Source organism: Pleurodeles waltl, chromosome 7 (assembly GCF_031143425.1).
Source record: "Pleurodeles waltl isolate 20211129_DDA chromosome 7, aPleWal1.hap1.20221129, whole genome shotgun sequence".
NCBI lineage: Eukaryota > Metazoa > Chordata > Amphibia > Caudata > Salamandridae > Pleurodeles > Pleurodeles waltl.
This window is the reverse complement of record NC_090446.1, coordinates 1382071368-1382215546: the sequence shown is the minus strand read 5'-3', so window position 1 is coordinate 1382215546 and position 144179 is coordinate 1382071368. Positions and strand designations below refer to the sequence as shown.

At 44.9% G+C, this 144179-nt stretch overlaps 1 protein-coding gene across 1 annotated transcript; it reads right to left on the bottom strand.

Annotated features, from left to right (window-relative positions):
* Positions 1 to 41109: 41109 nt before the first annotated feature.
* SPIB (Spi-B transcription factor) lies at positions 41110 to 84697 on the bottom strand. The gene is made up of 6 exons (XM_069200921.1): positions 84153 to 84697; positions 65769 to 65796; positions 62450 to 62537; positions 61682 to 61875; positions 46631 to 46793; positions 41110 to 42717 (listed from the first exon to the last, which is right to left on the bottom strand). The coding sequence occupies exons 1-6, from the start codon at positions 84173 to 84175 to the stop codon at positions 42404 to 42406; spliced, it is 810 nt and encodes a 269-aa protein (XP_069057022.1). The 5' UTR covers positions 84176 to 84697; the 3' UTR covers positions 41110 to 42403.
* Between the last annotated feature and the right edge of the window lie 59482 nt (positions 84698 to 144179).

Genomic DNA, 144179 nt, shown 5'->3' with positions numbered 1-144179 from the left:
TTTTTCACTAGCATAGCCACCCCTCTGGACCCCGATATATACCCCGCATGTTCCAATGTGGTGTAGGCTTCTCTTCCCAGAAATCTACACTGTGTCCCCCAGAGATGGGTTTCTTGTAGGAGTACATCAGGCTGAAGACTTCTGATGTAATGTGTCACCAGGCCTCTCTTGACTTTGTCATCCAATCCATTAACCTTCCAGGATAGGACCATAAAGATTCTAGTATCCAAGGGGTGATTGCATGCCATGTCTCTACTGGTGGATGTGAGTTGTGTGTGTGGCTTCTGGTGGCCCGCATCACAGCTCTCCTCCCTGATCTAAGAAACTCCCCTCTGAACCTCAAACTTTGTTTTCCCTCCACCCCCCACCCCACATGAACCTCTTCAAGTTCATGCCCCCATAACTGAACTAGAACTACTCGTCAGCGGAAACAGAGAGGTCTAAAGCCCACTACCCCTACCCAGTTAACTTAGCCCCTCAAAGTTAGTTGCAACACAACCCAGGACCACCCACCGTTTGTGCTGTGAAAAGCAAACACAAAGGTGCTTTGCTCCTAAACCCTGACCTGTTTGTGTTGGGGAGAGGAGGTCTGGAACAGCTCAAGCCACCGCACCTCAGACCCCAAGAGAGATCACCAACTCCATTGTTTGAGCATCTGTCTCTAGATTGTCATTCTCCACAAGAGGATGTGTAGAATCCGACCCCGACTCCTGCCCCTCCTCAGTGCCACTCCAGTTGGCCTCTCCCTCCAGATCTTCTTGTCTGGACCTTTTAGATGTCCCTATTGTGTTCAGAGGATATCTGCAGGTGGTCCATTGTTCATTCCCCATGCCATGGAATCTCTTCCCCCTCTGGGAGGCCTGCCTGTCTCTCCTCTGTTGTCTTTGTCTGTCTTTCGATTGGGCTCCCTCTCTACTATGGGAGTGCCGACCAGTCACCTGATCTCTCCGATTTTTTTAGCCTGTGACACTCTTCAATCCATTCCCAGGCCTCTCCTTGTATATCACCTTCAGTTTGGCTAGAAACAATAGCTTGAATTGCAGGTGAACGTTCCTCTATTTAGCTTTCCCCGAGTCAAAGGTGCGTTGTTGCTGCTGAACTTTGCGGGAATAGTCAGGGAAAATAAGGATTTTAGAGTTCTCGTCGTGGACTTCCCCTAGTCTGCACACTTCTGCGAGGATTATATCCCTGTCCTGAAAGTTCACGAATCACGCTGATACCAGTTGTGGGTGGATGCCTTGTGGTGGCCTACCCCCAGTGCACGATGCGCCTGTTGAATGACGAAACAGGAGGAAAACTTGTCTTGGGGATTGTTTGTCGCAGCTAGTTATCAATAAAACACACCATGTTAAGGCCTTCAGTTCTTTCAGGGAACCTCATAAACCTCAGATTGTTCGTCTGGTGCGATTTTCTGCATCTTCCTGCCATCATAGCACATCTTTAGTAGTATTCCAGGCACCATCACATCCTTACACCGTGGTCCTTGCACCGTGTCTTCCACCTCTGAGATTCTGGTCTCAGTTACCCTTTCAGCAACATTGTGGAGATCCTGGTGTAGGAGGGACACCTCAGATCGTACTTACCCACCCTCCCCTCTCCTCTGAAGCTTCCCAGGAATGCTGGATTGCTGTGAGGAGGGCTGCATTGTCTGGCATGAGTTGCAGTGGTTCATCTACCGGGGGTTGACTACCCTAGCATAGCGGTCCATTTTCCCCTGTCGAGGGGGTTTCGGTTCTTTGTCTTTGGCCATATTCTGGATGGTTGGCAGTGCGGGAGGACGTTAGTGCAAGCAGCGGTTCCGGAGTGTTGTGTTGGTGTTCGTGGATGTCGTACTGCTGCACCCCTGAGTCAAGAGTTTGTAGATGGGGCACAGGAAGGGCAGGTCGGGGAGTGGACAGTCCTGAGATCGTCCTTTTGACTGCTCAGGCTGCTGGGCCAGATTTTGAACTGGGTGCCAGTCTCAATGGGGCATCCACCTCACCAGTTCTGATGGAGGAGACCCTACTTTTGCTGCGTTGTTACAGATTCAATCGCCGGTCAGTCTTGTGGGTGCTTCCTGGCAGCTATACCCCTCCACTATGCAGTATTCATGCCAGCCAAATTCCCAGCTTGCTGCAGGAGGATGCTGCTGTATATGGAGGTGCTGAGGTTAGTACGTCCTCCTATGATTCAGACTACATGCAGCCGCCATGGGTTCCCCTTGTTTTAAATGCCAGGTTTGGGGAGGACCTTATTCCCATCTCCCTACTCCTTTAGAAGACCTTATGCCCAATCTCTGCTCACGTTGATCCTATCAGTAGAGGCCAGTCTCTCATGTGTCTCTCCTGTTCGTTCTCCCAAGATGTCCAGTCTGATGTCTCTCTGAGTTGGGGAGAAACAGGGTTTTGAGGGGTATCTTCCTTCTTCCTCCTCTCTCCTGGTGTGAAATCGCTAGCAACTTTAATGTCCAGTTCTCGCTCAATCTGTAGGAAGTATCTGAGTGCCCCACCATCTGGATCTCGTACTTTGCCGCACCTCATTCTGCAATTGCCTTGGTTTTCCAGCCCCTGTGTACTGTACGGCAGGATTGATGTTGGGGTGTTTGCTGCCTCTTGCTGGGTGTAGTTTGTGGCTCCGGCAGGGAGGCGCAACAAATACGGGAGCTCTTGACGGACGTCTGGCATCTGTCTGCTGCTACCAGGTCCTGGAGCGCTCCTCTCAAGGGAGTTTGGCCGGGGAGAGGGGTGAGTGGCGGTCTCCGCCCAGCTTGGGCTGCTCACTGGGACCCACAGCAATCCTCTTCCCCACGGGGCAAACGGCTCTTTGAAACCCGTCCAGGGCCTGGCCGTCTATGGGGCTCACATGCCGCTGCTTCTCTGGTGCTCCAGGAGCGGACAAGATTTAGGCCGCCATGTGCTGCAGCAGTCCAGTCCTCACCGCAGCGACTCCACAGCCTTCTGCAGACTTCATAGCAGGTCCCCCGCCTGGAGGGACGAGGGCAGGTGCTTGTGGGCTTTTACAACGTTGTTGGTTAAGATATGGAAGGATTTTTACCATGGCTGGGTGCGGAGCTCGTTCAGTGAGCATCCAACACCCCTGCCATCTTGGCTACAACTCCGATTGGTCTTTCTTGGATGCGGTTTTGGAGAGGGCCAGTTTGGGACCTCATTTCTATAGACTTACCAACCTTCTCTATTCCCATCCGTTAGCGCAAGTTCTGGTGAACCATGTGCTTTCTATGCCCTTTCTGATTCAGGGCTGGGCTGCCTGCTTTACCCCTCTCCTGTTAACCTTTGCTATTGAGCCCTTACCCTGTGTTATCCGCTGTGATGCACGTATGCGGGGCTGGGTGTGGAACTCCGGACCAGAGTGGCGTATAGCGCTCAATGCCGATGATGTCCTCTTTCTTGGGGACCTGCAGTCCTCCAGCCGGTCCTCTGTGTCAGTAAAGCTAAATCTCTTTTGGTGCCCATTACCGGTGATTCCGCTGCCCACTCATGGATCACTAATATTCAGATCCACTGACTTTCTGTTCAGTATCTGCGGATCCATGCTGGCGCTGGTGTCGACTCTTAACCTGTCACCTGTCCTTGCTTCTATGAAGCGCGACTTGCAGAGGTGGCGACGTCTCCAGCTCCACGTGATGGGCCTTGTGGCCCTCTTCAAAATGATGGTGCTGCCTCCATTCCTTTACGTGTTTCAGAACTTCCCGCTCCCCCTCCCTAGGACTTGGTTTTGAACTTGAGAGTCCCCGATCCACTCTTTCGGGTGGGTTGGTGGATGCCCCCGGATAGCCCATGCATATTGCCACCTGTCACCCTATGCTGGCGGCCTGAGAGCTGCTGATCTATACTGTTATTACCTCGCTTTGCAGGCGATAGTTCTGAAAGACTAGCTCACTAGAGGGTGGGACAATCCACATATTGAGTGGGGCTGTCTCCACTGGGTCTCGATAGAATTCTGGCATACTTTTTGGGGCCCCACTTTCCCGCTTCCTCCCAGAGATTACCAGAGCAGTGTTTTTGGCTTGGAGGGCATTGTTGCATCTCACAGTTTGGGATCGGAGGCTGACCGAACTGTCCCCACTTTAGCAGGGTACCTAGCTACTCCACATGGCGAACCTGGAAAGATTCTCTCAGTGGTATGGGGTTTGGATCACCCACCTGGGAGATGTTTGGGTGGGTGCTCACCTGTTGTCCTTTCATGAACTATGGGATCGTTTCCAGCTCTCCCACACCCAATTTCACAGGTTTCTTCAGTTGAGACATGCCCTGGCTGAAAACATTCCACCTAACACGGAGATTCCCGAGTTCAGACCTTTTGAGGCATGGCTGCTGACTGGGGCACTTGGGAGGAGCTGAATGAGGCTGATTGGAGGGGGTCTAGCTATATCTACATGCCTGCACCTGATTCAGCTCAACTATTTACACATTATATATTTGACCCCTGTCTGGTTGCATTGGGTTGGAAGGCTGCCTCACTCGACATGCCTTTGTTGGCCAACCCCAGAGGTAAATTTTCCTCATGGTGTGTGGGCTTGTGTGGCCTGTTATTGGTGGGGTATTTGGCTGGAACTCTCTTTGGTTTTGGGGAAATCGTTTCAGCTTACACCTTGGATTGCCTTGCTGGTGTTGATGGACGATCTTGGTGGCCACCGGTTGGAACGCATGTGTTTGTGGGGGTGGCTTTGTTGGTTGCCAAGAGGAACATGGCATGGAAATGGGCATCCCCACACCCACTTCCCTTGCGGAGTGTCGAATCGGGGTGGACTGGTACATTTACTGCAAACATATACTTTTAGCCGAAGTTCAGTGTTCCTCTTTGGAACCTAGGGGCTTATTTATGAGCCACTTGCACTGTTGTTGAGTCACTTTTTTGTGATACAACGGCAGTGCAAACCTTCCACTCATATCTGTGAGGCTACGCAAAGCCACCTTATGTTGCTTTGAGTGGCCTCATAGATGTGGAGTAAGGCAAGGCAGCGCAAATCGCGGCGTTGCCTTACTCTGCGCAAGGGAGATGGTCCATGGGCTTTGCGGTGGGTGTTCCCACGCAACACCCATGGATTTTGACGCATCACCAGATTTACAAGAACTTGTAAACCTGGGAATGTGCTAAAATATTATGCCTCCCTAGGGGAGGCGCAATGAGGAGAAATATCTTTATTTCTCCTTGTTTTTACCTCTTTCTCTGTACAGAAAAAGGAAAAAGCCTGCCAGGATTGTTTTTGTGCAGGAAGGTGTCTTTTTTACTATACCCGGTCTGGCGTCTCTGGGTGTAGAGATGCTGGACGGGGTGGCAGCCTCGAGCGCTACACCGTAAAAAGCAATGGGCACCTGAAAACAAAGGCTGCAAGGGGGATTTGGGGACACGTCCAGAAGAACCCAAAGGGGGGCTCAGCTCGTAAGGGTCTTTAGAGCAGGGGGTCACAGTCCGTTGTCATGAACCCAGGTTGTGGGTCTTGGGTGCAGAGGTATTTGGCCAGCTGGCCACTGGCTCTCATGGTTCTCAACTGGGCCTATAGAGGGGAAGAAAGCACAACAGCAGGGCCGCTCTTGGTGTAAGCCTTGTCTGTTCTGATGCCCCTCCTCAGGCAGGTCGGTTTTGGTGGAGGTGGTGTCCGGACTGGATACTAACAAGCCTTGGTTGCTGCAAGTGATCTGGTATGCCGAGTATTGGTGCCTCCTGGTGGGTCTAGCATCTCAAAACTCAGTGGAGCAACAGCGCTGACCTCCTAGAACCAAGAAAATGTTTTCCTGGCGTGATGTTCCCTCAGTGGGCCTGATGGCCAGCAAAACGATGTACCGGACAGGTGGGTTTAATGCCTGGAGATGCAGACCTCCATGGAAGATGCTAGATCATTGGTGAAATGCTGAGCAGTCCTCCCAGTGTTGAGGAGGATGTGCAGCTTTTGGACGAGTCAGGTCTTTGCAACTATTGAGGTACCAACAGCCAGGCAGGGTTTTGAGCCAAGTTCAGTGTAGGTCCTCAGCACTTGCTAAGTCGTCTCTTCTTTGTCCTTTTTCTGTTCCAAGGTAGCTAAATCTGTCGGTCTTTTTTCGGGGGGACCCCCTAAATACTCAATGTAGGGGTTTTTAGGGGAGTATATTGCAGTAGCCATGTGCTACCTACCCCTGGGATGACTACACTCCCTATATGACCACTTCCTGTGAGGAGTGGGCATACCCCTGACCCACAAGTCTCTATTTTCACCAGAAACAAGATGCTGAGACCCTTCTCTGGCTGTTCTCTTCAGGTAGCCCACCATAGGGGTGTGACTAGCCTGTGAGTGAAACACAGCTCCTGAATATCTAATTTCCCACCTGCTCTGGTGCCAGAACCTCCGGGGGTGGCATTCCCAAGGTCTGGGGCGAAGCCGGGGTTGCATTTCAAAGGCTGCTGAGGCTTTGAAGTCTCCGTGTTCGATATTCTAAATTGCTAGCCATCCTGCTGGAGGAGGTGAGAACACCTTCTGCCAAGCAGGCATTGTTCCTGGTCGCTGAGAGCGCGGGTGCACCCTTTCAAAAGGTCAGAAACCTGTCTGTGCTGGCACGCTGTAAGATACCAGTTTAATGGAACGGAGGAAGAGATCGGCGCAGTAACAGTCACATTGCACATCTGTTGGTGCTGCAGGTATGTCCCCTGCATTGCTCTGGAGGGTATGTTCTTGACTTTCCCATGTAGCTAGTCTCTGCTTATTTCACACTGTGTACCAAAACCTTATACTGAGCATGACTACCTTAAGGTCACTAAGCTATGGACTGACAATGAACATATTATTATAGCAGAATAGGCCTTTGCACATGTGCCTGCACGGGTATGGTTGTGTATTGTCGTCTACTAACCTCTGCTGACTAAAATAGTCTGCCAGTCCCCAGCAACCAGGTCCTACATCACATCCATGTGTAAATGGATGTTGCATGTATATATACGCAGTGGCCATGTAATAGGGTAAGCATGATGAGTGTGTGAGGTGAGTGACTGTGGGCACACTGGTATCTATTTTGGTTCTCCTTTGTGCAGATAATGTAGAAGATGGGTGAGAGAGCCAAATCAAACAGGAATATGAATTGCAAAACTCCCCCAAAGCATTTCTGAGGCAATTTGTGTAAGACCAGACTCAAGGGTGTGGAGGTTATGAGAAAGCTTTTCCCCACTTCTTGCTACATTGTTGCCCAGAGGTGTTACCTGCAACAGGCTGAGAAACAGTTGAGTGAGGAAGCCTTTCACTCTTTTCTTCTTTTGCATTGAATTTCTCTGTCCAGGAGCTCCCTGTCCCAAACCTCCTTCCTCCTGACACTAGCAGACGAAAACTGTAGCCTAACTAGTCAGCGAGCACTGTGTTAACACAGGATCTACCTGAAGTTAGCCCCAGATTTGGTGCTAACAAATCCATAATCTCTGGCTGCAGACTGAGCAAATGTAGAAATCGATGTGTCAGGATTTCTCTTCGACCATTGCCTGTGTTCCTACATCACTGGAGACCAAGAGAGAGATATTAACTCCAGGGTTGTGGTCATTTGACTCAAATCTCCCATTTGGAAGCAGGAACCTGGCAGTTCTGATAGTTGGTAGTGGGAGCTGCCTTGAACCAACTTGAAGGAGGGAGCCCACTGACTGTGAAGGAATGGGTACTGGAAGCACCTTGCACAAAGGAAAGGCTGACTAAAAATGGATGGCAGGAAAAACTGTAGTCCTGCTATATCAAACACACACCCATCACCTTTTGTGTACCAACTTACGTGGTAAGGGTGTGCCCAGATTGGGCCCCGTGCTCACTGTGCGACTTGAACCAACCTATACCTGGGTGATGATCCCTTATCAGGGCAAAATTGTGTTCTGTTTTGGTGAAGACCTGGCCTGGCCTGGCAGTTCGGGCTAGGCTGTTCCCAGAGGAACAGGATCAAGGCTGATTTACATATGACTGGGTCCAAACTGAGGTGGCATGGTGGAGAAAAGAATGATGGGTTGGAATGCTACTCTAAGCGATTGCCAGTGGTTAGATGAATTGCAAGAATTCTTTTCATCACCTTTTGTGTGTTTTTGTTGTCCTTTTGTAGCCATGGGAAGGATCCAGACCACCAGGATGTGTGGCAAGACTCAATGTCTCTGTTCTCTCTGCAGTGAGCTGTAGAGTGAGATAACTGTCTCCCTGAAAATGCTCCTGTGTTTCAGCACTTTAACCTCTCTCCCTAGTTGGAAGGCAGTGGACAGGGAGTGAATGACCATGAGGGATAGACAAGAAAAGAAAGCGCTTCTGACACCTTGGTGCTGAAGAAGGAATAGTTACTTACCTGTAACTCCAGTTCTCTTGTAGGGGAATCTCCATCGTAGTTGTAAGCACTTGAATAGTTCAGCTCATGTGCAAGCACTTCTTTATATAATATCTTCTTTAGTGTAGATGTTCGCCTTTTTTCAGGAGGGCCTGTAGAAACAGTTAAGAAAAAAACATAATATACAGCCTAGGAAACAGGCTACAGTGGTCAATTTCAGATTGTACTTTGTACTAAGAAAAGGGTCAAAGCACCCATATAAATTTATAATTTGAGGTAAATGTTTTACAAAACAGCTCAAATCTCCTTCACATACCCTTTTCTCTAAAAGTAAGAGATGAAGAATAAAAGGACAGTGTAGCCCCATAGGCTGCTATTATGTGAATCTAAAACAGTGACTGTGCCTTTAAGGCTGCAGCAACCACCAGTATCCCATCGTGTGCTTGATCCCACTGGTCCTCAAGACATTTCTTAAGGGGACGCACGTGAAGGTGTGTACTTGGAGTGAGGAAGATGCCTGAGGCCATGGAGCCAAGAAGGGAGGACACTGACCTCACTGAGGGATAAGAGTCTTTCATTAGGGAGTGACATTTTCGATGGATCGATGAAAGTCTCTCCTCGGAAGGACACACTCTTTCCTGCATGGTGCTCCTAAATACTGCAGAGCCTGAACCGAAGTGGAGATTGACTTGTTGTGGCTGATGTGAAGACCCAGCCATTTAAGGACTTTGCAAGTCCAGTTGTAATGTCGCTGGGCTTCTTGTGAAGGTGACGCTTTGTTTGACCAATCATTCAGATATGGATAGACGAAGATTCGATGCCTCCTGAGATGAGCAGCAACTACTGCCATGCACTTGGAGAGAGTTCTGGGAGCTGACTTGAGTCCAAATAGAAGGACCTGGTATTGATAGTGGTCCTGCCCCACTACAAACTTCAAGAACTTGCAGTGTTTCTTGGCGATGGGTACATGAAAGTGTGCATCCTGGAGGTCTGTGAAATAGAGCCCGTCTCCTTGGTGTAGTTGGGGATAGATCTGATGCAATGCCAGCATCCGAAACTTCTCTCCCTGAATCCATTTGTTGGCTACTTTTAAAAAGTATCTGAAGTAGATGCCTGTACCCTGTTGTTTGTTGGGACAACCTCTACCGCATGCTTCTGCAGCAAGATGTTTAATTCTTTCCAAAGCATGTGCAAATTATGGTTTTGGTGGCATGGTCAGGGGGGAGATGGTGAAACTGAAACAATACCCGTTTTGAACAATATTTAGCACCCAGGAGTCTTTTGTGATTTTTGGCCACTCTGCCAGAGTGAGATGCTTCCCCTTACCTGAGTGGGTAACGGAAGAAGGGGAAGGGAAGATTCATTGTTTGGCACATGTTGTGGGTATACCTCCTTGGGCAGGTTGTTTGGATGATCATCTTCTAGATTGTCATGCTGGTGCTGATGGTAAGGTCGCTGTTTTTGTGGCTGCTTGCGACTCTGATACCAATGAGGGGTTTGAACATCTGAGTATAAAACTGGCGTTTGTAAGGCCTGAAGGAACGCCTGTGCTCTTTTGGTCTTTCAAGGCTGACAGCATTAAGGGTCTCAATTTCAGACTTCATGTGAGCCATTTTGTGGTTGCCGTGAGGGCATATCCAGAAAAAGGAAGATTTAAAATCCCTTGCTGTGACTCTGATTTTATCGATGTGAAGCGTAGCCAAGAATCTCGTCTTAAGGCAATACAAAACAAGGAGGAATCCGCTGCGGCACTGATGGCTTGGTTGGACACCATGAGGCCTTTGTTTATTATTTCTAGAAAGTCCTCTCTTTTGTCCCTGGGAAGATCATCAGCAAATTGTTGGAGAGCGCTCTATTGTATCTACCCAGGAGGGCAGTGGTACTGGCTGCGTTCATGGTGGTTGAGGCCGTGTTGCAAATCTTGCGACCCACCGAGTCTAGCTCCTGGGAGGTGGGGTATAATCATGGTACTCTAAAGGTAACTCTTCGGCTACAGCCAAAAGAGAGAGTGATAGATCAGATCCCTCTATGCACTAGGTTTTCATGCCTAAGCGTCGATAGGGACACTGAACTGTCCTGGGGAGGAGAAGTAGATTAGGTAGCTGCTGCACCTACCAGCTGTGGGGTTGTTTCCTATAATGTTCATGGCTTAGGGAATTTAACAAGATCAACTCATCTCACAATTTTGGGAGGGAAATGGGATAATTTGTTTTCAGGAGACCTGGCTGGCGGGTGATTCATTCCATCAGAGTGGTTGTATGCAGTTTGTAAAAGGAGAAACTAAGAAGGGGTCTGGGCAGGTGGACTAATGACACTGGCCTCAACAAAATGCAGTAAAGGGGCAAGAATTGTTGAGATGCATAGTGATTGGCTTCTAGCCTGTTCATTGGATCTCTATGAGGGTCTTTATGAGGGTCGCTTATGGCAAAACAATGTAATAGTGGTGAATGTCTACACAAATCAAGAGGGGACCTGGAAGGAGGCGTGGGTGGTGTTCCAGAGGGACCTGGTGTGGTTTACGGAGCTTCTGTTGGGTTGTCCCCTGATTCTCCTTCTAGGAGATTTTAATCCTAGCCTTGCCCCGGGGTAGGTTGACGCTGATGCCTTAGATTTGTTAAAGAGCTATGGTATCCCCAAGGCAATTTTCCCAAAATGTGCTCAATCTAAGTTTGAGGGGAAAATTACTCTTCGAGTTAGGGTTTGTATGCTTAAGTTGCCGTTTTAAGGGAGCTGGTCACTTATTGGGGTGGCATCACAGAGACACTGTCTACCAGCATAGAACGCGAGGTCCCTTGTGAAGCCCAACATTGTCTCCTGAGGTGTTTCCCATACATAAAGAATAAAGTCACCAGCTGCTTCCAGGACCTGTGTTCATCCTTGCTAAGAGGGAGATCGCTGGGAACTGGAAGAACCCGAGAGGTCGCAACCTATATACATGGAGGAGAGAATTTTAGAGATTACGGTGCAGAAGTGAGACTCCAAGGTGGGAGAAGAGGAAAGGGCTCCATGGAGGTAGCCGGGCATGGGAGACCTTGGTAGACTCCCTGAGTGATCCAGAGGACCTACCACCAGATGAAGGCTGAGCTCCTCCATCAGACAAGCTACTAACTCTGATACAGGAGGTTGACCTGAGAAGTTACTGACATCTGCAAGCCAAGCCTAAAGTTTTTAAGTAATACCTCACACCTAGTAGTGCAATGGCAGGATTGCCCCGCCACGCAATACTTCTCGATGCATCACGGGGGTAGCAGTGCTCAAGAAGTATGTTCAATACAGGTTTGAGACGGTTTGGCATACAGTGATTGTGATTTGTGGTCTTTGTACTATCATATACGCATAGTGAATCTGTCGACTCTGTTAAATAGAGGCTCTGGTGAAACAATCTTACATAATGTGTTTGCCGAAATTAATGTTGTGCTCTAATGGTACCTCTACACTGTTTTTTAGTACTGTGTTCAGACCTTTTCAAAACGCAATAAAGTTTGTTTAAAAAAAAAAAGACATTCTTGGTATAGTCAACTGTGTCGTTTTAACTGCAGCCTTGGATGGGTATTTGCGGAGGTGCCTAGAAGCCTTCTGGCAGATTAGTGTAGTATCATGTTGTACTTGTACCACTACTGTACACAGCAGAGGGCAGCTTGAAGTTAGCCCTATACATATATACTTACTGCCTGATACATGTCCACGTGTAGTATTTAGCTCTGCCTCGTGATTAAAGTACTCTTGTGTTCAGTAAAAGCAGTTTATTCGTTGGTCTTAACTACTTTATCTGAGCCTACCCCACATCACCGCCAAGAATAAGACTTGGACCTCTCTCACAAACTATTCTGGGTTGTCAAGGTCTAAAAGGTGCACATGATGCCCAGGTTTGAGTGCACTAATGAGGTGATCCCAAGGCTCTGGTTCTCCTAATGTGAGCCAGGCTACTCCTGACTTCCCAGGAACATCTGAAATGTTTCCTACAACTATCCACTGTTCAGGCATTTATAAAACCCACATTGGCTTATTTTCTGGCTTTTTTGGGCTGCAGAACAATGCAAAATCGGTGTTTTTTGTTTTCATTCCATTTATATGAATGTTCTGTTTAAACTTCCTTTAAGTAAACACATATGAAAAAGAAATTACCCCAAACATATTATTGACCTCTCAAATATCACGTTGTTTTTTTTCAATTGTACTTATTGTTTTCACCAAGTCTACAAGATCCTAATGGACGAGATGTGGTCTGGTGGCTAAGCTGCTCATTTTGTAACCCGGGGACGTGGGTTCTAATTCTTTCCTCTGCACTGAAAAACATGAATATATGAAAAATGCATTTCTAAAATGTGTAATGTCATTGTGTAAATCAAAGATGGAAAATCCCAACTTCATGCACACGATATGTATTGTCTTTGAGTACTACCAGTTAGACCTGTCAGCTTTTGGCGTGCTGCCCTGTTTTTTTGGCTTCTGACCTCCTGTTTTTGATCCTCTGCTTAATTTCGTTTTTGCTGGCTCTAGGCACTTTACCACTGCTGACCAATGCTAAAGTGCAAGTGCTCCCTGTCTAACTGGTATTGATTATTGGTTTAACCATGATTGACATATTTGATTTACTACACAAGAGGGGAGGGACCACACTGCCTCCCATCCCAGCACAGTCCACCCCACTGTATCCTAGTAAATGCAGTATGCTTACTTCAAAGTTGCTGTAGTTTTTCACCAAAGTTGGTGCAGGTAGTGCTGTTATCGCTAGACATGTGTTTCTTGATTTAGCCCTTCATCAGTAGAGGGCAGAAGTAGCAGAGAACAGAGAAAAATTATTTAGGGTTGCTGATAGGCTGCCCAAGTCTTCACAGTACCACTCCGTAGGCACACAGGTGCATCCCAATTGAGCTTGTCAGCTCATTGGCTCAAGGGAGCCTTTTCAACACAAGAGGAGAGGGAGCACATTGCCTCTCATTCCAGCACAGTCCACTGCAATGCATCCTGGTAAATACACTGCCCTCCCAACTGTTTCCTGTTTAAAAAGGCTCCCTTGAGGCAGCAAGCTGTCGAGCTTTGGTTGATGCACCTGTGTGCCTGTGAGTGGTACAGAGACCTGAGAGGACTTCGGCAGCATTTTCAGCAACCCCAGAAAAAGCCTGCTGCCCTCTACTCATGAAGGGATAAACCCAGAAACACATGCAGAGATATACAGCACTAGCTGCACCCACTAAGATGAAAACCTACAGACTAAAGATGAAGTAAGTACACATTTGTACTGCATTTACCATAATGCAATGGGGCAAACTGAATCCTGGAGTGTGAGGCAGTGTGCTCCCAACTGTTTTATATTCAATTTACCAGTAAGTCCTTAGTGAGTACACAGTGTGTGACCAGGGCCTGTAAATCAAATGCTACTAGCGGGTCTGGAGTACTGATTGTGACATCCACATGACTAGCCGTGTAAACATGTCTCAGACCTGCCACTGCAGTGTCTGTGTGTGCAGTTTTAACTGCCAGTTCGACCTGGTAAGTGCACCCACTTGCCAGGCCCAAAGCTTCCCTTTTACTACATATAAGTCACCCCTAAGGTAGACCTAGGGAATCCCCATGCACAGGGTGCAGTGTATTTGAAAGGCAGGACATATACTGGTGTGTTTCACATGTCCTGATAGTGAAATACTGCTAGATTTGTTTTTCACTAATGCAAGGCCTACCTCTCCTATAGAGTAACATGGAGATTGCCGTGAAATATCTTTCAAGTGTAATTTCCTATTGGGAACAGATAGAGGTGTGGAGTTTGGGGTCTCTGAACTCGCAATTTAAAAATAAATCTTTTGGTGAATTTGGTTTTTAAATTGTAAGTTTGAAAATGCCACTGAAAGTGAGCATTTTCTTTCTTAACCATTCTGTGCCTCTGTCTGGTTGTGGAATACACATCTGGGTCAGGATGACAGTTGGTTTGTGTAGGAAAGTACCCTCTTTCTTGGCATGGTTACCCCTATTTTCTGCCTGTTGTCAGTGTGTTTGTGTCAGGAATAGAACCATGCGCGGTCCAGGTCCCGCCCGAAACTACGCTGCGCGGCTCTGCAGCGCTTTCTGCGCACCACTTGTCATCCCCTCTTGCTCCAAAGGTGGCCATCAACGTCGTCTGCCCTGTGGCAAAGCTCATAGAGCTGCAGGTTCAGGTCATTGGTGGACAAGATGCACTTATCAGTGCTATTCCATGAAGGGACTACAATTCCCATGTTTTTAGAGGCAGCAGCCATCTTGGGGTGTGGCAGGCCTATAAAGCCCAGCCACACAGATTCTTTAAAGAAGAGCAGAGTTCCTGCATGGCAGAGTGGCATCTGATCGAAGTATCCTTGTTTCCATGGTGAATTAAAAAACGAGTAGGTCATACTCGTAGCGGTAAGGCCTTGATGACTTCAATTTTGGAGGAAGTCATTACTTCCATAAGTAAAGTGTTCTTGGCACGGCAGTTCAGGCGCTTCAGTCTGCAGGTATGAAGCGCTTTTGGCACGACAATTCAGGCACTTCCGTTCACAGGTGTAAAGTGCTCTTGGCACGGCAATTCAGGCGCTTCAATCCACAGATGTAAAGCGCTCTTGGCACAGCAGTTCAGGCGCTTCAGTCCACAGGTATAAAGCGCTCTTGGCACAACAATTCAGGCACTTCCGTTCACAGATGTAAAGCGCTCCTGGCACGGCAATTCAGGCATTTCAATCCACAGATGTAAAGCGCTCTTGGCACGGCAGTTCAGGCGCTTCAGTCCACAGGTATAAAGCGCTCTTGACATGACAATTCAGGCGCTTCAGTTCACAGGTGTAAAGCGCTCTTGGCACGACAATTCAGGCGCTCCAGTCCACAGATGTAAAGCGCTCTTGGCACAGCAGTTCTGGCGCTTCAGTCCACAGGTATAAAGCGCTCTTGGCATACCAATTCAGGCGCTTCAGTTCACAGGTGTAAAGCGCTCTTGGCACGACAATTCAGGTGCTCCAGTCCACAGATGTAAAGCGCTCCTGGCACGGCAGTTCAGGCGCTTCAATCCACAGGAGTAAAAGGTTCTTGGTACAACAATCAAAAGTGATTCAGGCCACATAAGTAAAGCGCTTCAAGTTCAATGAGTAAAAACTTTTCGTCCTTTATACTTGTTAATGTGAAAGTATTTATGAAGATAAGCAAATCATAGTTTTCATTGTTTTTTGGAAAGCATAATATGTGAAAAGTATATTTAATTCTTTGAGATTTTCTAGGTCATGATCTAAGGTTTATGTTATGAATGCATAGATGTTACAGGATTGATATTCTGAGTATAATCACAGTCCAAAGCTCTTGCCTTCTCCTGGTTCTGAGGTCGTAGTTTATTCTTGTTCCATGATGATCATAGTCCAAAGCTCTTGCCATCTCTTGGTTCTGAGGCCGTAGTTTATTATTGTTCCATGATTCAAAGAAGGGGCTTTGCCCATATTTCAAAAGGGGTCTCCATCAGATATTGGAGATGCATTTGAGTCAAGAGCCTTTTGATGAGTTATATTTCTATGAATGAGTAAATGCATATTTGTTCTAACCTTTTCTTTTCAGATCTCTCTCCCTGCTGTTCCCTACCCTAATTCCCTTCCCCCCGACTGGCTTCATCATAACTCTGTGCTATAATAGCTTTCCGAGTTGGTGACGCCGGAAGGTAGGCCTTTTGTTCAGCAACGTGCAGATCCAGAGGAAAGGACACTGTGACAGTTTGACTGTGTTCACAGGGATCCTGCTCACCAGGACCCCAGTGATTATGCTTTCTCCCTTTTAACTTGGTAACTTGTACCATTTTCACACCACATTTGGCATACTGGTGCTCCCAGGTAAGTCCCTAGTATATGGTACCCAGGTACCCAGGGGATTGGGGTACCAGGGGATCCCCATGGGCTGCAGCATGTACTATGCCACCCAGGGGGAGCCCATGCAAAGTGCTCTGCAGGCCTGCCATCGCAGCCTGCGTGAAAGGGTACATGCACCCTTTCTCACCATAGTTTACTGCACCAGGCCACTATGGCAGGCCCTCTTAGCCCAGAAGGCAGGGTGCAAGTACCTGTGTGTGAGGGCACCCCTGCACTAGCAGAGGTGCCCTCACAAACTCCAGTGCCATTTTTATGAACTTCGTGAGTGTGGGGGACCATTTTATGTGTACTGGACATAGGTCACTACCTATGTCCAGCTACATAATGCTAACTCCGAACCTAGGCATGTTTGGTATAAAACATGTCGGAATCATACCTCAATACTGTTGCCAGTATTGGAAGTATGATTCCATGCACTCTTGGGGCTCATTAAAGGGCCCCCAGCATTCTAGGGTTTTCCAGGCAGCCTAAGCTGCTGCCACCCATCAGACAGGTTTCTGTCCTGATGCTGCTTGAGCAGGTCAAGCCCAGGAAGGCAAAACAAAGGATTTCCTTTGGGAGAGAGGGTAATACCCTCTCCCTTTGGAAATAGGTGCTACATGGCTTGGGAGGGGTAGCCTCCCCAAGCCACTGGTATGCTTTGAAGGGCACATTTGGTGCATACGCCAGTCTACACAGGTCCAGGGACCTCCAGTCACTGCTCTGGCACGAAACTGGACAATGGAAAGGGGAGTGACCACTCCCTGTCCATCACCACCCCAGGGGTGGTGCCCAGAGCTCCTCCAGAGGGTCCCTGGGTTCTGCCATCTTGAATCCAAGGTTGAAAGGGACCTCTGGGAGCATCTGAGTGGCCAGGCCAGGCAGGTGATGTCAGAGCACCCTCCTGATAGGTGGTCACATGGCTAGGTGACCAATCCCCCTTTAAGGGCTATTTGGGGACTCTCTCTTAGGTGGGTCCTCAGAATCAGCTTGCAAGATTCCAGCAGGACTCCTCTCCAACCTCTACTTTGATTTCTAGCCACTGGAACCACGACTGGACCCTCCAGGAACCGACAATCTGCATCCACGATGAAGACTCTGCTTGCAACATTGTTTCCACGGCTCCTTCCAGCTTCAACATTTCCCTGGCTGTGCATCCTCTGAGGGCTGCAAGTCTTCAGTCTGCACAAGAAGGAAGAAGGAATCTCCCTTTGAGTGAAGGAGTCATTTCCCTGCAGCCACAGTCACCAACTGCAATGAAGACTGGCTGCGTGGATCTCCTCTCATCTTGAGCTGCATCGATCCTGCATAATAGGTGGTGGTTCGGAGTAGTCTTCTTGGTTCTCTCTGCCAGCTCTCCAACTTTGGTGGAGGTAAGCCCTTGCCTCCCTACGCAGGACAGTCCCACCTTGCACTGCGTCTCTTGCAGCTGACAAGGCTTGTTTGCATCCCATCCAAGGGATCTTCAGGCTCCGTGTAGCCCCAGTACTCCTTCCTGCGATGCACATCCCTCTACGTGCTTCTCCTGCGGCATGGGACCCTTCTCCAGTAGTGCTGCGTCGGCTCCGCTCTGACTCCTGCTTCCTCGTCCAGTGGGTCTCCTGTGGGGGCTGCCTCTTCTTCTTTGGACTCTCTACCTTCCTGAGGGTCACCCTAGGGTGTCCCCCATGGATTGAGTCCTCCTGCACCGATCTGGTCCCCGGCAGCTCCACTTTTGCTTCACTGCGACTTCTGCCTTTGCCAAGGCTTGTTAGTGGCTTTTCCACACCACTGACCAACTGCAATCTTCCCTGCTCCAGGGCTGCATTCCTGACTGTCTTTATCTTATCGTTGGCCAACTCCTGCATCCACAGCTGGGTGGGTAGTAGCTCCTACTCCTCCTGGACTCTTCTGTGACTTCTTGACTTGGTCCCCTTCTTTCACAGGTCTTCCTCTTCAGGAATCCACTGCTGGTTTCTTGCAATCTTGTCTGGGTGTTGCATTTTCTTCATTTCCTTCCTTTTGGGTGGTTTGGAGAAAATCTAGTAATTTACTCCTTTCCTTCTGGTCGCTATGGGGCACTGTGGTACTTATCTTTGGGGTTTTCTAGTACCCACAGGTCCCCTCTACACATTCAACTTACCTAGGTAGGGGTCCTATGTTCGCATTCCATTTTTTAGTATATGGTTTGGGCTCCCCCTAGGGTCACTATTGTCTAACTGCATTTGCACTGTTTTCTTTCACTTTTGATGCCTTTTGTTCATGACTAGTAAATATATTTAGTGTGTTACCTCTTATTGGAGGGTTTCCTTTCTAGTAAGAAATGGTATTGTGTCACTAAAATAAAGCACCCTTATTTTTGTAACACTGAGGGGCATATTTATACTCTGTTTGCGCCGGATTTGCGTCGTTTTTTTTTACGCAAATCCGACGCAAAACTAACTCCATATTTATACTTTGGCGTTAGACCCGTCTAGCGCCAAAGATCTTAGAGTTTGCGTCATTTTTTAGCGTGGACACCTTCCTTGCGTTAATGATATGCAAGGTGGGCGTTCCCTTCTAAAAAATTACTCTGAGGCATGTGCGCCGTATTTATACTCCCGGGCAAAAATGATGCCCGGGAGTGGGCGGGTAAAAAAAAATGACGTCCAGCTGCTTTTGCGTCATTTTTTAACGCCTGGTCAGGGCAGGCGTTAAGGGACCTGTGGGCTCGGAAGGAGCCCAGAGGTGCCCTCCTATGCCCTCAGGGACACCCCCTGCCACCCTTGCCCACCCCAGGAGGACGCCCAAGGATGGAGGGACCCATCCCAGGGAACTTAAGGTAAGTTCAGGTAAGTATTTTTTTTTTTTTGTGGCATAGGGGGGCCTGATTTGTGCCCCCCTACATGCCACTATGCCCAATGACCATGCCCAGGGGACAGAAGTCCTCTGGGCATGGCCATTGGGCAAGGGGGCATGACTCCTGTCTTTGCTAAGACAGGAGTCATGTCAATGGAGGGTGGGAGTAAAAAACAATGGCGCTAATCGGGTTGAGGCAGATTTTTTGCCTCAGACCGACTTGCCCCATTCTTTGACGCCCAAGCTCCATCTTCCCCTACGCCGGCGCTGCCTGGTGTGGGTCATTTTTTTTTACGCAAACCAGTCAGCTCCGCCGGCTAACGTCATTCCATAAATAAGGCGCCCGCATGGCGCTTCGGAATGGCGTTAGCCGGCGTTAAATTTTTTGACGCACAACTGCGTTGGTGCAGTTGTGCGCCAAAAAGTATAAATACGGCCCTGAGTGTTGTCTTTCATGTGTGTAAGTGCTGTGTGACAACAGTGGTATTGCATGAGCTTTGCGTGTCTCCTAGATAAGCCTTGGCTGCTCATCCACAGCTACCTCTAGAGAGCCTGGCTTCTAGACACTGCCTATACTACACTAATAGGGGAGACCTTGACCTGGTATACGGTGTAAGTACCTTAGGTACCCACCATACACAAGGCCAGCTTAGTACAGTTTGTTTTTGAATTCACTCTAGACAATCACACAAAGGGAGCTGAGGTGTTCCCTGCATATCATGATGGGTCTATCTGGGCTAGAGTGGTGGGAGGAGCTGACACTTGCACCTGAATAGGGCTGTGCCTGTCCTTACACAAAGCAGTCTCCAACCTCCTGGAGTGTGTCTGGGGCCAGGTCAGGAAAGGCAGGGTCTTGTGCACTACAAAGACTTTCCTTTGAAGTCTTGCTTCTTCAAAGGCAGAAATGAGTGTAAGTATTGGACCTCTGAGACCACAACTTCAGAATCCTTCTGGACTGAGGACATTCTGCCAGGATGAAGAACCAGATGCTGTAGGAGGGACAGGCTTTGTTTTGCTGGGCTAGGCTTGCCTGCTGCATGCTGCTTCTGACCTTGGAGTGAAAGGGCTGGACTTTGCTTTCTACATCCTGCTTCCAAAGGTTCTCCAAGGGCTTCGACTGAGCTTGCCTCTTGTTAGAAATCTCAGGGACATCAAAGACTTCATCTGCCAGCACCTGGGTTCTCTTGCTGAGAGTCCTGACTTGCCACCTGGTGCCAAATCCAGTTCTTGGGCCCTTGGCGCAACCAAGATGAAACCAAGTACATCAACTCCAGAGCGACTCCGCGCTGTTGCCTGCACTGGAGCCGTGGTCTCCGCTGAGTGCTATGACCACATACTGACGCCGCAAGCCTGATGCCGCTGCAGCGCCTTTGAAGTCCCGCCACACCGTGAGTCCTGAGTGCCGGGTCCCTGAAGTCAGGGACATCTGACTCCGCCGCAGCACCTGTGGCCCCGTGGTGTGATTGTGACATTGCGAAGTTGACCCCTCACCTCCCGTGACTTGGAGTAAGGAACCAATGCCTCACCTCCCCACTAGCAGTAAGGAACTGAAGCCGCACCGGCTCCAGCGACTCCGCACCTCCCTGACTCTGTACAACGTCTTTGTTTCCTCATTGTTTTCAAAGTTACTGTGCCTGGGGTACGTGCGACTCCGTGACCAGCCCACACTCCCTCACGAGTGGCATCAGACTGCTGGGAAAGACTCCCTCATAGACGTTGTGATAGCCCTAGTTGGAGCTATTGTGTTTCTAAGTGCTTTACTGAGATTTCATCTTTAAAAATTCGTATCTTTGCTTGTGTGTGTTGGATTTTCGTTGTTTTTGTCTTGTTTTACTCAATTAAATATTGGCTATTTTTCTAAACTGATGTGGAGTACTTTTGTGGTGTTTTCACTGTGTTAGTGTGTGTGTGTAGAAATACTTTACACATTGCCTCTGAGATAAAACTGACTGCTCATGCAAAGCTATCAAGGGGGTGAGCAGGGGTTATCTTAGCTGTGTGACTCCATTACCCTGACTAGAGTGAGGGTCCCTACTTGCACAGGGTGCAAACCACTGCCAACTAGAGACCCCATTTCTAACACCACCCATAATCCTTGGTGCTGCACTGTTCCCCCTCTTGGTTTGTACTACGTAAATACTCCTGCATGTATACACAGTCCTTCAAGGGAATGGGGGATCAAGAAATGGACATGACAGCCCAGAGCAAGATGATAGTTGTGACAGGTAGGGCCAAGGGTGTCAGGCGTGCTGCAGTTCAAAAGCCGATCTGAACTGCCAGGACAGGTGATAGTGCTCTCTACAAATCTGCATAACATAATCAGGGCATCTTCAGGGTTTCCCTGAATCTTAGAAAATTGTCTTGGTGCAAAGACACTCAAACAAGCACGCCACTTCCCCATCACTCAGTCGGCCACACTACTCTCCCAGTAATCACAGAGGCCCACTGCTCGCCCTGCACTGACCTGGGCACAGCTCGAACTCTGAACTCATACAGCCCTTCACCTACACGCACGTGGTCCCACTTCTTACACTGCAATCACAGAGCACACCTTTTGCCCTGCTGTTATACAGGCCTACCACTCACCCCACCCTGGTGCAAGACTGCCTGCACTGTAGGCAGAATTGTTTTTGTACAGGAAGGCACACCTTCATGCACAAAAGCAATCCTCTGAGGTTTTTTCCTGTTTCTACTCATAAAAAAAGGGAAAAAAGGTGAAATTACCATATTTCTCCTCTTTGCGTCTCACCTGGGGTGGTTTAGCATTTTGACGCATTCCCAAGTCTACCACTAATGATAAGTCTGGGAATGCTCCAAAATCCATGGATGGAAGCGTGGGAACACCCACACTCCCCTGGGTCAGAGTAACACAAGAGAGCGACTTGCACTGCCTTGCGTTACTCTACATGTACCAAGCCACTCAGGGCCACGCAAGGTGGCCTTGTGTGGCTTGACAAATGTCATTCTAGGATTTCTGTGGCCCATGTGCCCCCTCACGTGGTTATAGGGTGAGGCAAAACCATGATAAATATACCCCTCAGTTTTTTTTTACTTTCTATGGAGCACCTATTATCTGTCTAATGAGCTTAGCCCTAAGGGCATGCATTTGGTGCTTACCGTCTTTCTGGGCCTTTAACTCTTCTTCAGCGTTTTCATAGTCTTTTCAGCTAGACATGTTTAAATATTTCATTCTGTGGCCACGGCAGAAAGGCCACCATCTGTTCGATCTGTGGGTTCCTCCTAAAAGTCCTAATACAATGTGTCAGTGATAGTATTAATTTGCTAATGGTGTCCCACATTAAAATGGTTTATAAAAAGAAAAGACCGGGCATTGAAGTTGTTGTAATGTGGAATGATTTGGGAACCCTCCCAAAATTTGCTTCTCTAAAGTGGCTATTTTCACACCTCCGACATGCTTTGCTAGAAGCCACCTTGTCATATGAGCAGAGCATCACTTTATTCCAATTTCTCTACTCCCTCGGTGCTTTGAAGCATCCTTAGAATTGTATAAGCACTATTTCAAGCACCCGACGGAACATAAGCAAAGCTGCACATTTCCACCCATTATAACGGCTCACTACTTCCCTGAAGCACATCAAACACTTCAGACGTGGCCTATCCTTCAATAAAACGGTTCTCTCATCTGGGTTGGCCGAGATGCTCTGTGACGTCGCATTGTAAACAACGTGTGTTACTATTACCAAGTCTTCTTGATAACGGTGAAAAGCCGACTCAAAGCCTTAAAAGTTATAAGAACACATCTGCACTAACTGCAGGAGACCAGGAGCCAGATGTACAAAACGTTTTGCATGGCGCAAACAGCGAATTTCGCTGTTTGCGCCATGCAAAACGCGCATCGTGATGCTCATTCCCATTTTGCGAGTTGGTAACTTGGTTACTGACTCGCAAAATGGGAATGCGACTCGCAAATAGGAAGGGGTGTTCCCCTTCCTATTTGCGATTCGCATCACGCTGCAGAATTGCTTTGTGACCGTGAACGCGGTCGCAAAGCGATTCACAGTTAGCACCAATGTGAAGTGGGTGCTAACCCATTCGCAAAAGGGAAGGGGTTCCCATGGGACCCCTTCCCCTTTGTGAATGGCTCTGAAAAAATGAAACAAAAAAGTTTCATTTTCTCGAGTGTATTGCAACTCGTTTTCCTTTAAGGAAAACAGGCTGCAATACAAAAAAAAAAAACTGCTTTATTAAAAAGCAGTCACAGACATGGTGGTCTGCTGTCTCCAGCAGGCCACCATCCCTGTGAGTGCAGCGAATTGCAAGGGGGTTGCAAATTGCGACCCACCACATTAATATTAATGAGGTGGGTCTTTGCGACCCCCTTGCGATTCGCAGATGGTGTCAGGGACACCATCCTGCATATGGGTTTGCGACTCGCAAATTGCGACTCGCAAACCCATTTCTTCCTACATCTAGCCCCAGATAACTTCACCTCACAGGGTACCTGCATTTCTTTTGTTTTCACAAGCCATGGTGATCTACCACAATTCCCCGAATTAAATGTGTTTACATTGAGAAGTTTCTAGTCCTAGGGTAACGCTTTTCAAATCATTGGCCGTTACTGGCTCGCCCTTCCCTCTATGGCACACACACAGAGTAGCGTGCAACCCGGCCCCGAGAACCTTAGGACCTCATGAGGGGTGGGAAGCGCTGTCACAAATGCAATTACAACCCAATATAATTGTAATCAGATGTGTTAATTCAATTGGAGTGAAGTAAGACTTCAACTCTAGATTCTGGCAACGGTGACAAAGATTGCCTGGATCTCTCTCTCTGGCAAGGGCCCAATGAGCCATTTCCTGAATTGTGCCTCACTGCTCTTGTAGTCACTTCCTGTCAGTGGCGTAACAAAGACCCCCCACTGAGAGGGAGGCCCGCGAGCTTCAGGGCGCCCCCTGTGCGCACCACCCCGGCCTGAGAGCTCCAGAGGGAGTCCTGGGGGGGGTTCCATGTTCTTTGCAGAGGTTGCCCTTACTTACCCTACTGCTTCCTGTCTGGTTTTAATACTAGTAATCCGGGATCTCAACAAATAAATCATACTTGAGGGTAGTGGGTTGTCTGTCTACCTCAATCTCCTCCAGCTGAGCGGAGTGAAAATTATATCCACTTGGTAGGACAGGACAGTATACTGGTGCTTTCTTTGAAAAACAAGCATTTGCAATGCAATAGGTCTTGAATTTGCAAGAGTTTGAGCTATTGGCGTTGTAAATGCATAATTGGACTTTCTTGACACATAAATTGGTCAACCCTGCCTCATAATTTGGTCCTTTCCTGCCACATAATTCCAGTGGCCCTGCATATAATGAAAGCACTTCCATGTACCTGCTTCCTGTATCTGCATCAAAAAATTAAAATGTTGCCATTTAGGAATCTAATTTAAATCTACCATTGTAATTACAATAAAATGCCACTTGAGGTGACCACCTTAAAAAACACATAATGCATGCAGTCCAAAACCCACTACCGAAAACCCTCACATTGTGGAGTGTGTGAAGCCTGTTTGATCTTGCAGAACTGAAGTTTCCCAGACCTATTCCTGTGCATTGTGGGACTTCTTGGTATTGAAACCTGTGTGGATAATATATTTGGCTGTGTCTTGTCCATCGTGCATTGTTTGGGTCAAAGCAGCCCCCAGATCTTCTAGGACTGCCGGCAAGATCTCTTTGGCCATGTCCCAAAGGGAATGGGTGTACCGACCCAACAGACAGACTTCACTGACAGAAAACATGCATCTGCCAAAGGCATCAATTCTCTTAGATCTGTTATCTATATGGAGTAGTGGCGGGGAATGAATTTGATTTCACTTTACTAGTTGAGTCCTGCACAATAAGACTTTCTGGAGTGGGATACTTGGTGAGAAAATCCAAGTCACCAGGCACAAGTCTTTAACGTCTGGTCACTTGCCTATTCACAGGCGGGCAAGAACATGGTTTCAACCAGGTAGCCATCAGGGTATCTGTAAGTGCGTCATTAAAAGGAAGCAAGGGCTCAGATGATTTCCATCAATTTATCTGTTTTAGTCACAATGGAGGGCAGCTGTCGCTCTATCACCTTCGCTGCCCTCCAAACCACCACTGCAAATGACACTCTCCTCCGTTGGTGAGCCGTGTGGTGGAGTTAAGCTGTCTCGGATGAGGTGTCAAGCCCACTAGCATTTTGTAATTCAAGGTAAATGCATCATCAGTGTAATGTGGGGAAGACATGCCACCCCCCTCACCATCATCATTAACAGTCTGAAATACACTCTGCTCTGGCAGAGGATCAGAGACAGAAACATAAAGATGATGAAGCCTCTGTTGATAGCTTCAATGCATTAGAGGCACAGGATGAGAGTCAGGCTGTAGGATGACCAGTTGTGCTTTAGTATTTTGTTGCATGACATTGGTGTGACATTGGTTGAGCTCCAGCTGATGCTAGTTTTGGATGTGACACACGCATCGGCACTAGGTGTTGGCATCTGGCGTTGGGGTGGTAGGAACCATCATGAATCATTGGGCTGGTGTGGAAGTCTGTACCAGAGTATTAATGGCCCTACAGTGGGTCCCAAGAGGGAAGACAGCACCAGGGGGAGGATCCGCCAATGGTAACGTAAATGGAGGCTTCTGTGGTTTGTTGGAATCCAAAGGCACACTAGAAGGATCTGGAAGCGCACAGAATATTTTAAGCATAACCTCTTTAATGGCCTCAATCTGGGGTCCATGATGGCCCAAGCACTCGAGGTGCATCAGGACCAACTGAGGAATTGTCTCTGGACCAGGGACTTGAATGGAGTGTGAATTGTATTGTGACTACCTTGCACCCTCTCCTTGGAGCCAGAGTGGGGGGGTAGGGTTGAGTCCCACTTTGCTTCTTTATGCTTGTGTTTGGACTTGCAAGAAGACTTTGAGAAGGTAGTGAAATGGTTGCATGAATAGCCAGGCCAATGACTTAGAGCAAGACATCTACGGAGGCCACAATTTCTTCCTGTGCTTGGCGATGTACATCTTCACATCATGGTTTTGAAACCCCTTTTTAATAAATGAAGTGCACTTATCACACAACTTAGTAATAGTCTGATTTCAGGCACCAAAGACACGCCTTGTTCTTGATCTCTGACTGACACCTGCTTCCCATAGTCATGACAGGTTGAATACTGTCATTTTTGGTGGGGTAATCAATCACTAGCACACAGTTCGAAATTGGAAGTCATCAGAAAACTGATACATTTGGGAGCAGACCTCTGGATCCACATCAGATCGTGCAGAAAGAGAGGAACTGACATCAGCGTGCAGGGGTGGTGCTTACATGCAGCTCCACTCCATAATTTCCGTGGCATTGCAGAACCACACAACGCCACATGGTGGCTTGCAGGAACACTGCGGTGAAACAATCTTTGGATCCAGTCTGGTGCTTGGGGATATTCTAAGGTGAGAATTCTACGATTAGAAGTATCCATCAGAAACACTTCTTCTCTGGTGCAACATCCTATGTTTGGAGCTCTCTGGCCTAAAGTCTAAATTAAACCCACATTTCTCACATTCAGGAAACCCCTAACATGTTTCCTATTCCAACTCTTCATGAACTAAGACCAATACCATCTCCTTTTTATTCGCTACACTACAGACCGTTGTTTATCGGTTAATATGTTTTGATTTCTTCCTGGTCTAGATTGTTTTCTTTGGTCTACAGCTCTAAAGTAACTCAAATATGCTCTTTGTAGAACCCTTATTTCTGCCCGTCTAAGTTCTGAACTGGCATCCGATCATGAAGACTGTCTCCTCCATTTGTTTATCTTATTTATTTAATAGTTTTATGTAGCTTGGTATATACATAGCATGATTTGAGAACGAGGTCTTCGGATGTAACACATATCTAAAACAGGAGTAAGACACAACTAAACCCAAAAAAGGTAGGTGAATTGGCCACAGTTTTCACCCTTAGCAAGAGGAATCCTTATTGACCTCTCTGTTTTGCCATGTGGGGTTGCATTTCCATTCCAGTCGATAATCTTGCTTCCACGGTGGTTTACCTCACTCACTCTAGCCTTAACAAGCAATCACGGGTGCACAGACTCGATATATGGAGTCGTTGGATCTTGTTGAAAAGAAATTAAGGGCCACGCGCTTTTATTGCAGACTTATGAAGGTTGCAAAAAAGAGACGCCGCCGCCAGGTGCTATTTGCTGCAGAGTATCTGCCCTTAATGTCTCAAGCTCACTCAGCTGGAGATAAAGGCGCCTCTACTGCTGATGCAGAACTGTTCTCCTTTGAGAACCGTATGTGGCCACTTCAGTACTGCACAGGCTTCGATGCGTATCTGTACTAAAGCACTTCTAAGTGGACCATGACACAAGGACTAGTGCCTTCTGCTATTCTGTGGAATGGTTCAGGAGCTCCCAGGCTGCTTGGTGGCTGCCACAGCTAGTCATGAATATCCACTCATTGACTTGCTTACTCAGTGATGCAGGCTTCATATGTGGACACTTCAGTGCTGCACAGGCTTTGATATGTATCTGTACTAAAGCACTTCTAAGTGGACCATGACACAAGGACTAGTGCCTTCTGCTATTCTGTGGAATGGTTCAGGAGCTCCCAGGCTGCTTGGTGGCTGCCACAGCTAGTAATGAATATCCACTCATTGACTTGCTTACTCAGTGATGCAGGCTTCATATGTGGACACTTCAGTGCTGCACAGGCTTTGATGCGTATCTGTACTAAAGCACTTCTAAGTGGACCATGACACAAGGACTAGTGCCTTCTGCTATTCTGTGGAATGGTTCAGGAGCTCCCAGGCTGCTTGGTGGCTGCCACAGCTAGTCCTGAATATCCACTCATTGACTTGCTTACTCAGTAATGCGGGCTTCAAAATAGAAAATAGAAATTTGCATTTGGTACCTGGAATACTGTTACATTCTGGTTCCTCCAATCACATTGTGTGGGAACAGTGCCACTTTGTATCTGGGATGGAAAGTGTGTACCACAGCTAAAGGTGGTGAGGCCAAAGATGCATGTGCGACTCTCAGCTATGCTCCTTTTATCCTAGGTACGGCCAACATATATGGATGGAACTTGACCACTTATTTTTTAGACCTTTTAAGCTAGTAAACTCATTGCTGGCCACCAGTTGTTATTGTCTCTTTCTTGAACAGAGTTAAGCCAAGTGCTGGCCATCAGAAGTTAGTGTCTCTTCTTAGAAGGAACTCCGAAAAGCCCACTGCTGGCCACCAGCCTAAACAGGCTCTTCCCTTAAACCAGAAAAGGTATTAATGACCACCAGTTGGGACTGTTTCTTTCTGGAGGGAAACTAGATAAAAACCAGTGTTGGCCACTAGTTGGAATTGCCTCTCCAGGTTGTTGACTGAATTTGTCAGTCCATTAGAAGTGCATCTTGTGTCATAAGTGTTCCTCTTTGGTCCTGGCTGGTACCACAACTAAGGAGCCTGCTTGCTACCACCGACAGTGCAATTCCTCTTTAAAGCCAGGTTTCTAAGACTGGCTTTAACCACATATTCATGCTCCTTAGGAGGAGCTACTTTCCTAAATGCCTGTGGCAAACAGCGAGTAGCAAGATTTATCACCTCCAGTTAAATTTGTGATCACCTCACTGCACAGCAAGTAGTACCGGCAATGAAAAAAAGCCTCCATCTGGCATCCCATCCTTTCACCCCTTCAGAAAGCAAAGCAAGATAGGATATTGTTAAATCAACACTCTGAGAAACAGTAGCATCCCATCGAGATAAGTAAATGGAGAATGTTCTCCAGATAGAACCAAATTGTGCCTTCCCAGACACATTTGCGAAAACTTGCAATCTAAGGTGAATCTCCTCTCCTACCATTTTTAGGTCGCAGCTGTTCGGTTTTTAGTGCAGCTGTCTGGTTTGCTAAAGACATCTTGTGGATTTTTAGAAATTGACATAGGAATGCATTCCGCTCATTGATTACCATTATCTTTGATGGTTTGTAACTTACACTTTCTGGCTTTCCATTTGCTGGCTTCATTTGCTTTGGGCTCTACAGGTTTAGTTCGTCCCTCTTGTTGCCTAAATCCTGTTTTCTGTATCCTTCCACAAACTTGTTTTCTGTTAGCAGGACTTTAAGTCTTATTCCTATCTTGTCACATGTTCTGTGTATTCAAAGACTGGGGTCAAATGTTCGGCACTGTCTTCTAAGTGTACTTGTTTACTTTTCTTTCTCTTACTTCAAAGTGAGAGGATTTAAAAGACAATCTTGTTGGATACTGGGAGCAGGAAAGAGTTTTTTGTAGAACACAACAACATGTAAATGAACTGCCTCAGTATTTCACAATATATCAGAATTATGAACACACAAAGGAATCACATTTGTTGTTATTGCTGAAGTGTGTTGGAAACAAATACTTTAATATGATTAAAACACATAATTAAACAAGGTGATGCAATTTCCTCACATTTTCATCTGTGCACTGTATACTTTTATAAGTAAAACTGTATGCCTGTACAAATGTAATGGTCGTTTCAATTGAAAATGTGTTGTCTTTACCGGCAGTGTGCCCACACCATGAATAATCCACTCTATGCCACTGCACTCTACTCTGCACCATTCCACACCACGCATTCTGCTGTGTACCACTCCATGCCACTTCACTCAGCACCACTCCCCTCTCCACCACTGCATTGTATGCCTCTCTACTGTTCCCTGTAATACTCTACTCAATGCCAATGCATTCTGCCCCACTCCGGTCTAAACCACACAAATCTAAACTGCACAACTCCACTCTACACCACTGCACTCTATGCCACTCAGCAATACTGCACACCATGCCAATACACTCTGCGCCAATGCACATTACTCTGTAACTCTGAGCTCTATGCCCCTGCACTCTACACCAGTCCACTGTATGCTACTCTAATCTACTCTGCACCACTGCACTCTACACCACTTTACTCTATGCCACTCTACAATACTGCACTCTACTCTGCACCACTCCACTCTATGCCAATTCACTCTACTCTCAAACAATCTACTCTATGCTACTTTACTCCACTCCACTCTATGCCACTGCACTCTACTTCATTCTACTCTTAAACACTGCACTCTTCGCCAATGCACTCAACACAACTGCACTCTACTCTACTCTACATCACTGTACTCTACACCACTCTACTCCACTCTGGACCCTAACACACCACTCTGCAGCACTGTACTCTGCCACTGAACTCTCCGCCACTCTACTCTGCACTACTCCACTCTATGGCACTATATTCTACTCTGCACCACTGCACTCTATGCCACTTGACTCTACTTTGCACTCTGTGCCACTGCACTCTATGCCATTTGACTCTACTCTGCGCCACTGCTCTCTACATCATTCAGCTTTATGCTATTACACTCTGATCCACTCTACGCCACTCTATTCTGTGCCACTCTACCTTACGCCACTCCACTCTGCACCACTGCCGCCTACTTTGCACCACTCTACTCCAATGCATTATACGACGCTGCATGGTACGCCACCGAATTCAATGCCACTGCTCTCTACGCCATTATACTCTGCAACACTGTATGCCAGTGAACTCTACACTAGTCCACTCTACTCTGTCCCACTCCAGTGTATGCCATTCTATGCAACTTCACATTATGCCACTCCAATACATGACATTTTCTGCCACTCTACTCTACAAAACTCTACTCCACGCTACAACACTCCATGTCGCTCTCCCCCCATGCAACTAACTTTGAGCTGTTCTGAACCGCAGCCACACTGGTGAACAACATGGCTAAAACACATTGGCAAAGCCAATAGTTCTTGCATAGGTGCGACCTATTGGCTTTGCCAATGCTTGTTTTATTTTGGGCTCTGCGCATTTCATGTCTTAGTATTTGTTTCTAGAGGATCATGTGATGTTGACCTGTGACCCCCAAACTCTTTGGATTTTGAAAGTTTACTTACAAACTGAATTCAAGCTCTGCCAGTCAGTAGAAGTAGAATCTAGTTCGGAGGAGAGAGTGCGTATGGGGGTTCTGTGTGTTCCTTCAGCAAGGTTTCCATATTTACAAGAGCTTTGCATTATGCTTGCTCCACGCAATGTGGTTCATGCGTGACACAAAACTCTAAGTCACATTTTTGAAGCCAAGCAAAGCCACTTTTATTGGCTTTGAACAGGTTGAAAAATCTGGAGTAGTGCAATACCCTGCCGTTGCCTTGCTCTGCGCAAGGACGTTCCATGGGCGTTGTGTGGGTGTTACCATGCAACTCCCATGGTTTTGGACGCATGTCCAGATTTATCAAACCTAGTAAATCAGGGACTGCATCAAAAAGACATATCTCCCCAGGAGAGGCATTATGAGGAGAAATATCTTTATTTCTCCTTGCTACTTCCTCTTTTAATGTGTTTCATTCTGCAGCATACATAGATGGAAGAATACCCCTTTAAGTATTGTTTTGTGCAGTTCAGTGTCCCTTCCTGAACAAAAACAATCCTGCATGCAACGCAGGTACCCTTGCACTATGGTGCAAGGATGCCTGCATTGGTGCTAGGCAGCCCATTGTGCGCCAGACTTAAATATGGCGCATTCCTGCCCTTTCCCAGTGTCATGGTGCAGCTGGTAACAGCAAGGTTACTTCCCGAGGCCAGACCTCTCTTGCGCCCCTGTGATGCATTTTAAGGTAGGCTTCCTATTAGGGTGATCAATGGATCCCGGGTCACCAGGACACAACTTTTCTAGTCCTAGGCTTTACTTATACAAATAATTGTGATTAAGTATGTTAGCGCAACTGGTACAGTAGAACTAAAATAAAACTGCACCACTCAAGATGCACTGATATGTTAAACAAAAGTCCAGAAATGAAACCATTGCGTCCTGGTGACTTGGAACCATCTGGTACCAACATTATCTGTAGTCAGTGCCGGATTACCAAATAGGCGAAGTAGGCACCGGCCTATGGGCCCCACTCCTTTTAGGGGCCCCGTGACAACGGATCAAAATAATGCTGTTTTGATCTTGAAAGAAAGTTACAATCAAACTTTATCCAATTGTTACCAAAAGATGGAAAAAATGAATCAACTCAAAGAAATGAAAACTTTACATTAAAGACTCTATAGAGAAAATACTGTATTAATGCAATGTACCCATTAACAACTTAAAGTACACAAGCCATAGACATCAGATTCATATAACAGTTTGTCTCTTAAAAGCTTCACCTTCTGCCAGCTGTCAGTTTGCAAAAAAAATTGATGCAAACTACATACTGTTTAGTTTTATGTGATAAAATTAGTTTATTAAAATTGTTGGTTGGCAGAATTAAAAACATATCTGGAGATAATTTGCAAGAGAGGGGCCCCAAAGTTTCGACTGCTAGGGCCATCCACAGGGTTTAATCTGCCACTGCCTGTAGTTTTTAGTACAATTCACTTCGCTCCTTCCTTCAGTCACCACTTCTGTCTACAAGGCCCTTGACATCGATGAAAAGGAACTGCACCTGAACATGTTCCAACCTTATTTTGTACATTTTGCCAGGTTTGTGGCGACGGTTGCGTACCCAGTCTAAATGCTGTTTTGAGGTGTCCTGCGCTGTCCTGGGGCACGAAGCATCACACCTTGAAACCTAAGTGTGAGCTTTGATGTCTGGTGACCAAATGGCACAATGTCACCGGAGGCGTCACGGTTTCAGCGTTGTTTCCAGTAACAACCCAGTGCATTCTGGGAATTGTAGTCTTGGTTTGTTTGGGCAACAGTCTATGACAAAAATGGAAAGGTGGCTCTCCAGTGCCAAACTTGGGGGTTGCCGATACAACCAACAGGAATGAGTAAATGCCTTCCCTTGCTCTACCTCACGCCCCACCTCCCGCCACACCCTCATCACGTCTTGATTAAAGAGCATCAAGGGGCAATCAGGGGTGTAGCTCCAAAGGGGTATTTGCGGTGTTACACCCCCCCAATGAATGTATTATCTAGTAAGTAGTTGGGTACAGGTGCATTTAGTCGGGTATGGTGTCACATTTCACCTGGGGTTTCATATGCACACAGACAAAAACTCACACGTGCGCTCCATCTCTTCTCTGTTTTGAAGGACATAAAATATTGCTTATTTTCTAAACTATTGTGTTTTAAATACCCCTAACAATCCGCACTACTCTTCCTCTCCCCTGCCTCCCTCATTTCCTGCTTCTCATATAATAAATATATTTTAATATGATATGCCAGCATGAAAGCTGGAAAATCTGACAATCAATATTTTAATATGATACGCCAGCATGATAGTTGGAAAATATGACAATATCTCCCCCCTAATCTTACTGACTAAGCTACGCCCATGGGGGCTATCATTTACCTCCTCCGTACAGATTATAAAACAAAGAGACATATTTAAAAGCCCCCTTGGTGCTGCCTTACCATTGTTTTTTTTTTACGCTAAGGCGGTGCTAAGGTGGCCTTTTCTCTTTGTAACCCCTTGTGCCACATTATGCCTGTGCCAGCCATAATGATGGCGCTAGGAGACCTGCAAAAATGGTGCAGCGAAATTTAACAGATTTCCCTGTGCCATTTTTGGTGTCATTTTTAACGCCTGCTCATAGCAGGAGTTAAAATGACGCTCCCATAGAAACCTATGGACCTCCTTGCACTTTCCTACACTAGCATCAAAATATTTGATGTTAGTGTGGCAAAGTGACACAATAGCATCAAAAAACGTGATGCTGTTGTGCTAACTACCGCAATGGTGTGCCGTATTATAAATATGGGCAAGCGTGGTGTCGTTAGTTGCAAGTAAGAGGGCGCAGAAAATGAGGCTCTGATGCGACATTTTTTCATAAATATGGGCCAAAATACAACATAAAGCATAGTTTTTACAGAAGGTATACGTAAATGACGGAAAACCGGGCGTTCTGCCCATGGGCGTAGGAAGTGTGGGGGACGCAGGGGATATACCCCCCCCCCAGATTTTGGAGGGTGGAGGACACTGGGGACGAAGGTGGGGGGTATAAGGGGACAAAACAATTTCCCCTTTTACATCTATTATTCAGAGGGCCATTAGCGCACAAAAGCGCTTATAATAGCCCTGTACCGACCATCCTCCAATCTGATGGGAACAGAATGAAGGTGAGTCAGGAGGCCCCCTGTGCCCCCTGCCCTTTTGTTTGTCCTGTTTAAAGCTGTGGGCATTAAAGGTGCTCATAAGAACAAAGGGCACGAGGAGGAGAAACGAGTTTTGGATGATTACTGTCTGCATCACCTGCCGCCTTGAAGAGGAGCACTGCAGGACGCCTTTAAGAGGAGCTGCAGGACAATGAGGAAGATCTAAAGTGGAAACAGAGTCACACTCAGCCTGGTGCCTGCAGGCTAGAAAGGAGACTCTGTGAAACACAATATTTGTATTTGACTAAGATCACACCAGTTGGTGAAACAGTGAAGTCGAGATTGGGCCCAGATTTTACCTTTTCACACAATTTAGCTATTAGAAGGGTACATTTTTCTAAGATTTTATCTAGGTAATGAAGGGCTTGATTATAGCATGGCTAACAGGGAGAAGTGATATTTCATTTTGGGCCGTTATGCCTAGCATTATTATTTATGTTGTTGTTATCATTACATACTTCAGCATATTGAAGTATATTATCTTTTCTCTATCTTTTCTTCACTGTACTCTGAAACAATCTACCCTATGCCACTGCACCCTACACCACTTTTCTCCACTCTGTGCTACTGTACGCCACTGCAATCTATGCTGTACCACTCCACTCTACATCACTCTACTCTGCAGCACTCTACACTACGCCACTGCAATCTATGCTATTCTTCTTTAACCATTGTACACTACACCCCTGCACTCTGCCAGTGCACTCTTCACCACTTTACTCCAAACCAATGCACTCTATGCCAATCTACTCTGCACCACAGCACTCTCTTCCACTGCTTTCAATGCCACTGTACTCTGCGCCACAGCACTCTAGGCGACTGCACTCTATGCCACTCTACAATACACCACTGTACTCTGCGACCCTCTAATCTGCAAAATTGCACTCTGCCACTGAACTCCACGCCACTCTACTCTGCACCACTGCATTCAATGCCACTGTACTCTGTCCCACTGCACTCTTCTGCACCACGACACTCTAATCTACTCTACACCACTCCACTGTAGGCACTTCACTCTACTTTGAAATCATCTCCTCTATGACACTGCAATCTACACAACTCCACTCTATTCTATGCCAGTCTAAGCTACCCTGCACCACTCCAATGTACCCTGCGCCACTCCAATCTTCTCTGCACCGCTCTATGCTACTGCACTCTACATCACTATGCTCCACTCTGCAACAATCTACTCGTCACCACTATACTGTAGTCTGCAGCAATCTACTCTATGCCACGGCACTCTATGCAGCTCTATTCTACTCTGCACCACTGTACTCTAAGCCACTCTTCTCTACTCTGCATCACTCTACATCACTGCACTCCACACCAATGCATTCTATGCCACTCTACACCACTGCCCTTTATGACACTCTACTCTGCACTCTGCCACTGAACTATACTCCTCTCTACTCTGCACCACGGCACTCTACTCTGCACCGCTCAACTGTATGCCACTCTACTGCACTCTACACCAATGTACTATATGCCACTACACTCTATGCCACTCTACTCTGCATAACTGCACTCCACCACTGCACTCTACACCAGTCTACTCTACCTTGCACCACTCCACTCTACCATGCACCGCATCACTCTATGACACATCACTCTGAACCACTGCAATCTATGCTGTGCCACTCCACTCTGCGCCCCTCGACTCTTCACCACTCTACGGTACTACAAAGTATGCTAAACCAGTGCAGTCTTCGTCAATGCACTCTACACCACTTTACTCAAAACCAACGCACTCAATACCAATCTACTTTGCACCACTGTACTCTATGCCACCTCACTCTAGACCACCCAACTCCACTCTATGACACTTCACTCTGACATTATATTCCATGATACTAGACTCTGACACTCTATTCCATTAAACTCTAACACTTTCTCCACTCTGTAACTCCCTATACGCCACTCCATTCCACTTTACTCCACTCTATGCCACTCCACACCACTCTATGCCACTTTAATCCACGATAATCTACTGAACGCCACTGCACAACCCTCTATGCCACTCCACTATACAACAATGTACTACGCTCAACAACACTCTACCCAACTTTCTCTACGCTAGTTCACGTTACTTTACTTCACTCTACTCCAGTTCACTCTTATTTATGCCTTTGCACTCTACGACACTCTACCACTCCACTTTCTGACACTCTATTACACTGTGACACTACTCCACTCTACTACTACTTTATGGCATTGGCGCTTGATTAGAGATTCAGATCTCCATTGATTGCCTTGTCACTCATATGAGACGTGAGTCAGATTTATCTTCGCCGTTTTGGTTACAAGCACTCTGTAACCCTTTTAACTCAAGCTTAACGAAGGCTTACGATGATCCTGATACTTTTCTAGGGGATCGAAATATCATCGGCCAAAGTACCTTGACTTGAATTTGTGATGTTGTACATAAGTTGGCATAAGCATAGGTACTATGAGCTAATGACTTCTTGATTCACTATTTGAGTCTTTCATGTAAAAGTGGGTGTATAAAAGCTTGTAACTCATTATTGTGGATGCTAACCCTTGTAGGAAAGTAGCCTCTTTCTAGCTTGGTTACCCCCACATTTGGCCTGTTTACCAGTGTGTTTGAGTGTGTCTACTGGGATCCTGCTAATCAGGACCCCAGTAGTTATGCTCTCTCCCTTAAATTATGGTTGTTGCATACTGGTAACCCAGTATTTCACCCAAGATTGGCATACTGGTGCCCCCTTATAAGTCCCTATTATATTGTACTTGGGTACCCAGAGCATTGGGGTTCCAGGAGATCCCCATGGGCTGTAGCATTTCTTTTGCCACCCATAGGGAGTCCATGCAAAGGCTTCTGCAGGACTGCCATTGCAGCCTTCGTGAAATGGTGCATGCACCCTTTCACTGCCAATTACACTGCACCGGGTCACTTATAGGTCACCTCTAGAGCAGGCTCTCCAGCCCTGAGGGCAGGGTGCAGAGTACCTGTGTGTGAGGGCACCCCTGCACTAGCAGAGGTGCCCCCACGACCTCCAGGACCATTTTCCCAGACTTCAGGAGTGCGGGGATGACATTTTACACGTGTACTGGAAATAGGTCACTCCCTATTCCCAGCTACATAATGGTAACTCCGAACATAGGTATGTTTGATTTCAAACATGTTGGAATCATACCCCAAGGCTTTTGCAAGCATTGGTTGTATGATTTCATGCACTCTGGGGGCTCCTTAGAGGACCCCCAGTATTGCCATTCCAGCCTTCAGAGGTTTTCCAGGCAGCCCCAGCTGCTGCCCCCTCTCAGACAGGTTTCTGCCCTCCGGTTGCTTGAGAAGCTCAAGCCCAGGAAGGCAGAACAAAGGATTTCCTTTGGGGGAGGGGAGTTACACCCTCTCCCTTTGGAAATAGGTTTGAAAGGGGTAGCTTCCTTCCCCAGGCCACTGGAAATGCTTTGAAGGGCACATTTGGTGCCCTCCTTACATAATCCAGTCTACACCGGTTCAGGTACCCCCAGTCCCTGCTCTGGCACGAAACTGGACAAAGGAAAGGGGAGTGACCACTCCCCTGTCCATCACCACCCCAGGTGTGGTGCTCAGAGCTCCTCCAGAGGGTCCCTGAGTTTTGCCATCTTGGATTCCAAGTTGGCAGGGACCTACGGGAGCATCTGAGTGGCCAGTGCCAGCAGGTGGTGTCAGAGCCGTCCTCTGATAGGTGCTTACCTGTTTAGCTGACCAATCCTCCTTTCAGGGCTATTTAGGGTCTCTCCTTTGGGAGGTTCTTCAGATTCAGATTGCAAGACTCCAGCAGGAATCCTCTGCATCCTTTACTTCACCTTCTCACTGAAGAAACTGCATCTGGACCCTCCAGGAACTCCACAAACTGCAACAACGAAGCAAAGATGACTTCTGCAACATTGTAACTTCAGCTCCTGCCAGCAACTGCAGCTGTTTCCGGATTGTGCATCCTCAGAGAACAGCCTGTCTTCAGTCTGCACCAGAAGAATGAATGAATCTCCCTTGGAGTGAAGGAGTCACTCCCCTGCTTCAGCAGGCACCTCTCTGCAACGATGACCATCTGCATGGGTCCCCTCTCCTGACGAGTTGCATGGATCCTGCATCACGGGTGGTAGACTGAAGTGGTCCCAATGGTCCTGATGTCCTACTGTCCAACTTTGGTGGAGGTAAGAGCTTGCCTTCTCACACAAGACAGTACCCCGTGCACCACGTGTTTTTCAGTTGCCAAGGCGTGTGGCATCCTTCTATGAAATTCTTTGTGCACAATGTAGCTCCGGCCCCCAGCACTCCTTCCTGAGATGCACAGCTTCCTGAGTGGTTCTCTGGCGGTGTGGGATCCTTTGTTTTTGTGCTGCGCAGGCCTCCTTTTGCAACTCCTTTGTCTCCGTGCTGGGGGACTCCTGTGTGCGCTGGCTGGTATTCTGTGGGCTCTCTGAGTTGCTGAGAGCCCCCTCTGACTCCTCCTCCTGGGTAGAGTCCACCAGGTCCCTCGTGGTCCCAGGCAGTGCCATTTTCCGCTAACCATGAGCTTTTCCTGTGCCAAGGCTTGTTGGTGGAATCCAGCGATGCAAACCAGGCTGCAATCATCCATCCGGTGTGGGATATCATCTGCACCAACCACGAACCCGCATCCATCTTCTTGGGTGCAGTACTGACTTCACCAGTGGTTCTTCTTTTGCACCTTGATTCGGGTTAGCAGGGGCCCCTGTCCTCCCTGGACTCTTCTGTGCTTCTTGGACTTAGTCCCATTCTTCCACAGGTCTTTAGGTCCAGGAATCCACCCTTTGTGTCTTGAAGTATCTTCTGGTTCTTGCATTATCTTCTGTCTCGTGTTCTAGGAAAGTTACTGTGATTTACTCCTGCTTTCCTGGGCTCTGAGGTGGGTTTTATTACTTACCTTTGGTGTTTTCTAATACTCCCAGTGCCCCTCTACACACCACACTTGCCTAGGTGGGAAACCGACATTCGCATTCCACTTTCTTAGTACATAGTTCGTGTTTCCCCTAGGCCCATTTCTAACCATTGTGATTTTCACTAATTGCACTGTTTTCTAACTGTTTTTATTGCTATTGCTGCATACTAGTGTGTATAATTGGTGTATTACTTACCTCCTAAGGGAGTATAGTCTCTATGGTACTTTTGGCATTTGTGTCACTAAAATAAAGTACCTTTATTTTTGTAACACTGAGTATTTTCTTTCATGTGTGTGAGTACTGTGTGACTACGGTGGTATTGCATGAGTTTTGCATGTCTCCTAGATAAGACTTGACTACAGCCACCCCTAGAGAGCCTGGCATCTAGACACTGCCTACGTTTCACTAGTTAGGGATAACTGGACGTTGTATAAGGTGTAAGTACCATAGGTGCCCACTACAAACCAGGCCAGCCTCCTCCAAGCCACTGTACTATACAGGTTACTTTTTAAATTTTTCTTGTAATTGGCGACATTGGGTCATCCAGATAACTTATGTAATGCCCGAATACCAGTCTTTCTCGATTTCCCCTGTTGATGTTTTCCCACTACATTTGATCTTTTATATTTTGATTGAATAAATGCATAAAACATTCCATTTGCATACTACTTTAATATCATTGTTTATGGGAGTGGTGTTGCATTTTTTTCAAGCGACCCCTGTTCCTTTAAAGTTAAGTTTACTGCTCCATTCTAGGGCACTCTACTTACTCCATGATACTACGCCACACCAGTCGATGACACATCATTCTCCTTTATGCCATTAACTTTGAGCCATGCTGAATAGTAGTCTCACTAGTGTACAGGGTGGCTAAAACACATTGGCAAAGGCAATAGAACTTGCATAGGCGAGACCTATTGACTTTGCCAATGCTTGTTTATAAGGTATGAACTTTAAAGTGACTTGCAATATCCTTATGTACACAGGGGGTATTTTACACCACCAACTTTCCCACAAACCACTTAAAACCTTAGTGCATAGCTTCTGTCATTCCAAGCTATTAAAGTAGAGCATAAGAAAGAAAAGCAACAGTCCATTTTCTGGTTTAACCAGCTGCATTAATTATGCTCTGTGACCTGATCTGCCTTTCACCTTGGCTGCTAGCTCTGGCAGAAGGCATTGTAATGCCAGAACTCGACTGTAATAACCCTATCATAGTCATTTTCTGATGTCTTTTCTTTACAATCAGTGAATGTCTTTTCTTTACACGCTGTGAATTGCTGCATCACAAACAGCTGTTTCTAAAGAAATTAGTGACTGCAGTTTATACAGAGATTAGAGAATCCATGTTATATAGCCTGTAACTCCAAGAGCTTCTTCAATTGAAATGCTCCTAGTTATGACTGATGTGGAGCTGAGCTGCCCAAGATCACACACAGGAGTAGAAGTGTTATTAGGACTCTGGTTTCCGAGCACAGTTTACAACTGTTGTACCTAATCGCCTTTGATCTCTCCAGTGCGGTTCCAATTGGCATGAGGCGAAGGTCATGATGGGTGTGGGGCGCAAAGGGTATGTTCTTCCTTTTTACCCTCCTACCTTGATTTGCTTGGTGCATGAAGATGCAAGGTTAATCAACATGTTATTTTCATATTTGAGCTAATTACTTTGTGAATGTAAATAACAATTAAAGATACTTTCAGACTGTGAATACATGCCTTCCTTTCTCCCTATTTCACTTCCAATATATATGATTGTGTATATTTATCGGAGCCTGCAGCTCGTAAACAACGAGCGATTTGTAGAAGGTTGATTGAAAGTCCCCAAGGCTGTCCCTGTCCCCCCAGAAATGTATTGTCTCCTACGCCCCTGGTTCTGCCAGTGCCCCCTTCTTTCGGCGTGTGGCGCATACAGTGCGGCCAGGGTGGGTGCGGCAGGGCCGGCGGTGGGTTCCGGGGAGGCCTGGCACCCACCTGAGCGCCGCAGTGAAGGCCTGAGAGCCTGAGAGTACGGTGTGTGTGACGCTGGGCTCGCCTCGCCTCTGTCCCGTGACAGGGGTGCAACAGGGACAGCTCTTTGTGTCCGGTGGCAGGATTTGCATGCACTCAAATGAGCCCGGAGTGTGAACAGAGGCGCCTGTGTACCCGCACATTACATGCAAAGGAGGGAACAAATCACCGGGCACACGCGCACAGTACAGCCGGTATCGTTTTATTTCGAAAATAAGGCACATTTCCTGTAACAGAACAAATGATCAATTTACAGCTGTCTATATATTAACAAGAGATTTCCATGTGTGTGATCAGAGATGTCGGCGCTCTGCACGCTCCATTTGCATTTGTTTTAATACGAGGTCCCCGAGCACCCCCTTCTCTGGGCCCACATTCATGCCTGACACTCTTATCGCATAAAGACCCCCGGGTCACTTCACTTATTCTCATACCCACCTGCAACCCCCAAGTCCTGGATCGTATAACGTGATGCCGCTGATCACAGCCCCCCATCACCCCACCCCCCCTGTCTAGGGCCACTGTGCCACCCCTGGTTCTATACTGCAGCACAACAGGCCCCCATACACCGCCAGGGTGTTCCCTCCCGGTCCTATGTGTTGTGAGACTACAGGGCGCGCTGCCCAGATAGGCTTCAGAAGGTGACCCCTAGTTCTAGACTGCGAGGCTGGATGCCACTGTCCTCAAACAGGCCCACTGTCCTATACCGCGACCCATCAGAGCATGTATGCATCTCGACCAGTGGTACCCGGCCCAATACTCAGCAGAGAGCAGAAGCTATACAGTATATAACGCCTACCTCTGTACTGTGACAAAGCAGGACTCACTCCTTATACATTGCAAGCGCGTAAGACACTGAACGCTGAGCCCTAAATCTTAGCCCTCACACAGGCCTGAGTTTGACCCTTTGTCATATACTGTGAGGCGCAGGCCACAGTCCAAGAGCGTATGGATATTGGTCCTAGAGGGTGAGACTTCAAGGCACTCACACAAGCTGAGCATGAATACTCGAGGGAGGAGGAGCACAGCGCTGTTCATCCGAGCCCCGCCCTGCTGCCTCAATCTCCTCCGACCTCATATGCAATATTTTGGTAGCTCCATCTTCTCCTTGTAGTTCTTCACTCTTGACTTGATCGTCCTCCTCTTCATCACTTATCTTACCTCCATTTGAGGAAAGTTTAATAAGGCACCTTGTGTTTATTTACATGTATGCACTACTTAGGCTTCTGTTGGCAGTGGCATGCCTTTGGCACAGTTGTTGGATGAAATGGTTCTTCTTGATGCCTCAAGCCACCCTAACTTCCCCGACCTCGTGCTCCAAGTCTGTGGCAGGGTCTTCGCCAGACCACTTGCTTCCCCAGATATGGCTATGTCCATAGGCCAAGAATTTGGAAGTATTGACATAGGCGATACAAGTCACTGGTCCAGTTCTTATTGAGGGGTCACCAGCCAGCCCCCAGCTTCAGTGCCCCCTGACGGACTAAGAAAGGGCCCTGGGGGTGCTCTTCCTGCCCTCAAGCAGCCTGCAGTCGAACTGGTAGGTGAGCTTCTTCTTCACCTTGAGGATCTCACCAGTCTTTCCATAGTTGCGTAGCGCGCGGGCCATCTTCTGGTAGGTCATCTTCTTGCGGTTGCCCTTCTGCTGTCCCCACCGGTGGGCCAGGAGCTCCTTGTGCTTAGAGGAGAACTGGAAGGTGCCTCGCTCCTGGTCCAGCCACCACACGCACTCCTTCATCTGCCCACTCTGCAGCAGCTCCAGCAGGAACCTGTAGAGGCGCACCTTTTTACGGATACCTGTGGACAGAGAGACAGAGACGCTGGGTCAGCACACTGAGAGCTAGAGTCAGCAGAGGGATATGGTGAGTCAGGTTGAAGTACAGCAATGTTCAGCAGGAGGTAAGTCGTGAAACACAGGGGAGCCAGAGTCATCAGGAGGTGAGGGGTCAAGGTGGGATCAGCAGGTGGTCTAGAGGGATAATCAAAGTCAGAGTTGCAGGAAGCATAGCAAGGATGTAAGGATAAAAGTTCAGGCCAACTACCAAAGTTGTATCATCCCTAGCTTGCTTTCTTTGTCCCTAGATATTCCCCTGCATTTAGCGTTTTTTCACACAATCTATGGGATCCCCCCAGTCCCTATGGACTATTCAAACTGCAGCTATGGTGTTTTTCAGGGACACCTTTGGTGTTCCCTGAGAATAGGGAACTCTTCATTGGTTTTCTCACTCTGTAATCTTAAGGGGGTAACACCCATTGATCTCTTCTGCAGAGGGAATGGAGGTGAGCTGTCTAAAGAATGCCCTTGACGGCTGCAGTGATCAGAGTCAGGCTGCTGAGATATCGACCACTACAAGTGTTAAACTAAGTAATGACTGTCACATTCGTCTCTGCACCCCCTTTGTTACTTTCTGTTTGACCCTGCAGTTGCAATGGTCCAGCACACAGATAACTAGCCACCCACTGAAGCCAGAGAGACCCTTGCGGTGTGCTGTATGCAGTGTGAACTTACATACGTCGTGTTTAGTGTAGCTCTACACTAGAAGGCCAGCATGCCGTGCTTGTTTCAAGAAATATGCATTTGAACTCCAAGACACTAAGGCCCAGATTTATACGTGCTTTGCGCCAAATTTGCGTCATTTTTTTTCTTATGCAAATTCGGTACAAACCTAACTCCAAATTTATACTTTGGTGCTAGACCCGTATAGTGCCAAAGTTTTGGAGTTAGTCATTTTTTGCTTGCGGGAAACTACCTTGCGTCAATGAGATGCAAGGTAGGTGTTCCCGGGCAAAACAATGACAATATGGCCTTAGCGCCATATTTATCCCCGTGCTAAAATCAAGCACGGGGGAAGGGGGACTTAAATAATGGCCCTAAGCTTGCTTAGCGCCATTATTTAACGCCTGGGTCAGGGCAGGCGTTAGGGGACCTGTGAGCCTATTTCCAATGGTCAGAGACCATGGAATGGGCCCACAGGTGCCCTAACCTGGCCCCAGGGACACCCACACCAGAGGGACGCCAGAGGATGGGGGGGACCCCATCCCAGGTAAATCAGGTAAATACAGGTGAGTATTATACATATTTTTTTAAAGTGCCATAGGGGGGCCTAACTTGGGCCCCCTACATAGCACTGGGCCCAATGGCCATGCCCAGGGGCCATAAGTCTCCTGGGCATGGCCACTGGGACAGTGGGCATGACTCCCGTCTTTACTAAGGCAGGAGTCATGTCCATGGGGGTTGTGCATCAAAGGTTGACGCTAGTCTGGTTAGAGGCATGCACAATCTCCTGTTCCTCCTACGCCTCCCCCACCCAGCTACTGTCCTTTTTTTATGATGCTAGCCGGGCCTCACTGCCGGCTACCGTCATTCCATAAATATGATGCCCGACCAGCGTCTTGGAACGGCGCTAGCTGGCGGTATACATTTTCACGCAAAACTGCGTTAGCGCAGTTTTGCGTGAAAAAGTAGAAATCAGGGCCTAAAAGTTTCCAACTTGGTACGAAATAACCGTTTTGTCAGAAAGATTATGTTCTCTCTTTGTTACATTATTCTGTCTTCTTCTGGCGTTGTTTGCGAACCTTAGCCATTTGCAAACACTATGTGACTGTATTACTATACTGTTTTAGTTCTGTGCCTTTTCTATTCAAGTTCCATGAATAGGAGAAGTTGATTGATTCTCAAATATTTAGGCCCCTGAACACTGAGGCTACCAGAGATTTGAGTCTGGAAGGCTGTAACTGTAGTTATTAATGTTACTTCATTTAAGCAAGGTCATCCAAAACGGGTTATTAACTGCATTGTGTGACTATCCGGTGAGGGAGGAACCAGTTAAGTTCAAAACTCTATACTTGCTAGAGTAAATGCCTATGTTCTTGATTGCCATTTATCAAACAAGACTCGCCTAATCCTAGTGAGCTACTACTTTCCACCTGGCCAGTAAGTGGCTAACAGCAATCTAGAAAAATGTTTTGGGGCCGTTGGGACTTAGGGCCATATGTACGAACACTTTTTCCCATAGACACAGAATGGGTAAAAACCTTTGCTACATCTGGCCCTTAGTTTTACTCTGTGTTGACTTCAATGCAAAAATCAGAAGTGAACATTGCAGGTAATACTACAGCTCATAATCGAACAAGGTATTGTTTGGGCTGTGCCTAGGCAACCGACTGCAGTGAAGTGATGTGTTTCTGGAGGTTTGGCATGCTCAATTCATATGCCTGCATGGAGACCAGAACAAGCAATGTGACTCGGGTGCCTGATGCAAACCAAAGTAGAGAACACATTCACAACTGGTTCTTATTTTTAAAACCTGTACATCTCATTGCATTAAAACTATGGGAAGATGGAGTTGTACCATGCACAGTTGTTGCTGACAGTAACTACAAACTGAAAAGTTTGTTGGAAGACAGTTAACGTGAAGATATACCTAAACGTGATATAACAAACGCATAACAAGAGACATAGGGAGGGCAATCCCCCTGTCTAAGTGCTGTCTTGTTCAGTAATGGAAAATTACAATCATCTTATCTAAAGTATCATTACGCATATAAGTGGGACAGACAGAACTCTGATAGTAAGTTGTGTGTAAACCAACTTGGTACCAGGAAGTGATGGTGTATTGGCTAGATAACTGTGTAAAGCTGCCTCCACGTGAGATGGATGACTGTTCTAAAAGTAATAGGAGGAAAAAACAAAGCTATAAAAAGCAAGTACAACGAAAGAAGAACACAATGGTGCTGGGAACTGAGAGAACATGCTTGTAACCATGACCCATAAGAGAAGTAGTGTATTTTGGAAAAGAGACTGGGAAGTGGTGGATAGCTGGATTTCAGCTGAGAGCTGCAGAGCTCATGGACTGTCCTTTTTTGGAGGTAAACAAGAACAACCAGCAAAACTGAGAAGAGTTAAATAAGTATACCTACACTCAGTGCAATATCAGTAGGTACTGAGGTTGCTTCCTACAGCGAAGACCTCAGGTTAGACCTGATGGTTACTGTGGGCTGCATCAAGAAGGCAGGTGATTTTTTTTTTTTCGTTCTGATTTTTGCTGCTGTAGCAACAACACGTGCTTAGTCACAAATTATAAACCCTGTAATATAGCTGAGTTATGAACTGGCATCAATAAGCTACATGCACAATGTAAGCTGGCATGTAGAACCTTACTATTTTTTCAATCTTTCGTTATTCTAAGGTTACTAAAAAGGCTCTTTTAGAAAGGGTTGCTTTGGTTAACGACTTGCTTCTGGCTTAACAAGTTGATTTCCTGTAAGTGATTCTCTACAAACCAGTCTGCCTCTTGAGCCTGTCTATATTTTTCCGGTTTTTATATAGTGTAGACCAGGCCCAAGGGCTTTAGAGTGTCTCACAGTACAGCAAGACGTACATGTTGGCTAACAAATATCCTGACTTAACAATAAACACCAAAAAAATAAAAGGAACCATGTGTCTCATCGTAGACAGTCTAGGTCAAGTGGTACTTGCATATCAATGATAAGAGAGCACCAGGAAACAGTTCTCCCTTTAATCACAGTTTCTACCAACTATGTTCCTCTGGCGAAGTCACCCACTATGCTCCCTCCTTGTAGTTAGCTTTTCCCTGAACCACTCCCATGTTGTCAAATGGAAAGCGCGTGCGCCGGTTGGCTTCGTCTCACGCGCGTCTGGCGTTCGGTCTTCTGCGCATGCGCACAGCGCTTCGAGCCGAGCGCTCACCTGAGTCGCAGCCGCCAGCCTCTCCCGCGTTGAGAGTCTCGTCCGATTCGCAGTCAGACACCTCAAGTTGCGGGCTGTCCCGGTTGGGGTACTCCTCCTCCTCTGAAGAGCTCTGGAGGCTCAAGGTGCAGCCGGCCTGGTACTGGGGGTACTGAGGATATGCCTGTTGAGAAAGAGCAGGAACGGTTACTTCGAGAAACTTCACTGCATAAATGGCGCGAGTTTAATATCCGGGTGTAGTGCAAGCCACGAGCATGAATCGGAATTCTGCGAATTTGGATTTTGAATGATAATGGAAAAGGGACTTGGCAGTGGGGAGCTGATTTGGCCAGGATGAGACAATCTAGTGAAGGAGGGAAATGTGGACATTAGCCGCTGCTTCCTCCGGTGTTTGCAGCGTAGGGTCTGTGCCCTGTCTGTTATGCCACTGCCGCAGGAGCCTCCCTCCTATCTAATACCCCGTTCAGACCAGAATGATATACCTTTATTTCCGCCCCACTGTAATGGGGAAGATCTTAATCTCGGGTACAGTACTATAAAAGCTGTTTTTGTGCGCTGTTTTAACAGTAAATATTTAGGGAGTGGGCACCATTCGAAGAAAAAGAAGATGGGCGGCAATTGAAGATCTCTGTCAGAATATATTTTTACATGGTTTTCTATTTACAAATATTCCCAGCCGTATGTCTGGAAAACTAGAAGTGTCACGTGGAATGTGCAACAGGGTCCCACTCGTTCCGAATGTAACTCCCACATATCGCATAACCAGACCTGCCAACCTACAAATAAATATCTATGTGCGAAAAGGGGGCGTGGCCCTGAAGAACTATGCCTTGTTCTGAGAGGTTCCTAAGAGGTTCCTAAGAGCAGGGACACTGGGATTATGGGATTGTGCAGCTGCAGCGATTTTTGAATAATTATAAATTTGCCTCAACTCCCACAGAATCCATAATTGTGCTGCATAATCTGCAGATTTTAACAAACAAAAAAATTGTTTCTAGCAGTAACGATTCAAAAGTTACTAGAAATGCAGTGACACGTGTTGCTGTACAATGGAAGGCCCTTAACAAAGCTGGACTGGTCGACTTTCTGATGCTAATTGCTTTATTTGGTTGTTAAATGGCTACTAATCAGGTGCAGCCAACATCCTGACAGTGTTATGAACTTAAAATATGGAAAATGAAGTAATACTTTTACAAAATGTGCTGCATAATTTGCCTTTTCTTGATGCATAATTTACTCAATCCTGCCCCATAATTTGACCCTCTCCTGTCGCATATTTGCAGTGGCCCTGCCTAAAAGGCTCTCTGCCCTCCACAAACTTCTCACACTCCCTGCAAAAAAAACCAAAAGGATGGCTGAGATTGCCACCAACGTCCTGGGGTGTTTTCACACCCCTTAATGGACATCTGCTGCTTAGGGCCTAGATGAGCTGAAAAGCCACTTTGTGAACAGGTTTCCAGCTCTCCTTGCCTGACTCCAAGTTATTTCGACTCCCCACCGGGTGATCGTGTAAAGGGAGCCGATATCATATGACAAACTGTGGAACCATGTGAGTTGGCAGGACTGCATAACTAATGCCTTAAATGGACATTTAGAAGTGCAGGGACTCATAATCCCAGAGTACCTGACTGCTAATGAGAAGTGTTGGTTTACACTAATAACATCTTAAGTAAAAGGTTTAAAAAAATTGCACATTTTAAAAAAAAACACTGCCTTGTCACGTCCTTGACGTCCGAAAGATGACCGACTGTCAAGGTGAGACCAACACTTTATTTTGAAAAGCATCTAAAAAGCAACTGTGGAGTAGCAAATCAACTCTGAGCTGACTCTTGGAATGAAACCCATGCGTTCCCTTCATGTACTCAGAACACACATACCTCAAGTATTCAATCAGCCACTCATCCACCATCAACATACAAAGGTATGTACCACACACCTCTAAATTTTCACATCTAACATAGACACCAATCCTAAGTAACCTAAATCCTAAACAAAACACTAATGTACCCAAACAACCTAAACATGAACATACTCGGAAGACCTTAAATTATACACCTCACTTCCTAAAACGTCTACCCTTATCCAGGGCATTTTCGAGGTAATCTGCTTTCAGAGCTAGATGGGCTGCCGTGACCCAACCATAGCCCCAGACTTGTCATGGCCTTTTGCAATGTGGGACAGATTTTAACATTTTTGCTAGATCAGTAATGTTTCAGAGCCTCCCTGAAGCATAGACTGGCTACCTGTGAAGCAGCACATACATTTCAGATGTCATTGTATGCCTCATAAGTATTTTTGTGGTTCTGAGATATCTGAACTCACCCTCCTGTAGAAAAAGCATGACCGTTCTCCCTACTTGCAACCTGCAAGTCTCTAATTTTTTTCAGATCCCCGGGGTCAAGAAAGTACACACTTGGGACATTTGTTCCATTATTTTCTCCAACTTTCTGGGGCAGCTTAACTGAACGTTTGGGGAGGGTGGAAAACCATCTGGCCTTTTGCTACACTCAGAAAGTGTTCTCTTCCAGTAACTTCCTTTCCCTCGTATTCATCTTGCAGACACAATACCCATCTTATGAACTTGTATTAACTCTCAACACATGGAAGCCTTGTTTAGGTAACAATGCACTCAATAATGTTTGTGTCAGGGTCGATTTTAGCTTCCAATCCAGCACTCATCTAGTTTACCTTCCACTCATCTCCTCTCCACATCATCTTCCACATTATCACTCACTTTATTAAACTCTTGTTCACAAAACTCCATAAACTCTTTACTCTTCTTATTCACCTTCTCACAAGCATTTCACCTGACTTCATCCTTTCTGTCATAATTAGAAAAGTTACATATCAACACTTCCCAAACTCCACACTTTACCATTCTCTACCCATACCACATTATTTAAGCCTTCTGTTGTTTTCATAGGATCCCACTACGTGCCACTTTGCCATTCCCACTAGGAAACTTAATATGAACCTTCTCGATATCAGTTAGCGTAATTTCCCCTTCCTCTTGTCCGCAACCACTCCAATTTTTCGTTTATACTTCTTAAATCACTACTCAACACCTTCGCATCCACAATGTCCGTGCTCCATATGTCTTTGAACCACCGTGATAACAATCTGCTGTGACATATGGCCTCCCTCGGTAACCCTGAAGGTGACAAGCCAGTGACAGAATGTGGAGTTGATCTTAGGGGTGGGCGCTGCTAAACTCCGCTGCATGGTGGTTGGTGGAGTTTTTGAAAAACTTTCTGCTCCAAGCTGAGTGGCACAACTCTGCAAACTTCGCTGGCAGAGAGGAGTTTCCAGCCCACCCTTATCTATAGGTTAACGTGGCTTACTATGCTTTCCTCCATCGCAAAACAGCTTGCACAGCCTACTGAATAGATGCCAATTAAATGCACACAGTGGTACCACCCATTCCTTAGAACAATTATCGCAAACACTCCAAACCAATCTGTCAATCATGTAATCCATGCCTGACCACCAAAAACATTCACGGACTCTCTTCCTCGTCCCCGACATGTCTCAAACTCCTTCACATGTAAATTACTGTTTTTTCCTGAACCAAATTGAAATGCTTCCTTGTCTTCTCCCACTACACCACCATTTTCTGTTGCAAGTTCTTCCTGAACTTTGCAAAATTTGGACCATCTCCACACAGTTTCTTATCTAGTCATGCTTCCAAATAATTCCTGGCATCCTTTCACAATCATATATCGTCATTCATTTCAAACTGTTCTTGGACTTGTAGTTCTACGTTAAACATTCCCGGCACTGGCCCCAAAAGCCCTATAACCAACGTGCGAAAGGCTGCCTTAGCTGAAGATGTCATCATAAGACATGGGGGTCACTTGGTACTTATGGGGTCTGTAAAGAGGTCATTTGCAAATCAACTTATGAAAAAATGGATCCAAGAGAAACACGTGGGCTGGAAACGTGCTCTTAAAAACATGTGTGCGATGTGGATCGGGTATACACAATGTCTTTCTGGAGTGACACATTAAAAACTCTCTATACTAAACAATCGTTGGAGAGATTTGAGGCTTAACGCTGAATGGGCGGGATTCACAATCAAACTTGAAGTACAAGTGCGGCGTTGACTCAGATGTTATTCCCAGAATGGCCACAGGAGGGTAGTAGCACCACGAGTTGGGCCCAACACTGCCAATGCCTACGCTATTCTGCTGGTCAATTATACACCCAGTGGTGCAGATTTAACAACCATGGCAGTTTTCACTGTTCATTCAATGTAAAAACTGTTTATAGCATCAAAGCTGGCAAACAGGGGCAAACCAAGACTCGGTGATGGTTCTTAAATATCGTGCTTTGGCAGGTTAATACAGCCTAGTGGGCCAGTGCTTTTCTCAATAAAGCCCCGTCAAGCAGATTTTCTGGCTGCCCAGTGTGCCATGCATCCGAGGTTTATAAAGTGACAAACTTGAGGCTGGTTATTTGTAATAGTCGGAGTTGTACTTGACGTTGCAAGATGATTACCCAAGCGTAGCACATTCATGCGCGAAACTGATCTTAAATGGAGTCGGAAAAAAGGCTTTGGAAAAATGAAATAATATTGCAACGCGCAGAGTATCGCCTCTCGTTCGCTGTCTCCTCTCCTGCGTGGTTGGGAAAAGTTAGGGGCCATATTTATACTTTTTGACGCAAAACTGCGCTAACACAGTTTTGCGCCCAAAAAATTAGCGCCGGCTAACGCCATTCTGAAGCGCCATGCGGGCGCCGTATTTATTCAATGACGTTAGCCGGCGTTAGCCGCCGGCGCTGTCTGGTGTGCGTTAAAAAAAACGACGTACACCAGGCAGCGCCGGCGTTGGGGGAAAATGGCGTATGGGCGTCCACAAATGGTGCAAGTCAGGCTGAGGCAAAAAAATCGCCTCAACACGATTTGCGCCATTTTTTTACGACGCCCAACCCCCATTGAAATGACTCCTGTCTTAGCAAAGACAGGAGTCATGCCCCCTTGCCCAATGGCCATGCCCAGGGGACTTCTGTCCCCTGGGCATGGTCATTGGGCATAGTGGCATGTAGGGGGGCACAAATCAGGCCCCGCTATGCCACAATTTTTTTTTTTTTAAATACTTACCTGGACTTACCTTAATGTCCCTGGGGTGGGTCCCTCCATCCTTGGGTGTCCTCCTGGGGTGGGCAAGGGTGGCAGGGGGTGTCCCTGGGGGCAGGGGAGGGCACCTCTGGGCTCATTTTGAGCCCACAGGTCCCTTAACGCCTGCCCTGACCCAGGCGCTAAAATCCGGCGCTAATGCGTGTTTTTTAGACCCGCCCACTCCCGGGCGTCATTTTTGCCCGGGAGTATAAATACGACGCATATGCATCGGAGTAATTTTTTTAAGACGGGAACGCCTACCTTGCATATCATTAACGCAAGGAAGGTGTTCACGCAAAAAAATGACGCTAACTCCATGAACTTTGGCGCTAGACGCGTCTAACGCCAAAGTATAAATATGGAGTTAGATTTGCGTCGAAAAAAACGATGCAAATTCGGCGCAAACGGAGTATAAATATGCCCCTCGGTTTCATAGTTATCGCAAGAGTGCAACCACGATTTTCTGAATAGTTCATGAGTTTGAACAAGAAGTTGACCGCGATCAACCCGTTCGGTCAGTCTCGATCAATAGACAGCATGGGGGCTGGTGGAGAACCCCCAGAACGCCTGTTTGCGTTCCAGTAGAGTTCCAAGCTAAGCCCTTTCCATAACTCAATATGCATTTTAACAATCCGATGATCCCAATCACTATCAGCGATTTGTTGCAAAAATGTGAATATAATCGGACGCTGCAAAGCAGATGAATGAGCAAGTGCCTTGATCACGCCCCCAAGGCTGATCTCTCGCCACGACTGATCCGGATTGGTCCAGTACGTTCTGCTGATTTTCCTGACAGGGCGTCTCTGGTTGGATCCATGTACTGCGTCATAGGACCTGACGGATATCACCTCCGCCGAAATATAAAATCTCATTATTTCCTATGGGGTTGATATTTCGGCGGAATGGAAATCGCCACCCTTGTGACGTAGTAACGCGCCCGTCGACATTTAAATCTGCCCATAATGTTTCTTGACTGGTCAAGCTCGAGTGTTCGTATTTCATGAAGTGCTGGCCCTTCTAGGGGAGTTGCATGCCAGATGGTAGGCAGGCGTTTGCCATACACACATCACATGCTGATTGGCGACCGGGAAGTATTTAAGGAGTCCTGCTAGTTTTTGCGAGTGTGTTCATGGTGGTTTTGAACTTCTCGTAAGGGCATCCGGGTCACACGATAACCACTTATTGTTTTGCGTCAGATCTGAGATGTAGGGCATGCCACCAGTCAACCAATCACACCAAAGGAACAGTTTGTTATTAACTGGACGTCCTGAATGGTGCCACTGTAAACCCTGCACAAATTAAGGATAAGCTCTTAGCAGAGGGGGCTCTTACTTTCTCAAAGTTCGTCAGGGCTCATCAGAAAATGTGATGCATCCGACTTGGTCGTGTCCAGGGACTGCGGCTTCGGGCAGGATGTTGGCGAAGCTTTCACCCTCCCATTCTTGCCATCTTGGCGGAATAACCATTTGGATATATACCTGGAGAGAATGTTTATCTCTCCAGCGGTGCTGGTTTTTAAAAGTAATTTCTGTAGCACAATGTCGACTTGCTTAAAACTTAAGACATCTACAGTTAATAGAATCCCTGTTATCACATCGCTTGCACACGTTAACCCCAGTAAGGCATACTTTATGCAGATACATTTACACTGAAATCAACTGATCCCCTTTTCTCCTAAAAGATAGTTAAGATAAAGCTCATGTCATGGGCAGCAACTGTAAATCTGTTTTAAATACAGTCTCGTCTGATAAACTGAGAGAAGAGCTGGACCGGCCATGTGGGAGAAAAGGGACATAGCCAGACAAACCCTGCCTAGGACAAACTGGTAAGACTGGGTGTACCGCAGGCCCCTTCAGTCCTTGTGGGGCAGGGTTGCCCCAACCTTTCAGGGACTTCCTACCCCGCCCCCACCACCAGCCCTTTTGGGGGCCTCCATTCAGCTGAAGGCCTATGGAAATCAGTGAGATATGGAAGACTCGGGCCCCTTCACTTTGCATTACACCACTGGACTGGGGTAGATTCAATCATACACCAAGCCCTACATCCCCTTCTGAGGCGTCTAACGGAGACTGTGGCATGGATCCACTTTAAAGTCAAATCAAATCAAATCATTAACATTTATAAAGCGCGCTACTCACCCGTGCGGGTCTCAAGGCGCTAGGGGGGAAAGGGGGGGTTATCGCTGCTCGAACAGCCAAGTCTTTAGGAGTCTCCGGAAAGCGGAGTGGTCCTGGGTGGTCCTGAGGCTGGTGGGGAGGGAGTTCCAGGTCTTGGCCGCCAGGAAGGAGAAAGATCTCCCACCCGCCGTGGAGCGGCGGGTGCGAGGGACGGCAGCAAGTGCGAGGCCAGCGGAGCGGAGGGGGCGGGTGGGGACGTAGAAGCTGAGGCGTCTGTTGAGGTATTCCGGTCCCTTGTTGTGGAGGGCTTTGTGTGCGTGGGTGAGAAGACGGAAGGTGATCCTTTTGCTGACTGGGAGCCAATGCAGGTGTCTCAGTGGTCCAGTCTAAGTACTGTAGACTGCATGGTGGAGAGATCCATTTTAATTGGCTCTTGTTTGGTTCCCTTGGCTCTTGTGGCTGCTGCCTTCGGTGTTTTATTGTTTCCTGATTGTGGCACTTTGAATTTATTTGCTTGATGTTGCTAGGCCTGCATCAGACAGTAATGGCATTCAGGTGGCTATTTTTAAGCTTTGTCTACTAAACAGCGGATGAGCTGTCTGTTGTGAGAATCATTGTCTGCTTACAGAGGGCTTACTCATCATTGGTCGGGTTTATTGTCACCCTTATTTGCTTGCTTCTTTTTACTTAGCTTGTGGGGATTTTACCTCCTCTTGTGTTTTTATTCCTTCTCTGGAACATTGTATCGTTTCACCGCCCATTTTCAGGTGCTACTTTTTTAGGTCGAGTGTAAGCGTTTCAACCTCTTGTACACTTTTAAGTATACTTTTTCTCTGGGTTTCCAGCTATTTAATTTGTTAGTTTCAGTGTAATTTAAAAATCCTTGCTTGCTAGTGGTCAGTCATGTCTCTTTGTCCCTCCTTCTCCTGTGTAGGAGCAGGGAGCAACTACTGTATAATCAAGCTTTTTTCTGTTTATCTGGTCTGCAGGGGACTTTTTAAAATGTATTTCATGCCCCTGTCCAGGGAAGCGTCCCTTTTCATTTGCAGAGCATTTTTGCTCTGAGCTTAGCTGTAATCAAGGCTATAAATCAACCTATCTTGGTCCCATTCGTTGTTTGTGGGCTCTCTGCAGCCTCTCTCAGCTGCCTGGCTCCCGCCCTTCATTGGCTTAGATTTTCTTTATCAAGTGTGCCTGCCTGTGGTCCCCAGGGTGGAGGATCGCTTGTAATTGCTTATAGCCTAGGCACCCAGCTCTACCAGGGCTCCGCAGTCCTTAGAGATGGTGCCCACTTCTTCTCCATACTGGAATCCCACTCTCAGCTCCATCAGTGCACCTCAGTTCACACATTCCAAGCCCTCAGCCGTGCCAGAACCGCACACAGACTGTCTGCCAGAACACCTCAGTTTATATAGTCAGTACACACTGCTGTTCCAATACTGGGTCATCGGGCACAGCTCCATCAGTGCATCTCAATTCACACACTCCAAGCCCCTTAGCGTGCCAGAACCCCACACACGCTGTCTGCAAGAGCACCTCAGTTCTTAAAATCAGTACACACTGCTGTTCCAATACTGGGACCTCAGGCACAGCTCCATCAGTGCACCTCAGTTCACACACTCCAAGCCCCTTAGCTGTGCCAGAGCCCCACAAACGCTGTCTGCCAGAGCACATCAGTTCTTACAGTCAGTACACTCTGCTGTTCCAATACTGGGACCTCGGGCGCAGCTCCATCAGTGCACCTCAGTTCTATCCCGGCGAGGTCACTTCCTTGTTATACTGGGACCCCACTCACATAAAGTTCCGTTACAGCAGCTCAATTCTAGTATTTAGTCCCACTGCCAAGCCAATACTGGACCCAAAAGAACAAACACAGCTCAGCCAGTGCACCTCAAGTCTAACATCCAACAGCACTGTTGATGGGAACCACCACAGCTCCACCAGAATCAATCAATTCCAACATTCAGTGCACGTTTCTTCTCAGTACTAAGGCTCACACACGCCCCTCGCTTCTGTGGTTCAGAGGCAAAGCCACTCCCATGCTGGGCCACACTCGCAGCTTCACCAGGGCACTTCCAGGCTAACACTTGGCAACGCTGGCACGCCAATACTAGGTTTCACACTTAGCTCTATTGACATACCTCACTTCTGACCTTGTGTGCCCGTTACTATTCCAGTACTGCAGCCCACATACAACTCTGTCAGCGCAGCTCAACCCTATCCTGCAGCCCCCCGTTGTACCAGGAATGACACTGCGCTCTGTTTCTCATTCCTCACCCGCTGCCTTTCTGTTATTCCAGCACTGCGTCATGACACAGGTCTGTCTATACCCCCAATCCTGATCTGAAGTGCCCCAATATTGCTGTATTGGGGTTCACATACAACTTTGCTAATGCACCTCCTGCTGTTCTGCAGTGCCTCCTGCTGTTCTACTCTCTGACTTCTCTTTTAGGATGTGGGGGAGCCAATTAAATCTATTCTTAGTTGGGAGGGTCTTTTTCACCTATCTCACTCCGTTCTTTCCTTCACTCTGTTTACTCTCAATGTTTTCTTTCTCCCCCAATTTTCTCTTTCCAGCTCTTAAGATCCACACGTTAACAGTCTCGCTCTTTCTTTCAACTGTTTATTTGTACTCCTCTACTTTTTTTTTTAATTTCCCTCTTCGTTTTCCTACCTCCTCTTTCAAACTCGCAAAAACATAGTTATTTCTTTCTTTGTTTCGTTCCTCTCTTTTTTCTCAATCAGGTGTTCATACTTTCACAATTTTTCCTCGTCCCTTCATTCTTAGTCTTTTTTATTTCCTCTTTCCTTCAATTCAGTATAAGTCCTTTCACTTTTTTTTTTTTAACTTTCTTCGTTCATTTCTCTTCCCACTGTAATGCCAAAAATGTGTTTCTGATAAAGGTTTTTATGATAATTGTATATGCTTTAAGATGGAGGAAGAAGGTAAATGCAAGTGCTTTAGTTAAATGCTGGACCACTTGAATTATATGGCAGGAAACAACAAACGTGTGAGGCAGTGTTCACCAATTTATGTATCAAGAAAAGTCCAGTTATGAATTTACAGTGCCAATAGCTCTAACTCAAGAAAATGTGAGACCTATTGCAGTGCAAATGCTTGTTCTTTTTGTTCATGCACTCTACAACAGTGCATGTGTTTTCCAGCTGTCTCCCTCGTGTACTTCTCCCCATTGTGTGTTTTCTCCCGTCCTCTGCACAATGAGTTTGCACTCTCCACCTGCATTGCTTTGCTGCACTTATGCTTGTGCCTTCCAGTTCCACATTGCTCTATTGTTCTTTGTTTCTCACTCCCCTGCTTAACCCTGCTCTCTTGTTCATTTGTTTCCCACTTTCATGTTGTTCCCCTCTTTGCTTCCCTAATACACACCCTCTGCTTTGCCTCCCCTTTGTTGCTTCCACCCATCCTTGCATTACTTCTGCTTACTCCCTACATTGCCCCCCTCACCGCTGTTGCTTTTTCCCACTCTTCAACCCTGCTATTTTTCTTTTTGTGAAGCGCTAAAACTCATATCGATAAACAAAAAAAGAAAAAGGAGCTCATGTGCATGCTTGTTACACATGCCTACAAATGATACAGCCAACCCACGTTATAGGCTTTTTCCTTTTTTTTTTTAGCCATGAAGCACAGCATTGGGATGCTGTGCTGCATGGCTGACACCCCTGGCAAAGCCAATATGCCCCAAAAGGAGAGACATGTTGACTTTGCCAATAGTTGCTTATAGTTCAATCAACTTTAGTGTTCAATTCCCACTTTACTCTGCAAGTAGAACTTCTTTTTGTTACACTTGTGCCAAGAAGTATTTCCTATTGGAATTTAAATGCCACGCCTTTAGTTCTTGTAATGTTTTATTCCGGGGAAAACTTCAGAACCTGTCTCCTCTTGTGGTCCTACTGTGTTGTTAAAATACTCATCAGATGAACACTCACAAAGATGTTTCCCTACAAGTACCTTCTATGACCATTTCCCCATGGAGGTTGTCTCTTCCAGTGACAGTGGTGAAGAAGATTGTTTTTTTCCTTACATTTAGTGTAGCTGCTTGTATCAGAAGGGTCCAAAATTCAGAACTTGCGGAAGGTTAAATCTCTAGTGTCATTGAGTGCAGCAACACCAGTGCTTAATCTATTCTTGTTGTTTGCAGTGCTGAGCACCGGCACTTATTTTTGAGGGCTGGCTCTTATACTTCTGCCCCAAGCATTTGCTGCGAGCAAAAGACACATATGGGAAAGACGGAGGATGAGAAAAACGAAAAAGCGTCACAATGGGAGAAAGCAGAATGTTGCAAAAAGTGAGCTGAAGGGGCAGGGAGTGGCTTTAAATGCATTGAAGAGGCCCGAGATGGCTTCAGGATTACGCTTCCTCAGTATTCAGTGTTCCCACATTTAATTACAGCAGTCGTGTGTTTAAAAGGAGGGCTTTGAGCACCGGCACGTTTTTCTTTACAAATTGAGTACTGAGCACCACAGTCAGGCATTCTGTCTCAAGATGGCCTTCTTCACTGGTAGATGGTGTCGTAGTGCAGGTACCCCTGCCTCGTAATCTAAAAACGGTAATTAAGCCTTTTGACAAAGGGATCTGATTTATATTCTTAACTTCTCCACCGTAATTATTTGTTAATTGACTAAATAATGAATCTCCAAACTCTGTTTCTAACTTATCCACCTAATTAATATTCTAACCAATTTTCAAAACGTAAGATTTTTACTCGTGCACCCATCTTCTAACAAGGCAACACAAAATATAATTTAATTTCAGTTTCAAAGAGCCTCAGATGTAATACATGATATGGTTCATCATGACAGCATAAGATTAAAATGTATTATCTTCAATCTCAAGAATCATAGGCTAATGAATGAAACGGTTTTTCATCTAAGACTACAATTGGAAAATCTCAACCAATGTATTTTATGGACTTATCACTAATCCTCAGTTTCCAGAGCAGCATGCTACTTGCCGAAAAAAAAGTGCTTCAATACCTCGCATGGGGTTTTAACCACTATATATGCAATTACAACACAATACAGTATGCAGAGCTTCAGTAGACAGTCTGCTCAGTGACTCCCATGGTAGCTCGACACAAAGATGGCAGCTGTAGAGCCAAGACTAGTCCACTTTAGGCCGTCTTCTAATCAATGAGCTATGAGTTCAGCATGGGCCAAACAAAGGAGTATAAAGAGAGCAGGCTTTGATTTAGAAATGTACCTCTGAGAGATACCCCTTTCCACACGGATGAAATACAGTGGCGGCCCGTCCTTTAGGGTGGAGGGGCCACGCCTCCCCACCTTTTGCCCCCCATGAAGAGTGTCTGTCAGGCTGAACAAAGGTCAGCCTGACAGACACTCTTCATGTTCAGGTCAGGCAGCCAGGAGCAGACATGCGCGATTTGCGCAGACTCCTGGTTGTCTGAGCTGAACTTTGCTGGGCTGAGGAGATCACAGCCCCTATGGGCGTGACCTCCTTAGCCCAGCAAAGGTGCCTCGAGGCCCTCCCCTGGGTGATGAGAAAAGCGTCACCAATTGACACTGTATGTGATGTTTCAAATTGAATGTTTGGTGCATGCGTGCATGTTTGAATGGTATGAATGTTGTTAATGGATGTGCGTGCGTGTGTGTGTGAAAGAATGAGTGTGATGTTTTTAAATGAATGTTTGGTGCATGCGTGCATGTTTGAATGGTATGAGTGTTGTTAATGAATGTCTGTGTGTGCGTGTCTGTGTGTGAAAGAATGAGTGTGTGTGTGTGTGTGTGTGTGCCCCGCCCGCCCCCCTCCCTCCTAAAGCTGCCGGCCGCCACTGGTGAAATAAAAAGGGAATAAGCTAGAAGTGGGAGTTTTAGGAGGACCCACAATTGTTTATCCCAGCTGAACTTTAGAATACCCCATTTAAAGACTGCATTGGCCTGGTTTCCAAGTCATATTCTTTACTCTGTTTGGTCCTGTCATGCCTCCTTACAAAGAAAATGCCAGAATAGAAGATTTGGCCAATACAATTTCCACCACGTGGCCCTACGTTACTCTTCCTTGCTGCCAGCACAAATAAATCTCTGTACCAAGACATCAGGGTAATTTTAACTACTCATGGTTTAAAGATGAGCTAGGGCAACAACGTGAGCAGTTTTATTAGAAAACTAAGGCCCATATTTCTACTTCAATTGTGCCGAATTTGAGTCTTTTTTTATGTAAATTCGGCGCAAACCTAACTCCATATTTATATTTTGACGTTAGACACATCCAACCTCAAAATATAGGAGTTTGCACCATTTTTTGGATGCGTGCACCTACCTGGAGTCAATGAGATGCAAGGTAGACATTCTCATCTAAAAAATGGTGCTATCCCCATAACCCCGTATTTATCCCCCTGTGCTAAAATTGTGCACAGGTGAGAGGAGGGGCTAAATAATGGTGCAAAGCTTGCTTTGCACTATTATTTAATGCCTGAGTCAGACCAGGCCTTAGGGGACCTGTGGGCCCATTTCCATGGTTAAACACCATGGAATGGGTCCACAGGTGCCCTCCCCAAGTCCCAGGAACAGCCCCACCCACACCAGAAGATGGGGAATCCCCATCCCAGGTGAGTAGGGTATGTATAGGTAAGTATTTTAAAAATTATTTTTTAAAGTGCCATTGAGGGCCCTAACTTCGGGCCCCCTGCATGGCACAGGGTGCAAAGGCCATGCCTCCTGTCTTTCCTAAGAAAAGAGTCATGTTTTGGTGGTTGTGTGCCAGGAAAGGGCGCTAGTCTGGTTAGAGGCATTTTTTTCGGCTCCAACCAGGCTAGTGTAATTTTTGAGCGCACAACCCCCTCCTTCCCTACTGTCACCCCCACCCGGCTAGTGTCTTCTAAGACACTAGCCCACGTTTAGTGCCATTCAATAAATTCGGCTCCCGGCTGGTGTTGTTAAATGACACAAGCCGACACTAAACTTTTTGCTACAAAACTGCGTTAGCAAAGTTTTGCAGCGAAAAGCATAAATATGGGCTTAAGTTCGAGAAGTAAATGCTGAACTGAGCAGTAAGAGTCTACTGAGAGAATGTCTGTCTTATAGGTGTTAAGTATGAGCAATGTATCCCTCATACAAGAAAGATGGTGATATGGTAATCCTCAAAGCAGAGTGTAGTGGTGGGAGAGTTCTGATGACTTGGGCTTTATCAGTATAACAATAAGACCAACATCTGAACGAGAAGATGAGGTGAGGAGAGGAATGTACATCGATTAGGGAAAGAGGGGATTCCTGTGGAGGGCTGCATGTGATCTTGCAGGTTGGAGATCTAAAAGGATGTATGCAGAAGTCCTGGGAGTACCGCCAAAACGGGTGCGTGTGAAAGGGTTAATGAGGGTAGTATGATCAACAGTGTTCAATGCTTTGACTAGATTGAGAATGGCCAGAGTTGCAGCTCCTTTGGGATTCTGGATAAAGGTTCCAAACATCCAAGGCTTTCATACGTACCAACTCTGTACCAATGAATGGCTTGTTGGATGTTGAAAAATCTAATATTGTCAAGGAAATTGGTCTACTACTTGGGTGTTGTCTTTTCAACCCCCTTGACCAAAACTCCTGAAGAAGCGCTATGGGTCAGTAGCAGGTTGCCTACAACCATGTAGGCTTTTAAATTTTATTTTAAAGAGAAATCACTGCAGCCTTTGTTTCGGGCAGTAGGACTCGCCCAGTTCTAAATCATTAATAAAAAATTAGAATGATTGCTCAACAGAGTAGATGCTATAGTTATGGCAGTATAACGTATGTCGTAGAGCTGGAGGCCTGTTCGTACATGTGTCCAGGGATTTCTCCTGCTCTTACCTGGGGTTCGTAGTTCTCTTCTGGCATTGGACACAGGCCCTGTGCCACCTCATCCACAACATCGGTTTCGAGGGGGTATGGTTGGTAGCCATTCGGCATGTATGACACTTGCACGTTCTGCAAAGCGGTCAGCTGTCCATTTCCGTATGCATCATAGTTGGACTCCTGCTGTTCCATCCAATTCCACAGGAAATCTGAAAGAGAAGAAGCAGAGGCTTGAGGCCATGTCTGTACCAGTGCAAAGATGTGAGGTCATTTCTGCACAAGGCACGCGAGTGAGATCATGTCAGTGCTGGAGAGGAGATGTGAGCCCCTGTCACAGCCTTAGAGGCGTGAGGGCATACCTGTGACAGAGCTGAGGTGTTACATTAGATCTGTACTGGGTCAGATGGGGCAGAGAGAGGACCTGTACTGGAGAAGGAGTGGGTTTACCTGTCACTTGGGGTAACTGATATCCCTGTATTTCCTTGTACCCTTCTCTCATACTGGATGCCTGTGTGTGTCACTTTGACGGAAGACACTAACAGTGTGTGGGATCTGCGGCATATTGACTAATTAAGGGTACACAGACACAAGATAAATAGAGACTTGCCCTCCTCTGTTTCCTACTGCCCCCCGCCCCTCTCTTTCCCGTTCTGGAGAACATTCTACTCTTTTGAAACGTAACACAACCTTCCAGAACGGTAATTGACTATATTTCTTTTATTGTTGTTACTTTTATAAAAACTCAATGAAGACCATTTAAAAAACAGAGAGACCTGCCCTTACCTGCTTGACTGTCAGGGTGGGAGAGGTAAGATGGTGTGCTCGATTGTTTGCAGACAGAGTCCATGTCATAGATCAATCCATCCGAGTACTGGGTAGAAAAAGAGTCAGATCAGTACATTAGGATAGCCTCGCTGGTGATAGTGTGCTTTACAAATACATAACATAACATACTCATGAGCATTGTGCAAGGCTGCCCAGCATGCTGCTGTTTCAGAGAGACCTCGTGACTGGAAACCTGACTGCATAGAGCCTTTCGATCCATCACTGGATCAAAACCCACATACACAGTCTGAAAAAATATTACCACATCAGCCGAACCATGATCGACGAACACTGGGTTCCGAGTGTCCACTAACACCATCTACAAGATTAGCTGCATCATCTACAAAGTCATAGCAACAGCACCCGTGTCTATCTGGTTGACATGTTCTCTGGGTGCTCTTGACACACCTTAAGTCAGGACGTCAAAAGACTGGAGACATAGAATGGCAGAAAAAGAAAAACAAGACAACAGGCCTCCACCGTTTATGTACCCGGTTATCGGATCAACATTCCTGTATCCATCAGGACTGCCCCAACTGTGTTCTAATTTAGGAAAGGCTCAACTCTCTCCCCATCCGCTCTCAGAACCCAGCCACCTCTCTAAAACATTGTTGAAAGTACCGTATCTTTTGACCTTGTTTAGCGTCCTACTGCCTTTCAGCTAGATTTGTTCTATAAAAACATTAAATGTATAACTACAAGATGCTCATACAGACTAACTGGGGGTGAACTACCCATGTCTAAAAAAGCTGTCTACAGCCAGGGGATAGCAAGCAATAGACTAGTGGTTCCCATCCTGTGGTCCGGGGATCCCTGTGGGTCCGCGAAGACTCCTCAAGAGGTCCGCGACTGCTTAGAAAACAGTAACATCAAAAGATTAAGGGGGTTATTACAACTTTGGAGGAGGTGTTAATCCGTCCCAAAAGTGAAGGATATACCACCAGCCGTATTACGAGTCCATTATATCCTATGGAACTCGTAATACGGCTGGTGGTATATCCGTCACATTTGGGACGGATTAACACCTCCTCCAAAGTTGTAATAACCCCCTAAGTATCCAGCTTTCAGTAATGACTCAGGTGGGGGTCCCTGGATTCCAATAATGATTCAGAGGGGGTCCCCGGGTACCAGTATTGATAAAGGGGGGGTCCACAAAAGTCAAAAGGTTGGGGACCACTGCAATAGACCATGAACGTAGTTGTAAAGTAATAACAAGTAGCCTATCATCCAGTATATTCAAAAGTCGACTATACAACTGGTGATATCAAGCCAACTAATCGAAACTCCCTTGAACAGTTAGGAGGCACAACATTTTCTATCTTAAACTCAACAATATAGCAAATAATACCAAACAAGATTATTCCATACCGCAACCTTACAGATTGGTGTTACCATTTGTTCATTGAATAACGAAACCATGCAACTAGGTGATACCATGCAAGCTAATGCAAATGCAAACTCAAACTACATTGCCAAATATTACAAAATCTAAATACATTCATAGACCCAAGTGATAACAGTCAATCTAAAAAACTAAACTATGCAACAAGGTGACAGTAAGGAAAGTAATGCAGAACCACCTGAACAGCAGGAGATGCAAAGCAGTCTATTTCAAACTCCACTACGCAGTAACGTTATACAATCTACCACAAACAAGACCCAAGAGCCAGGTGATAACCAGCAGTCTCTCTACAACTCAACCTTACAAACAGGTGACACTAAGCAAACTAATCCAAAATGACTTGAAAAAGTAGATTATCATGCAATCTCAAGTAGTCTACACAAAGCCCAACCGCCTAGTCAAATAATACCAAACTACCACAAACTCAACACGCTACAAGAAGGTGACAGTAATCAATCACATTCAGCCGCACAGCAAGGGTATATCCAGCAGTCGATCCAAGCTCAGCCTCATAATACCAACTCAAACAAATAGCTAGGTGATACAAAGCATCAGTCATAAATTTGGCTGTAGAACTCAATGACACCAAACAAACTAAACTGAGCTCCACCAAACACACAGGCAATACCAAGCAAAATATCCAAAACCGAAGGATACAACGTGTTTATAACTAGCAATATATCCCAAACACATCTGCAAGACAAGGCGATACTAACTAAATTAATCAAAATTCAAGCATAGATCTATAGGATCCAAAATAATCTTTTTTACACTCAGTTGGGTTTACCAGTTAATACAATGCTGCCTACCTTAAACTCAATGCTACAACTAGGTAGTATCACACAATTTACTCCAAACTCGTTCATACACTTGTGTGATACTATACAATAAGCATGCAACCACATTCTATCTGCACTGAACAATGTTGCCAGGTGATACCAGGCAGACTACTTCCGACTCAGTTTCACTGCATGCGACTATCTAAAAGCAACCCTATCCCCGATATGCCTGCCAGGCACTAACATACTATGTGCTTGAAACTTGTTGTTGAGTGATTCATTTCCCATCATCGGTGGATTCTGGGCCAGCTGCTTGTCTCTTTTCATTCAATGCCAACCCCAGTGCTCTATGTCTGCTGCAGTCTCACTGGAGGCAGAAAATGCCTAGACCCTCTTGCATACTGGGGCACACATTATTTCATGCAACGTGGCGCTTCAAGGGAATGTGTTACATTGGGTGAAAGAGAACATAAATTCTCCTTATTTACAGAGGTTTGGAGCATTTCTGCTCTCTTCGTGCGCTGGTGTACTGTGTTCTGGCTAGCGCAATGCAGTCACTGGGCACCATACTGTAAGTGTGCCTGCATTATGGGCAAAACAATGCTTCTGCACCACCAATGGAACGAGTAAGTACCAAGGAGAAATAAAGATACTTATTCTCCTTGCGCCTCTGTCAAGTAGGCGCACCAATTTTGGCGCAAACTCATGCTTGCAAGTCTTTGTAAATCTGGGTATGCGTCAAAATACCTGGGCGGATGCATGGGAGTGCCAAAGATCCACCAGTATAGCGCCTACCCAATGCAAAGTAACGTAAGTCAGTGCTGTGCGCTGCATTGCAATACTTTGTATTCACTAAACTGTGCAAAGCCACGCAAATTAGCTTTGACTGCCTTAGTAAATGGCAAAAATGTTTTTGCGCTGGGGCTGGTCAACAAAAGTAGCACAACCCCGGTGCAAAATCATAGTAAATTTGGGCCATAGTGTTTTTACAGACATGTTATGCACAGCCCTACTCTGAGATAAACAAACCTCCTACAGCTTTTCTTGGGGCACATGTGCCTTATCACCATTGGACCCAACAGAGAAAGTGACTTACCGAGCTGGTAAAATGGGGACTGTCGAACCTGATGGATGAGAACAAAAACAGCAACATGTTAGAAAGAGGCAAGATCAGAGAAAGGATATCTAATTAGCCAAGGTGAGTGGCACAGTAGAACAACTTTTATTCAAAATAAGGTGTGACTTCAGTCATGGTACAGTGAACGAAACATCGACCACTAGGCAACATCTTCTAGACATACAGCATCTATAGAAATGCTTCTGCTGTTGTAATGTAGCAGTATGGGTACTCACATCTTTTATTAGAGGTATTTATGTAGGTCAGAAACAATAAGCAAGAGTGGCTGATCACTGTACCTTTACAACAAAACTAGATTCAGTAATCTAGTTGGTGACGTGAGCGAAGCCTATTCAACTTCTGAAAGACAAAGATTTCACCTGTTGTCTTACCAGCTAAACATCAGATATATTTACCTACTTTTTCTACCATGTAGTGTTTTATTAAGTTTATGAAACGGAGTTTAGTACTATCCTGACATATTCCTTTTCAGTGAGTTCAGACCGGTCTGAAGCAGGCGGAACATCTCCACAAATTAAATAAAGGCTTTACTATGTAGAGGTCGGTTTCAAAGTTCATTGGGGATCTTATGCCATCCCTCTGGGTTACATCCAGTGGCGACGTGGAGTATGTAATCAGGAGTGAGAAAGTGAGTTTAACTGTTTTTGTTAGTCACAGACTCAGAGCCTAATCTGCAGTGGTTCTCAGATTGGCCAAAGTTGTGTTATGCTTCCCACTAAATGGATTATTACTATCTTAATATTGACACTCTGTCCGCGGGTGTAGGTTGTTTCCTTGCATTTCCTAGATTTCAGTACCTCGGTCCAGCATTGAGGGGAAGGGCGTGGACAAGGAGGCTGTGCAGGGAAGTGTCTTCGCTTGATTCTGCCCTTGGTGACTTGCTAATCGCTATTTGGGTCTTATTGAAAACCTTCCTCAATAGTTCTGCTCTATGAGTTTCTTGAAGTGTTGGCAGTTAGCTTCAGTACTTGGTTTCAGACTGAGAGAATTCCAGAGTTTTGGCCTTGAACTCCTAATACTCCGCCCCCTTAGTTCTCCAGTTTAATGTTTTGCTGCGGTTCTAGAGCTGTATAACTGAAGGTGTTTTAGCCCTATGCCCAGTAGACATGTGAGTGTTGCACGGTATTTATTTACCTTTTATCCCAGGCCCTACTGGAAGCTAATAGAGGACTTAAAAAGTTGATGTGTTTTGTTCCATGTTCTAGAGTTAATAAGGTAAGAAAGTCAAGACATCGACAAGGCCAGCATAGATTATCAAGTTCAGTTTAATGCACTCCTGAAGCACATGTTCAGTAGACGTCACTTTTTTTAACCACTCTCTAAACCAACACCAATCTGGAGATAAATGATGCAATCTGCCTATCAGTACAGGTAATGACAGCTGATTCAAACCAAATATACCATGCATTCTTCTCTGCTTTGTTTCCAGCAGTGGAGTACAGTAACTCAGGATGGCAGTGGGACGGTGCAAATATATAAAAAATAACAATGTGATGTCTTCTGATATAAGCAGGCCGGGTCTTTGGATTGTCTTACTTAGCACGTATTTAAACTGATCTTTGTTCATTAAGATGTTAACCACCAATCCCATACTGTTAGCTGGCTTAGAAATTCAGCTGAGGTAGAAAGCACAGACATCTTTAACAGGTCTTACCCAAAAATGTGATGCAGTCTGCTAGAGGCACCCACTTTAATGTTTTAGAGGAGCAGTATCTATCCCTCTGCTGTTGTTGTCATGCCTGACAACACCAGGCTAGATTTGAATAAATTCCAACACATAGCACCACTTTCAGAAGTGTGCCTCCAGTTGTATCTAGCTATGTTTCTTTGATCTGGGCCCAGATACAATAGGCTGCAGTAATCCAGCCAATCACCGTGGCTCTTGTGAGTTCAATTTTATAGCTGGATTCCAAGAAAGGCAGAATTTTCCTCTGTGGCCGGAGCTGAATGTTTGGTAGTTCTGAGCATTTCTTAAAAATGAGAAGGATATCTTTAAGCACCATCAAGTATCTCCTAGGAGTTTAATCTTCTGTACTGGATCACGAGCTATCCTCAGTGTGGTGGGCTGGTCGAACGGAGGTTCTCTCTTCTTGTTGCTACCCGCTAGCAGGATCCTTGGTTTGTGCCATTTAGGCAATTCCCCTTCATCTGGAATGTATGTGACTCAAGCAATCAGAGGCACTGTTCTTAATCCCTGACCTAATGCATTCTACCTAAATTTCTGCAAAGCTCTATATATTTTCCAGCTTTTGAGAAAAGCGACACTGTCCAGTACAAGAGCGAGAGAGAGAGAGAAAGAAACCCCCCTGATGTGCCCAAGTACCATCATGGCCTATTTATCTTAGGGGGTTGTGCCTTACAGGTGCCTGGGGGTTATGCCCTGTAGGTGCAAGAGAAGGGAGAGGATTCTGGAAAAACACGAGTTAGGCAAAATCTCTGTGTATTCGCACACAGACACACACATCTACCCCTAAAAGGACATCAATTTGCCGAGTCAGATGAAAATAAGAATCACCTTTTCTTCACTGTTTGTCTCTCCACTTGGGAGTAAAATCCATTGACAAGTGAAATAAGCTGGAAAAATATCTAGTAAGGTGGCGAAGGAACCATTAGAAATTATGACCAGAAGGTTTTTAGACACATAGATGCCCATTGACCTCGTCTTTTGGGGGACGAAGGAACCATTAGAAATTATGACCAGAAGGTTTTTAGACACATAGATGCCCATTGACCTCGTCTTTTGGGGGGTCTTTCAGACAGGTCTGTCATTTTACCAACAGCACTACTCATAAAGGAATTTGTAGTTCATTATTGCTCTATACGGCCACAAGTCCCATCATGCTTGTCGAAGGGGCATGGAAGCTGAACTCGCCTGCATCAGAGAAGGCCTTGCCTGGAGTCACTTGCCAGCACCACGAGGCAGAGAAAGGTATACCACGTGCCTGTGACACAGGAAATAGCATCACTCATCTTTCGACACTTGGAGCAAAACGTCGTGCACTTGTTTTAAACATGTCATTACGAGAGCAAAGCCGCAGCATTTTAATAAACAAAACTGATTACTTGGAAATGCAGGTACTTGAACTAGCGAAAGAGAAATAGATTATTAGGTTTAGACGATAAGGTTTGGGTTAATCGCTTTCGGAAAGCGGTCGATAATGCGGGCACGTACCAATATATGACTGACAAATGCTACCACTTTTATACTAAAGCTACTGGACTTCCTGGGGTACTCGATTTAACGAAACCTCCCATATCCCTTAAGAAAACTAGCCTGCCTCCAACAAATGGCAATGCCTAAAAATACATGTAAAGCGAGCATTATGCTCGCCTTTAGATGCCGCCAAAGAGAGGCCTAGAGTTGCATGGGCAGGTCGCCGGAGCATTCAATTCGCCCACGCGGCAAGGCTGTCTCCGTCAAGGGTAGCCCCTGAGCGCCACAAGGCCAGAACCTAGGGGTCCCAGAGTAAACTCGGCGCGCGCTCGGCCCGGTCTTGGTGCAGACCCTGGCCGGTGGGCGCCTGCGGATGGAAAGCTGTGAGCCGTGACTCCTAGCTGAAGCTTCAGCCGGAGACACGGTGCCTGGCCTCGCTCGCCCCCGGCGCAGTCAGGTGGTGAGACATTTCCTCACACCCACATCAGAGCCCCCCACTCTTTGACCCTCGGGGCCCACTTTGCATATGAGGAAGGCAGGCAGAGGTTTCATCGCAACACTGGGGCCTGGGCCTGCGAGACCAGCCCGACTCGGGGAAACAAGTAGAAAAGCGATTGTTTGGAGTTTAAGTTCGATGCACTTACTGCAGTAGTGCTAAGCACACGTAAGCATAGAAACAGGACTTACGACTTTCTGCCAATACCAATAAAACATGTACCACGAACCAAGGTCCTCTAAAAACGTGCCCAGAAGCTGGGAACGTGCCATGAAGGCATATTATTAATTTGCGTTTCCTAAATGATGCTTATTTGCGACCCTAGGGACCCCTTCGGAGCTTCAGTTGTATGCATGTCCCCAGGCCCCACAACAACAGCAGTCGCCGCAGACACGGGTCCACTGAAGACGCTGCCGCGCACAGAACGTTTGGGCTCAGAACCGTGTCAGTCCCAGGCACTCCTGTGAATAAACCCGACTTAGAAATATTCAGCAATCAGACCTAAGGCTACGAGATCAGCGCTCCCCAGACTTTTAAGAACCCCAGCCCACTTAATGTAACGAAAACATAGTGTGATAGCACGCTGTCATTTACAGGCAGCGCGCGCCCCATTGAAATGGCCACTACATACAGTTTCACTGACAACAAATGTGTAGAAATCGCGTTTCAGAGAATATTTATCATTTCTTCATCATCAAGTGTCTTAATTTGTTTTCATCCTATTGAAATCTTTGTTTCCATCACACTTCAGAATTACAAAAAAGATCTGCATCACTTTTGCTTTCCTAACTGCTGAATGTGTAAGTTCATTTACAGGTATTTACAGTTAGTTGTGTGTTACAGAAAATCACACCCTACAGCCTTTCCTGTCACACCCTCTACACACCAGCAAGATTGTCACAAAATTACTTTTCTTTCTTTGACTGCAAAGTGAGAGGACACTGTAAACACTTACGCACATGTTAAAAAAACATAAGCAGCAATTTGTCAGACGACATAGCCTGACATTTGACCTCTGTCTTTGAAGCAGCAAATGTGACAAGATAAATACAGAATTGTGAGGCATCTTTATTTATTACTTGAACTTTCACAACCCATCAAAAATCAGCTTGCGACTAACTGTTTGGGAAACAATGTACTAGATAAATATGTAAGAGGTCGCCCCTAGACCCCCCCCAGACACTAGTATTAACACACTATGAAGAACAACGAGGCCTAAGCGCACGTACAGAGCACTGTCGCTTGGGGACTTCATGGGGACAGTGTTAGCTTGGCTGGTCAAGCACGGTGCACTGTCTTCTGTGGTACTGAGTTGTGTTCTTTGGCAGTTTCAGACGCAATCTCCGCCCCCCCTTGCTTAACTCCGCGCCATCTGGTAAGAGCTCAGAATATCAGAGGGCCCACTCACAGCAGCAGGGCGAGTAACCGCTTGAGAGTGAGTGTGAGAACAGTTGGCTCCTTACCACAAGGCCTCCACTTGCAGAGATAAGTGGCCCAATCCAACCCACTCATACTTGGCTCGCTCTTATGGCTCAGTCACGCCTGGTGGGGGCCGTCTCATTTTGGTACAAGATGGGGATCGATGGGAGTTGTCTAGAATTCAAGCAAAGTAGTAATTTGCTTTGCTTTGCATTACTTTATGTCAAGGCGCGTCCTGTGGGTGATATATTACACTATCGCTCACAGTTTTTGCTGCAAAGCCCTATTTACTAACAATGTAGTCAGGGCTTTACACCCAAAAAATTACTCCTCGAGGCAGGTGCAGATTAGGATAAATGTGTTTATTTCTCCATACTTTGCATATGTGCTGCACTCTCAGGGTACAGATCCTTTGCTAGACTCTCACAGCCACATTTGCACTATGATGCATTTTAGTGTGCGTGGTGTTAGGCCGCCTGCCTGCTCCAGCTCTTGGGACATGAGCTGCAGCTCCATATCTTTAAAGCTATGGCGCTGTCTTGCTCTCTCCCTTTCACGCAACGCAGCACAGCTGCGTCTGAAATAAAAGCACATTTTCCCCTTTCTTTATTTCTGGTGTTACAGCGCTGGGCCTAGTTACAAAAGAATTTACATTGTATGCTTTTAATACATTATAAATGTGCGAGCAACAGGTTTGGTCTACATATCTGAATTCTTGCACCAGGGTTTACTTACTGACTCTGAAAGTGTCAACACTCGCACCATATGGATTAGCTTACATTATTTGATGGCCTTGGTATTTGTTCAGTCCACAGTTTCTATTCATAGGTTTCCTGTGCACTGATGTGTCTAGCTTGCACACATGTACAAAACATATTAGCACACTTCTTTCCGTACTAATCTAATTTTGCACACATGCACAATTCAAATGTGTGGCACGTGAAAAAGTATGTGTCACCAAAACAGACTTGCATGTGCATATGAGTCAGCTAAGGCACGCAGAAAAGTCATATACATCTGTAACATTTCCATGGAGCACAGTCACCAGCACTGGGGTACTGCATGCTCCCCAAAACACCAATACTTCTCGGACAGCCAAAGTGACTCTGCCGCAGTGATTGCTGTCAAGTACAAAAGGTGCAGCAGTCTCTATGGCTAAAGTACAGAGAGCCATGTTTATGGCCTGGTTTGTGTTGCTCTTACCTTAAGTGAAATTTATGAAGCAACGCAAGGCCACCTTACGTGGTCCTGTCTGGCTTCATGAACCTTGAATAAGGTAACACAGCGCAAATCTCTGTAAAATATTACTCTGCGCCAGGGAGGCGTTTCCATGGGTGTTGCATCTGTGTTGCCACACAACATCCATGGATTTTGACGCATTCCTTGATTTACAAGAACTTGTAAACCTGGGAATGTGCCAAAAAGATACGCCTCCCAGGAGAGGCATAACGAGGAGAAATATGTATGTTTCTCCTAATTTGCTTCCTCTTTCTATGTAGGAATATGCCTCTCAGGATTCTTTTTGTGCAAGAAGGTGTCCCTTCCTGCACAAAAAGAATCCTACATGCAACACAGGCACCCTTGCACCATGGTTCCAAAAGGGCACCAGTGCAGGGGGAAAGGACAGGGATGCGACGTGTTGGATAAATAACGGCGCATGACTGCCCTTTCCCTGTGATGCAGGGCAGCGCAGCAAGGTGACTTGCTGCACTGTGCCACAAAACTCCTAAATATGGGCCTAACTGTGTTAGCCTATAGTATACTACATGCCAAATCCATGGAAGTGGGAACACCAAAGGCATCATTTACGAGGTCCGTGGTGCAGGGCGATGCAGCAAGTGCCTTGCTGCGCTGCCCGGCACCACTGGAAAAAGGGCGGAAATGTGCAGTATCTGCAAGATATGGCACATTTCTGTCCTCTCCCTCTGCACTGGTGCGCAAGTTGCTGCAGAATGCAGCACACATAGAAAGAGGGAAAAACAGGGAGAAATAAATATATTTCTCCCCGTTGGGTCACTGTTATGCCGCCTCTGAGGTGGCGTAGGAATCTGACGCATTCCCAGACTTGTAAACCTGGAAATGCGTCAGATTCCTTCGGGTTCCATGGGTGTTGCGTGGGAACACCCCAAGCAACACCCATGGAACGTCCCTTTCACACAGTGTTATGCGTGAAAGAGGTGCATATTTAGGAGGCCATGAAAAGCAACACAAGGTTGCTTTGCGTGGCCGTGTAAATATAGGTCGGCACACTGCGCCACCAGTGCGTAAAAATAAATGAAGCTCCGGTGGCGCAGTGTGCCGGCAGGACCTTGTAAATGATGCCCCAACTGCTCAAACCTATCGTTCTTAAAAACTCACTGTCAGATGCTGTGAGGGCACGGTAACGCTGTGCTCTAGCCTCTAATTGTATTTTTTTTATTACTCCTGGGGTCATCCTTTTGTCCTATTCCTTTACATAATGCGATGAACCACATCCTACCATTAACTTTTTGTTTTTGTAAGCCAACAACATCCTCTCAACTTGAAACTCCTCTTGCACCCGGTTACGGGAACTGAATGGTGGACCTCTTGTCGCCGGGCCATCCAGGGAGCCCAGGCTGTTACCCTTCCTCCTGTGGAAAAAACTGTTGAGGTGCAGATAACAGCAACACTTGGTCTTTTTGGACAATGGTGGCAGCCCATGCAAAGCAGGGACGTAAGACAACTGCACTACTGATATCACCATGAGTGGTTGGGCTACCCTTGGGTGAGGATGGGCATTGTCCGTCTCCTTGATCAGCCAAGTACCGCAGCATTCTTACTTTGATGGACTGGACAATCTACTGCTCTGAGGCAGGGGAGCGCAGAAGTACAACTGCTCCTTTGGGAGCCTTTGTCCCAATTGTGGTCTTTTGATAGGTTGGCTTTTCCAAGTAAAGCCACGTCTGAGAAGGTACCAACTTCGTACCCAACGTAAAACAAGCGTAGTTCAAGTTCTCTACAATGTACCGTCCTCTAGCTGTGGCCTGACACAAGAATGAAAAGGAAAGTGAGCAACCCGACTGAACCTGCAGGCAACTGAGAAGATGGTTCAGCAGAGGAAACACCTCTCTTCTACTCACCTCCCCCGACTTTGACATTAGAGCAGCGACAGGAATGTAGGCCTCCTAGGGCAGTTCTCTGGGCTGTATTCTCTGACACCCTGGAAGACGCTGTAGTCCGCCTACAACAACAACAACTTTGGTTCCAAAGTGCTAGTCAGGTGCCGGGCCTGCTGGATATCTGGCCAGGTTCAGGAATACATCAGCTTGGATGTCACTGAGAAGCTGTCTCTTTTGGTTACTGCATCCTCTCTGAGCTCCTCAGCTTGTCCACTGGTTCTGCTGTCAAAGGAGGGGTGAATGAACTACAGAGGGCTCACTGGTGCCACCAAACTGGCATCAACTCATTGTCGGAGCTCACCAGCTCATTGATAAATTTGGTGTTCATGTTTTTTGAAAAGCTGCAGCTTAATAATCCACTACTTTTACATTGCCATTACACTTGATGTAAAAAAGAAGATCGTGACCCCAGAGAGCCTGTTCGTGTTTAGGGTAATCTGCAGCACATATAGAAAGAGGAAAATGCCTCTCTGTATTGTTTTTCTGCAGGAATGTGTCCCTTGCTGCACAAAAGCAATCCTGCTGACAGCGCAGACACCCTTGCACCATGGTGCACAGAGGGAAAGGGCAGAAATGCACTGTAGCTTGAAAATATGGTGCATTCCTGCCCTTTCTAATTGGTGTAGGACAATGCAGCAAGAATACTTACGGCTCTGCCCTACTCCAATTCATTGGTAATATGCTCCTCAGTTCTTACTTTTAAAGAGGCATCAGACAATCCCTATGAAGCCCCAGAAAACCCCAGAAAACTGAGAACTTCGGCCAGGTGACGGAAGAGTATTACAACTGGTCCTTGAACCGCAGAACAAGGATCCTACCTAAAACTTATATGGAGAATAGCCTTTGAATTGTTAAGGCTCGAAACACCGAAATACCCCATTATTTATCACTTTAACTATTCTGCAACTTTAACTTTCTTTTTAATAAGGGTTTTTTACTTTTTAGTGTACTAAGGCTCCCTGGAAAGTCACCTTTATTCTGATGGCAGCACCTGTTATGGTGTGCTGCTATCACAATAAAGGTGACTTTCACACCACCATCCCTGACCTAGGCCTTGACTGATTGGCCGAAATACCAAGGAGAGTCTAGGTGGCCTTGGGGACCCAGCTTTCAGTTTTAGACCCAATGCCCAGCAGGCTGATCAGTGGGAAAAACATGCAGTCTCTCATTTTGATACTAATGGCAGGTCCTTACAGCTTATTGAGTGAAGGAAAAGGCCTCAAAAGAGGTGCAGTTTGGTCCTGTGGCCCAGTTAGTAGTATTTTAGAAAACACTGGAGGGCTGCGTGGGTGAAGAAGTGTAGCCTACATATTATGCTAGAAGGTATTTAAAGATCAATTAATGTAATGTGGCCCTGTGCATTAGCATGTGTTGATTTAGAAAGTACAAGAATGCTCTTTGGGGGCTGCAGTGTCCCGTGTTTCAGGCTATAGTTCACTGAAGCTGTCTTTGGCTTTATTGCGGCCCTAGGCCCAGCCAGCAGTACTTCACAAAGTTACACTGGATTGCTGCATTACATTCCCTTGTTACATTGTACAATACTACAGAAAGCGCTGTAAGGCAACATGGGTGCAGTGCAACCCTAGTCTGTCCCAGCCAATGCTTAATATGTAAATAAAAATGTGTGGTGCCCAAAGCCCTCCTCTTAAAAACGAGGCTGCTACAATTAAATGTGCAAACACGGAATACTGAGGCAGCATAGGCCTAAAGCCATCTCTGGCTTCTTTAATCCATTTACTGCCAGTTCCTGCCCCTTCAGCTTACTCTTTCAGCTTTCTACTTTCTCCCTTTCTGACACTTTTTCCCGTTTCTCTTCCTCCCTCTTTCTCATATGTTTATTTTGCTCGCAGTAAATGCTTGAGGCACAAAAATAAGTGCCGGCCCTCAAAAATAAGTGCTGGTGCTCCTCACCGGAAACAACAAGCACAAATTAAGCACTGGCCCCAGCCCGTGGAACTTTGGAAAGCCCAACAAGGTACTCTGGCTACAGTACACCCCTGTGTCTCAGTGGATAGTGTATTAAAGCTGTAGGTGGGCCCTGTGGGGGCAGTGCAGTCCTTTGTCCCACTTCACGGTGTTACAGAAGGCATTGTACTGCTCTTAGGCTGCTCTTTGGTTCTGTGGCTCGACCTGCAGTACTTTAGAAGCCACACAAGAGGCACGGGCCTGTGTCTCAGGAGATAGTACATTAGAGGCTCAGGGGCCTCTGCGGAGCAGTGTACTCCTTTCTCACATTCTATGGTACCTCCAAAACCATTACACTGCTCCCAGGATGCATTATGGTCCTGTGTCTCGGCCTGCAGTACTTTAGAAGTCTTACACGCCGCTGTGGGCACAGCACAGGCCAGTGGACAATACACTAAGGGGTGTATTTATGAAGAGCAGCGCCACTTTTATTCACCAATTAACGCCTCCCTAATGCCACCATGTGTGCCATATGTAATATATGGAGCACTATGGTGGTAGTTACGGAACTAGTGTCAGAATTTTTTATGCTAGTTCGGCGATTTGCGGAATTAGGCTAAAAAATGTTGACGCTAATCTTGCAAAGCACCCAGAGGCCCATTGTAACCAATGGGAGCCTCCTTTTTAACGCCTGCTCAGAGCAGGTGTTAAAAGTGCAGAAAAAAATTATGCAAAGAAATCTCTTAGATTTCTTTGTGCCATTTTTTTTGCCCCCCTCCCTAACAGGGTAACACCCCCTTTGCATTCATTATGCCTGGCGCAGGCATCATGTAGCGCAAAGCGATACGAAGTGGCGCAATGGGTGCATTGAGCCACTTTGTAAATATGGCGTGGCATTTTTGGCCATCTAATGCCACATTTGCATAAAAAATGACGCTAATGTGTTGTTAGAATGGTGCTAGGCCCTCTTAAATCTGGGCTTGAAGCGTTAGTGGGCCCAGTGGGGCAGTGCAGCCCTGTGGCCACCTTTACGACACCACAGAAAGCATTGCGCTGCCCCCAGGATGCACTATGGCCCTGTGTCTCGGTCTACAGTACTTTAGAAGGCTCACAACACGCTGTGGGTACTGCACGGGCCTCTGTCTCAGTGGATAGTACCTTACAGCTGTAGGGGGCTCTGTGGGGCAGTACAGTCACTCCACGGTGCCTCAGAAGGCCTTACAATGCTCCCAGGATGCACTATGGCCCTGTGTCTCGGTCTACAGTACTTTAGAAGGCTCAGAAGACGCTGTGGGTACTGCACTGGCCTCTGTCTCGGTGGATAGTACCTTACAGCTTTAGGGGGCTCTGTGGGGCAGTACAGTCCTTTGTTCCACCCCACTGCTCCCGGGATGCATCTCAGCCGTGTCCCAGCCTACAGGGCATTAGAAGCCAACAAGCCTCCGTGACTGCAGCACAGGCCTGTGTCTCATTCGGCTGCTCTATGGATGTAGGGGGGCCCGTGTCACACCTCACCGTGCTTTAGGCGTCTCGACCGTGCCCTATTGGTACTTTAGGTGCTTTGTGCGACACTGAAATAAATACGGCTGGCCTCGCTGGTAAGGCCACGCTTGCTGCGTGACACTCGGAGCGCACGTGATTTCTCCTCCAGACGGTGGAACAAGTTGCTCCACAGGAAGTGTTTACTAATCTCTCGGGGACAGATGGGTGTTTGAGACACAAACACACTGCAAGTGGATGACAACTATTCATGACCCCCTCCCCCCTAGCGCCCATTTCCCGTCTGGGATGTGACCAAATTGCCCCAGCCTTTTTGGTGCGCCCGCCTGTTGGGAAATATTGCTTATTCAGAAAAGGCCTCCCCTGTCAACATTCAGCATCGAAGCGGCCCAGGAAACCGCCCAGAGATGCTGCAAGGTGTCTGTCGTTGATGGGCTGAGCAGGGCTTTGTTGTGTTCATACCTTGTCCAGGCTCATTGGTAGGTTATCCGGGGCTGGGCTGAGGCTACACCCTGTCCACGGTCATTAACAGGTTGTCCAGAGTGGCAGCAGCATGAACCTCTCTCTTTGAAGGAGAACAGGGTTGGGACGGATTGAGACTAGACCCACTCTACAGTCATTAACAGGTTGTCCCGCACTGGCCTCAGGATGAAACTCTAGCTTTGAGGGGGAACAGGGTTGTGCTGGGTTGAGACCAGCCCCCATCTATTGGTAATAATAGGTCCTTCAGGTCTGGAAGGAGGTTGTACCTCCATCTTAGGCCTTTCATGAGGCTCTTCTGGTCTTGGGCGAGGCCGCATCTCTATCTTAGGTCTTTGAGGTTGAAAAAGGCTGAGGTACGCTTTTTCATGACCGTGGGCAGGGATGAGGCGGTGCCTCTGTCTTGGTATTTTGAGGTTAACAAGACTGGGCTCAGGTTGGACGTCTGCTTGAAGTCTTTGAGGGAGAACTCAGCTACTCTGAGGGTGAATAGGTTGGACAAAGGCATTACCTCTCCCTCTGTTCTTTGAGGTTGCACAGGGCTGGGCTCAGATTAAGCCTCTGTTTCAGGTTTTTGAGGTTGGACAGATCTGGGCCACTGTGGCGCCTTTGTCTCAGGCATTTGAGATGCAATAGGGTTGAGTTGAGGTTGCCTCTCTCGCTCGCTCTCAGGTATTCGAGGTCCAATATAACTAGGCTGAGATTAGCTCAGTCTCGGATCTCGTCAGATTGAACAGAGCTAGCCTGATGTCGCTCCTCTGCATCACATTTTTGAGCTGAAACAGGACTTGGCTGCGGTTGCCTCAGGACTTTGAGGCAAAAAAGAGCTAGTCTGAGGTTGCATCTCTGGAACAGTCTGTGAGGCTGAACTGGGCTGGACCGAGGTTGCACCTCTGCCTCAAGTCTTTGATGCTGAATGAGGCTCGGCTGAGATTGCACTTCTGTGTCAGGTGTTTAAGGTAGAACAGGGTTGGGTCAAGTTTTTATCTGTGTCTCAGGTCTTTATGGTTGAACAGAGGTGGGCTTAGATTTTGCCTCTGTCTCGAGTATTTGAGGTGTTGGGGGTGTATCACAGATTCAGGTTTCATGAGGTTGAACAGTGCTGGCCTGAAATTTCCCTTCTCCTCAGTTATTTGGGGCAGTCCGGAGATAGACTGCCGTTGCATCCTCTGCCTCATTTCTTGGAGGTTGAGCAGGCCTGGGATGAGATATTGCCTCTGCCTCGGGTAGTTGCAGGCTGGCTTGTCGTTGCACCTCTGGGTCCGGACCGTCCGGTCTTTGAGGCTGAACATGGTTGCCCGGATGGAGCGTGGCTGTTTCAGACCTCATAAGGCAGGCAGGACTGGTCTGAGGTTGCCCCTTTGGGCTCTGGCTCAGTTATCTGAGGTTGTCCCGGGCTGACCAGGGGCTACACCTCTGCATCGAGTGTGGAGATGGAACAGGGCTGGTCTGAGGTTGCACCTCTGCCTCAGGACTTTGATGAGTCTGACAGAGGAGAGTGTGTCACTAGTGTCAGAGGTGGCTAGGCCGTGTGTGATGACGTTGTAAACTCTGGGGTGTCCGTCCCGCTCTGGAGCGCGTGCGCTGGGTGTTTACCTTCACGGAAGAGCACAGATAGCTACCTCTGCACACACCGGCCCGCAAAAATGCGTTGGGTGTGCTCTTCAGTCATGTACGTGTGTGTTTTGGTGCACCGAGCAGCATGAACGTCAATCCACCAAAACGCCAGGGGTAGCGGTAGTGACATCACATGCCATTCAACCTTCACAACATACATTAAAAAGCATGTTTACTTACCACAGCTGCCAGGGAGGGGCCTATCCCAGCTAATTGTAATCGATTCTTTATTAAACTAATAGTGAATAGTAAAATATTATTCACCATTAGTGTTATAAAACATTGACAGAAAACAAAGGAAGTAGTGCCCCACCTGAAGCTTGTAAGATGAGGATGCCCTTGCATTCCTGGCACTGATTTTACCACCTCTGAGTCCAGGGGTCGCAAAGAGCAAGCCAGGGGTTGCTTCTGTGACCCCTAGTGACCCCTAAATGACGTCCATACTGTTCAGGCTGAGTCAGACCTCTCTGGTACACTTTAGGGACACCCACAGAGACAAACACCATTCAGACACCTCTGGTGTACCATGGGGACACACAAACATACAGACACTCTGGAGACCCGAACACCTCTGGTGTCCCATGGGGATACCGCTATGCTCAGCTAATGTTGCTTGGAGTCCCGTGCTTTAAATAGGTCGGTACTGTCCGGTACTGAGTACCAGCACTTTTTTTAATTTTGAGAAATCCGACGCAACATGCAGGCTGAGACATCTCGGACACAGCCTGGAGAAGACTGCAGGTGCCCGTGGACACCTTGGGTTGCAAGGGTATAGGAAAGGTGTCTGCGTTTGTGGGTCTGTGTAAAGGTGTGTGCGATAGCACATTTATGAAGCGCACACATTCACCTCAGGGTAGGGTGACCAGACTTCCCGGTTTTGCCCGGACAGTCCCGTTTTTTTAAAGGAATGTCCCAATGTCCTGACACTTTTTGTCAAAACAAAAACATGACCGTTTTTTTTTAGAGAGGGTTGGATGAATGTGGACATTAATAACAGAGTTGTGCAGGCTCACGTTTCATCCGTCCTCTTATCACACCAGAGACACAACTTAACATTTGCAGAGTCACCTGCTGTGCTGCCTCTCATCGTTCAAGCAGCACCGCAGGATTGAATGAGGGGTGAATAAAGTTTCCCATAAGCTAGGGCCCAGCTCATCAAAGGTCAGACCCTGGAGCTTCTGACAGCAATTTGGGGGGGAGGGTTATATATATATATATATCACTAAACGGCACGTTATTCAGCGACATATATATATATATATATACATATATATAGAGAGAGAGAGATATGTATGTATAGCTGAATGACTGGTCAACATGTAGTCCTATTTCTATGTTTGTGGCCGTCCCGGTTTTTATTTGTGAAAATCATCCCACTGTGAACTGTCCACGGGTATAGCTGCACTTGAAAAGCGTCTGCAAGGTCGCCTCGCGACCCCTGAGGGAAATGAGCACGCGCCCATCCTGAGGGTTTGACATGTGCTCTTTCACCCGGCGCTGATCAGATAAGGGCGGGTAAAGGGCCACCACACCTGGGTACCCCTACTGCAGCTCACGCGCTCCTTCCCTAGTTCTGCTCTCAGACTCCACCCTGCTTGGACCCCTCCGACTCCCTCCCTGCACTGCTCACCCATGCACAGCTCTAACCCTGTAAACCTCGAACCCTGCATTCTGCGTGCCTCGATGAAACACTGTAGACAGCGGCATCCTTCACGTACATCTCGAACCCTGCACCCTTACCTCGTAACAAACACCGATCCCTGCAGCATATAGCTGCCCTCTTATACCTCTCCAAGACTCCGCCATCCGTGCACATCTCGACATTTGCACCCCCTCTGTACACTTCTCTGTTTATACCCCATGCACGTCCACCCGTTTCCTTTCGTCATATTTGCACTCAGTATTCGCTATGCAGAGCGACATATGCACGGATCCGTGCAGACTTTCTTCCTTGCACACCACTCCTGTTGTGCTTGCGAATCTGCACTTCACACACGACCAGGACGCTCTCTGCGTATCCCGTGCACACGTCCCCATACCACCTTCCCACACCCCTGCATACCTTGCGCATGCTGGCTCTTTATATCCCTCCCTGAACCCGTGCGCCTTCCGCGAGAACCCCTGCTCCCTGTACACCAGCTGCATTGCATATGCACCGCCTTACATCGTTTGCACCCTCCCTCTTGCACCACCACTGATGTACATCTTCCAGGTACTCCTGTCTTACCTCTTCAAAGTCACATATGGCTTCCTGGCATACAAACCTACACACACACCTTCCCGGTTCTCGCCCCTTACCCCCTGCCCACACCTCTCACCTATTCCTCCTGATCTCCTACAACATATATGCCTTCCATGCACTCCTTCTGTACCCCAAAATACACCTTGCATATATCTCTCCTGTCCTGGCACACACACCTTCCCAGTACACCTCCCATACCCCCTGCACACACCTTTCCTCTCTTTCCTCCTGTACCAAGGAGCGTAACTTCAAAGGGGTTGGGGAGGGGGGTGCTACAACCCCCAATAAATGAATTTCCTGATAAATAGTTGGGTACAGATGCTTTTAGTCGGGTACAGCGAGATGTCTGCCGGATTTCACAAGGGATTCAAAAACGCGTGCGCACACACTCTCCTCTCAGTTTTTAAAATCGTCTAAAATATTGGTAACTTTACAAAATACTGTGTTTTTCCTCACTCAGACCCTCCCATTCACCCTGCTAGTCCTATGGTGTATTTAAACATTATCTGTCATCCTGATTATCTGAAAATCTGAACCTCACCCCCCCTCCCAAACTTACTGAGCAGGCTAGGCCCTTTCCTGTACCCCTACAAACACGCCTTTCCTGCTGGGGTACCCGCCACGTACACCTTCCCTGTACTCCTTCTGTACCCCTACAAACACACAGACACCTCCCCGGTTCTCCCACGTACATCTTTCGTGTACTCCTCATGTACTCTTACAAATACACAAACACCTTCCCAGTACTCCTCCAGTACCCCTACAAGCACACAGACACCTTCCCAGTACTCCTCCAGTACCCCTACAAGCACACAGACACCTTCCCAGTACTCCTGTTTTACCCATATATACAGGCACCTTCCCTGAAATACCCCTGTAACCCCACTTTTAGCTTCCCTATATTCCTCCTGTACCCTGCTTTCATCTTCCTGATATATATATATATATATATATCATGAAGTGTGTGTTTACTACTGTAACTCCATGCGCACTTTGGTAGTAGGGAAGGTTATAAAGCTTTTTGCTTTTTTTGATACACTCGCTCAAAACTACCTAAAGACACTACAGGGACGAGTACTCATAAAGCACCGGTCCTCACAAGGATAATGTTTGTCTGGGCCCTCCAGTGTACTCCTCCTGTGCCCCACACACCTTTCATATACTCCTTCTGGACTCCTACAAGCACACCTACACTTTATACACCTTTCCGGCACAACTCCTGCATCCATATTACACACCTCCCAGGTACCCTTTCTGTATCCACATAGACAAAAACAGGCCCATATTTATACTTTTTTAGAGCCGCATTTGCGCCACTTTTTGACACAAAAGCGGCGCAAACTAATTGTATTTTGTACGTTAGCGCCGCTTTTGCGTCAAAAAGTGGCGCAAATGCGGCGCTAAAAAAGTATAAATATGGACCACAGTGTTTAATTTGTAAATAGTAACGTGCCGGTGCCCAAAGCCCTCCTCTTAAATACGCAGCTGCTGAATTAAATGTGTGAGCGCAGCGTAATCCTGAAGCCATCTGGGGCCTCTTTAGTCCATTTATAGCCACTCCCTGCCCCTTCAGCTCACTCTCTCAGCTTTCTGCTTTCTAACTTTGTGACGCTTTTTGGTTTTTCTCTTCCTCCAACTTTCCAAACTAAGCGCCAGCCCTCAAAAATAAGTGCCGGTGCTCCGCACTGGAAACAACAAGTACAAATTAAGCACTGGACACACACCTTCCGGTACTCCTCCTGTACCCTCACAAACGCATCTGTTACTTTCCCATACTCCTCCTGTACCCCTACCTTCCCTGTATGCCTCCTATACTCATACAGTCCTTTTTTGTACTCCTGCTGCAACCCTACAAACACATGTACCGCCTATGTACTCCTTCAAGACCAGCACACACACCTTCCCTGTGCACTATCTATCTAACCACACACACACACACCACCCACCTTGTTTCTGTGCACTGCCTGTGCCCTACAACCACCCATAGCGTCGCTGTACTCCTATTGCGTTCTCTCCCGCACACATTCCATCTCGGTACCCCTGCACCCATTAATTCATTCATTCTCTCTCTTTCTTCCTCCCCCCTCTCTCCCCTGCTGTGCAGTCCTCCTGTACCTCTGCACATCTACACTTCTTTCCCCGACTGGACACATTCACTTTTGCTCTGCCTGCTAGATGCTGTACACATCCCCTGCACCCTACATCCCCCGTCAGATCTCGGCCCCCATACTCATGTGCACTTTTCATCACAGGAATATTTACAGCGCTTAGAAACGGCAGGCGTGAATTATGGAGCGCTACATAGAATCACAATATTATCGGCACATGATTGCTGCTAATAGCAGTGTCATTACGACCACTGTTGTTACTGTAACACGTAGGCTCTTACTGTATATGGTCCAGGGTGAGCATGGCTCGGCCGGGGTCACACTGATTCTTGCACGACGTGGTCCTGGTGATCCGATGATGGGCACTGCGCCCTGTCTGCGACGACCCTCTCCAAAGCTGTTCTCTGGGGTCACCCACGATGTCCGACTCCAGTTGTGTCGCGGTGGCCCCTCTGCTTGTGATCACAGTGCCTTACCGGGTGTGGGAGCACGCTTCTCCGTGCCCCTCCAGTGATGTCTGTGACCTAGCGCCACTGTCTGTGCCAGGCACTCACTCTAGTGTCACGACCCCTCTCTAGAATTGTGCAGTGATCCAGTGCCCCTCTACCCGCAGTTAAGAAAAACCCTTTTCAGATTCGCAGTGCCACTCTGGTGAGACACTGCTGCTCTCTGAACTCACAAGCACCCTCTCAGTGCCACAACTCCTGTGTGTGCGCCCCTATGCCTCTTCTAGTGCGATATTATGCTCTCGATCTGTTGTTACAGAGCCCCTCTCTGTGCCCTCCCCAGAGCCACGGTGGCCCTCTGGTGCCACAGGTGTCTGAATGAAGCAGTCCCCGCCTTCGGCCCTTTATAAAACCGGAGGGAGGGGCCCCGCTGAGATCACAGAATTCCCCTCACTACTGAAAAGGTGGAGCCAGAGTCTTGCACAATACACAATGCACAAAAGACATGCAAGGAGAAAAAAGGAAGTGTGTAAAGAAAGGGGTGTACGGCGGGGGGTGCAGGGGACTGCGCCTCGGTGTCGTGTACACAAAGAGATGGGTAACATACGGGGTGCGGGGGCATAAGCAGTGATCGGGGAATATACACCAAGGTGGGTACACACACACCCAGGGGTGTGCGAACACGGGCCTTAAATGTGTGATCACAATTAGTTGTCTGCGAGTAGAACGTGGCGCTTAAGGAATAAGAATACACAATTTCAACAGTACGTGAGTGCACGAAGACACAATATAGGCAAAGACACACAATCTACAAAGGCACGCAGAGCTGGCAGCAGTGTCCACTGACGGACAGTGCACAGAGAGAGAGATACACATAGAACGGATAGAGGCAGTACACGTAGTACATGTATCCATCGGGACATACATACAGTGACACTCGTTGTTGGTGTAAAATGTCATTTATTTAGGACAGGGTTTAAACACAAACATCAATTACATTTTTAACTAGACCTTAACTTTTATTCCTTTGCCTTCATTCTCTCCTCAAATAGCTCTCTTCAATTCTCATACCGTAGACGCTCCCCTATTCCGCCCATGCCTTCCTAGCTTGTAACCTACCCCCCGCTCTGATCCTTCACGTTCTTGTTTTTCCCCCTGAAAGGGTGGACAAGCCCGCATCTGTCTCTCCACCCTCCCCCATCTCCTGCTACCCTTCCTCACATCACCTGCCCTAAATGACTGCTAACCCCCTTAACCAACCTACCCTGCCTACCTAAGCTACAAATATAGCCAACCTCCCTTCCTTTTTAAGCCGGGTGGGTGGGTGGTCAAACGCTGACCCTGCACTCCTGCTGTCGGCGCGAAAGAGGCCGACCCCACCCCTCCACCCCCCTTTTAAACCTGTCCCCCAAGTACCACCCCTACTTACCAAATAGCCAATGAGGCGCCTCCGCGCCACTTCCTGTGCCCTGAAAGAGCCCGCGGAGAGACTAGACCGGGTCTCTCTCTCCGCGGGCCCCTCCATGCACACCGGAAAGTACAATATAGTCACTCATGGGGACAGCCTACGGAGTGGGAATATACACCGAGCAAGAACATGAACACAGAGACACTACTCAATAATCATTATCATATACACACACCAGACATACACAGACAGAGATGAACCACACAGACAACATGCATAGCCATATAGAGGAAATGCCTGGGCAGGATATGTACAGTGACAATACACACAATAAGTGCAATACACACAAAGGTAGGTGACATAAACAAATCATATCCACAAATACAGGGAGGCAATATTCACCCAATATACACACCATATGGAAAATACAGTTACATATAGACAATGTACACTTACTGAGACAATATACACCGACAGAGATTAAATACACAAGTAGGGAAATGTATACATAACAACACAGATAAATATGCACAAACATTGATACAATCGAGACAGACAAAATAGACAGACATAGCGATGAATTACATAGAGAATATGCATAGAGCCAGTGTAGATAGACAAAGTGGTTGATGCAATCAATAGATACAGTACAGACAAGCCAAAACAATCTACACATGCAATAATATAACACACAGCCAGTGGGAGAGGATGTGGCCTAACGGCCTGCACTGCCGACTTCAGAGCGGGTGGGGGTGGGGAGGGGGAGAATCCAGTTCAAGTCTGGGTGTCGGCTCAATATCCCGTGGGTCATGCACTTTACAAATCCTGGATTTATTTTATTACTATACATAAAATACGTATATACAGAGGGGCAAATTTAAGAGCCGCTAACACCTCCTTGTGCCGCATTAGAGTAATTTTTTTAATGCTAATGTGGCCCGAGTCCAAATCGCCACGCCAAATTTACAAAGTGGTGCAATGCATGCATTGCGCCACTTTGAAACCTTCAACGCTACATTATGCCTGCACCAGGCATAATGTATGCAAAGGGGGCATTACCCCGTTAGGTGGGGCTGAAAAAATGGTGCAAAGAAATCTAAGAGATTTTTTCGAGTCATTTCTTTTCGGCCTTTTATCGCCTGCTCAGAGCAGACGTTAAGAGGAGGTACAATGGGCCTCAATGGACTTTGCAGGATAAGTGCCAATATTTTTGATGCTAATCCTGCAAAGCTCCGAACTAGCTTAAAAAATGTGGACGCTAGTTTCCCTAAATACCGCCACGGTGCATGGTATCTTAGATACGGTGCACACATGGTGGCGTTAGTGGGGCGCGAAGGGGCTCAAGAAAAGTACTTTTCTTAAATAAGGCCCAGAGTCTCCATGCACATATTTTTCTACAACCATGCATGCACTCAAAATTCAAGACATTATTTTTGAGAAAAATGTTGCTGTTTCATTCACCACGGTGACCTGTCTAAAGTACTGGTCATGAATATACATTAGTTGAAGCCTCTCTGGCATGTTACATAATTTTTTGCACAAATTGCAAAAGTAACAAAGCTAGGGGATGAGGGTGTTAAGTGGGGAAGCAGGATTTGAGGGAGAGAGCAAGAAAACGTACTCACATGAAGTGCTGAAAGAAAAAAGAAAAACATAGTTCCCGGAATGTGATCAGTGAAAGGATACAAGATATACATTCTACAGTGTGGTAAAGAAGTTATGTGTAACGACCCTTGTACAGTGAACATGAGGATGTCAATGTCAGCCCCTACTCCTCCCTATAAGGGTCTACTCGCCCTCTTGGAAACATGTCAAGCTTAGTAAAGAAGTCCCACACTTAGGAAGGAAAGCCAGTGAATAAGAAGCAAGCGAAGCAGAGTGACAAGAAATCAAGCTAATGGCAGGCACTGGGCTGACCCAAAGCCCACCATAAATAATAGTAGTATTGTCCATAATAGGTCTCCAACAAGACCTGAAAACAGGAGAGGGAGGTGGAGAGCCCATATTTGCAAAAACACACCTCACAACCTCTGTTCTGTTTTTTTTCTCCTTACACTATTTGGAAATTCTAGATATAAGGAATTCTCTAATTGTACACTCAGCCGTCTTTTTGATGTTAGTAGATCATTCCCCACTTTATGCTTCCTCATTTACTCTATACTTTTTTGAGGCTATCACTTTCTTCAGTACCACTTACTCAGTGCTTATATGACATAATATAAACTTCAAAAATATTGTTGAGGCAAAATTTTCATGGTACTGAATATCGAGTTAACATACTGACAATGTAAACTACAAAACTATTGTCTACAAAATACTGTGAAGTTAGAGATTACATAGGTAAGTATATGTAATTAAAAGTATGAAATATAATACTTAAAAAATATGTATATATTCATAAAAATGTAAACATACGGTAATATATTAAAATATATATACAATATATAAAATAATTCAAGTAAGAAATAAATATATATGAGAAAGTATATAAGCAAATAAAAGTATTTTTTACAATAATTGAAAAATTGAAACAAATACTAATAAGTAAAAATGTAAAAACGTAAAATATATATAATATGCATTTACAGTAAAAATGGAAAACTCATTAAAACTATACAACATTATTACCAAATAATCAACATTACATTTTAAAAACACATCATGACAATTAATATTACCAAAAACAGTTACTAAATCAAATAGATATTAAATTACAATAAAATATATTGTAAAATAAAATCACAAAAATATTAACAGTTCAAAAATACCAAAACAACATTAATTGAAATAAAGACTTGAGTAACATTCAAAAATACTAGTTATTTAAAACAATTAACAACAGTAGATATTTTTGCTACGAAATAGTAAAATATTTTAAATGCTACATCCAACGTAATAAACATATACAAATTAAAATAAATATCAAACACTTAAACTCCATTAAAATAAAAACAAAACCAAAAGCATACATTAAACAAATGAACATTCCAAAATTGCTACAAAAAAGTAAAAAACAATGTACATTTAAAAAATAAAAATGACTTCTCCATATTCAATAAAAATAGTAGGAAAAGTTTTGTACTTTAGAAGGATAAAACATAGGCCCGTATTTATACTTTTTTTGCGCCGGATTTGCGTCGTTTTTTGACGCAAAAACGGCGCAAACTTGCAAAATACCATTGTATTTTGTAGGTTTGCGCCGTTTTGCGTCAAAAAGCGGCGCAAATGCGGCGCTAAAAAAAGTATAAATACGGCCCATAGTATTCCCTCTCTAAACTAAGCTATAAAAAGGGAAAGTGTTAGTGTTTGGAGGAGTCAGATTTACTAGTACAACTCCAATCTAAGCAACAGTAAGGAAACATTGGAAATTGGAAGGTTCAGAGTTATTGTTCTCACTCCAACCTAATAACAGTAGGGAAAGTGTTGAACTTTGGACGTGGGGGAGGTTACATTTGCTATTAGTACTCAAATCTAAGCAACATCTGGGAAACATTGGACTTTTTTGGGAGGTGGTCGATTTACTACTCCCACTCCAACCTAAGCAACATTAGTGAAATTATTGAACTTTGGAGGGGTAAGATTTACTATTCCCACTCCAACTTAAGCAACTGTGGGAAATCACTGGACTTTGGGAGTGCGGGTGGGGGGGTCAAATTTACTATTCCCACTACAACCTAGGCAATAGTAGGGGATGTGTTTGACTGGAGGAGTGAGCTTTACTATTCCTACTCTAACCTAAGCAACAGTAAGGAAAGCATTGGAGTTTGGAGGGGCCAGATATACTATTCCCAATCCGATGTAAGCAGCAATAGGGAAATCGTTGGAGGGGGAGGCAAGTTTTACTATTCACACTCCAACCTGAGCAAGAGTAGGGAAAGCACTTGACCTTAGGGTTAGATTTACTATTCCCACCCCAAAACAAGAGTAGGGAAAGCAGTGGACTTTAGAGTGGTCACATTTAGTTTTCCCACACCAGCCTAAACAACAGTAGGAAAAGCATTAGACATTGAAGGAGTCAGATGTACTATCCCCACTCCAACCTAAGCAACAGTAGCAAAAATGTTGGACTTTGGAGGGTTAAAATTTACTATTCCCACTCCAACTTAAGCAACAGTTGGGAGGCCATAGGACTTTGGAGGGGTCAGATTTACTATTCCCACTCCAATCTAAGCACCAGTAGGGAAAGCATTGGAGTTTGTTGGGGTCAGATTTGCTGTTCCCCTCCAATCTAAGCACCAGTAAGGAAAGTGTTGGACTTTGTAGAGGTCACATTTACTATTCTCACTCCAAACTAAATAACTGGAAGCATTGAATTTTCGGGGTGGGAGGGTGGAGTCAGATTTATAGTTCCCTGTCCAACCTAACAGTTGGAAACATGTTGAAAATATATATGATTAAATATATTTAAAAAACACACATCATAAAAAGTATTCTATCTACTCAATCACTTAAAAAACAATAAAAGTATTTATAAAATGTACTAATTTAAACATTATTTTCCAATTAAAAACACAAAAAAATGTGTACAATAGAAACACTTACCACCCTACTCCCCTTCAAACATAAACCACCAAAAATGTGAAATGTAACTAAAAAATAAAGAAAATCACAATTAAAAACTCAACAAATAGTGAATTAAAACAATGAAGACATAACACTTAAAAAAATTATTAATTTGATCACCTAAATAGGTTACCTAATTAATAACATAATAACATAATTATTCAATAAAACAAAACATAATTAACACATAAAAAATAATATATTTAAAAAACAGTTAATATTAACAACTAATTGAAAAATAATAAACAATTGTAAAACCATGTAAATTAAATGTTATAACAATGAATTAACTGACCTAATTAATAATCTAATTAACTCATTACATTTTATAAACTATAAAAATGTATACAAAATTAAAATAAAATTGACCTAATTAATAATCTAATTAACTAATTAAGTTTTTAAAACTATAAAAATGTATAAACAAAATAAAATATATATATTTATGGCTTCCCACGCTGCTCCCCTAGAACGTCAACATCCTTACAATAATTTATGACAATTAAAATAAGCTCAGAAACAGCTTTTAACCTTAAAACTATTGCCAAACCAATACAACTACTCAAAACATTACAACAAAATACAATTATTATCTTATTAACTTACAAAAAACAAAATCATAAAACATTAACAAATACAAAATCTATATTAAATACAACTATATTTAAGATGACAATACTAAACATTTTTAAATGATTTTCTAAACCTGCAACATTCTGTACCATGATATTTTTTGATGATATTTGTGTCTGACAATATGTTTGAGGCAACATTAATGTTGTGCACCCCGTCATCTCTGATCATCCATGGTTATTTTAATATGCAATTTTATGCTCATTCATATCCCTTGGTTCAAACATTTCTTATCTTCTTCAGTAATGTTCTGTATCCCAAAAGTTTAAATCTGCACTCAAGGAGCCAGTCATAAGCTAGACTTCCTCATTACCTTAGACTGTAGCTTCCCATTCCTGCTTGTCCAACCATTACTTAATTGAATTCCTTATACTCCTCACACTGGTGATGCTTTTCCCAGAAAGTTTATAAACTTTCTAGAGACTGGCGGAAAATGTCACCAGATGTCATCAAACACCTTTTGCAGTCTTTGTCTAATGTTGATCTTTCTCAGTGAGACTCATAGTTTTTCTTTGACATTAGATTAGTTTTCTTACTCATCTCACAGATTGATCAGAACACATGTAAAGTCTCCTTGGTTCAATGACCTGCTACACATGCTCAAACTTGACACCAAACAGGCGCAGCGCTCAGGGAGACTGTGGAGATTTACCATTTATTGTAGTATCTCCTTTATGGAATCTAGAATGTGATGAGGTAGAGGATGAGGTGTGGAATAGAATGAAGGGGGTGAAGGATCTGGGAGGAGAAGAAAGAGGAGTTGTTTCTGTATCTGCTGAAGGTGTTGAGACTTCATGTCATAATAAAGATAATTTGAAAGAAGAAAGAAGAAGTCTGTGGAGTTGAACTTAACATTGGCGACGAGGACCTGTGCAGGAGACAGGCTGAAGGACACCTTCACTCCTGGAGTATTGAATATATTGATAATAATCTTCGAGGGAGCTTCGACAAAAGGTACTCAAAGCAAAAATAATCTCTTTTACCGGCGTTACTCTTCAACTTGGAAATGTATTTTTTTTTTTTTTTTTAACAACCAAATTGTACTTTTTGAACCGTTATAACTGTGCCCGTGTTCCCACGCGCCAATTAATCTGTTGGCATTCATCTTCCTCGCGCTGAGGGAAAAATAGCCGTGCGCGCGTTGACACGCGCTGAAAGCAACTGGCTGTGTCTGCCGCGCGTTGCTTGAAAAGTAAATAAACGCGAGGACTATGCGCGCGTTAACACGTGGTGATTTTTTTTGAAAAACAAATTAAACAAATACCGGCGCACATCGCTTGAAGGACTTTTAACACATTTTAGTGCAAAGTCGGATTGTTCCAAGTATAAACAAGCTTACCTGCATCAGAACGGAGTTGAAAAGGGACTAAGAAAAAAAAAAAAAAAAATGATGAAACTGAAGAAAGACTATTTCAGTAATGCAGTGAATGAAAAGAACTGAGGAAGTGAAGATATATTATTATATTTCTTCATTATCAACTATACTTATGTGAATAAATGTATAAATGCTATAAATACATTTATATTGTATTGGAGAAAATAACGAACATTTAGTGCACAAAGAAAGAAAAAAAAAAAAAAAAAAAAGGGGGAAATGGGTGATCAAAGTATATTAGCGCCACCCCCATTTCTTCCAACTCCAGGAGATCCATCCATACCTTGGAAGCAGTGGAAGAAAATTTTTAATACCTATATGTTAGCTAGTGGCAATGATCGATATGCCCCTCCTAGACGCCAAGCTATATTGTTGCATCACCTTGGTATTGAAGGGAGAAGGATATATGAAAATTTACCAGAAGTATCGTTAGGAATGGGAGATGGTCATCCTTCTAACGTCTTTGACATGTCTATGCAGATGTTAGATATACAATTCATTCCAAAAACAAATTTGGTATTGCAACGTCATAAGTTTTTTTCAAGGATACAGCGGAAAGATGAGGACATTGCATCTTATGTGGCGAGTTTAAGGGGCCTAGGGCTATCCTGTGAATTTGATCATCTACTTGATTCTCTAATAAGGGATCAACTTGTGAGGTGTACAAGTGATAAAAGGATACGCGAAAAATTACTAATGAGGGATCCGAACTTGGAAGAGGCAATACAGATTGCTAAAAGAATGGAGCATGCAGCTGTGTGGCTGCAAGAAATGGATGTAAAATCTACACAAGCTGAACAAGGGATTGTAGCAGAAATCAAGAGGAAAGAAGAACCTCGTGGTGCAGTGCGATGGAACAAGTTTGATAAAGATGATGATGGTGTTAGGGAGAATAAAGTTGAGAAACGGAAAACACAAGATTGGAGAGTAATAAAATGTTATCGATGCGACGCTCCGGGGCATATCGCTTCTAGTAAAATGTGCGCTGCTAGGAATGCTATTTGTCGCAATTGTGGAAAAAGGGGGCATTTTGTCAAGGTTTGCAAACTCAAATTGGGTAATAATAACAAGATGGTTCAGGAGGTGCAAGACATATGCGAAAATGTAGAAGATATAATCTTGACAGTTCATGGAGAATTGGTTTCCCACAATTGTGAAGAAGTTTCTCTACAAAAAATCAGAAAGGAGAGCACTGAGGCACTTGATAAACCGCATATCCAAGCTATGTTAGATGATTTTCCGGTTAGGTTACTTGTGGATTCAGGGAGTTTATTCACTCTTATTTCAAAAGAAGTGTTCGAGTCTGGATGGACAAATTCTTTATGCAAAAATCTATCAACACCTGATATAAAAGCAGTGGGATATGCAGGAAGAAGAATAGAGATTATTGGAATGTGCTGCATGATGATTTCATTCAAAGAAAGGATCATTCAGGGAAAGGTGTATATTACAGATTCTGGTACAAATCTTCTTGGTTGGCGCCATCAGAAAGATCTTGGTATAATTTTGAATCCTAACGCAAAGGAACCTGTGTCACTCACTGAGGAGAGTGGTATTGGTGTTGTGACAGAATCTATTGAACATGGTTTAATTGCGAGATATCCAGAGGTTTTCTCTTCTAAATTAGGACTATTAAAGGGATTTGTACATAAGATTATACTGAAAAAAAATGCTACACCTGTTGTGCATAAAGTAAGAAATGTTCCAAACTTAATGAGGGAGCCATTGAAACAAGAATTAGAGAAACTGTTGAAGGAAGATATTATCGAACCGATCGAATCTTCTGAATGGTTGGCCCCGGTTGTCGTTGCACCGAAGGATGATGGCAAGATTCGCTTATGTATCGACCTTAGAGATCTCAACAAGTGTATATGGGTTGACCGACAACCTCTTCCAAACATTACAGAGATGCTGTCAGTGAAGGCGAAGGGAAATACATTTAGTGTTTTGGACATGTCCTCTGCGTATCACCAAATAAATTTGCATGTGGAGTCGCGACATGTAACATCCTTTGTAACACCGCTAGGAGCTTTCAGATATAAGAGGATGCCTTTTGGACTTGCCTCTGCTTCTGCGGTGTTCCAAAGGATAATGGAGCGAATTTTTGGGGACATGAATCGTGTATTATGTTTCCAAGATGACATACTGATCATAGGAGAAGATGAGTCTGATCATGATCTTTTATTCCATGAAGTAATGCATAGGTTGAACAAAAATGGTCTAACGATTAAGAAAGAGAAGTGTCAGATTCGTAAACAGGAGGTAACATATTTGGGACACACAGTAAATGAGCATGGGATTAGGCCAAAGAAGAGCATTGTCTCTGCAATCAGACATGCTCCAGAACCTGGCTCAAAAGACGAGTTAAGGTCATTTCTGGGGCTTGCAGAGTATTGCTCCAAGTTTGTTAAGAACTTTTCTGAGATTGTTGAACCATTAAGAAAACTTATGAAGAAGGGAGTAACGTATGAGTGGGATGAAAGTTGTAGGTACTCTTTTCAAGAACTAAAGAATCATATTTCAGAGGTTCCTACGTTGGGAATATTTGATTCATGTGCCAAAACCTTTTTGACAACTGACGCTAGTAACGTGGGTATTGGTGCTGTGTTAACGCAGGTTAAGGAAGGTGAGGAACGCGTTATTGGATTTGCGTCTAGTAGATTGCAAGGTGCTGAAGTTTCGTACTCCGTAATAGAGAGGGAGGCCCTAGCTTGTTGTTGGGGAATAAACCATTTTAAATTTTACTTGTGGGGTTTACCCTTTAAATTGAAGACCGATCACAAGCCACTTACTTACATTTTTAAAGGGGGACGTGGGCTGGAAGGAGGTATTACCCCACGAATTTCTAAATGGTTGTTGTCAGTTTTGAGCTACAATTTTACGGTGGAATTTGTGAAGGGTAGTAAGACTGTTATTGCAGACTATTTGTCTAGAGCGCCTGTGAGTGAAGAAGGGTTCCTGGAGGAAGAGTCAAAGGATGTAGTGAGCACTGTTTTAGGAGACGTAGCTATAACGGCGCAAGAATGGGAACAGGCAGAGGAGAATGATCCCACTATACAGGTTGTGAAAGAAAGAGTAGTTAATGGTTGGAGGAATGGGGATGAGCAGGATCGTGACTTAGTGAAGTATTTTAGAAATAGGGATCAACTAAGTATAGTCAGTGGGAGGCTATTAAGAAGGGACCAACTTGTTCCACCGGTTAGTGTACGTAAACACATTATTGAGATTACCCATCAAGGGCATCTGGGCAGGGGAACAATGAAAAGAAAGGTGAGGCAAACATTTTGGTGGCCTGAGATGGACAAACAAGTTGAAGAGGCTGTAAGAAATTGTGTGGCATGTGCCAACAGTGACAAGACCAAGGTGGTAAGGCATGTACCTCTGGCTCCTGTGAGATTCCCTAAGGGTCCATGGGAGAAATTGGCTGTGGATTTTATTGGACCTATGTCCAGTCTAGGAATGGGGTGTAAATATATCCTGGTGTTAGTGGATTATCACTCTAAATGGTTCATCACTAAGGTGGTTGGGGATGTGAAAACTTCCGTAGTGATAGAGTTCTTTGAGGAGGTATTCATGGAAGAGGGCATACCAAAATACATCGTGTCTGATAATGGGGTGCAATTTATATCATCAGAAATGACTGATTATTTGCAAAAAGTTGGGATCACACATGAGAGGGTAGCACTTTTCCATCCACAAGCCAATGGTCTTGTGGAAAGGGTGAATCGATTGGTTATGGAAAACATACAGTTATCTTTGGCGAATCAACTTCCGTGGAAAAAAGAATTGAGAAAAATGATGTGGACCTATAGGACGACTCCCCATTCTATAACGGGAGTGTCACCTTTTGTATCATTAAAGGGAAGGGAACCTGGTGTACTGGAGTGTCCGGTGTGGTTGAAGGCTAACAAGAAAGTGGTGGTTGATAGAGAGTCGATAAGGGCAAAGGTTGAGAAAATGCAGGAAAAAAGTGCCACATACTACAACAGGAGGATGTGTGCGAAATCTAGCATTATACGAAGGGGTGATTGGGTAGCAGTGAAGAAGAAAAGTATTGTTCTTAAAGGAGAAAGTAAATTTTATCCTCCTCAACGAGTGTTGAGTGTAAGGAAAAATGTGGTGGTTTTGGAAAATGGGTCTACATGGAACTTGGGAAATGTTTGCAAACTTGATCGTCAAAATTTTTGAAGTGTTCTATATTGTTGTACATAGTTGATTATATTATCTTCATTGCTTTCTATTTGATTTATTTGTCCTTATATTGTAAGGGGGGAGGTGTGTGGAGATTTACCATTTATTGTAGTATCTCCTTTATGGAATCTAGAATGTGATGAGGTAGAGGATGAGGTGTGGAATAGAATGAAGGGGGTGAAGGATCTGGGAGGAGAAGAAAGAGGAGTTGTTTCTGTATCTGCTGAAGGTGTTGAGACTTCATGTCATAATAAAGATAATTTGAAAGAAGAAAGAAGAAGTCTGTGGAGTTGAACTTAACAGAGACCCAAATATGATTCCAGTTACAAACTATCACCTTATCTAAATACTAACTATCAAAGAGGTGCAAGCATTCTAGCAGTAAATGATAAGCAAAAGGAAATCTTTAAAATTCTCAACGAGCTCACTATTCATGATCACCTCCTATATTCTAAACATCTCTAAATGTTCAGTGACGAGCTGGCAGATTTTTTTAATCACCAGATACCTAATATCTTAGATAAAATTGGTAAATAATTTACTCATAGGACAAGCTAATCTTCTTCATATAGCAATCAAACAGATCTCCAAATTAAGTTGAGTTAGTATATCATTTAACCTTGATCCAGCTGATGGATCAATGTAAATCCCTAAATCCAGTCCTTGCTCGATCCCTTTCTGTGCACAAAGATGTCCTGATACACCTGTTTCTTAATGCCTTGAACACTTCGTTGTCCTCTCGTATTGTACCAGATTCATTAAAAGCAGGCGTTGTGCTCCTGCTCCTAAAAGGTTCACCTACTTTTGTTTTTTCATGGAATGTTTTGTGCTGGTCTAACAAGCACAGCCAAGAAAAAGCGGGGTGGGGGAAGATTTCCAATAGTACGAAGGGCTTGTGCAGCATGGATTGGACGCACACAATGATTTGGCACAGGTTACCTGAGGGGGTAGGGCGTATGCTCAACTTTGAATATAATCAAAACCCACAGAAATTCACTGAAATAAATAACGTTTAAGGTGGTGTTATATTTAGGAACAGTAATAAGATCTTAACATGTAAAAAAAAAAAAAAAAAATCACTGAAAAAAACAAGCTGCGGCTGCCATTTTAAGGTCCCAGGACACGGTCACCGGGGCTCAAAAACAAAATTAAAAGTAACATAAGGGGTCAGGGTGGAAGTAACCTGACCCCAGGAGTGTTATATTGGTAGTGTTTGAGGTTCAAAGTATGTGTTTAAAATGATTTTTCTTCACCATGCGCGATATTCACGAATAATCAAGATTAATCGAGAAGCCAAAAAAATAGAAAGAAAAATATTCAGACTCATTCATACACTAATTCATTCACTCATAGATCCACTCAGACTCTCATGCACCCACTCAGACCAACTCAAAGACTCACACACCCACTTTTAGACCCACTCATGCACTCACGCACCCACTCACAGATCCACTGACAGAGACAGGCCCTGTGGCCAACCTTAGCGGCTCGGGTTTGGGTGGTTATAAAGGTCCTATGGCCAACCTCTGCCATGCACGGCTCAAGGCCGTGTGCGGCAGTGGCTGGATTAACATATGGTAATTAAAATTACTTTACATTAAAAAGACATAGAAATTCACTAAAAAAACAAAGGTTACAGGGATGTTCTGGTTAGGTTCTGAATTTACTCTAGTTATTTCAAGTAACTATAACTTGCCCCCTAAGGTAACTATAACTCGCACTTTCACCATGCACAGCTAATTATTCCACATATTATATCATTGATGACACCTTCTATGGTGAAGGCTTGGGTTATAGTTACCTTAGGGCGCGAGTTATAGTTACTTGAAATAACTAACTCTAACTGGTGAATTTCTATGGTTTTGTACAAGTAAATTCAGAACATAACTATAACGTCCATATTACCTATACAGAACCGTAGAAATTCAGCAGTTATAGCTACCAGAGCTAACTATAACTGGTGCTCCCATAATGCACTGCTTATGACCTCACATATCACCTAAGGTTCAGTGACATCACTGATAACATCTCATATGACATCACTGATGATATCATTCACACAAACAGTCATACACCCAGTCATTTGCTGATACAAACTCTTGTATACCCCCACACACACATCTACCAACACACTTATTCAGAGATGCATAAAGGTAGTAATATACAGACATTCATTCAGTCAAACAGCCATTGACACAACCACTCACTCACCCATACACTACTAACTGAGGTATTCACAGACCCATACAGTTACTTACACATCCACTCCTACACCCACTGACCTACCCAATCATACTCATGCAGCCCATTAATAGATCACTACTCTAGTGACTCATCCAGTTAATCAGCTGTAGAAACACTGACACACCCACACACTCACCCATACACTCACTGACACAGTCACTGACTCATTATTACGGTCACTCACACACTCAACACTCAACTATACAACTATTCACACACCAACTCATTCACATGAAAAGCAACTTACATACCCACTCAGTCACCCATACAGCCATTCACACAGCCACTTACTGATCAACACAAGTTCTCACACATCCACTTACTATCCTACATAAAAACGGACTCACCCACTCAGTTTACGATACAGCTACTCCTACAGCCACTGGTTACTTTTTTTTTTTACATTTTACGAGCGAATTCGCTCAAGGCAGGCGTTAAAATGACACCCCCATTAAAATCAATGGGCTTCCCTGTGCTTTGCTGCACTAGCGTCAACATTTTTTACTCTAGTGCACCAAAGCGCCACAACAGCATCAAAAATTCTGACCACACTGTTGTAGTAATGATCGGCATGGTGCACGGTATTGTAAATAAGGTGCAACCATTGATGTTGTTAGGTGGGGCAAGGGCGAAGCAAGAGAAATGGCGCATCGGGACTGATGCACCACCATCTCATAAATATGCCCTTAAGACCCCAGTCACATTCCTACCCATAAACTACAGGAATAGCAATACCAAAGTTGTGCGTATAATTAGTGCATTTACTGGAACCAACCACTTACAAGCAAATACCCACAAAGTGATTTACAGAGGAAAATAAATTAACCCTAAGGTGCAATTAAAAATATTTATATAGTGCACCTAAAACTACTAAACAATGGAAGAAACACGTTTGAAAACAACTAATTATTGTCATGTGACAAGTACACAACACCACAACTTAAATACCCCTGGCATTACAATAGCAGCAGGTTAATTCACATACTTGCATGTCACTAAACACATAGATACGAATGCGTCAGGCCAAAAGTTTAAACCTCCAATCCAAACAAAGTGGAAGTTGTGGTTCATGTGTGGTGATGTTGAGATCTGTAAGACACCTCCATCTTGTAGACACACATCTTCATCTGGCACACACATTCATACTAGAAATCAACAGGAGGTACCACAAGGAGCAGGATAACCCTCAAAAGGAGATAACCGTGAAGGTGGTATGACATTACCAGGCATTCCTTTACCACACAGATGCCTTTACCACAGATGGTAAGTATATTTAAGGTAAGTGAAACCTAAACATATATAAATAAAAGTAAACTCTACAGGGGGCAGACGGCTGGACTACGGCCCACAGCCTCACCTGCTTTTGAGACCACCCACCCTCACAGTGCGCCTGGAGGCCCCAGATCAAACATCACACAGTGCTCCCGTGACGCGGGAAGTAAACTCTAAGGGGGTACAGCACTGGACTATGGCCCCCAACCTCACCTGCGCTGGAGACCGCCCACACTCACACCACACCTGGAGGCGCTGGAACAAGAGCCGCGCAGTGCTTCTGCAGCGCCCAGCGAAGGCTGGACCGGGCCCCCTCTTTTGGCCTTGTTTCTTTTGGGTCCTAAGTTTGGTGAGCACCCTTTTAATACTTTTTAGCACCTAGCTTTGCCTTCTTGCTATTCTGGTGCACTACTTACTGACAAGCTAATTCTTCCTGGGGTGGTCAGGGGTCCAATGCGGGCAAGCAGAAGCTGCAGGAGGGGAAAGATACTGTCCATAAGTCAACCCACAGCACCACCCTTGACTCTATACTGGCTCGCACGGTAGGTGTGATTTCGAAAGAAATTGACTTGGCGGAGCGGCGATTATCCTTGGATGCGGTGCAGGGCCCCAGTACCTTGCCATCTATTCAAGTAGTTGATTCAGCTCTCCACCCCTACTCAGGCCCTGCTGATTTGTTCAATCCTCCTGTATGCCCCCTGTTGGCCAGGAGCACCTGACTGTGAATGCTTCCCCTGAAACTTTAAATAATAGTTTTTATGCACCATCGGCCAAGAGAAACCACCAACCCAAATGAATTGGTAACACCAAGCGTCCAGCCAATAACCCGAGACACTGTGATCCCTCTGGGGATCATCAGGGCGATTTGCAAACTCAGACGGGACTGCATTCTGGATAGACTTAAAGTTTGCATTGCCCAATGTGTTGCTCTGTTGGTGGACAGACTACACAATTTAGTCTTTAGATACAGCCAAACCAGCCTTTCCCATCATTTCTGATATAGCTCTCATTCTGCCCCCGCCACCCCAAATCTCTCTTCATCAGAGATCATTACCCAACAGCCTTACCCACTACCCATGGAGGATGTTGCAGCTCCCTCATCTAGTGGAGGGCAGCCGAATAGCTCTTCGATTAGCTATTGTGGTGGCAAGTCTGCTGGGTTAGGGAAGGATCAGCGGCCTGACAAAGGCCTACACAGTCTCAATGTGCCACCTGACTGTTGCCCTTACGTGGCAATCATGACCGGGGTTCCTCAACTTAGCCCTAATGCCAGAGAATCCACGCTCCAGTTGTGCCACTGGCTGCGCTGTAACGCCAACTTCAACATCAGAGAATATAGTGACATCCTACTTGTGAGGAGGGGGGGGTGTGTAGGCCCTGCAGCCAGAAATTTGAAACGGGCTTGTGTGGTAATTAATAATTTCAAGTCACCAAGAATGGCTAGGCGCCTGATCCACGGCGCCGACAAGCAGCATTCATGGGATTATGGGCAGAAATGTTCTGCTTGGTTTCTTTTATAGGCATCTTCTTCCCAAGCCTGTGCCAGTGCCCCCTCTGTGCCTACAGACACTGGAGAAAACATGAGTGCCCACAACCAACAGATTCCTCCCTCTTTCAGATCTGGATCTTAATGACTGACTCCCGGCTACTCCATCCTTATCTCCTAGTCCTAAAGGTTAGCAAGCAGATATTGCCCATGCATCCCGCTGCTGTCATTCCTTACCACCACCACAAATCAGTTGTAAAGCTCCTTTGTTGTAATATTGCAGGCATCAGCGCCAAGCTCCTGGACCCTGAATGGCTTAACTTTATCACCCAGTTTGATGTAGTAATGCTTCAGGAAATCTGGGCCCAGGTGACGGTCACTTAGAATGGTTATGAATGTTTTGCCATCACAGCTACCCCTTCCTCAGGCCATAGTGCTCAAGGTGGACTAGCCACCATGGTCCACATTTCCAAACATCTTAGGGTCATTCCAGTTCCTTCTTGTCATGCCGGAATTCAGATACTATGGGCAGTTGCCTCCTGTGAGTTTCATTTCTTTCTAGTCAAACTTTTATCACTCAGTTTGTGACCTGAGGTGTCCGATTGAGGTTTTGTTCCTAGTGTTGTCTGTCCTTGAGGTTAGGTCTTGTTCCAATCTCAAGTGTTTCAACGTGATATTGGGTGGTGACTTTAACGCTAAATTGGGCTTGAATTCCACTGTCTCTAATCCTTTTCTGGCTGATGAGACTTTTTTTTGCCTCATGACGTCTGATGCCAGAGGGAGGAAATTGTACAATGCTTTGGTCTGTGCAATGTGATGGACAAGGGGGTAAACTGTTTGGGTCAACAACCTACTTTTGTAGGCTGGTACAAGGGGTGAATTATTGACTACGTGTTAATCTCTAGGAACCTTGTAGACATTGTCACCCTGGAAAAGGTGCACGAAACTTGCTATAGCGATCATAATCCCACTGAAGTTAGGGTGGTAATACCTGTCAGCAGCATTCCTGATGCCGCGCTAATCTTGCTGGTCTGACTTGTGGTTAAATGGCATAACGTGTCAATTCCTACCCTTTTATCATGAACCCTTGTTAACCCCTGAGGCGGCCTCTATTTTTTGTTTTAGATGTCTTCAATTGTCTAAGCCATTCCATGAGATCTATCATGCCGGAACTGTCTGGACCGTGAAAGACCACCTAAGTTTGTTGGTTCAACGAAGCGTGTAGGGTGGCTAATACCAGCTATGTGAGGCTGTTAACGCTGGACCCCATTACCAGCAAAATATCACAATGGCTAGAGCGGTCTTCAAGAAAGCCATTCAGGATAGGAAACTAACTCTAAAAGAGGCAATGTGGGAATGCTTAGGCCCAGATTTATAGTTTTGTGCCGCAAATCTGCGCAAGCGCAGTTTTGAGGCAAAAAGTATAGCGTCGGCTTGCGTCATTCCAAAGTGCCAGCCAGGCACCAATTTTATGGAATGCCGCAAGCCGGCGCTCAGGTTGGACTAGTGTCAGAAAAAATGACGTTAGCCTGGTGGGGGTGGCGGTACCGGTGAAGGGGGTTTTGCCTAAAAAAATTACACTAGGCTGGTTAGAGGCAAAAAAAAAGCCTTTAACCAGTCTAGCATAATTTCCTCATTCACAACCATCCTAACACATGACTCCTGTCTCACAAAAGACAGGAGTCATGCCCACCCCCCCAACGGCCAGCACAGGGGACCTGGGTCCCCTGGGCATGACCATTGCACCCAGTGCCATGCTGGGGGCCCCAACTTAGGGCCCACAATGGCACTTAAAAAAAAATTCTTACCAATACTTACCCTACTCACCTGGGATGGGGGTCCCCCATCCTCCGGTGTCCCTCTGGTGGGGGTGGGGGTGTTCCTGGGGCCTGGGGTGGCCATCTGTGGGCCATGGAAATGGGTCCAGAGGTCGCCTAATGCCTGGTCTGACTCAGGTGTTAAATAATGGTGCAAAGCAAGCTTTACATAATTATTTAGCCCCTCCTCCCATCCGTGCGTCATTTTAGCGAGGGGGGATAAATATGGGGCTATGGGGATAGCAACATTTTTTAGATGGGAACGCCTACCTTCATCTCATTGACTCAAGGTAGGTGCACGCATCCAAAAAATTGTGCAAATTCCAATACTTTGACCCCTAGACATGTCTAACGTCAAAATATAAATATGGAATTAGGTTTGCGCCTAATTTGCCTTAAAAAAAGAAAAATTATGCAAATTCGGTGTAAACATAGTATAAATATGCCCCTTAGAATCTACTTGTAAAATTGCAGATGCCAGGGGCTTTTGTGCGATTGTCAATGGGAAGCAGCGTTGTGCGACTGTGCCCAATGAAATAGGTATGACCAATACGCCTGATCAATGGGTGGCACACTACAAAAAGATCTATGCACTTGATAGGACTGAGTTCTCAGCCAAGGTAGAGGAGTTCCAATAGTCCCCATTGAGGGTCAGTCTTGACCTTGATGAAGTGCGATTTGAAATCTCAGCCAGCCCCTCCAACAAAGCGCCCGGTCCAAAAAGGGTGCCTACGGATCTCCCTAAGGTGGAGATTTTCCTCTGGGCCCCTCTCCTAACTCATGCCCTAAATGCAGCTGCGCAGGTTAATATTCCCTCCTCTTGGAAATCTGCAGTTATAGTGCCTGTTTTAAAAAAAGGGAAGAGTTCCCTAACTCCTGCTGTTAGAGACCCATCTCCTTATTGGACTCAGTTGTTAATGTGTGAGGCGTACTATCCTACAACACATGGAAGACTGGGCCCAACTCAACAAAATTCTTTGCCAGGTCCAGTGTGGTTTCAGGGAAGGCAGGGGTACCATGGAGCAGTGCCAGAATCTAAACCTGCTCATTGGAAAATATGTAATTGCTAAGCAGAGGGCCATCTTTTTAGCATTTGTGGGCCTAAGCAGTGCTTTTGACCGGGTGAACAGATCCAAGCTTCAGAGTAACTTAGTGTCCCTGGAGATACCCTTGCCACTCATTGATTTCCATAGAGTTTTTTATACTGATGTGAATGCCTCAGTCAGATACGGCATGGGAGGGGAATGTACGGATTCCTTTAGCCTACCGCAAAGGTGGGGTGGAAGGGAGTTGGCAAGGCTGTGCGTTAGCACCCATTTTATTTTAGTTATACATCAATGGCCTGAATTCCTTCTTGGCAGCAAATGGAAGAGAGCTGCCCAAAGTGAAACCTGTACATGTCCCCTCCCTGCTATATGCTGATGATGCAGTATTATTGTCTCGCATGGCTAATGGTCTCAAAGGACTTGTTGATCTTTTTGTCAAGTTCATGGATGACTTGGAACTGGACACTAATATCTCCAAAAACACACTACATGGCATGTGGAAAGCAGTCCTCAAAAACCAAACCTATTACCATCAAGGGGAAGGTGATTTCAGGGGTGGCTGCTTTTCCCTATCTGGGGATTATTTTTGATCAACTGGTTGCCTTGTCCCGCTAACTGCTGCACCCAATTCTGTCATGCGTGTGGATTTTTCTTTAGGTTTGCATCTACAGTGGGTAGTAAACCTATCCTACCATTACTGCAAGTCTTCAGAATTAAGAGCCAGATTTACAAGGTCCCAGCGCCTCTTAGCGCTACACTAGTGTAATTTTTTCTGATGCTAATGTGGTGTTAAGGAGGCCATTTTCCTTCACCATATTTATAAAGTGGCGTAATGCATGCATTGCACCACTTTGTAATCTCTTGCGCCACATTATGCCTGCGCCAGTCATAATGTATGCAAGGGGGGCGTTCCCATGCAGGGAGGCCCGTAAAAATGGCGCAGCGAAATTACAACATTTCACGGCACAATGTTTTTGCGTCATATTTAATGCCTGTCTTAGGCAGGCGTTAAAATGATGCACCCATTACTTTCAGTGGACCTCTCTTTACTTTGCAGGATTGCTAAACCTGCAAAGCACCACAATAGCGTCATAAATTATGATGCTAATGTCCTAACGAGTGCTATGGTGTGCCGTATTGTAAAGATGTAGTGCAAATATGGTGTCATTAGGCGGATGCAGAGGGGGGCGCAAAAAAAAAATGGTGCATCAAAGCTGATGCACCACTTACTTGTAAATCTGACCCTAACTTATCTGAAGCTGCAATTTGGGGTACCAGTAAATGTGCGAGTGTCCAACAAGAGGAGAACCGATTTTGTAGGAAACTGTTAGCCCTGGAACCAAAACAGCGATTCTCTTTTTATGCATGATGAGTTGAGTCTTGATCACCTGGAAGACCATGTTAAACTTGCTCCTCTGCACTTGTGGACTGCGGTGTGGTGAGCACACTACCTTTTAACAGGGACGTGATCGAAGACTGTCTCGGTGTACGTACAGCCGTAAGATCCCGTGGCTTAGTTACATTATGACTGTTGCCTTATGATTGGGCCACCCAGAAATGTTTCGTAGCTGCCAACCTCTAAAAAAATTAGAGAGACGGCTAATCAGGGATCTGTTTCGAAATGGTGCTAAGGAGAACAGAGAGAGCCAGGCTCTGGAGAAACCAGCTGCAAGATCACTTTTGCTCCTCAAAACCAGTGCTGGCTCTGAACCTCATTTTTGATTTGTCAGGCACCCTGGGGGAGATCTCGCCTTACAAAGTTCTGCTTGGGCACAATTCGCTCACTTATCTGTTTCCCTCCCAGCCCATTTGACCCTTAATCGAGAATAGCATGCCCCTGTGATGGCTGTTCATCCCAGACCCTGGCGCTTTTGGTACTATTTTGAGGGTGCTGTGATCCCCCGCGTCAAAGCTACCTGTTACCTATCTTACAGTCTAGGGGCTTCTATCTTCCCCAGATGTTACCCGATCACACTGTGTCTTTTGCTGTTTCTTCTGTCCTGAAAAGTGACCTGTACTGGAATAAGGTTATGAATTTTTAACCTGTGACAGAGTTTTCGAATACAGGGCTGTTCCATCCTTTTATGAAGTATGTCAGTTTTTAAAAATAATTTTTAATCTTGCGCCTGTGAACTTTCGTGTTGGATGCTGATAATTTTATCTATATGATCTTCCAGATTCTTTTTGTGTTTTACGTTGCATGTGTTACTTTTAAACTGTTTTATTCTTTCATGATTATATCTTGTAATCAATAAAGATGTTATATAGATAGATATTTCTTGCCTTTTTAATTACCATTACTGTCGTTTACCACTGCCAACCCTAAACTCTAACATTACCCTTGCCACCTTATACCACTACCCATTCCTAGACTATCATTACCCTTGACACCTAATGTCACTACCCACCTTTAAACCCTAAAAGTAGCCTTGCCAATACCCACCCCTAAACCCTAAAATTTACTTTACCTGTCTTTACCACTGTCCACCCTTAAACCCTAAAATTACCCTTACCGCCCTTTACCACTACTCACCCCTAAACGCTAATATTAACCTTACCATCCTTTAACAATACCCACACAAACCCCTAAAATTACCCTTACCACCTTTTACCCTTGTCCACACCCTAACCCTAAAATTTAATTTACCTCCCTTTACCACTCTTCACCTCTAAACCCTAAAATTACCCTTACCGTATTTTACCACCACCCAACCCTTGGCCTTAAAATTACCCCTACCACTACCACTACCCCCAACTCTAAAACCCTAAATTTAGCTTTACCCTTCCCAGCTTAGAGTGTCACATAAATTATGCAAAAAGGAAACAGGAAATTCTGGGTAGTTCTCATGTTTAGGTGGAAAGCAGCTCCTTTATATAGAGCACCCTACAACATCACTGACACTCTGAATCTGCTCATCCGAAATCTGTGTTCTTCTAGCTGAATTTTCAAGCATGGGATTAGCACAGTGCTATTCACGTTTCTCTAGAAAGTGACAAAGCATTTTGCCAGTTGTGCTGGACTTCTTTAAGCATAGGATTAGCAGTGCTATCAATGCCTAGCTGAAAAATAACAAAAGCCTTTTATTACTCTAGGCACATTATTACAGTTTTGGATTGGTAAAATGCCATCCAAGCCAACCTGGAATTAATAAAAGCAACCCCTGACACGTGTTTCACTATTATTAGAGATCCTCACAGAGGTACAGCTTTGTCCAGACACAAGGGATAACCCAGTGAAAGCCAAGACAATACCCTTTCAGGATTAGAGTGCCGCACAAACAAATCAAAAAAGGAAGCAGAGATCTCTGGTTATTTCTGAGGTTTTAGGTGGCAAGCAGCTCCTTTATATTGAGAACCCTGCAGCACCATCAACACTCTAAATCTGCTCAATTCAAAAGGTTTTGATACTTTCTAGCTCGGCGTGGATGGCACTGTGCTAATCCTATGCTTACAAACTCTGCTAGAAAAACAGACATTTGTACACATCAGAATGTGCAAATATTGCTGCTACTATGCACATATGGGTATTTATATTGATGGGTTGTCTCCAGCCAATAATACCTTACCAAGTGTTGTGCGCATGTATGTGTGTATAAGTTAAATTCAGCTTTTTGTTATCCCTCCTCTCTCTGACTCATCCCAAACCTTTCTGACTAATATGAACCCCTAAACATCCTTCTCAAACTTCTCCTCCTTTTTAGCGGTCACCCAACTAACAGGCACACGCAGCCCCTATTTACAAAAGCTACTTACTACTTCCTCTTTCAAATCTATTCTCATCATTCTATCCCTACTCAAAACTCTACCAAACACACAAAAGATCAAGAGCACAAAACTAACAACTGAAACAAAACTGAAAAGAAAGTAAAAAATATATGAACTATTAACCTCTAATTTTGGGTTCCGGTCTAGAGCGCTACTTGCTTCAATGCGGTTCAACGCCTCATCTGGAGTAGTAAGTGCTATATAAATACCTGGAAGTGCCAGCAATTTCAAAAGGGTAGAACGTGTCCATGGCATAAGCTGCTGAGAAGCATACAAGTTAAGGAGTGTCTATGGACCATATTAAACTACAAGAAGTAGTGGGACCCATCACAAGTATCTTGGCTACTGTTCACAGATGCAGGACTCTAAATGCATGCTAGTAGACTCACTACGGGTCACATAGAATGGATGCTAGGGATTGTCTACACCAACAGGAACAGCCAGTGGAGAAGCCCTGGGAGCATCTTTGGTTGTATCATGAAGATCTGTTAGAGCTGTATGCCTTTTTTTTCGGTTGAGGTGTCCAAAGTCCATACACACAACTTTCGAGTTCCTTAGGGTTAATGCAGGAACCTGAGGCAGTACAAGTCGGAAAATGAGAGAGAGAATCTCTGCTATTTCTGAAATATGTTGTGTGCATTTCATGGCTTAAGTCAGAGAAACTTATTGTGATATGTGTTAACTTTGTAACCTCAAAAGCAAAAAATCAGGCACTCAGATTTTTCTCAAGCCATCACTGCTCTTCATGATACGGCTCCTGAACGTTACGTGTGGATGATCATATCATAAAAGTTGCTTTGTCAAACAGACTTATGGGGAAACTCAGAAAGGACAAGCTTGAGTAGTTAAAACACTAGAATGCAATTAAATTCCCACATGGCTATACTTGATGGGTCACCCTCTGCCATTCTCCAACGTGAAGATCACAAAGATTATTCCACACCTGACCGGGAAATTGGGATGGAAGCAGGGGTAGGCTAGCCAAGATTAAGGGCCTGATTTAGAACTTGGCAGACAAGTTACTCTGTCACAAAAGTGACATATATCCCTCCTTGAGACAGAGTAACCCATCCACTGAGTTCTAAATCAGGCCCTAAATGATCAGGTAGTGCACCTGCTTTCAAATGTGTGGGTCCAGCAATCTAGTTCACAGAAAATTCAGGACCCCAAGGTGAAACAAACAATGGGACTGCAAGGATTCTTCTGGCTTGAATGGCCTCTTGTCGGATTTGGGAATGTTCGGGTTTTCTTGCTGGCAGCATGGTGCCCTTTGGGTTTGCCAGAGGTGAGTGGAATCACTTCTAGATTTGTAATATGTTTTCTTAGCAACAGGGGTGCCCACGATCAGGGAGGACAACAAATTAATGATCAGATATCTGCAATGCTGTGTTTCATGGGCAACAGCAGTGCCCATGAGCGGGGAGGACGATGGATCTGGGATGTGCTGAATCCTAATGGGAATAATGTGGCTGACTGGTTTATCCTGGTTTGGTGCCTAGGTGAGTGATAGTGCTGGGAGCTGTAGAATGTGATGTGAGTGAATATCCTCTCTGTGACCTATGGCTGTTCACAGTTGGGAACTGTGGCTGAAGGGAGGTTTTACCAGCTCTTGGTCGGGTGTGCTGGTACTTATCTGAAATAAAGAAGCTGCATTAACTCTGCTGCCTCTTAGAAGTTACTTTTTTTACTCCAATCAGTGCTCAATTTTCCTAAGTACTCATTGATTTTAGCTGTTATTCCAAGTACATCTTCTATTCATCTACTCTTTAGAAAATACAATCATCACCAGTTTCAGAAAATAACATATTTGTAATATTTAAAAGTAAATATATCCAAGGCACTCTGGTCCCCAATCCGCGAACACCCTTTTCAGCATAAAGATGCTCAATTCTCTTTCTCTTGGTGCTTTCTGCTCTCACACTCCATGGTTGCTACTCACACTTCATGCTTGCTGTTCTCACACTACATACTTACTACTCACACGCCATGCTTACTATTTGCACTCAGGCTCTGCTGCTTTCACACCTCAAACTCAGGGCTTGCTGTCTGCACTCAATGCTTGCTGCTCTCACACTCAATTCTTGCTGCTCTCACACTCCATGCTAGCTACTCACACTCAATGCTAGATGCTCTCACACTCACAGTAGTGGTCATGTGCACCTGTTAGTTGGGTTAATTTGCAAAAAGAATGGGGAAGTTTGAAAAGGATGTTTGGGAGTTCATAGTAGGCAAAAAGGTTTGGGATGAATCGGAAAGAGGAGGGATGGGACAAAGGTTGACTGGAGTACTTTTTTTGTAACAAAATAGAAATTAACTTACACATATATACATTTATATATGCCACTTGATAAAGGTTTAGTGGCTCTATATAAATATCCATACATAGAAGCAGCAGTAATTATATGGCATGAAATGCACATGTAACATGTATCTTGCGCTGAAGAATGCAATTGTTTCTTTTTGTTTATCAAATAACTTTAATTAACGTATACATATATATATACACGACACTTGGTAAAGTTTAGTAGCAGGCATAAACACCTTCAATTGCAGTGTTTAATTTGAGCCAGTGTTTGCAAGTGGGGGCCACCAGAACTTATTTTGGGGACCAGCACTTTTTTTCCTCATCAGATATTTCCCTAGTGCAAGAGAGTAAAAAACACACTGATAGGAAACAAGCATTTGCAGTGCAATATATCCTGCATTTGCTTGAGTTAGAGCTATTGGCATTGTAAATTCATAACTGGACTTTTCCTGCCACATAAATTGGTCAACCCTGCCTCATAATTTCGTCTTGTCTTGCCATATAATTCCAGTGGCCCTGCATATAACTAAAGCACTTTAATTTACCTTCTTCCTCTATCTGCAGCAAAAAATGAAAATGTTGCCATTCAGCATTCTAATATCTGCCACGCTAATTCCAATAGAATGCGACTTTCACCACCCCACCATCAGAGTTGCTGGCTGGCTTACACAATTTCCCAAAAAACGACACAAGACAGGCACAGAGGAGAAATAAACTAGAAGGGTCACCCAAATATATCAAGAGTGTTCAAACAGTCATAGTGTAACAAGGATGTTAAGTTGGCCTGAATGATGGTCATAACTGTACAAAGGAGAGATTATTAAAACAGATACAATTATCATATAAACCTTTATCAGAAATAAACTGTTGGCACTAGACCGTAAATCTCAAAACAGCCCCTAGAGGGCATCATAATAAAAATATAATTTGTAAGAAACAGTCATGTAACTATACTGTTAGTTCCGAGAGGGCATAACCCCATGAAAAAAACAGGAGAAAGTAATGTAATTTAACCATATACTTAGACCCTAGAGGGCATTTTTAGTGCTAGCGCACCTATGTCAATGATATTACAAACAATGCCTTTAGATAAAACTTCTTCCAGCTGTAAAACAAATGTTCTAGCCATGAAAAAGCTTAAAAGACACTGAATGGTGGGAGGGGTTATTATTTTTGGGTCCCCACTAACCTATTGTGGGGACCAAGAGATAATGTAGACAGCAGGAGCGTTTTGAAGCTGGTACTATTGTCCTAGGACCACCACAGGCTGAGTTATGAGAAAAAATGTTTTGTAAAATTATTGTCTTGCAAAGCATTATGGGGGGAGTTTTTGTGCCACAAATATTAGAGTATGCTGACTACAAAGCTCATAACAGCCCCTATAGTATAGCACAATAAAAATAGCATTTGGGAAAAACATGGTCATGTAACCATAATGTCAGCCATTAGAGAGCATAACCACGTGAAAAAAGAATGAGAGAAAGTAATGCAGTGTAACCATATATTTAACCCCTAGAGAGTGTAGTGCATAATACATTTTCAAGGCTAGCAGGCCTATTGCAATGAGATTACAAACATGGTCCATGAAACATAACTTCTCACAGCTGTAATACACAAGTTCAAGCCATGAGAGAGTTACAAAAATAATAATGGATTATGATAGGTGTTATTAATTTGGAGTCCCTACTAACATAGTGTGAGGGCCCAGAGATGATGTAGACATAAAGCACACTGTGGTCAATGTTTTGAAGGTGGTCCCATTGTCCTAGGACCACCACAGGAGTGATGAGCAAAAATGTTTTGTAAAAGTAATGCCCTGCAAAGCATTATGGGGAAAGTGTCTCTACCAATATTTTAATGTGATGATGTGCCTTTAATACTTAAAACAGCCTCTAGAGGACTACAATGAAAATAGCATTTGTAAGCAACATGGTCATGTAATTATATAGTTAGCCTCTAGATGGCATAACCACACAAAAAGTAAATGTCAATAAATAATGCAGTGTAACCATATATTTAACCACTAGAGGGCAAAGTACATTATATATTTTCAGGGGTAGCAGGCCCATAGCAATGATATTTCAAACAAGGCCCTTAAAACACAAGCTATTCCCATCAATAAGGTCCAACAAAGATTGTGAAATAGCAGTTGAAGATCTTGTTTGGGCTTACAGATCCACACCTCATTCTATCACACATAAAGTTCCATTTGAGCTTATGAGGGGTAGGAAGGTTGTATCCGCATTGTGTCCCTTTTGAAGAATGGAAATTAAGAGTCAATAATGTAGTGTCATTGATGCAAGTAAAGAGGCACAAAGACTGAGTGATGAATCCAGTGCTGCAAGATGCAGGAAAATATGAAATGTAAAGGCTTGGCCAACAGAAAAACACATTTTAGATTGGTGATGTAGTAAGCATCAAATAACCCATTTTATTTATAAAAGGGGTCTGCCAAGTTCAGCGATTCTGTTAATATAGTTGAAATTAGAGGCAGTGCTGCAAAAGTGTCAAATGGTCAATGGTGGAATGTAGGACGAATAGCCAAATTAGATAAAAATGATGTGTGAATCTTGATTCAGGAGTGGCAAAGTACAACAAATACAGGCTGGGTAACAACAATGTGAGTAAGAATACTGATGCTGGATTGAGGGGAAAGCACTAGGGTAACCAGGTTACCTAGATGATACATAGACTGAAGGTTGCAATTTTGTTTCCAAATCCAATGTAATTTATTTTCAGCTTCTTAATATTTTAAGTCTCACTAAAAAAAACTGTAAGTTATTAATAATGGTAGACTTAATGTGTATATCATTTTTGTTCTCTTTCCATTTCTTCTTCTTTTTATCCTAATCAAAGGGGGAAACGTGTGGTATTTACTATTTACATTTCTTATATTTCTTGTCTATTTTTCTATTATGCAATGATGTATTTGACTCTGGCTGTTGTCACTGGTCAAATCCTTTATTCTATTTTAGAATGTTGAGATACTTAGTTGGGGGGGTCTCCTGGAACCTTTGTATGTTGGAAGCTGTCCTCTTACTTAGGTTTATTAAAACTTTCAAAAATCATCTGGAGTGGAGTCTTCTTCAACACTATAACTGGTTCATGTTCCGAATGTTTTACTGGGAGGTGCAGCGGTGGTGCCTGAGAGGTGGGTGTCCAATGTCATGCACAGGAAAGCCTGGGTCTAATGAATGGAGAAGGGCCATGATGTGCACGAGTTGTAAGAGTAAAGGGCATTGTGTTATGCAGTTTGGTTCTAGCAGTTTACAGGCCTTGTTAAAAATCTAAGATCCTAATTATTCCTATGATAATAGTGGATTGTGTATATTCTAGAAACAGCAGTTGCAGGATGGCCCTTTTATGTATCAGATATGTTACTGTTTATTATAGGAGTTTGTGAATTATGAAAAGCAGCTCACACTTGATGTGCATACAGCGAACTGAAAAGCAAGCAACAGCATGTGCGATCTCCCTCCATTAAATAGCAGTGTGTGTTTAACTGGAAGCATGAGCCGAACTGATGGCTGATAAAGGGGCAGGCAGTGTTTGGCAGTAGATTTAACAGGCCGCAGATGGATTCAGGATTATGCAGCTTTGCTCTTCGGGGTGCAGACATTTAATAGCCTTGGCCACTGGCGTCTGAGCAGCACTTTGGGCACTAGCACTCCTTATTTTCCAAACTAAGCACTGTCTACATACGCACATATTTGCACATAGAAGCAGTAATGTTTACATTGTCAAATATACATATGCATCTTGTGGTGAAGTATACAAATGTTTTCCCTTATATAAATGTACCTGGTTACAAAAGGAAGCATAGTTCTAGGTACAATGACACATGTATAATGACAACCTCATCTCCAGAGCGTGAGAAGCATAGTTTGTCAAGTCTTGGTATACAGTTGTGGTACACTGTATTTTGTGAGTATAGTTGTCATGTGGGGCAGAGCCAACTTTTAAATAATCTTCTGAAGGTGAGATGGTTGTCAGTGGATCTTTTGTTTGGCTAGTGGGATAGACTATGTTGTCGAAGGTGAGTCTATGGAGTTTGAATTTAGAATGATGCCCTGATTCTTTTGCAGATCTGATGTCTAGTAGTAGATTTGTAATTTATTCTACCATGGTTACCTCATAGGTCTGTCTGTAATTAAATTGTTTTTCTTAACGTTATAATCATTTTATCATTTTATGTTCCTGCTGGCGTAGATTTAATAAGGAAATGTTATGATTGTTTTACTATTAACTTAACATAATTTAACAGTTAATATTCAAACCAATAACAGGCATTGCAGCAGTTTAGGGCAATGCCAAATGCAGGCCCAGGCAGCACTATTAGCACAACAACATCTCTATAACACAAGAAAAACACACCTCTTTGCATACATTATTGCAGCAGGCCTTCACATGCACAACATTCAATAAGGGCAGCAGCTCACAGACATGAGGATATCCACTAACAAATGCTGTCCAGGGCTTTTTCTCATTCTTGTTTTTTTATACTTTTGTATTCATCCTTGTTTTTAAACCATCTATTCAGATTACTGGAATTCAAAACCAATAGTATTTCTTTGTGCTAAAGAGATTACTGTATTTTAACGCCAATAGTATATTTTCTTAAACCAGTACTAATTTCATGTGATGTGCATTAAACTATTATAGTGGCTTGGGTACCTGTACTAAAAACACCCATCTGCTAGGACACACACATACTATTCTATTAAAATATGGCATTCATTTTTTTTTATTCCATTTTTATTGCAAACACCATGTTTAGGCAGCAGACTGTTTTCCCTTTTTCTTTTTATTGTGTGGCATATGCTTACAATACAAAATAAAACTAAAAAATAATTATGCTTGCCTGTTGGCTTTTACCAATGTTTGTCATACTGCAGAACGCTGCCTAGCTCCTTCACATCCAGGGCTCTACTCTCTGAGATGTACTTCCATCATGTCTTAGACTCAAGGATAACCTACTACACATAATGTATGAAGACCTGAAGATCCACCTCTTCAACATAGCTTTATCTCTAGCATTCCATGCAAGAAGTATGGTCGATTCGTTGCCTGACCTCAGCCCATCATTCAATGTGTACCAAGTATTTTCTGTGAGCCATCCATCCTCCCCAGCTTCCTTTCATTTGCCCAAACATTCTACGATGGCTTTCTAGTGTTCTGTAGTACATTGCTGAAAATGAAAAAGAAGTAGACGGGCACTATCAGAGATGGTAGCTTAGTGGCTCGGCTGAAAGGTGAGCGAATACATTGGAGACCGCAGCTCTATACCTTTCAAATAAAACTTGGACACACTGCAGCCAAGGGTGTCAGAACACTGAATCCCGCTTTTGGTGTGTATTCTGTTTGAGCTTGCTGCCCTTTCCTGGCGGTATGGCTCTGACATGCTTGCGTCACGTGGCATTAAAAGGATGCACCTATTGAAATCAATGGGCTTCCTTGCACTTTGCTCCACTAGCATCAAAATTTGACAGTAGTGGAGCAAAGTGCCACAATAGCGTAAAAAATGTTGACGCTATTGGCCTAACATGCACCATGGTGCGCCGTATCATAAATATGATACACCCATGGTGTCGTTAGGTGGCGGTGGGGCGCAAGAAATCTGGCGCATCAGTACTGATGCTCCGGATTCTTGTAAATCTGGGCCACAGAGTCTCTGCCATTACATGCTCCTAAGCAAGATGCATATCTATAACTTTCCGAAGCCCATTCCTCCCATTGTTGTGACTAATTCTTCCAAAAAGGACACCAAAGGTAATAACTCTTCTGTACAAAGAATGAAAAATAATCCTCATTTACCAATTTAATCTTGCTCAGGGCAGGTGCTGGAGGTCCCCTGAGCACATGAATCAGGTGAGGTATGTGAAGACTCGAGGATCCATCATCAGCCTGTGGATCATAACAGTTGTTATGTGCTCAATGTTCTCCTTTCAGATGGAGATATGGCCATGTTGATATACAGGACTGGTCATCAGAGCAAGATAATTGAAAATAAGGAAATATTAGTTTAATATAAATAATTATGATTAAAACACTCCTTACAAATTATAACTGATTGTACTTGTAGGCAATAGGAGGCATATATTCTTCCCTTGTGATCTTCAAATCTGTGATCTGCAAATCTGTGATCTGCAAATCTGTGATCTTCAAATCTGTGATCTTCAAATCTGTTCGGCTGGGCTGGGACCGGAGTTCCATCTCACACTACCACTCTTTCAAAATAGGCAAATGTCATAAACCGAGCAAGAGGACATAGGGCCTAATCACGACCTTGGCAGAGAGTATTACTCCGTCACAAACGGGACAGGTACCCGTCTGCCGTATTACAAGCTCCATAGCATATAATGGAACTTGTTACACGTTTGTTACGAAGTAATCCCCTCCGCCAAGGTCGTAATCAAGCCCTTAGGGCCGGATTTAGATTTTGGCACACATGTTACTGCATCACAACGGCGATAGACATCCCATCCACCGAAGTATAAATCCCATTATTTACTATGTGATTTATATTTCGGCGGACGGGATGTCCGTCACTGTTGTGACAAAGTAGTCTGTCTGCCGACATCTAAATCAGGTCCTTAGATTTTTTGCCAAGAGCCGCACTGCCGCCTTCTCAACTGCAGCGCCCCCGTTCCTACAGCTCACCTGCACCAGCAGACGTCCAAAGACCAGCTCTAGTTGAAGGGCCCGACTCTTTCAATAATGAAGCTTCCCGGAGTGGGGAGAAGACAAGAAACTGTGTCTATTGAAACACACTGTAGTCTCTTTATTGCCAGACTCTCTCTGTCAGATGCGGTGAAAAATATACATACAGCATGATTTCATGAGGAAAAGACAGAATGGGGGCTGGGGTTCGCCAGCACTTGAGCACCAATGCTTCCAGAGGGGCTCTCCTCTCACCACCTACTCTGTGCCCTATAGCACCAGCCAACAGTTTCAAGGGGGGAGGGGCTATCTGTCTGGCATCCCACAGTGCCACCCTGAAAGAGCCTCTGCACAAAAGTAATGGGGATGGAGCAGGATGAATAGTGATCTTCGCAGAAGACGAAAAAGGGGTGTATCACAAAATAATGATAATGAAAGGAACTTCACTGAATCAAAAGTCATAAAAAACACAAGAATTTGTGATGTTGTACCATGCCACTCCAAGACCAGACAGAGCACTGAGGAAAAGCAGTACAGAGTGAGCACACAGTGATTGGTGAGCATGCAGTGACAGCATGAGCACAGCAATGAGGGCAGAAACTCAGCAGTGAGGGCATTAACACAGAAGTGAGGGCATTAACACAGCACGCATTTCCTAGTACAACACAATGGGTACTGTCCAAAACTGTCTGAAGTGCTGGAGGAGATTAGGGCCTTACGTCTTTTTCCAGAGAAGCCCAGCAAATGTTTGGAAAGAACTCTTGAAAAATGGTCTTAAATGGAGAAAATATATCTGAGGTGGAGCAATGCATAAGTGATTCACAAGACGTTTTACAAGTTTTCGAAGCTTGAAACAGAAGGGGCAGAACTGAAAAACAGGCTGAGGATTCATAGAACAGGAACTGGCACAATAACCTCATTCTCCACATTGTATCAGGGTGGCCGGAGATAAATGATATTATCTATTTTATTAAAATGTTTTACCCATTCTTCTAGGGGTTCCTGAACTGTCATCTATTACCATTCAAAGAGGTCTTAGGCTAGGAAGTGAACCTCAAAATAGTAGAGCCCTTTCTAAACCAAAAGGCAGTGTCATTCTATTTCGATAAAAATAATTTCTTGTTTTAAGGTCTGCACTAAAGAACATAAGTGCAAAATATAGGGGCATATTTAAGAGCCCCTAGCGCCTCCTTGTGCCACATTAGCGTTTTACTACCACTAAATAAGATTATTATTAGATAGCGGTTTATCCTTGATGTAGTGAATCTTTAATTGTCCCACAAGAAATTCATTTGGTCATAGATGATGTGATGTCTTTTAACTTCCCTCTTGATACTTCTATAGATGACAAGAGGGGTTGATTTAAGGCTTGTCAGAGACTATTTTTCACTATACATCTGAGAAAAAGAAACTTGCTGCTATTAAATCTAATGAACTATTGGAAAATATCAAATATCAGAAACATAGATATGTTTCATCAAAATCACAATCCTCATTAGATGATCTTATGAGAGCAAAATTGGAATTCAACAACACCAACGAAAAGGCTTCAGACATCCCTTATCAAATAAAATCTAAGTTTCATGGAGGACAGAACAATGGGAAAAAATGTTTGAAAATTATCTCAAAGTGATAAAAGACAAATCTGAATTTTCTTCTATTGTTGATGACTATGGTACTACCAAATCTGCTCATACTGATGAAACCGACTCCTTTTTAAAACTGTATAAAATAATGTATACAAAGGGATTCAGTGTAAATTTAAAAGACATTAATAATTATCTTTCCTCCATTTCAAGCATGTCTTATTCTAAGGTCGATCTGCCCTCTTAAGAAAAAACATGACATTCAAAGAAGTTACAAATGTTATTTTTATGATAAAACATGGTAAAGCTTTGGGATGGGATGGTCTTCCTATTGAGTTTTACAAAAGTTTTTGATACATGGTTATCTCCTAAGTTATTTGAATTCTATTTGGACTTTATTTGTAAGAGAAATCTACTGGTTCTATTACAGAAGTTTTGATTGAATTGATTTCCAAGCCAGACAAATATTTAACAAATTGAAAGAAACATAGACCAATTTCCATAACTAATATAGATTGTGAAGTTTTTGCAATAATATTTTTTGTTCATTTGTAGTCAATCCCTAAACTAATTAGTATTGAACAGTATTTGTGAAGTACAGGCTCTTTTTGGACAATGTTCAAACCTTTCTGAATGTGATTAATATATCGTCTGAACTTAAGTCTCCCTTCGCTTCTTTAACATTAGATGCAGAGAAAGCATTTAAGCAGTTGGGATAGTATTTGATGTTTGATTCATTAGTTCAGCATGGTTTTTGTTTCCAAATTCTTTGTCTGATCTCCATTCTTTTTTAATCTAAATGATGCCAAACATAAATGGTTTACACTCATTATTTTTGAACTGGAGAGAGGTACCCATGAGGGATGTCTGCTTTCGCCCTTACTTTTTATTTCATCATTAGAACCTTTTCTATCAAGGATTCATCAAAATGCTGTTTTAAAAGGTTTTCCTTATGAGGAGAATTTTGTTAAATATTCTACTTATGCGGGGGTTATGATCTTATATGTGTATGATCCTCAGACATCCCTCCCTGCGTTTTTGAAGGACTACATACAGGTTTAACTTACAAAACTCATGTATTGTAACTCAAGTAATGTAAATACAATTTACACAAAAGACGTGCAATGTTTTTAATATTGTTTAGAAAACTTTTAAAATTAAATATTTGGATTTGTGGGTAACTGATTCCATTAAGGAAATAGTCAAACTGATTTTGAGTTCCATTAAAGCTAACATTTCTAATTTATACCACAAATGGCTACCTCTATAGTTTCCATGGTGGGACACGTCAGAAATTATAAAAAGTATGTTTTGCCTTTTATGTTATAACCTCAATCAATGCTTCCCATTCACTTTCCTATATTTTTCTTTAAAGAAGTTGTTTTTTTATTTTTAAGATTTTTGTGGAACTGGAAAAAGCATAAAATCGCTTTCACAGAATTACAATTACCTAAAGAATTTGATGGGCTTAAATATCCCATCTTTTCGCTGTATTACTTATTTTTCTTTCTAACACAAGCTGGTTTTTTTGACTCTGAGAAATAGAATCTAACAATATTGATGTGATTAGAAAAATCATTTTTTTCTCCTTTTCCTTTTGCAGAAATGTTGTTTCTGTCTCAGAAATCTGCAAGATTTTTTTAACCAGTCCTTTAGAAAATCATGTGAAATCTCTCCCCTTTTGCTCAAGTTAGCTATCTGAAAAAGACTCTTCTTTAGCCTCATCGATCTGGTATGGCCAACATATTAAAGTCAATAACAGCACTATATTTAGACTATGTAAATAAATACGGTATATGTTGTGTTCATTAAATATTTCCTGAAAATGATATTACCCACTCTTCACAATTGCAACTCCTCTGTGGTTTACCTCTGATTTGTCAATCGCACAATGAGAAACTTAAGAGTTAAATTTGAGGGTTTTTTCGAACGTTCCTTTAATGTTGAAAATTATATTACTCACTGTTCACAACTGCAACTCTCCTGTGGTTTACCTCTGTTTTGTCAATCGCAGAATGAGAAACTTAGAGTTAAATTTGTATATTTTCGAAATTTCCTCTAATGTTGAAAACGTTGTCCCTAATACTAACTTAGATTTGTTTAATATTTTACCTACCATAAGCATCTAAGATTTATTATACTCTATCCATGAGCAGTTCAGGTCTAAGCTAGAATTACACTGAGAGGATTTAAGGACAGTAAGGTCATTCAAGGCATGGTTAGTGATCAGGATTAAGGAGACTTTATTATCCTTTGTTCTTTGAATATGATGAATACTTTATTTGCTTCTTCACTTACTTTTGAATGTGTAAAAACTGAATTATTTTGGTCAATATTAAGGAAGAAAAGTAATGGTATTCTTCGTAAGCAAATTCCACCTAATGCTTCTAATATTCTTTTGGGTAGTCTTATTGATGAGGGCATACTTTACCAACTAAAAGAAAAATTGTTGACCTTTTCATTGAAATTGCTAGCCATCAAATGGCTTCAGACTAGAAAAACAATTCCATGATTTTGTTTGATGCATTGTGGAATTCTGATTGTTTTATTTATGAGATACATAGCAGCCAGATTTCTAATTTAGATCGCTAACAGGAATGTGATACGATGTGGGTTCCTTTTACAGAGTATCTTCCTAATGTTTGTAAAAAGGTTGCTGGAAGTCCCACTGAAGCACAGAGATTTCGTAAACCTCCATGACGTAGTATTTGTTTTTTATTATTACTATGACTTATACGTTTTTATGCAAAATGTTAATGTAGAAACTACAGACATTTTGGCCTTATAATATTTTAATGTTAATTTAATATTATAACATTTATTGTGTTAATATTAGTAAGAATCATCATAACAATATTAATAATAATAATAACAACAACAACAATAATAATAATTATAATCGTTGTTGTTATCAATATTATTATCTTTGACCCTGCCAGGACACAACTATTATACAATTTTCGTAACACCACCTTTGTTGGCTTTTCTTTTTTTCGAATTCCTGTAATCTATTGTCACTTAACTTGCATTTTGGCTTGTATCTTTTTGCTTCATCCTTATCTTTTCGTTCTCGCCATAGCTTTCTGATGTTATTTTATAACATCTTTCATAATTTTGGATATACGCTTTGTATCATTTTTATCTACTGAATATGTTGTCTGTATCTGCTTAAGCATTCATTATTGTATGTATTCAGTTTATCTTAGTAAAACTTTTCAAGCTAAAAAAAAGTAAAAGAAAATAAAAAAATAAAAATGTCACAGATGAGGGTCAGTAGATCATACATGTTGGGCACATTAAAAGTATCCAAAGTGCCATTAACCAGTACATCACATGACAGCCGAAGGGAAGAGCTCTTTGGAATTCCTGCAGTAGGCAGTCTGGTCTTTTGGTAGCACTGTTGAAGCTGGTATCTGGATAAAAAGAGGAAAGTCAATAGGTCTGGGTTTCATTGTGAGCCCTGACTAAAATATTTTAAAAAGCCAACAGTAGTGAAAAAACAAACAGAAAACATTCTGAATACAATGCATCTATGATTTAAAGAATTTAATGTATCTTTTGACACAATGGCAAGCGCCTTCAATTACATTCCCTCACAGAGGCCTGCAGCCTTCTAGGCATAGCGGATTCTGCACCATCTGATGGCCCAGAGGAGTCGACAGCCCACAGGAAACGACGGCTGGCATGGTGGCGCAGAGTTGAAGGGTCCCCAGCCAGCTCCAAACTGGACCCCGTGACAATGGCTAAAGAACGCCAGTCAATGCTTCAAATCCTAGCAGTGGACACCGAATGAACATGGGCACAATGGGTGGGGGACATTCCCCCGGTTCTACTGCACCCTTGGGCTTAGGGGCACATGGCTGGCGAGGTCGGAGGGCCTCGCTTTCTAAGAACTGGATACACCCTCTGGCCTCAGTGTTGATGGACCAGCAGCCCTGTTACCGTCTTCTCGATCACACCAGATGACATCAATCCTTGATGGACTTCTTTTCAAATGTTATTTCAGGTTTGCTGTTACTTAATTTTCATTGTTTAAAGGGTACTACTCCTCCTCCTTAAAAGGGTACAATCTTCAACGCCCAGCCTATGGGGGGAATTTGGCAGACAGACCTTGTTGCATCGGTCACGCTCGCTCCAGGGACAGATTTAGACACGCTCTTAATATCTCCATTGTGCCATGACCTCTGACCTTAAAATTTTGAGCTTTAACGTCGGAGGCCTTAACAACCCAGTTAAGCGGCAGGCCATCTTTACCCTGCTAGAGCGCTCAGGCGGTGACATCTGTCTCCTTCAGGAAACCCACTTACTGGCACAAGATATGCCTCGAATGCACTCCTCCTGCTTTCCTAGACAGCTGTGGTCCTCAGGTCCTTATAAGAAAGGTGGGGTAGCCATACTACTTTCTTCACGATTCAGGAGGGACATTATCTCAAAACTAGTCGAGATCAAAGGACGATTTCTAGCCTACCGCTTTGAAGTGGGGCCCTTCCACTTCACATTAACTTGTATCTATGCCCCTAACGAAAGACAGGAACCATTCATCATGAGTGCGATTGCACCTCTCCTACAGACATCCGATGCAGCCGTCTTTGTTGGTGGGGACCTAAACTTAGTGCTAAATAACACGTTGGACTGCTCTGCCCAATGCTCAGACCAAATAGGGGCTCTGTCCCCACAGGGCGTGTGATGGCTCTCAGACTGTGATCTTACAGATGTCTGGCGTATCCTCCACCCCACTGTCAGAGACTACATGTACAATTCAGCAGTCCACAAAACATATGCCCGCATCAACTACTTTCTCGCAACTTCTGCCTCCCGCCACCTCATTAGTGACTCCACTATCGAGCCCAGATCTCTATGAGATCATGCCCCAGTTAGCCTTACCCTGCGATTAACAAGTTTGCATTCCACCCTTTCCACCTGGCATCTCAGACACTCACTGCTTCAGCACCCTGCGACAACAGCCGCTATTTGGAAAACCATCACTGACTACTCGCAAATCTATGATTTCGGGCAAGTTGCCCTGAAGTCTCTTTGGGAGGCTTTGAACATTGTGGTCAGAGTATGGCTTATCATTCTCTCTGCTCATAAGAACCCAACTCATAAAAGTAAAGCACAAAGAACTCGAACTGAAAGTTGCGGAGCTCGAAATGATCCAGAAGCGCACTGGCGCTCCCTGTATATGGAGTGAGCTCCAATGCATCCGCGCTCTCCTTAAGCACTTAGACCTAGATAGTGCAGAATATGCCCTTGTCCGCCTCAAGCACAAGTATTATCTCAGAGGCAACCGATGGAGCAAAATGCTAGCTCACAGCCTGAGGATCAAGAGTGTGTTGGTTAGTGGTCCGGCTCGGGGATCAAGCGTAATAATTTGAGATAGGAAAGGCAAGTTAATTCTCTGATCTCTGTTGATAGGATATGTATAAAGGGGGCCCAATCTGAGGCGTAGTCCTCAAGTCGTTGGTCCAGGGCCATCCCTAGCCTCTCCATACCTAGTATGTGCCACAGTTTGTGCAGCCAAGTGGTATGCTGAGGAGTTCGATCAGTGCCCCAGAGGGTATCACCTGGTGTGCTAAGGCCATTTGCTTCCTCTGGCGGGAGAGTGATAGGAACGTTTGGGGGTTGGGTAGCCCCAAGACAGTGTAGGTAAGGAACCTTGGAATGGAGGTGCTAAAGGCCCCATCAATTTCATCTAGTGTTTAGGTCCAAAAGCGTGCAAGTTTGGAGCAGTGCCAAAGCAAGTGGAGGAGGGTGCCTGAGGCACCACAGCCTCACCAGCATTCTCTGGAGCGTTCAGGATTCCAGGCACCGAGTCGGGCCGGGGTTAGGTACCAGTATGATAGAATCTTGTATGCAGTCTCCTTACTGGAGGTGTTACAAACTGTGTGTCATGCTCTGGAGAAGATGGCAGCCAATCTCCTGTAAGGTCTGGTTTAATCCTGCCTCCCGGCGTTTCTGCCCAAGGGTGCGAGAAGGAGCTTTTAACCTGGACAGGAAAGTGTACATCTCAAAGATGAGATGACTATCTGATGTCTCTTTGATTAGCCACTCCTCAAATGGTGTCAAGACTCTCTCCACGAAGGGTCTCATGGAGGGGTGGGGTCCATTCGCCCTACTCCCAAAACGGAAGTGCCCTCCGACATGGAGATAGCCGAAGTTTTTCATCGCTTTCCACTCTACGACACCTGGAACCCCAGCGGACTCCTCGGATTACTTATCCTCTTGCACTTTTACCCCACTTCAATCACACTGTGCAGACTCCCTTGATTCCCCCATTCGCATCGAGGAGGTTATCTCTGCAACTGCCTTGAAGTCTCCTGGACCCGATGGCTTCTCCTCCACATTTTAAAAGGCGTTTTTTCATGAACTAGTCCCAGACCTCACATGTCTCTAATTCTTTGCAACATCTGGCACCCTCACAGAATCCATGCTTGAGGCCTCAATATCGATCATTCCTAAGCCTGGAAAGCACCCTCCTCAATGTGGATGCCAAAATCTTTACAAGTATCTTGACCCACCGCCTCAATCCGCTTATGCCAGGCCTAATATTACCAGGTCAAGCAGGCTTTATACCTATGCGTCAATGTGGGGACAACACCAGACACATTTTCCACTTGATGATAAGATAGCGCGATCCCAAAAGGAAGCCCGTTTCCTTTCGATAGATGCGGAGAAGGCCTTCGACAGGGTCTGTTGGGCCTATCTGCATCAGACCCTTGAGCTTTTTGGCTTCGGCCCCCAATTTCAGGGCTGGATCCGTAGTATTTATAGCATCCCACGGGCCACTGTAAGAGTAAATGGGCTCTCCTCCTAGCCCTTTCCCATTGGCAGAGGCACACGCCAGGGGTGTCCCATGTCCCCTCTCCTATTCACCCCCTATATGGAGCCTATGGCCCAGCGCATTCGTACACACCCCAACATCACCGGTATCTTGTTTGGAAGCGAACAACAGCTAATCAGCCTTTACGCTGATAATGTCTTATTAGCTATCTCGGACCCACTGACCTCCCTTCCCCCACTGGTCTCTCGGGCTTTAGGGTCAATATGCAAAAATCCCTCATTTTGAACTTCTGTGTGACCACCCAGATGGAAGCCACCATACGGTCCCTCTTGACTGGACCCCCACACATATACCCTAATGGGGATTCAACTGGCAAGCACACTCCCCTAAATTGTCTCACTCAACTACAACTCTCTGGTCCAACAAGTTAGGGCACACATCAACTCCTGGGAGCAGCTGGGACTCTCCTGGTTTGGTCAAATTGCGGCCATTAAGATGACCACCCTACCGAACATCCTTTACCTCTTCCAAGCCATGCCGCTAGCCCCACCAGCTAAGGCCCTTCAGTTAATGCAAACGCAATCAACCAATTCATATGGGGGGCAAGAGGCCCCGCCTCCAGTGTCAGTTAATCTATTGATCTACACAAGACGAGGCCTTGCTGTGCTTTCCCTCCAGCATTACTATCAGGCCTCTCAACTCCGGTTTCAGCTTGAATGGAGCAGACTCCTCACAGAGAAACATTGGTGTTGCATGGCCCAAGCGATGGCCGGTCCCACATTTGAAAGGAGCTGTAGCTCCCCAAAAGGCACAGGGTCTGGGGGCTCTACTCTTCCCCAGTAACAAGTGCCATCTTCCGAGTGTGGGATGTGATGTCAGTGAAAACGGGTCTAACGTCTTTCCTGTCCCCAATGACTCCGATCATAGGTAACCCGGAGTTTACTCCTGGTCTGGACACAGACCGTGTCACGGTTTGCACGCTTCTTACCGCTGCAGTCTGTAAGTCTCGGTCACCACCTGGTTTCTTGCTGGTTCTGGTTTGGCCAAGGTAAGGGCGACCCCTTCCAGTAGCCACAGTGCTGCTGATAATACAACGCCATGCAGGCCTTAAACTCCAGGAGGAGTCCCAGAGCAAAACCTCAATATTGGGGAAAAAACCTCAGATCACAGGAACTCCTGAGAAGAGGCAAAAAGAGAAGCAGAAAAGAATTGAGAATCAGGAACAACAAAAACTGCAGGCAAAAAACAGGACAGAGGTCCAAAAACACAGGAAGCAGATGCGAGGATCACCACCAGGACGGAAGTGTTTGCAACACAAGGAAAGAAAGGACTGCAGTACTTATATGCCATCAGACAGGAAGTGACAAACAGGAAGAATGCACAACACCATCTTGAATTGGGAAAGGCCATATAGAAATGAATAGGAAAAAAGCCATAGTAAAAAAAGGAAAAAAGTAATGCATTCTGGGAAAGAAACCACAGACAGAAGAAGACAACATGGCCACCCAGGAGCAAGAAGATATGAAGAAAAAAGAAGACCACAGAAGAAAAGACCCCAGGTGCAGGTAAGGGGGAACGGTAGTTATGGAGGTTGCCAGAGGCCGCGGCGCGAACCGGAGCCCGAGATGGGACTCCGGTCCCATACCACAGCAGAAAATGTGGGGCAAGGCACAAAACACGGGCCGCGGAGGGTTCGGCATGTCAAAACACGGACCGCCAACCCGTTCTGTGGCGTCGCCGACTGATTTGCAAAATGGCAGGAGGTTGGGTGTAAGTGCGCTGGTTGCGATCCCAGAGGATAATCCTCCTTGTTCAACTCAAGGAAGAATATGGTTTGGGGGAATCGGAAAGGGTCCAATATCTCCAGGTCTGCCACTGGTTGTTCCACCCCTCCATGAGACCCTTCGTGGAGAGAGTCTTGACACCATTTGAGGAGTGGCTAATCAAAGAGACATCAGATAGTCATCTCATCTCTGAGATGTACACTTTCCTGTCCAGGTTAAAAGCTCCTTCTCGCACCCTTGGGCAGAAACGCCGGGAGGCAGGATTAGACCAGACCTTACAGGAGATTGGCTGCCATCTTCTCCAGAGCATGACACACAGTTTGTAACACCTCCAGTAAGGAGACTGCGTACAAGATTCTATCATACTGGTACCTAACCCCGGCCCGACTCGGTGCCTGGAATCCTGAACGCTCCAGAGAATGCTGGTGAGGCTGTGGTGCCTCAGGCACCCTCCTCCACTTGCTTTGGCACTGCTCCAAACTTGCACGCTTTTGGACCTAAACACTAGATGAAATCGATGGGGCCTTTAGCACCTCCATTCCAAGGTTCCTTACCTACACTGTCTTGGGGCCACCCAACCCCCAAACGTTCCTATCACTCTCCCGCCGGAGGAAGCAAATGGCCTTAGCACACCAGGTGATACCCTCTGGGGCACTGATCGAACTCCTCAGCATACCACTTGGCTGCACAAACTGCGGCACATACTAGGTATGGAGAGGCTAGGGATGGCCCTGGACCAACGACTTGAGGACTACGCCTCAGATTGGGCCCCCTTTATACATATCCTATCAACAGAGATCAGAGAATTAACTTGCCTTTCCTATCTCAAATTATTACGCTTGATCCCCGAGCCGGACCACTAACCAACACACTCTTTATCACGTACCACTTGACTGACTGTTACCCTGATAGGCCATCTTACATCGAGTCTACAGCGATCCCCTAATTACTTATGCTTCGAAGAGGAGAAGGGGGGAATCTTTGTTTTCTTGTTCGAGATATGTTTTGTTTAATTGTTTAGTTTAACCCATTTCCACTTACAATGCCGCCAGCCCCATGGTTGTTGGCATACAGCTGTGTTCAATTTGCGCTTTGACTATTTTCATGACGCTGCCGGCCCCCTGGGTTGTAGGCATTTTGCTGTGTATGATCCTGATCTGCAGTGGATTTAATAAACAGAATTGATCCATAAAGAATTTAATGTAAAACCATTCAGTGCACTTTTGAGAAGATTTAATAAAGTCCCCAATGCATGCAAAGAGGAATGATACACCAAACAGCCATTAGCATATGGTGAGAGAGTCATACACCTGTGGGTGAGGCCAAAGCCCATTAAATATGTATTTTAAATAATTAGTAACAAGCGCTCTCCCACACAGCTCCATTGTCAAGCAAGATCTAACAAACTAAGAGGATTTCAGGGAGAGGATATAAAAATTGTATTTGTATTTATATAAAATATAATAATCTCAGGGTCGAACAGTTGTGAGACAGCTGCCGACATTATACATAACACAAAACCCTAAACAGGTGTTCATTAGTACTTTACTCTATTGACTTCAAAAGGATGAAAGTTAAAGATGGCCCTGCCAGGACTCAATTCTGTGTATTGCAGGTTAAATGCAAAATGCTCTGATAGTTGTTCAACCAACGTACTAATGCAACCTGTGGTCCGGGGACCCCTGGGGGTCCACGACTGCTTAGAAAATGAAATAATATTAACAGATTAGGTCCTCAGTTTTCAGTAATGACTCAGTGGGGGGTCCCTGGATTCGAATTATGATTCAGTGGGGGTCCCCGGGTTCCAGTAATGATAAAGTGGGGGTCCACTGATGTCAAAAGGTTGGCAACCACTGTACTATAGGTTAGCTATCCTTAAAGTTGATACTGCTGAGGTGAGCCAGACGTACTGCATTCTAACCTATTGTAATTTAGAAAACAATATAGGTCTATGACAGCAGAAAGTTTGTCAGAGGTGAAGTCTAACACACCAGACTGCACTGGAAAGTGCAACCCTTTCCGGAAGTAAATGTAAGAGCAACCGTCACAGGGCGGCTATTGCCTCAGAGCTGGACGACTGCAATGTCCTTTCTCTGGACCGGTTTGGGCAAATTACCCACAATTTCCCCATAGGACAGTCAGGGGCCGAGGCAGCCGAGTCTGAGGTAGAGCAGATATTTATGAGAAAACGAGAATGAGGTCCAATAAGCAGAGGCCCGGAAGCACAAGGCCAAAGTTTATAAGCTGACTTGCAATATTATTTTAGGTACAAAACCTATCATTAAATCGTTGTCTTCTTGCTTTTAATTTAAGAGCTCTCCTGGCTTCGGATATTGTAAGATAAATGCAGTTAGCTATATTAAAATGGCCATCGATAAGCAGGTTAAATGTATTGCAAGCGCACCGTGTCCCATGCACGAACAAAGTAGTAAAAAATACACCCGCAGCAGTACGGCTGCGGGATCAATACCGCTGGAAATTCACAGACATTTCCAGTTGTACGCCCAAGAAGCAGGGCCAGGCATATCCCACTGTGCAAATTCACACTTTTTTCATTTTTTTCCCACGAGGAAAACATTTTCCTCAGGAAGATAGGACTTAACCTTTTATTTTTTAAGCGGGATGTACATGTTCTGCCTAGAAAGTTGCATTACAGTGTCTACAGTGGGAGCATTTATTGTAATATTACAACTCATTTGTAATAAATTGTTACAACAGAATAGAGTACCTATGCCATGCTCTTATTGCAGAAACGTAGAGATGTCACTTCCCGGGCTCTCATTACTACTGGCCTCTAAATACCCATTTGGGTCAAAGCAGGAGATCCTGCTCGAATCACAGTTTCGAGTTCCGCGGTGTTACCCCATGCTGCAACTGAAATTACCGATTCACCCGGTATTTGTGCCCTAGCTGTGGTATTGTCGCCCACAAATCCAGCTTGACTGATAACTGAACCTTAACAGTAATGAGATAATTAGAGACAATGGATGCAGGGATGCATAATAATATCATGAACATAAATCTACGGCACGCCCCAAAGTGATAAACGACGAGTGTTATTATTGCTACTACAGTTATCGGCCTCAGAAGGTAGAAAAGCGGAATTGGCCCTGAACAGGCTTAACCCTGCGACCGGCAGATTACCACCGACCTCTGCAGGCTTCCTTAGCATAGTCAGCCACACTGGCAGCGCACGTGTCCACTGTAGTAGTGTGGTGGAAGCCAGGTTGGGTGGGTGGGCGTGTGTGTGTGTGTGTGGGGGGGGGGGGGGGGGTGTTGTGACAGGAGGCAGTGAAGGAAGCTTGGGAAACATCTCTCTATGGGGCCCGATGGACAGGAAGGAAGCACGTGCCACCACAACTCTAGGGATGGGTGAGCTTATGCAACACGGTCGCGTGACTTTTTTTTGGGGGGGGGAGGGGGCGGAAGCAGGCCTTGTGCAAGCACATCATTGAGGGGTCCGGCTGGGCCCGCTTGAGCAACAGCCCCGACGTGTAGGCCAAGGGTGGGGGGGTATCATGGGCTATTATGCATAGTCTGCAGCGTGCATTCATTTCACCCATTTAGAAATTCTACCTGCGCTTCGAAGCGGCTGCTTCTGCATGCGAGAGTTATAAATTACTTGGTAGTAGTATAGCGCTGCACTTTCATGGCGCTGCCGTACGGGACTCCGTGATGGCTATGGAAGAGAATGTCAGCGCTAGAATAGTGTGGTTTTTTCTGTTTGCGGTTAGATCTAAAATGAATTCCTATCTAGCCAGGTCTTGGTGCTCGGGTTTTGCCTTCGGATTGTGGACTTAGTCCAGAGTGTCTCTTCTGCAGCACTCTATTCCTTTTTACGTGAGACATTTTGTGCCTGGTTTGTGACAGTGTGTTTTACTTCTTAAAGAAATGTTTGTGGGTTCTTTTGTAATGTGTGTTATCTTGTCCCTGTATATGTACAAGGCCTTAACCTCACTGTGCAGTACACAGGAAAGAAAGAGACCGAGAGAGCTTCAGATCCACAAAGCACTCAGGAGCCTGGGCAGCAGCGCACAAGGAGTGTCTCACACATACACTGACATGCCTTTGTGAATTGGCCTTGAAAAATGTCCAACTCCCTGTCACTAGAAGAGCACAGAAGGCACAGTCCATTCTATATGTACCAACTACACATGAATACTCCTTGATTAGCAGGCACGTAGCTTCGGGGGTTGGGGGGTATTTTGGGTGTTACACCCCTCTAGTACATTTATTTTCTGTTAAATAATTGGTACAACTCTTCTCAGTTGGGCATGGTGAGGCGTCTGTCGGGTTTCAACAGAACTTTTTCCATACACACACAAACACACACTCTGTCCCTCTCTCTGCTTGGAAACTCTTCAAAACATGTTGGTTCCTTTACCAAATATTGTATTTTCTCTCGTCTAGTACCCCCACTAATCCGTATTCTTCTCCCTTTCCATTGCCCCTAAAGCTCCTCTCGTGTGACCTGCTTGTCTATAATGTATTTCAACATTCTACGCCAGTGTGATTGTTGGAAAAATCTGAAGCTCACCCCACCCCACAATCGCAGGCCCCAGTTTAGATTTTGGCTGTAATGGTCCCGGTGCCTGTTTTCCATCAAAAAACGTGCCCGCCGCCTTGGCGTTCTGCCCGCCTGATCTAGATGTTGGTGGTCCCACAGATGAAAGACCACAGACGAACCGCCGTCACTACCATGAATCGTCACCCGTGTCGACAGCGCAATAAGCAAAAGCGACTGGCGACAGGAATTCCAGCTGCTTTTATCACCGAGCCAATCACAATGTGCCTTCCTGCCGACACAACTGTGGTGGCTAAACTGCCACACCTCAGTTGGCGAATTGGGAGGGATTAAAGGACAAAACTCACCTTTTTTCAGAGTTTTCTCATTTCCTGTCACCATGGACCAGGTAACACATGTCCTGCCCTTGCTGCTGCCTCCTGGACCAAGATGAAAATCAACCTCGTCGCTGGAACAGAAGGTGAGTCACTGTATTACCTGTCATCCTAGTAGCTGTCAGTGTACAGCGGAACAGGAGTCGTGCAAGTTTAACAAATACTTGCAAGCAATAGCACAAAGATGTGCAAGGCATATGTCTGTATAACAGTTAGAACAATTCTTAAAAACACACCTCGATCTATCAGAAACACTCACCAATCTGGTACTAACAGCCTTCATGGCAACAGACACCTACACAAAATGTCACATGAATCCCAAATTGAAATGTGTCCATACAGGTATGTGCAATACATTTCACTAAACTATCATATCATATATACATAAATTGTATATCCAATAGGAACTACATAAGCCAACAATAATGAAGCAATTGCACTACAAAATGCTACAAGTGGGTGCACACAGAATATACAACCGTTACCTCTATCCTGCAAGCATGTCAGAAACGAATGAAGATTTATCTAATTTATGAAAAACATTAGAAGTCATTTAACTTTAAAGTGTCAGATTCCCTATGTGATGCATATGTGCATATCATAGACACATCATGTCAAAATAAATGTACATGCATTCTCCGGTCATAAAAACAGAAACACATATCATTTTGGTGTAAGTGTCCAGCACCATGACGAATGCTTGCATCAAAATTCACGTCCATCACAAATGTACAACACTAATGCATGCATTCCAAAAATAACTAAAAATTAAAACCTGTGCTTGTCATTGTCACGAATGAGAGTAAGTGCACGGCGCACACAGCAGAAATATCATCATCAGCAAACAATTAGAAACAATAAAAAATAAGGCCAGCACACACATACTGTCAAACACAAATATTTTTTTATGAAAATGAGATGCCTCTCAATATAAATGTTCATAATAAGTAGCACAAGAAGGGGTCAAAGCCCAAATGCCCTAAACCTGGGTTGCATGCCTCCTATTCATACTGCCGGAATCAACCTCCCTCCTATTCACACTGACAGAATCACCCTCCTCTGGAGGGGGCACCCACTGGGCAGAGAACAGGCCCCTCAACGATCTTACTTTGGGGGAGTGCTTTGGTTTGGTAGGGGTGGGTTAGGATGTGGAAGGGATGGGCTGGGTGTGGAAAGACATTTGGGAGGGGTGGATTTACGTTTGGGAGAGTCGGTTTGGGATGTGGGAGGGGTGGTATGGGGGTGGAAGGACGTTTGGGAGGGATGGTTTGGGATGTGAAGGGGTCAGGGAAAAGTGGTCTTCCATGGGAAAATGGATAGGGTGGTTGGCAGGGAGTTTGGGTTGGGAGGTAGATGGAGTGGCTGATGTGCATGTGTCTGTTGATGGTGCCGGTGAGTCTGGTGTATGTGTGTTGGTTTGTGTCTTTTACTGGGTGTCTGTTGTATGGGTGAGTAAGGGAAATTGTGTAAGGTGTGTGTAATGTGCGGTGTATGTATGTGTGGATTATATTACTTGACCTTAGTGCAGAATTTGATACTGTTGACCACAACCTTCTTTCTCACAGACTCTCCAAGATGGGGATAGGAGGCACTGCTTTGTCGTGGCTCTTCTCTTTTCTCACAGGAAGATCTTTTCAAGTCTTAGATCGTTCTTTTTTGTCCGATATTTATCCTTTAACCTGTGGAGTCCCTCAGGATTCTTCTCTGAGTCCGACTCTATTTAATGTGTACCTATCCTCTCTGGCAAAGGTCGTCTCCCCATATAATTTTTCTGTGGTCACCTATGCCGACGATACTCAGCTAGTAGTATCCCTCTCCAGCATTAGACAGTCCTCCTCCTCCAGTCTCTCTGGCTGTCTTGCAGACATTGCTAACTGGATGAACTTATCTAAACTGAAATTTAATGATGGGAAATCCGAAGTTATGATTATAGGTAATGGCCCTCCTGCTTTTCCTTTAACTTCTTATTCAGAGGCTTTTAATAACCTTCCATCTCCAAAGACCCATATCAAGAGCCTTGGTTTTTGGCTTGAGCTCCGACTTACTATGGAAATCCAGTCCAAAAAGCTCTCATCTATGTGCTTTGGCCTTCTGAGATCCCTCAGGAAGATTTTGAATCTTCTTCCATCCAGGGCTAAAAGGATCCTTGTTCAGGCCCTGATTCTTTCCCGCCTTGACTATGGTAATTCTCTGTTTCTCAGTTCACCAGAATATGTTATAAGAAAACTCCAAGTGGTGCAGAATGCCGCAGCTAGACTGCTCACCAACCTATCTAGGAAGCTATCTGCCAAGCCGGCGCTTGTAAAACTTCATTGGCTGCCTATAAAACAACGTATCCAATTTAAATCACTATGGGCCTGATTCTAACTTTGGAGGACGGTGTTAAACCATCCCAAAAGTGGCGGATATACCACCTACCGTATTACGAGTTCCATAGGATATAATGGACTCGTAATACGGTAGGTGGTATATCCGCCACTTTTGGGACGGTTTAACACCGTCCTCCAAAGTTAGAATCAGGCCCTATGTCTGGTCCATAAAGCCCTACATGATAGGGGCCCCTTTTTTCTCAGACATTCTTTTTCCATCTACACTCCTCCTAGACTTTTGCGCTCATCTACCTCCGTCAAGTACTTATAGCATGATACTAGAAATCCTGGGGAAGGAACTCCTTCACTGTGAAAGCCGCTCGCCTATGGAACTCCCTTCCTTCAGAGCTTCGACACGAGGCTTCCGAGCTCGTATTTAGGAAGAAAATAAAAACTATTCTTTTTGCTGCCAAATCTCTGAGCTAATCTTCTCTTTTCTTTTTTCTCTCCCTTGGACCCTCACGTACTTCAGTGCTGGGATGCCCCAGGGTAGCTATGCGCTTTACAAACGTATAAACTCAAACTCATCTGCCCACTAAGCCCCTGGATGGCTTTCAGGAGTGCAGTCTGGCCTACAGAGATAGTCCGCAATAGGTCAATAGCCTCCTCTTTGAGTGCAGCCCGTGAGACAGCGGCATGAGCAAGGGTGCCTGCAACAAAGGTGACACCACCCCTTTTAATTCATTCATTTCACTACACACCACACACCAATAACAACACTTCACTTATGAACAAAAAGAAGGAACAAGTTACTTTGACAAATATTTCCCACTCAACCATGTACTTGTTTCTCTAGGTTCTCATAAAGTGAGGTGCTCCAGCTCCCCAGGGGAGAAGGCAGGGGCCCTCTCACCTGCTTTGCCCGGCATCCTGGCTCCTACAGGTCGGTAACAGCAGCAAAAGTTGAGGAGGTGTTGTTGGCCGCAGTGTTAGGAGGCAAGTGAGCTTTTTTTTCAATATGCCATATACAAGTATACAGTCAAAGCACTCCGCAGCAGAGACGGACACGTCACACGTTAGTCTATGGCAGTGTCCATCGTGGAGTATTCCACCTACTACAAGGTGAAGTACTGCTGGCGGGCATCGGATAGCCAATGTCCTGATGTGAAGGACAGGCGTCCAACATTTTAGGATGTGGATCAGTATAATTTTAAATTGTTTGCGCATCATAACGATTCAAAATAGTGGCTAATTTATTGAGCAATGTCAGATACGTACGACACTGTTTTTTGATAAAATTCAACACTTTCAAAACTGAACTGTTACTGTATTTAACATCGATAGTGCTATGGTTTATGTTACGCGTCTGTTGATGGTATTTTTAAATAAATAAATGAATCATGTGCAAATAATACATTTCAAATGTATTATGTACACTTTATTTGTGAAAAAGGTCAGATATGTGAAAATATGAGATTTCATGCTACAACACTCTGCAAAACATATGTGCACAAATATGACAATTAAATTCATAACTTTAGACAGAAGATGTGTGCTGATCACCAACGTATTGTGTGACCATTTTAAGTGATAGTTTTTTTTTTCATTATATGCAGAATAATGAACCCAGGGAGGGGGTCGAAGATGACAGGCACAAGTCTTCAGGCCACTTCCAGAGCTTACCACCTTGGAAGAATGGGACAACATTAAAAAATTCAGGTTGAGTAGACAAACTACACTGAATTTGTGTCACCAGCTTCGGCCTGATCTTCTGCCTCAGAATTGGAATACAACAGCAATAACACCAATAGTGAAACTCATGGCCGTGCTTCACTTTGTGGCCACCGGATCTTTCCAATACTCTGTGGCAGTACCTGGAGGCATGTCACAACCAACTTTCAGTGCTGTGCTACAAGACGTCCTCGTTTCAATGATAAGACACAACAACAGCTTCCTTCAGTTCCCAAGACATCAGGATTTGGCCAATGCGAAGGGAGATTTTTATGCTTTGAGTGGCCTACCACATGTGGTTGGAGCAACTGATGCCACACATATTGCTTCGGTGCCACCACTCACAAAGGAACAGGTCTACAGCAATTGAAAAAGCTTCCATTCCATCAATGCGCAAGTTGTCTACTTATCAGATGCACAGCTCTTGTACAGATACAACGTGCACAGTGACTGAATGGAAGTTCTTGAGATTGTATCTGATCTGTTTCCTGTTGGATGTTTCCACCAAGGCAATATGTGCTGGGTAATTTGCTCTAACCACATCTATATGCCATGCCACTGCATACTGATCTCCCTTCACACTGATTCAATCTTCAAATTGTGTTCAGGGTATGAGGCTGTTGATGTGTCTCATCATATCTGACAAAGTTTTGTTGAACACCACTGAAAGATGATTGTTGCATTCCAACAGATACTGCCACAGTGTACTGAATTTATCATGTGCCCTCAAATTGTGTTGCTGCCATGATGTAAACTCTTAGTGTTATTGTTGTAAGATTCCTATTGTGAGGCAAGGTGTCTGGCTCCAGCTAGGGTCATGCATCAATGATAGCTTGCCTATTCAATCTGATTTTATGATTTTATTCCCTTTCTTCCATGGTGTGAAGTTCACTGAGTGTCAACTTTTATATAGCACAAAATATTTGGGTTATGCATGGTTTGTGTAAATCATCTATGATCTTGAAATTGTTGTTACCTACAAATGTACGACACCAATACATTGACATCTCACATTTCCCTTTTCTACCTTTTGTTTTTCAATGGTAAACACATGACCATGTTGTTCTATCTTATTTGTTTTTTTTAATCTTATTGGTTGACTGGTTTAAAAAATGATGTTGTAAAGAAGACACTGAACAAGAAATATCACAACAAATGCAACACCAGTCTTTGACTTTGTGTTATGTGGATTTATTTGAATAACACAAAATAACCAAAACTAAATTTGCAAACAAAAACAAAAGGTAAATGGAAATAATAAAGTCAATCACGGATGAAACTATTTTGGTTGAGCTACAATTGTTTGAAGTCCAATGTACAAAAGACACCTATCCTCAAAAAAAGTAAAGGTGTCCATGAAATAGTCCACAGTGAATGGTAGACACACACTGGAGGAAATTAGGTTCGGGTCTCTTGGAGATGGTGGTGGAGGTCTTTCCATTCTCTCCCGGTTGTCTGGATGAAAGTCCCCTCTGGGAGGTCCACAGTTGCAGGGACTTAGTGGGTTGATCAGTGTCCTGTTGTGGCAGAACCTCCCTGCCTGTCGCTGGAACAGATGGAGTTAGTCCAAAGGTTGAAGGGCCACAGACAGAGGTATATGGTATGAGAAAGGCCCTACACATGTGGTGGTAGATGTTAAACATCATCCCAGCCAGGGAGCACAAATTAAATTTGAGATTCTGCATCTCCCCGATTGTGCTCCTTCTGCATCTGCTTCATCTACCGGAGCTTTTACGATCTGGCCCATCACATCATGGGGGAGTCTTGTAATGCTCCCAAGACTCAGTCGATGGTGGTCTGGATGACAGTTATCCCAGTGGCCTCACTCTGCTGGCCCACAGATTCCCTCCCATGACCCCTACCCCCACTGCCCTGTGCCCTTGAGGCAGTGTGCCCCATTCAACTGGGTCCTGGCACAACAGGAGGTGGTAGTGTTGGTTGCTCAACAGTAACCAAGACTGAGGGACACATGATGGGAAGTGTGTTCCTCTGAACACAGAAAGTGGAGGTATTGTAAGGCTGAGTTGTTGTAGCAGCTGTGGTGGGAGGTGTGTGTGTGGGCTAAGTGTGACTCACTGGAGCTATCTGCCCAGACAGACTAAATGGACCAGCCAGCTCCACATCATCTGGATCTGCAGGACTGGTATCCTCACTGGAGGCTTGAGCTTGGCCTAACGTGGAGGTGTCTTCAGGTGCAGACAGTGGTCCACTGGCCCTGGGTGTTGGACCTAATATGAAACACAAACAAAATGTAATTAAAGGTCTGTGTTTTACCTCAAATGGGTCTACAAATGAACCAACCAAAAAAAGGAAGAAATTACGGTGAATGGAATGAATAGGCCTTTGTGTGATTTTTAAGTTTTAATGTATGCAGCTTAATTTACACAGTTGCAAATGTGAGAAACAATGATAGAGATGTCCTGAAATGTAAATTAGAAAGAGTACATTACATGTACCAGACATGCAAAACAACACAGTAGGGAAAAGATTTGAGAGCTGAACCATTTCAAGGTCTAGCAGCCTCAAAAACATACAATGGTACAGCTTTATTGTAATTAATGGCATTCGTCATCATATGAACACTGCAAAGTAAATTGTGTATCAATACTACTTATATTCAGCATGCCACATAACATGATTGGAATCCTTTGAATCCACAAACTATGATTTATGTGAGCAAGTAGATAAAAACAATATATTAACAAGGTGGTGTCAACATACTGGATCAACACAGCGGATGACATTTTCATACATACTATGAAATGGTAATGACAACTACATAAAGCTTTGACATTTTTGCACTTATAGAAGGAAAGGGAGGTTGAGCTATTGTACATTGCACTATTGTTTTGCAAAGACAAAGGCAGGGCATCATGGTAGTTGTAGTCTTTTGATAACACTATTGCTAATACTTGTGAAAAAGTAACACATACCTATTACATTACTACAGTGAAAATAAAAACAAATTTACGATGCGTAAACGTGTGTGTGTGATGTGAATGGCTTAAGATACCACTTACAAGTACTATACCTCCATGTGTGTATGGATGGAGTTTGATACCTATTTTTGGACTACAACAACTTACACTGAGATTAAGCAAGAGACTAAGCAAATGCAAGGAGTGATCCATGGAGAACAACACACAATCTGACAGTACATATTTTTCATTATTAAATAGAGACAAACAACCATGATGCTACTAATTTGGCAGACACAAGATAATTTTGAAACTGAGGATTAAATATATATGTTTTGATATGTGTCTAGAAACATTCTGAACAGCTAAGTTAAGGCCAAGGACTCCATTTGTGATTAGTGAGACATACATAAGTGTAACTTACCAGTCTCCACTCCACCAGGGATGCCTGTCAAGCCTTCAGGATGTAGGATCTGCAAGACTTTCTTCTCCCAGGGAAACAGTTGTAATCAGGGGCTAGGAGAACCACCATCAGTCCTCTGGGTCGTAGCAGGGGCGACAGGTGGTCATGTGCAGAGCAGCTGAAAATAAATCACTGCTCTGAATCTCTTGGGTGAACTCTAGTGAGCTTTGCAGATGCCCTACTGGGCAAGTTCTAGCGGGGCACCTGCTTGCACAAGCTACAGCAGTGACATCACAGGAGAAGAGGTGCTGACTTAGAAAGCAAGTGATCCAGTTGCTTTTGGGGTGCAGAAACAGATGCCCTGGGAAGAGTTACAAAACTCCATCCACTTCAGTAGCTAAGGGTAGGTCAGGCCAATGAGGTCAAGAAGGAAGTGGGTGGCAACAATCATCACAGAGGGGCAGGCTGTGGGAGGGGTCAGGGGCTGCTCTCCTTGCAGTAACACCTGTTTATTACTACATTTGGTTTCACTTTGAAAAAAACATTATGGAGCTGAGCAAGACAGAGTGTTCCTTATCTCGGGCATAGAGGCCCAAGAGAGGGAAGGAACCAGTTGGACAAGAATTGCACTAGTGGACTAGCTGTAAGTGTGCAGTTAAGCTTCAGCATCGGGGGCAACAGCACATCCCAGCCCCACTCCCCGCTTTAGCAGCTACATGTGGGGTTCTTCTGTCTGCAGCTCGGCAAAGACTCATATTGAACATGGAAGGGTGAGTGAGTGAAAGGAAGGATGGGTAGATGGATGGATAAAATAGTGGATGGACAGGTGCATGGAAGAATGAGTGAAAGGAAGGATGTAAGAATGAAAGAGTAAAAGGGTGGGATGGTGTACGAGTTAAAGGGAGGGTGGATGGATGGACGATAAGTGAAAGGGTGAATGGATGGATTGTGGATGATAAGAGAAAGGATGGATGGAAGTAAGAATGAGTAAAAGGATGGATGAATGGATTGAGTGAAAATATGGATGAATGAGCGAAAGGATGGATAAGTGAAAGGATGGATGTAAAGATGGATGAATAAAATGATGGAAGAGCGAAAGGCAGGGTAGATGGATGTCAGGATGGGTGAATGGATGAGTGAAGGGGGTGAACTGAAGGATGGATGAATAGATGGATGAGTGAGTGAAGGGATGGATGTCTGAGTGAAAGGCTAAATAGAGGGTGGATGGATGGGACAAAGGGTGGATGGATGGGTGTAAGGATGGATTACTGAGTGAAAGGGTGGACAGATGGATGAGCGAAAGGGAGGATGATGGATGGATGGAGTGAAAGGGTGGATAGATGTAGCGAAAGGGTGGATGGATGAGCAAAAGGATGGAGAGATTATTGAAAGAATGGATGAATGAACAGGGGTGGATAAGTGAAAGGATGGATGACTGAGTGGATGGATTGGTTTGATGGATGGGTGTCCCTTGACCAGTGGCGGCTCTCTTTTATGGGCTCCACAGCTACACTTCACCCTCCTAGTTTTCTGGCCAATTTTTATCGTATCAAGAGTGAATAATTATTCACTCTCGGTACAATAAAATTAAAATGCAGACCCGCTTCGAGTCCAGCAACAAACTGAAGCAGCTAGTGACATTGGTTGATTGCTGACAGAGGTGCATGAAGGTGCCTGCACCATTCCAGTACTGTCAGCGTGTCTGGGTGACTATGTGTGTGTGTTAAAGTGAGAGAAAGTCAGTGAAGGAGTAAGTCAGAGTGAGTCAGAATAAGTGACAGTAGGGACAAGTATGTGGAAGAAAGAATGTGAGTGAGGGAGGGAGAATGACAATGTAACTGAGTGTTACTGTTTGTGAGACACAGTAAGACTGAGTAATTCAGAATGAGTGAGAACGAGTGGGACTGAGTGAGACAGAATGGGTCAGAGTAGAATGAGTGAGACTGCATGAATAAGTGAGAAAGAGTGAGACCAAGTGAGTCAAAGTGAGACAGTAAACTTAGGGGTTATTTACAATAGGCCTGTGCTGCCGGGTGGTCAGTTTTTTGGACGCTCTGGTGGCACAGTCCTCTCAATCATATCTATGAGGTGACGCAAAGCCACCCTGCGTGGCTTTGCATGGCCTCACAGATTTGGAGTAAGGAAAGGCATTGCAAAGCGCTGCATTGCTGTACTCTGTGCCAAGTAGGTATTTCATGGGCATTGCGGTAGGTGTTCCCATGCAACACCCATGGATTTTGACGCTGCCCGAGGTTTACAAAGTCATGTAAACCTGGGGCAGCAACAAAATCTCACACCTCCACAGAGCAGGCGTAATAAGGAGAAATGTTTTCATTTTTCCTTGTTTTTTCCTCTTTCCAGGTGTGCTGCATTCTGCAGCACACATATAACGAGGACAATGCCTCAATGGATTGTTTTTGTGCAGGAAGGTATCCCTTCACAATCACAATCCTGCAAACAACACAGAAACGGGGGCCTGCGTTGGCACCAGGCACTAAACTGTGCACTGCCTGAAAGTACATGATGCACCATATCTCGTAGATATGGTGCATTTCCTACCCTTTCGATTTGGGGTAATGCAGCACAGCAAAAGACTTGGACGCAGCCCTACGCCACATCTTTGTAAATGAGGCCCTTAGTGCAAGAAAGCGTGAGAGAACCCTTCAAGAAAAAGCTCACTGAAATTCGAACCAAAGATTACGCCCCATCACTTATAAAGGTCACCACCACCCCTGGCTTGGAGGCTGCAGGTCGTTCCACCCCTTCCTAATGTCCTTCTTTGTGCGCAGATTGTTAGCTACAGCATTCACTCTGTTGATTATTTTGGACCGCACTTCCCTTTCCTGAGATGTGGGATTATTTTGTACTCGTGCTCCAAACAATTGCATCTCTTCTATAATCATTTCATCCACCATGACTGGCGATTCTCCCTCTGTAAAATGTGGTTTCCTCCTCCCTACCATAGTGAACGTGAAAAAAATCTAGTGCCCCAGAAGTAAAAGAAAAATAAAAAAAAATAATAGTAACAAAATGCACGGAGGGAGATAAACAGGGAAAAAAACTGTCTCCTGAGTGGCGATTTCTTCATCAAAATGCTCTGTTGCAGTGGAATGACAAATGAAAATGGTGTGTTTTATAGTGAGTTTGGAAGGTGTTAACAATTGTCCAATATACATCGAGTGTGGGTCGCTAGCATCTAATCAATAGCCACTGCCATAGCACAATCCTGGACGGGTTCCGCAATGAAATCCCACCATCATGAGCCTGACACTGATACACTGCCGGCACGACTGTGGGATCTAATTAAAGTCGGCGGTATCCCTCTGTCAGGACGGCGACAGAGTACTATTCACCAGCATTGGAGTCTGCCACATCAGCGGCGGGATTCAGTTGGCGTGACGGATTGTACTCAGTCAATGCGGACAGCGGTGAAACTGCCATAGCTCTATATAGGGTGAAGGAAGACCATCAGTTTGACTGAGTATTTGGGACCACCACTGCTGTATTACCACCAACATCTAAATCAGGCCCTTTGTCACCAAGCTATGCCCCTGTTGATTAGTCCCGTTTTATCCCATTTTTAGACGTTTTGGAGCCAAATCTCAAAGACATATATGAGTACATACAAGAGTACTCCAAGGGATGTCTTTCGCGTACTCTCAATTGCCTCCGTGATTTGGTGTCACATAAATTACATCAGCACCTCCGAGAACATGGAACCTTAGAAGTATAAACCAGTGTTTCGGGTTCAGACCTGCCAACTTTGACATTAGTTTTCCTGTGTTAGAGGTGGAAGTATGGTCTTGAAGGGATGTGGCCTGGAGTGTGGTTCAGGCTTTGAGTCCATCACTACCTGGCTGACTATGGAGGGGTGAGGGTAGGGCTTGGAGCTGGCACTGTCCAAACAGACCTTCATCAAAAAACAAATTATCAGGGTTTCCGAATCTGCTGTTGAAAACCTTGGGAGGCTTTAAAGCATTGAAGTATCTCGGATGTGCACAGCTTCCACAGAGCGAGCTGGAAATCCATTCTCTGCAGTGGGTTAAGCTCACCGTGTGCACACTGTGTGATATTGGCTTTTCACGGGGAGGCAATGTGGAGAGCCAAGATTCTGTGACACACGTTGGTGCTATGTGGGTTGGCAGGTCTACAGCTTTGTGTTTCAGGTGCAAAGTGGATATGACCTCTCCAATCCAGATACATCTTCTGGAAAGGGTGACTGGCCAACGTAGCCAGACGGGGGGAGTGGGAGGAAGAGGAGTCTATGGTGACTTCGTTGGTAGGATTGTTTCCTCCATTACCTACGGGTGGCACAAGAGGTGAAACTAATATCTGTCCTGATTTGTTCACAGGTGCTTCTTTTGCAGCTGCGCCTGTAGGGGTTATGGTCCTGAAGCTTCGCTGAGGATCCAGGAGACAAGGTGGGAGGGTTACAAGAAAGCAGATGGCTCCAGTAGGCAAGTTTTGTCTGGAGTAAAATTCTTAAAGGCCTGCTTCCTTCAACTAACTAGAAGCCTGGAAGCAGTTTAAATACTATGTGTCCAACATTGCTGGCATTTTTTGCTGAACTTTGTGAGATTCTGAGAGAGAAGAAGATCATATTCTGCAGCAACAGGAATAGGGACAAACTCTAGGGAAGACTCAGGCTTGGACTTTGATGTGATGTTAGTTCTTGTTGGGGAGAAT

Excerpts from the sequence above, each read along its gene's own strand:
- SPIB (XM_069200921.1), bottom strand. The coding sequence starts at position 84,175 with ATGCTCACCCTGGACCATATACA. Across the intron at positions 65,797-84,152 it reads CTCACCCTGGACCATATACA|GTTCGACAGTCCCCATTTTA; the intron begins GTAAGAGCCTAC and ends CTCATCCATCAG. Across the intron at positions 46,794-61,681 it reads AAGAGAACTACGAACCCCAG|GCATATCCTCAGTACCCCCA; the intron begins GTAAGAGCAGGA and ends CTTTCTCAACAG.